Source organism: Malus sylvestris, chromosome 16 (genome assembly GCF_916048215.2).
Source record: "Malus sylvestris chromosome 16, drMalSylv7.2, whole genome shotgun sequence".
NCBI classification, from domain to species: domain Eukaryota; kingdom Viridiplantae; phylum Streptophyta; class Magnoliopsida; order Rosales; family Rosaceae; genus Malus; species Malus sylvestris.
The window spans coordinates 8,669,831-8,784,976 of record NC_062275.1 but is presented as its reverse complement, the minus strand read 5'-3'; the positions used below and the strand labels follow the sequence as shown (position 1 = coordinate 8,784,976).

General features: G+C 38.6%; 7 protein-coding genes and 3 long non-coding RNA genes across 11 annotated transcripts; 5 read left to right on the top strand and 5 right to left on the bottom strand.

Moving 5' to 3' along the window:
• Nucleotides 1-4,073: 4,073 nt before the first annotated feature.
• On the bottom strand, nucleotides 4,074-5,949 carry LOC126606506 (protein CURLY FLAG LEAF 1-like). Its single transcript, XM_050273894.1, has 2 exons — nucleotides 5,497-5,949; nucleotides 4,074-4,829 (listed from the first exon to the last, which is right to left on the bottom strand). Exons 1-2 carry the CDS (start codon nucleotides 5,782-5,784, stop codon nucleotides 4,482-4,484), a joined length of 636 nt encoding a protein of 211 aa, XP_050129851.1. The 5' UTR covers nucleotides 5,785-5,949; the 3' UTR covers nucleotides 4,074-4,481.
• Nucleotides 5,950-15,082: 9,133 nt separating this feature from the next.
• LOC126609028 (GSH-induced LITAF domain protein-like) lies at nucleotides 15,083-16,365 on the top strand. Its single transcript, XM_050277047.1, has 3 exons — nucleotides 15,083-15,448; nucleotides 15,578-15,704; nucleotides 16,064-16,365. The coding sequence occupies exons 1-3, from the start codon at nucleotides 15,255-15,257 to the stop codon at nucleotides 16,145-16,147; spliced, it is 405 nt and encodes a 134-aa protein (XP_050133004.1). The 5' UTR covers nucleotides 15,083-15,254; the 3' UTR covers nucleotides 16,148-16,365.
• A 17,216-nt stretch (nucleotides 16,366-33,581) lies between these two features.
• Nucleotides 33,582-34,630, top strand: LOC126607065 (uncharacterized). The gene is made up of 3 exons (XR_007617484.1): nucleotides 33,582-33,937; nucleotides 34,021-34,118; nucleotides 34,294-34,630. It is a non-coding gene; the product is annotated as an uncharacterized LOC126607065 (long non-coding RNA).
• An 8,804-nt stretch (nucleotides 34,631-43,434) lies between these two features.
• On the bottom strand, nucleotides 43,435-43,751 carry LOC126607063 (cytochrome b-c1 complex subunit 9-like). Its single transcript, XM_050274495.1, has one exon. It carries the CDS (start codon nucleotides 43,682-43,684, stop codon nucleotides 43,466-43,468), a length of 219 nt encoding a protein of 72 aa, XP_050130452.1. The 5' UTR covers nucleotides 43,685-43,751; the 3' UTR covers nucleotides 43,435-43,465.
• Nucleotides 43,752-50,411: 6,660 nt separating this feature from the next.
• On the top strand, nucleotides 50,412-53,425 carry LOC126607061 (zinc finger protein CONSTANS-LIKE 14-like). The gene is made up of 4 exons (XM_050274492.1): nucleotides 50,412-51,581; nucleotides 52,162-52,362; nucleotides 52,853-53,109; nucleotides 53,191-53,425. Exons 1-4 carry the CDS (start codon nucleotides 50,682-50,684, stop codon nucleotides 53,294-53,296), a joined length of 1,464 nt encoding a protein of 487 aa, XP_050130449.1. The 5' UTR covers nucleotides 50,412-50,681; the 3' UTR covers nucleotides 53,297-53,425.
• Nucleotides 53,426-60,301: 6,876 nt separating this feature from the next.
• Nucleotides 60,302-62,993, top strand: LOC126607062 (leucine-rich repeat protein 1-like). Its single transcript, XM_050274493.1, has 7 exons — nucleotides 60,302-60,553; nucleotides 60,695-60,827; nucleotides 61,216-61,287; nucleotides 61,876-62,019; nucleotides 62,191-62,262; nucleotides 62,568-62,639; nucleotides 62,759-62,993. The coding sequence occupies exons 1-7, from the start codon at nucleotides 60,475-60,477 to the stop codon at nucleotides 62,838-62,840; spliced, it is 654 nt and encodes a 217-aa protein (XP_050130450.1). The 5' UTR covers nucleotides 60,302-60,474; the 3' UTR covers nucleotides 62,841-62,993.
• Nucleotides 62,994-63,236: 243 nt separating this feature from the next.
• LOC126607060 (uncharacterized protein At2g33490-like) lies at nucleotides 63,237-68,111 on the bottom strand. 2 transcript variants are annotated; one of them, XM_050274491.1, is made up of 11 exons: nucleotides 67,665-68,108; nucleotides 67,376-67,448; nucleotides 67,033-67,107; nucleotides 66,801-66,862; nucleotides 66,642-66,710; nucleotides 66,424-66,452; nucleotides 66,145-66,355; nucleotides 65,813-66,058; nucleotides 65,359-65,412; nucleotides 63,685-64,672; nucleotides 63,237-63,468 (listed from the first exon to the last, which is right to left on the bottom strand). In XM_050274491.1, the coding sequence occupies exons 1-11, from the start codon at nucleotides 67,776-67,778 to the stop codon at nucleotides 63,458-63,460; spliced, it is 1,932 nt and encodes a 643-aa protein (XP_050130448.1). In that variant the 5' UTR covers nucleotides 67,779-68,108; the 3' UTR covers nucleotides 63,237-63,457. The 2 variants fall into 2 exon arrangements, with proteins under 2 accessions (XP_050130448.1, XP_050130447.1); XM_050274490.1 differs by lacking the exon at nucleotides 63,237-63,468 and having other exon boundaries at nucleotides 63,506-64,672; nucleotides 67,665-68,111.
• Nucleotides 68,112-68,985: 874 nt separating this feature from the next.
• On the top strand, nucleotides 68,986-73,465 carry LOC126607064 (uncharacterized). Its single transcript, XR_007617483.1, has 2 exons — nucleotides 68,986-72,933; nucleotides 73,111-73,465. It is a non-coding gene; the product is annotated as an uncharacterized LOC126607064 (long non-coding RNA).
• A 2,692-nt stretch (nucleotides 73,466-76,157) lies between these two features.
• LOC126607066 (uncharacterized) lies at nucleotides 76,158-100,412 on the bottom strand. The gene is made up of 3 exons (XR_007617485.1): nucleotides 100,379-100,412; nucleotides 99,795-99,876; nucleotides 76,158-76,404 (listed from the first exon to the last, which is right to left on the bottom strand). It is a non-coding gene; the product is annotated as an uncharacterized LOC126607066 (long non-coding RNA).
• An 8,235-nt stretch (nucleotides 100,413-108,647) lies between these two features.
• LOC126608328 (pyruvate dehydrogenase E1 component subunit beta-1, mitochondrial-like) lies at nucleotides 108,648-113,384 on the bottom strand. Its single transcript, XM_050276192.1, has 16 exons — nucleotides 113,219-113,384; nucleotides 112,962-113,038; nucleotides 112,796-112,861; nucleotides 112,484-112,564; nucleotides 112,348-112,374; nucleotides 112,171-112,233; nucleotides 111,886-111,972; nucleotides 111,547-111,672; nucleotides 111,229-111,362; nucleotides 111,070-111,142; nucleotides 110,885-110,950; nucleotides 109,802-109,840; nucleotides 109,602-109,726; nucleotides 109,405-109,519; nucleotides 109,115-109,220; nucleotides 108,648-108,944 (listed from the first exon to the last, which is right to left on the bottom strand). Exons 2-15 carry the CDS (start codon nucleotides 113,010-113,012, stop codon nucleotides 109,152-109,154), a joined length of 1,122 nt encoding a protein of 373 aa, XP_050132149.1. The 5' UTR covers nucleotides 113,013-113,038; nucleotides 113,219-113,384; the 3' UTR covers nucleotides 108,648-108,944; nucleotides 109,115-109,151.
• Between the last annotated feature and the right edge of the window lie 1,762 nt (nucleotides 113,385-115,146).

Here is a 115,146-nt window from a genome sequence, read left to right as displayed (position 1 = left end):
TATGAGAAAATTGAAACCTCATATCCCATTTTAAAATCATCCCAAACATGAAAGATGTAAAATGTAGTTAGCTATAAAATTAATTAAGAATGTCTAGGTATGCAGAGATAAAAACAGATGTGCGAAAGTCTCTCTAACATTTTTGTTGGATGATATGTCCAATCTTGTGGATGAAAATATAGTTGTTGTCTCGTAGGAATACATCAAGACGCAATGACAAGAACAAACCACCTTCCCTCAAATCATCGACCAACACTTACAACATACGGCAGAAAAAATGAATGACTCAAATGGCTTGGAGGTCAAAGGGCCCAAAATTTGTCTACTAAAGAATTCTTGAGTTGATTACAGGGTCAATTAAAAGTTAAAACATCATTGACAAATTGACACATCATGGAGAAGTTGGGGGAGTGGGATCCCCAAAGTAGTCATATTTTGACAGTGAAAAATAAAGGAAAAAGGCAAAGATATTGTGGGACTGAGAATTTTATGTCGACAGGGTTTGTCTTCCGTGTTCATAATCTCTTCCACACTACGGTTAGATGGTTTTCTTTCTCCTGTGTTAAGCGGTTGACCAAACTAAACAAGCACAGCTCGTTCGGCAGCATAGGCATTTAGGCATGGAGGCTGGCTAGGCTAACAATTTATTTATTTGGACAGCCTAAATTTTGACTTTTATTTTAATTTGTTAGATTTTTGGTCACCAGAACTCCGAAAGCTTTTGGTTTGTGCTACATGCCAATGCCATCGCTTTATCCACCAACCTTGTCCACTAAGTCGATCTCCACTCCGCCCCATCCGGTATTTTCACGCGTGCAAATTCAATCCACAACTTCGGAATTGTTGGGCTATATATAGGGTAATCCCAAACTAACAAGGTTTTTCATTTTATAAAGGTCAAGAGAGAACGTATATCGTATGCAGCTTTACCTTTATTTTAGAAATGAACTATTTCTCTATATATAGAGAGAAATACTTTTTATTCATGTTTGTTTGTGTTGGAGCAATATTAGAAAATATGAAAATAACACAAGCATTCTAATAATAATAATCACATAGAAATTCACGACATCAATTATGTATGAGACTAATATAAACAATTAGAGATAAAGTTAGAAAAACTGACAAACTTGGAGATTGAGGCTTGCATAAATGCAATGTCCTAAAGATAGAATTTCGCCCCTACTCTTGTGCTTGTAGTTCGATAGGCGTCCATCTCCCAGGATTCAACAATCTATAATCCGAAGTCAAAGCACTTCAATCTTCGGACTCTAGCGAGCTTCATATATTCTGTACTCTCAAGACACGACTCGGATTTCTACTAAGACATTGGAAAAAACTCTTCTCTTCATTTTTCTTAGACAGGTGGGATGCTTGAGTTTATATATAACTCAAGCCACCCTTTTTGAAACAATATGACTGTTGTCTAAAGTTTCAACGAACAGATACAACTTATGAATTTGAATTCAACTATGACACATGACTCTTATTTTCCATTCATACAAAAATTAAATATTATAATATTAATTATAATATATAATTTATAATTTCCAACAATCCCCCACATGAATGAAAAATTAGGAAGAAATTGAGAGTACAGGCGGACAAGAGATGCATCGGGAGAGGTGTCTTTTGGACTTGAACTTACCCTAGTGAATACTTATCGGATTTACTTGGTGACGCAGTGAATATAGAATCTTGAACTGTTCACCGCAGTAGTAAACCGAGACAATAAGCAACACACATCACTAATCCTAATATATTCCGGTTCATACGGTTGTGTTCATTTTGGTCCTGAACAAATCCCAGATTCATGAGAGCTTTAGAGAATTTAGCCATCTCATACTCATAGAAGCGACCCACTTCTACTCTCACATAGGTGACCACTGATTAAGAATACTCTGCAATATTCCTCTTATTTATAAGATATCATTGTCATTAAGTATAAATATACATCCTAAAACGTCTGCAGACAACACACTTCTTCCATCATAGGAATGAGGTATATAGTGTGTTAACTTCTTTGAATCATGCCCAACCAGTTTGCCTATTGAACTTAGACCATGGGATCTCCAATCAACTAAGTTAGGTTTCCGCCCGGCTGATTCGTTAATTATGTTGGCTTTAGCCTCATTCCCCTCGATGATCAACTTGCTCTCTAGTCTAACCTTTGATAATTGGATCCACTACTAGGTTGACTATTTTTAATGGTGTGCACAATCCATCTTATGAAATTTTATTTCATACGAGAGTAGTTGTTTGACATTGTTTGAAAATGTCAAGTCCTCAAAATTATATTAGGACTTAATTACTAAGTAATTTGCTAACACTAAGTACTTGGGTAAACTCCCCCACATTTAAGGTATTTGTAAGGTCTCTAACCTTGCCATACCTTAAACAAGTTATCCATAATAAGAGATATTGCTTATTATTTCTTTTAAATGCAAATTATTCTTCGTAATTTAGACATTGTTCTTTGCCTTATTTGGCAAGCCATCATAATACATGCAGGACCATTGATATGCTTACTTAATAAGCATCATCAGGCATAATACATATTTTCAAATATCCCACATTTTAGTGTCTAATTTTTTTTTTCTTTTCTCAAAGACCCCCCACACTTCCAATGTATAATTCCTCTCACATTGAGTGTCTATTCTTTGCAAGATGATAATAACTCATCTAAAATGAGTTCAAAGATTTAATTTGAATACAGTATCTTCTTTTGTTATCACAAAAGTTTTCTTACCATGAGTAACCATTGATAAAACACACTCATTGGTTGCCATTGCTTACTAAATAAGCAACATAACGTCTTTCTGCAAATTTACAAAAAATCCCCACACTTATGCAAGCCTCAATCTCCAAGTTTGTCAGTTTTTCTAACTTTATCTCTAATTGTTTATATTAGTCTCATACATAATTGATGTCGTGAATTTCTATGTGATTATTATTATTAGAATGCTTGTGTTATTTTCATATTTTCTAATATTGCTCCAACAATCTAAAGATAGAATTTCGCCCCTACTCTTGTGCTTGTAGTTCGATAGGCGTCCATCTCCCAGGATTCAACAATCTATAATCCGAAGTCAAAGCACTTCAATCTTCGGACTCTAGCGAGCTTCATATATTCTGTACTCTCAAGACACGACTCGGATTTCTACTAAGACATTGGAAAAAACTCTTCTCTTCATTTTTCTTAGACAGGTGGGATGCTTGAGTTTATATATAACTCAAGCCACCCTTTTTGAAACAATATGACTGTTGTCTAAAGTTTCAACGAACAGATACAACTTATGAATTTGAATTCAACTATGACACATGACTCTTATTTTCCATTCATACAAAAATTAAATATTATAATATTAATTATAATATATAATTTATAATTTCCAACAGTTTGTTACTTCAACTGGCAAAAAAACATTAACCAATAATTCGAATTAAAGAGTTGTAAGGGAAAATGGACAGAGGGAGAGATTTTAACTTTGAATTTGGATGTGTGGTGTGGACAAATATTGCTTTGTATGGCCACCTTTATTTTGGCTGTTACGGGTATAAAATGGTATTAGAGAGGTGATACAAATGTGATATGAAAAATATAGTAAGTTTAACATTTTTGTTAATTTAGCATGTTATCAAACACTCCGCATTCAAACATGCACCGAATTTTGCCATAATTTTACAATGCATCAGTGCATGATATGCACCAATATATGAAACAATTAGATTTACATGATTAAAATTTAACAATCACAATTTAGCTGCTCAAATACCCCCTTGTTGTGGAAAACCCATGTATTGACACCATAACCGGATGTTCATGGCTCTGTCCTGATCTAGTATGATAAATTGACATCAAATCAATCGATAAGAAAGAAAAATTACCAAACACAAAAGCGTAGGATTGATTAGTACCTGTCCTCTTCCAAAAGGAAAATTCAAATATATTCGGAGTTTCGCATGATAATTAACAAGTACTGTGATTAATAATAACGAATTAATTTACCAAAAATAAATTATTTAACGAATAAATCGGATAAAAAAATATAGAAAAATGAGAAGATAAACACAAAATAAAAGAGAGATCATCATGGATTCATCATTTTCATGGAACAAAAGAGAAGGAAACCTACACGTCGCAATCAATACCAACTATTGTACCATTGACCTTGTTGGTGGTGCTATGCTGGCACTGTAGGGCTCCTCTCTTCCTCCACTTCCCATGGCCTCCCTCAATATTCCAAAATAATTAACAAGAAAAATAAAATAAAAATAAATAAAGGAGCTAAGCAATCAACAAATTAAACTACCAAATTACTAAATACTAAAAACTAAAATCCCATTTGTGATTTGTCTGTAGTTTCATATTCTCAGAGCACAAAAGGGTTTGTTCTAAGTGAAAAAAGCCAAAACATGATTAAAAACAAATTAAAATTAACTAAGAAACTAAGAAGAAAATGAATGTGAGCGAGTGGTGATCATGGGGAGCCATTTTCGGATCGATCGAAGTGGAGAAGTTGACCGGAGCATTTGGGGCAGTCCTCGAGCTGTTTCGGGACCATGAAATACATGAGACAGGCTTTGCAGCCAGCCACTACCAACACATTATTATTATTGTTGTTGCTGTTGAGATTCTCTACCGGCTGCTGGTGCTGCTCGTATCTGCACGAAGATGGCGACGACTCGGTCGAAGACTCTTCGCTGTCATACGAGCTGTTTTCATCTTCTTCCGAGTAGTAGAAATCTCCACTGTACTCTCCTCCTGTCTTTGGATCTTCTTTCGCCTTCATCCCGTTCCTCCAGTTTATGTAGTATATCTCCCCACTCTGCAAATAATTAATCAACTTTTATATTAAAAACAAACGCCCGAGAACTATAAGTTTTATATAAAAACGCTTCAAGAAGACAATTATTTTCTTTGAAGGAATTAATTCACAATATGTAAATTTTATTTCGAAAACGACTACATGTGATTGAACCCATATTCCTTTTTTCTTGTTTGCGACAATGCAATTATTCAAACAGAAAAAGGTTTTGCCTTTACTCTTCGAAGCAAAGGTACCAACTAAAACTAACCAGGATAGGAAAATCTGACAAAGGATTAAACACAGAAAAGTAAAAAGTTTATATCTTTTTATTGCTGCAGCAATAGATGGTCAAACCCAGTAAAGCTTTTCTCTTTTTCCTGTCGCCTAAAGTAAAAGTTTGATACCATTTATTCTATTTTTGGTATGAAAAGTTCATGATTCTGAGATTTTATAACAAAGGGCATGGAGCATTAAATGCAAAAATTAACGAAATTACAGAGAGCATAAAGCATTAAATACAACAAGGAATTTCATTTAAGGAGTTGCAAGATCTGCTGTGTTTACTGCATTTATTGAAGCTTCAAATTAAATGGAAAAAAAAATACTAACTAATTAATGGATTGTGTTTTTTCCAACAATCAACGGGGAAAAAGAGAGAAATTAAAATTTAAACGAAAAAACCAACCTTCAAATCGAGGCATTGTTCCCAATGGTATGGAAGGGAGACATGGGAGTTGAGCTCTAAAGCGGCGTCTGAGGTTGATGAGGTTGAAGACGATGACCTGCCCTGCATCCCCGTGGCGGCCAATACCCCGTCGGTGACGCTCGAGCCTTGTCCTTCGCCGTCGGCTGTGACGCTGCCGCCGCCGCTGTTGCTGTGGTTGTGGTGGTGGTGGTTGTGGTTGTTTAGGGAGCAATTTTGGAGAGACCTCTCCAGAGAAGCGGCGATCGTCTCCATGTTTGGAGCTGTCATTTGACTCGGCAACAAAATCCCAGGATATGATTGCAAAAATGAGCTTCAACAATCAAAACAAAATCACCGGTCACAAACAAGAGAGAGAGAGAGAGAGAGAGAGATTAGGTGTGATTTTGGAAAGGGAAATATAACAGGGTGAAGGTGGGCAGTCACAAACAGATGGATGAGTTGGGTATAATGATGGAGCTCACGCCCTGTAAATGCGCGTGGGAATTTGTTAGGGAGTTCCAGGTGGGACCCGGCTAGAGAACTTCGTTTTACAGTGTTTGAGATATTTCAACGAAACAAGAAGACTTATATGACACGCGTGGACGGTAATTTTCCGTGCCATATAAAAGCTTATGAAATTTTTTGTTAAATTCTTTGTTTTATTGGCATGACGCTGTGTGCCCATGTAATTGTAATTGTTAACGTGTAAAATTTTAGTTAGACGGCACTGATTACAATATATTAAACTAATGAGTGATTTCTATATACAATAAATGACCGATTAGATTGGAGTAAGAAATGATAGAAAACTGACCTTCATAAAACTCTCACCACCATGGCAATTGTGTTATGGCAATCAAGCTCACAGTAACTGATTTGTATATATAGAAATCAAAACTCACATAAACGACTATGGAAAAATCTTATGAAAAGAAGTGCTTGTTCAATAAACAATCTCAAACTTGCATGTGGTCTAATATTTTAGTGGATAAAATGTTGAGTTTCTATGTGTCTCGTGTTCGAAACTTCCCTTCCATACTTAATGAATTAGCTTCAAACCCTCCCCATGCTCCTTAAGAATAGTAAACCTTTTTTTTTTCTAAAGAAAAAACAATCTCAAACGAGGCTTTAATTTTGAGAAATCGGCCAAAATACTCACGTTTTATTAACCTCCTCAATCAAACAAACTCAAAACCCCAAAATTTAACCCTATATACGGTACCAAATTGATTATTTTTTATTGAAATTAACAAATAGCGAGTATTTTAGTCAATTCATCTTTAATTTTCTCACTGATCGCTTTCTTGGTTGAAAATCTCACATCCACAAGCAAGCGAGCCGTGTGATTATTTAGTCTTGCGTAATTAATATAATTGAAAAAGCTAATGAGTAAAGCTGACGGAATTATCTCGGGAGGCTTAATTAAATTAAGAAAAGCAAAGACGACCAAGTAAAAACGCAATTACCGAAACTGGATGCCGGAACTTTGTTTTAACAATTAAACAGTATATGTTTTTCTCCGCTGCAAGCGGAAAGAAGAAAAAAAAAGGAAGAAGAAGAAGGTGGGGTTTTGAAACGGTGGGGCGTGGCTCTGGCAGCCCGTCCGACCACGCGCGGACCGCCCATATATTTTAACAAAATCATTCACCTACCATCGAGCTACGCAATTGTTAAAAGACCAGTCGCAATTAAATATCAATATATATTTTACTCGCATTTATATAAATTAGAGACTAAGTAACGTATATAAGTAGAGAAAATGATATATTTTTTTGTGTTTTTTTAATTTAGCTTATGACATATAAGTATCCGCTTAAAAACGGAACACTTTAAGAAATTTCTCATATCGAACAACGTTATTATAATAATTCGGTCGCAATAAGTATTAAACTCACACAAATATATATATTTTTCTCACTTTTTATATGATTTAAAGACTAACAGGTAATTGACCCAAAAAAAAACAAGTTGACTATTAAGAAATATATTATTCATGTGAATGTTAGGACGAGGCCATGAATTAGACTTAATAAATCATTTTATGTATAATGTATTCATGAGTCATGACATATGCCAGCGATTGAAGTCTAATATATCCTAGTTGCCTTAGAGCAATTCCGTGGGTGTCTCGTCTCACAGGAGGTTTATTCAATCGAGATTTTAAAACATTTTAATTCTTTTAATGAATTTACGTGTATTCAACAGGAGTTTAAGTAATTCTCTAAAATTCAATTAGGATTTTAAGATAGTTTATTAAAATTCTTAGATATCTGGGTGTATTCAATTAGGATCTTAAAAAAGTTTATAACATTCCAGGTGTATTCAATTAGAATTTGATTTTAAAGAATTTGAAAAAGTTGAGGAATTAGAGATAATTTGAGAGAGTTCGAGGAAATTGAATCAGAATTTTGCATGAAATCCCAACAACTCAATTAAATTCCATAGAAATTCATGGATTTATAAATTGAATACACACCCTGAAGTTTGTAAAGTTTATGAATTTAAGTTGAATACACACCCTGAAGTTTGTAAAGTTTATGAATTTAAAGTCAAAACATAGTATTTAGATTTATTATTCATGACTATTACAGCCAAACCATGAAATCCTTCATGAATAAAAAAGCAAAAGCACTATCCTGTTTCAGAAACAAGTTTAGGGGGAGAGGATGTTACCCTATTTCAAAGTTAGGAAATACCACAAGTTTTTTTCGGACTAATAAAGAGGGTCCCAATCCTTTTTTTATTTTTTATTTTTTATATTTACAGTTCGCCCACCAAATAAAGGTTACTGACACCAGAACTCAAACCTAGACGTTACAGTCGAACCTAGGCATATGGTGTTCAATTAATCAAGGATTATAAACAGTAAATATCATAAGTTCAGGAGTGTAGGACCACATATATTACTTGAGAATTGATAGTCAAATTACTCTAAATTTCCAACTCTTAAAGTTAGTATTTATTTTAAGTGTAACGTGAGGGAGACCACATATTTATAATACAATAGTGTACCTTGCAAATGATTGATCTATTATTAGTTAATCAGATAAATTCATTAATTGACGTGTCAAGTATACATTACTTACCACATAAAATGAGACACCAATGTGGTACAAAAATATAATTTCTCCACCGTTTTTCTATTTTTAATGGAATATAAAGTTAAGATTCAAATATCAACTCTTCTTTTAATATAATACAAAAATGTAGTTTCTTTAACATTTTTAAAAAGAGAATGTTAACAGTTTATTATTTTATTTCAAGACAAATTATTTAATAAACTCTTAGAAAATTTGATGAGAAGGTGACATAGTGGACACAAACAAAAGGACGAGTTCGCATATAAGTAAGAGATCAGAGGACAGAGCGAATGTATTGGGGGAGCTGCAAGCCTGTTCCTCTATATAAGTTATAACTAAGCTAATATTAATAAATGAACACTGCTTAATATTATAATTTAGCAATATTCTTTTGTACTTGTTCACGTGTAAGTGAGAGGTTTAGGTTTGATTTTTGTTAAAGACGAGTTTGAACCACATTATTGCTAGCCTATTGTGAGGCTAAACCCACCCCGTAAATAATATTGTTTGTTAAAAAAAAAATATTAATAAATAAATAAATATAGTTAAAACTGATTAAATATGTATACATGGATTATGTTTAGAAGTAATTTCTGCACATCATTGTTTTATATTTATACTCTGTTTATTTGTTTTTATAATTTAAAACTGATTAAATATGTATCGTTTGGTATGCAGACGGGACGAGACGGAATGGAATGGGATGGGACAGAACGAGACAGAACAGAGAGGGAGCAAAGATGCCCTCGAATGGAAACAAGGAGGAATAAGAAGGAGACGAACATGTTATAATTTTGTGTTCCATGAATGTGGAACGAGTCATTTCAGGGGATGAGGCGGAACAAAAATTCACCCAAAATTAATCATGTGGAACAGCGCGTTCCACCCGTTTTAGGCGAACCAAACGTGGGACGGAACGTTTCATCCCATTTCGTTCCGTCCCGTCCTACGTACTAAACGGTACCTCAGAGAAAATTAATGTGTAAACATTATTATTTTCATCATGTATGGTTTTGGAAGAAAGGTAGCAATATTACTGGTGCAAGATAGCGATTAGGGTTTTCTGTTGATGTATATGCTAGTTCACGAGATGGCTCATGAGGCTCATGGGTTTTTGGGGGGCCGTTGGGAATATTGCAAGGTAGGTCTGGTCACTCACTGGTGGGAACTTCGACACCCAATGTCACTCGGACTTTTCCTCTTTGAGGAATCTATTCCCTCAACTTTTACCAGTCCTCCCTCCTCCTCCTGTCTCTGACACCATCTCAGCAGCAGCAGTTCACCCCCATCTCTCTCTCTCTCTCTCCATTAATATTCCCTCTGCTGCTGCGACAAGCGAAGGAGTCCTTGGGATGTTCCACTGCTTTTGTTTTTGTATGCAGATTCAGAAATCCATCACGGATATCATCGCAATCCATTTTTCAAATTCATCCTTTAAAAAAAATCTACATAATTCATTTCAAATTTCTCTGAACAAGAAGATGAACATATCTTCACAGTTTTCGTGATAAAACGCGTCAAATTGAAGAAAAATTCATAACCCTAAAAAAATAAAAAAAATAAAAAAAACAGCTCCATCTGAATTGGACAAAACAAACAATATACATACACATATACACAATAACTATTATTTCAAACTCATTGAAACAACTGAGTGTCAATTGTCATACTGCATCTGCATGTGGTACGTACGTATATGGTCAAACATGGTTTGGTTGTGTTGACCATGTGAAAACTTTAGCAAGACAACGGCTAAATATGTACAACACATGCAGTCCCTCTCTGCTGCAACATCACATGATTTTAATATGGTAAGCGCAACTAGTTAATTGAGTGAAAAAAAAGTTATCAATTAAGGTTAATTGCGATGAAAGCTAAAGGAAGATTATAGAATAATGATGGTATGTTTTATTGAGATTTCCAATTCATTCTCTGCACATATAGCGATGAGTTTTATTTTTTATTTATTTTTATCATGGTTATTTGAGGGTGAAGGGAACATGCCCTAGTGCTAGTGGCCTTGGCCCATGGGCGTGCCCCCTCGCTGCTGCTGCTGCTTCTTCTGGTGTTGGTGGGTGCGCACGCACCATACTGTTTTTTTTTTTTTTTTTAATACATATTGTGGAACAAACCTTGTTTTATTGGAAGGGAAGCTCCATAAAGCTTCTTGCACGGCACCTAAACTGCTCTTCTCTATAAATATGCTTTCTTAATCAATTTACATCTGACTACATTTGTATTATTATGGATTATTTTTAGTCCTTTGGCGGGTTTAGGGATTGTGGTTGAATCCAACGTTGAGAAACTATATTTACAATAGAAAACATCAACAAATAATAAAAGGATAAGCTAGAGAGACGATATTTATGTGTATCACATCACATTTTATCACATTTTTTTTTTATAAAACTAGGACTCACCAAATCCCATGCATCACTTTCTTGTAGTTATGCTCTCCTAAGATCCTCAAAATTAGGACATGTGAGGATCAAATGCATATTAGCCATAAGATTATAATAGTTTAGATCCAAAGACTTAAAATATTTGACAACTTAATAAAACAAAGAGTAAATTGTAGCAATGGTCCCTCAATTTTAATTAAATTGGAGCAATGGTCCTTCAACTAAAAATCTATTACCATTAGTCCCATCAACTTATCAAAATGTGTAGCAATGTCATTTTCATCAATTTCGTCAAAATTTTGTCAAAATAAGTTATGTTGGAATAACCATTTATATAATTAGGGTCCCTCAACTCATCAAAGTGTAATTATGGTCCTTTTTGTCAACTACGTCAAAAATTTTATCAAAACGAGTTATGTTGGAAGGACCATTGCTACAATTGGGTTAAAGTTAAGGGACAATTTCTCCAGTTGAATTAAAGTTGAGGGACTAATGGTAATAGATTTTTAGTTGAGGGATCATAGCTGCACGTTTTGATGAGTTGAGAGACTAATGGTAATGAATTTTTAGTTGAGGGATCATTGCTCCAATTGTGTTAAAGTTAAAGGACCATAGCTACAATTTACTCTAAAACAAAACCAATTTAAAATCCATGAACCATTAGAAAACTCTTTTTTTTTTTTGTGTTGCTTTATTAACTGTCAAATATTTAAGCCTTTGGATCTAAAGTAATATAATCTTATGGCTAATAAGCATTTAGTTCTTACTGATCCATTGACAGATGATCTCTTTACTGCACGTTTTGTGGATTCTCATTTCGATGAGACTAGTCTTCTCGTCGTTAGAGGGAGATAAGAATGCTATCGTTCCTAAAGAATACCCCAAATTGTCGTGGATTACCCCTTACTATGTCTCATTTAGATCTTGGAACTACCTAGTTTGAAATTTAAGTACGTCGTATTCTAGATCTATAAAGCATTGCTCAAAGCATACCAGATACTTTTACCGATTTAACAAAGGTGACGAGATCATAATACCTGCTGCAAATGCACCTACAAGGATAAACATACCAACGTACACCGTAATATTGCGCATGAAGGATGAGCTGTTCAGGAATGGAGGTTGACCCAGCTGTTACATGGCCAGGGACATTGGTGGCTAGTCAATCATATGCTCATACCCTGAAGTGTGGCAGACCAGTTGCTTCAAATGATTCATAACCCTAAAAGAGGAAATGGGCACAAAGTAATGAGCCAAATGTGGATCCGACCATCATTTACTCAACTATTTTACGCATGACGTTATACTAAATTACGAAGGTTTTGGAGCCCAAAGTTCTATACCTGAGTACAATTGGTGCTTTATTGTACTTACCTTAGTGCACTAGACTGGATATCTCATTCGCTGTTAATCTTTTGCCAATATATAACAACACGCAGACACTGTACTGGTGTTAAAGACATCTTCCACTACCTTAAAGGTACGACATATTGGGCTTGTTCTACCTATACAAATCCTCAAGATGAACTGCCGCCCCCACGGTCATCTGGTTGATTCTCGCCTTGTTGGTTATGTTATTGTTGACCCTAGAAACTACAAAGCCTACGTGGCGCGCAGGCCGAGTAATTAATAAGCTAACTACGTCCTTCGGTGAATGCGGGGCGTGCCAACTCGTCGGCCGAGCTCAGCCAAGGAGTAAATTTGTTGATGTTGCGTTGGGTGCACGGCTGACTTCTGCGTCTTGCGATTGCGGCCGAGAAAGGAACACGTCTCGGCCTCTTGGGCTCTCGAACCTGAAGACAAGGTTACTATTCTTACGAAGTTCAATATCAAATTCGGCTTTCAATGTGCCGAATGTAATAACTGTAACACCCCACTTTGCCGAGAAGACTGATGAGATGACCTCGACCAATAAGGGTTTAGAAACCCTTCTCGACCGAGACTTGGATAGGTAATCAACCGTTCTCGCCGCAGTGCTGTTGATGCCAACGGAAGATACTGCAAGACCGATCGATTCTACGGTGACAGAGCTATCTATGCCGACTTAAGATATCACCGGTTGCTTCCATAGTGCTGTTGATGCCAACGGAAGATGTGTCAGCGAAAAAGGAAAAAGAAAAATCACAAGTTGTGAGAGTTTGCGCAGGGCAATTTTGTATTGATTTGCAGGGCGCTCTTTCCGTTGCTGAATGTCTTGTATTTATAGTAGCAGAACGCTAGGATTGTCGTCGTGAGTTACGAAAAATAATGGGAATATTCTGCATGATCCCGTAACCTTAGAAACCAACCGAGAATAAACTTCTCGAATTATCCCAAATGGATCATGTGGCCTTGATGATTCCCTTATTTCCATGTTTATCTAAAGTAACCTTTCGTCCAAATGGTTGGCCCTCCAAGATCAAAGCCTCATTTTGACTTTTCAAACTCTGTCAAAAGTCTAGCCTATCTAGACTTCTTGCCTTATCATAACTCTCCCAACATCAGTAGCATTTATCCCACGCATGCATGCCTTATCATCTGGTACCTTAAAGACCATCTTCCATGGCATCCAAGACTTGCACGGCACCAATCAATCACCCATTTAATTTGCACGCAGACCGTTGCTTAACCAGATATTGCACCCCATTTATCTTATAAAAACAATTCTTTACTAAAAGATAATTATTATAATAAAACCATAATAATATCTTTTAATAACAAAATTATCTTCATCTTTCCATCCAACGGTGTAAAGTTATGTTCACTCAACGGCCTTGATTGCACGGACCGACGATGTAAATTCGGGTCCAAACAGTTATGTAGGTTACTTATCTAACTCTCATAAGCCACACCCTTAAACGGGTTATGTCTTTGCCATTAGAGAGACTGTAATATCTTGGAGGTCCATCAAGCAGGCCTTAGTTGCAACTTCTTCAAACCATGCTGAGATTCTTGCCCTGTATGAAGCTACTCATGAACGCTTCTGTATGAGGGCAGTATTGGAACATATTTGAAACACCTGAGGTCTTTCTTTAGTCGTTGACATTCCTACAACGATTTATGAGACAACGTAACATGTATTGACCAGATTAAGAATTGATACATTAAATGAGACAACACCAGGCGCATTGCATCGAAATTCTTCTTCTCACATCAGCAACAAAAGCATTAAAACATTGAAATCAAGCAAATCCGTTCATAGGACAACCTTGCTACTCTCTTGACGAAGTCATAACCAAAGTCTACTTTTTAAAAGCTCGTCCAAGGAAATTGTGTACTTAAATTATCTGATATGAATTGATGTAGTTCTCATTTTTGGAAGTTTTGTCAAAAATATCCAGAAGTATATTTACTCAATCTTAATGTACTTTTTTTTCCTACAATTAGAATGATTTTTCCAACTAGGTTTGCTACCTAATTAGGTTTTAACAAAGCACCCATCTTGGGGTGGTTAGACCCTTGTGACGTGTCCTACTTTCATCCTTTAGACATTTAGTTTTGACATTATGCATGCTTCTCACATTTCTCCTTAGTTTATAGGTTCTACTCCCATATCGGGTTTTACCATAGCAAGATTTTGTGAGTTTCACTACCAATGCATCCTTTTGTTAATTTGAGACTCACATTCGCCCGTTGTGCCTACGACTTCATCAACTGAACTTACTTATCACTGAAGACCTAATGCGACAATTTATTTGAGTGTTTACACATTAAGGGAGAGTGTTGCTGTCCTAATTAGGTTAGGAATGTAATTGTGTAATCCTAATGTGATTCTATGATATCGTTCAGATAGTGTCATGATTTTGTTGTAATACCTAAAAGGTAAGCGATTTACAGGCACAATGGAGGTAAGATAATACATATCTCAGAATTCACCAAATTCTCTTTCTCTCCTTGCCAGCACCTGTTTCTCCCTCTCTATAAGTTCTCAGTTAAATAGGCTTACAACAACTAATAAGTAAATCAAAGAATGTGGTTCAAGATGATTAAGGGATGTGATAGAGAGGCAATTAATGCAAGAAAACTTGGAAAGTTCATTGTTGGGGGGTTTGGGCCGTGGTTTTGATTAGTCATTACTCTCTCTACAAGATATACGAGTCAATGGATCCCATTGATAGATAGAGCCCAAGGACATTCTAGTCACCACAAGAAAACGAAATTTCCATCTACTCATCACAGCTTTCCCTCGAATCGCTTCTCTTGTAAGATCACCCAATTTCGATTCCAATCACCAGGCCAGACCACTCACAAGATCGCGGGATTTCATCGCACTCATAAGTCACGAACAAAGGCAGAGATGTCGAAGGTGGACGAACCGGTGATGGGAGTTCCAGTCTACACGGTGCAGAATCCGTACCAGGCCGGAATGATCCCGCCAAACGCCGTCTACGGCGACCCCAAGGGCGTCCCTCTCCACCAGACCTTTTACAGAGACACTCCCGCTCCCTTCAACTGCGCTTACTGTGGCGATACCGGACTCACCCAAATCAGGTAAATAACAAAATTTGATCCTTTTGGGCAATTGGGATTTTGGGTTTGATTTTGTTGTTCTTGATTATTCAAAGTTTGAAACTTGAGATATGTTTGATTGATATTTATTGGTGTTGAATGAATCGACAGATCAAAGCCGAGTATGGCATCTGTGGTGGCTTGTATGATGCCTATGATGCTTGGATGTTGCTTTCTTATGCCTTCCTGTGACTGCCTCTGGCATAAGTATCATTACTGTCCAAGTTGCCATGAGAAGGTAAGACGACTCTCTGTATTCAGGACACATTTGGGGATAATTCGGTAGCAATCACGTTTGCTAGACGTGCTTTTATTAGAAACATGTTAGATTTTTTACTCAGAAGGACTTCTGCTTTTATTAGAAACACGTCGAAATTTTTATTGAATGTTCAAGTGCTTTCTGGAAAGGTTCAAGTGCTTTCTGGAAGAGTGCGGTGCTTCTTCTGAAAACACTTCTATGACCCATAAGCACTTTCAATTTTTCTACCAAACACGGTTGAAAACCCTCCTATGAGTGCTTTGTGCTGTGCACTCTCAAATTTTTTAAGTTGCTTCTTCTCATTTTTGCTTAGAAATTCGACATGGGTTGTATTGTAGGTTGCTGATTTTGAGAAGTCGGATATTTGCATTGTTGCGGATCCTCCACACTGGACAGAGCACAGCTTTGCACTGCCTGCATGATGATCTGTGTTTCACACTTTGTATGCGACTTCTTTGAACCCCGTATACCTTTAAAGATGTGTTAGTAGATAAATATAGTTTTAAGATGCTGCATTGAACTACCATTTGGCTATGGCATCTATATGGAGTTTGGAAAAATGGTGGCTTGGCTGCATAATAATGCAGTTTGACTGTAATTTTTAAATATGTGCAAGCTTTTAATAAAATGCTTTTGCTAATTTTGTACGTGCATGCTATTGTGTTGCAAATGTTTTTATGGGAGTTGTGAGTTGTTTGAGGGACATGCTAGGTTCATCAATAAGGTTCCGAACCAGTCCTCTGAGGTCTAGTGTTTGGGATCTAGTTCTCGGCAGGGTTATGTTGCATTTCTTATTCAACCACGGCGGTGCTAATTTTTGAAATGGTTAGGAACAATAGGAATGTTTGAAAGTAGCATTCCTTGAAATTGGGATGCTGGATTTAGATTGCAATCATGATGAGCACTGGTTAGTTCACATTAGATGCAATTGGGATGCTGGATTATGTGAATCTTCCTGCCTCTTTCTGATGATTACAACTGCAGTATAAGCTATATTATCAAATTGTGCAGTACCTTGTGCCAAAATTTTCTCAATTATCAAAACAGATGTCTTGTTATGGCGTGAGATTGGAATGTGCATCAGTTGTGATTCAAGTTGCTATCATTGGAACATGCTTTTCATATGTTCATCGGAAAACCGCATGAGAAAAGGGATTGCACTTGCAGACTTGCAGTGTAGGTGCTTAAACCAAAGGAAATGTTTGTATTAGCTTAGGGTTTGGGCCTTGCTCCGGTATCTCAAATCTCAAATCGACAATGTCACGTGTGAAAGTAACCCTAAAACGAAGAATGATGTGAAAGTTGAGAAGTTGGGTAGGACTAGAGAGTTTTGAGTCCCAGTTACTGAAAACCGTGGGAATTCTCTATCTTACTAATTTTCTTAACTTTTACACAAATGATATTGGAAGGGCGCAAATCAAACTCAGGACTTGGAGTGCAAGAATGAATGATCTTACCTAATTGAGTTACAAGCATCTTGCATAAGTTCTTAATACTCAAAGCTTATTTGTTTATATTTATGGGAACTTTAACGAAAAGCTCATAATACTGTTCATTTTAACGAAAAACCACATTTTTACACTAAAAAGTCAATCCTTGTACTATTTACTTTACATTTTATATTGTTCTTATTGTTAAAACTCAAAGTTTTCAAACTATTTTCATTAATTTTCCTTATATTTATCTCAAACCGAAATTTTTGAAATCGAAGAGTTCTCTGAGACCAGACGAACGCTAGCCCATGGGCGTTGTTGAAGGCCCTTGACATCTTATGATGGAGTTCTAATGGACTTTCATAAACTTCATGTGAATTTTTAGTCAATTTCTTCAAAATTGCAAGGGGAGAGACTGAATTTGTTACAGCCTACAATACATCATGAAATCCTCTATATTCACCAAAACACGATTTTTTAAAATCTTTTAAAATCAAACTTTGATTGATACACATGATGAACTTGAATCCTTTAGTATTATGATTGTTTACACCTTGAACTTGCATAAACTAGTTTGAGAGTTGAGCAAATTAAGTAGGTTTTCTGGTAGGGATTGGTTTTCTACAAGATAGGGATCCAAATTAAAATTCAATTCAATATATTAAAATTCAATTCTAACTCTTCTTCTAAACCATTTAGGATAATCTTGAGAATCAAATGCTCAAATCATTATGGAATTTAAACCAAATAAAATTTTAAGAATCTTAATCTAATTAAGTTTTTCATGTGCAAGTCATAATTGGAATGGTTTTACCGATTCGGTAATTAAAATTTTAATTGAAATGAGACCCTAAAATTTAGCCAAAAATTACAGCAGCCCTAGGAGGGCTGTGTCACACCTCAAACTTCAAATAACCATTTTAGGGCACATGGTGTTTCCTGGTTCCAGCACATGTTATTCCGTTGCTCTCATACATTTCAAGAAGAGAATACGGTTGTGGACAAATTAGTCAATTTAGGGCTTGTCTCATCTTCACTTGTTTTGCATGTTGCTCCTCCCATAGAGATTCTTCCATTTCTACATTCAAATTTCTTGGGCATGCTAGCCTACATGTTTATCTACCCTTCTTTATGTATGATTTTCTTTTTTACCTAATCCTTTTGGAGTTTCCTTTTGTTTTGCAGTTTGTCTTGCAGGTTCTTACATTTTAGGTTTTATTTTAGAGGGGTTTGGTCTTATGTCCCCCTCTTTTTCTTGTATTTTCTTTTTCGAAAGGGGTAAGATTTATGCTCCCTCATTTTCTTGTATTTTCTTTTTCTAGAGGGGCAAGGTGTATGTCCTTCCTCTCTTATTTTGCTTTCTACCATATGAGGGGTAAGGTTTATGTCTAGCCTGACTAGGTCAATTTTTTTTTCTTTTTCATATCAATAAATTGCCATCGTATCGCCAAGGTTCTAAAAAAAAGATAAAATTTTGTGTATCATTACAATTCGTTTATAAAGGATCTCTAGAAGATAAGGAAGGAAATAAATGGATTTCAAGTGCTCCCGATTTTACAAGACCCACCCGTAAAGCAATGACGAAAGTTTCTGTAGGATAACAAGCTGATCTCTCCAAAAACTCACAATAACGAGAAAGGTTGGACGCCACCATGTCGACTCTTCGCTACCTAGGGTTGTGCCGTTGTAGTATGTTCCACAAGTTGGATTGTTTGGCCATCATATTTTTTGAAATAGGCTGGTGCTATCCACACTCATCTTTTCACATTTCTTATACGTTTTTTTCTTTTTTCTTTTTTTTTTGTTATAAATTTTTGGTTGTTGAATCAAATAAATTTAAGAAAATCAAATAAAAATTAACCAGAAGTACATAGGAAGCAAAAAATGGTGTGTAGATATCACCACCCTTTCAAAACATTGAACACAATGTTTTCAAGTTTTTTTCTTTCCTTTGTATAGATAATTTAGACCTTTGATCATATTCAAATCCGTTCTTTCAAACTCCTCCAACCGAAGGAAACACGAAACACAACCGAAGTAGAACAAAATTCTGACGATTTCTCAAAAATTTAGTTTTATATACCACATCTAATCTATAATCTATGCAACATTGCAACATAAAGCATATATCGGATACCACATTGCTGCTGTTGACCAAAAGGTCTCGAACATTAGGATCCATAAGTCACCACAAGCAAAACAAGAATTTAATTAAGCAAATTCCGTATGAAAAATACAAGGAAAGGTCGAGTTGCAGACTACAGCAACCCATGCTCTCATTCACGCGTGGCCTTAGGATTGCAACAAATCTATACGATTTGACTGACTATTACACTCAAAAAGTTAACCAATTAAAAGCATAAGGGTTCTCCTGCATTAGTCGAGAAATTTTTTATTGTGATAGGAACACGAGTGGTACACCATGTGTTTTTATGTAAGTGGTGGAAAATTTTATTTTTTAAGTTATTAACTTTTTAACATCCAAATCCCACAATTTGTATAATGACACATGATGTACCACCTAGTGTGCCGGTCACACTGAAAAATCTGTCGCATTAGTCTTCGATAAATCAACAAAAATACTCATTAATTGTCACAACAAATATTAGGAAAACAATCAAATATGTACCTTCTTCTTCCTTGAGAGTTCTTTAAGAAGCTCTTATCCTGGTAGAAAATGGCGTGAGACCCATGGAAGAAGAGGCCCAGCATGAGAGAAAAGAACCTGTCTCGATAGCCAAGGAGACTGCCTGTATACCAGACAAGGATTCTTAAACCCTAGCAAACTAGCTAGCTAGCTTAGCTAACACTAGCTAAGCTAACCAAGCATATCTCTCACAGTACATATAAATTTTTCGGAGGCCTTTGGGAGGTTGCAGGCAAGTCATCCTTGGCTACAAAACACGGCTCTTTATCCTCATGTAGGACCTTTCTTCCCTCATCAGTTATGATATAATATAAGCATATATATCTATTCGTCTTGGTCCAATGCAAATGCTCCTGAGTGCTGAGCCCTCTATTTATAGCCAATCAGCGTCCTGCAGCAGATTCATATATCACTACATCTGTACGTAAAAGAAATAGTATTCTGCATGATTCAATCATCAAAGTTATATTGTCGTGGAATATATTCTCGTAGGGGAGGGGATTTACATGGCCCAACGTAGGCCGTCCATGTTCAATGATGGGTCTCGATATCTATCTATCCGTTGATAATTATGCACTTCCTACCCCCTAAAAATGCTCTCCCCATCAAGTTCCATTCATTATCTCCAAAATAAAAAAGCACGGATCACATGTCACTCTGCCATTGCTCAGACTCCCCACTCTGCCTGCCTCTTGCCCCTTTCCAAAGGCTATCCGAGCACGGAAAATTGATTTCATGTCATTTTGTGTTTGGAACACATTTAATACAAACGATATTTTATACTAAATGTTTTTAAACTATAATGAAGATGATTCAAATTTAAATATATTTTGGCAAAAAAAAAAAAGATTCAAATTTAAATATAAAAAAAAGAGTAATATGCTCTAACCAACTTGGCTATATTAATTTTAAGGAAAACTAATGAAAAGCGCTTGAAAACTTTGAGTTTTAATGATAATGACAAAATAAAGGGTAAAGTGAATAGTACCAGGATTGACTTTTTAGTGTAAAAATGTGGTTTTTCGTTAAAGTGAACAGTACCAGGTGCTTTTCGTTAAAGTTCCCTAGTATCATGCATGCATACTAAACACTATTTCTTTTCCTTTTTAAATCTTTATTTTTTATAGTTGGAGCTTTTGAGTGAGAATGGATTTGACCTGTACTTTGAAGGGTTGGACTTAGGAGATGGACATTGAGAATTTTTTTTTGGGTCAACGATGGACATTGAGATTGTGAGGAACAAAATTTCCAAAAATATACGTGGTCCTTTTGGGTTTGTTAAGTTGATTAAAGTCGTAACATAAAATGCTGTTGGATTGAGTTATTTCTTCTTCCATTCTTTTTCTCATCCACTGGTCACGTTATTCCAAAATTCCGAAATTTAGCGTCAACCGAAAGCCACAGTACCAGATGTCCACCCCACGAGAAATCAACGAGTCCATGTCCTTGCACCAAAGCAAAGCATGAAAGGCACATCTCAGTAGCCCCTTAATCTTTTTAATTTGGGGGTTGCGTCCAAGGGGTATGTGTAATATTGTGATTGGCTGTGGTATGATAACTTCTTTTGACTTGTATAAGTGTCACACTCACACATATATCACATATATATATGATACGAATTCTTCGAAGTTCTTCGGGATTTCAACGCTTAAAAGCTGAAACACTAGCTAAATATATATATATATATATATACACACACACCAAGCTTCCTCCATAAAAGAAGAACCCTAAAATTCCATTTTATTTTTCTGAAAACAAGTTCGTCTTTTCATCTTTCTGGATGTCCTTTTTGCCATGGAATAAGAAGAAAAATACAGTGCCTGGAGCCTTGACGTGTCAAGCATATATCTTATTGACATTTACAGGCCAACTTAGGTATAAGCATCTTCTTGCCTTGTAAACTTGCTTGTATGGTCAATCAGGTCTTTTTATTCCCACCTTGGTTGCTTGCGGCCTATCAAGATTTGCTTTGTCGCCTACAGTCATGTCTTCAACAATTAAAGATCACCAAATTCACCCCCAACTAGATTTTCTTCACTCACAATTGAGTCTTCTCTACTTTCAGAACCTCGTGAGTACTAGGACATGATCACTGGACAAATCTTGTTCAATTTTGAAATTTGGACCGATATATATATATATATATATATGTTCTTCAATAACAATTATATTCCCCATAAGAATGATAAATTTTGGGCAAATCCCTTTGAATGCACCCAATTATAGTATAAGGTGGTCTGTGTCTCACAAGTAATCATACTGGTTTGAGATTTCTATGTGTTGTTTTTTTGGCCCTCCAGCGTTTCAAGACAGGCCCTTACCTATATATGACCATCGTCATTAGGATTTGTGTACCTCTCGTCGTTGCTTATTATTGAGTAAGGAGGAAAATCCTTGCTCTGGATGACAAATTATGATCAACTCTAAAAGGAAGACTTTTGATGCGATCCTTCGTCATTAACACTCATTGATTAAAACCTTAATGGTTTTCAATTTTTGATCAAAGTTCTTTAACTTTGTACACATCGGCATATTAATATTAATATATTTTCATGTCAAGAATAAAACTTGAGATTTTATGGTATTTAAAATCTCACTTCTAATGAGCTATAAAAAAAAACGGCCAACAAAAAATATGGATTTTTTTTCAAAATTTTGATTGAATAAAAAATCAATATAACAATATAATTCTTTTTGAAAATGTATATTAATAGATGTTAAGTACATGTACGCATATATATGTATCAATCAATTGGAAACAATGTTAAAAAAGTGCCAAAAGAATGTATCCAACATTGTTATGAATTTGACCCAAAGAAAACATTGTTATGAATGATAAAATAGTTGTCACATGTCAAAAGAATGTACCCGTACATTCACCATATATAATTATCTATGGGGTACGATTTCAACATTGTTCCAATAGTAAAATGTTTTAATATGTAACCGATAATTGTTTTTAAAAAGAATGTACCCATATAATTAAATGAGCACAATGGTGCACGTAATTATAAATTAAAAAAATGTGGGTTCATTTTATACAAAAAATGGGAAAGTTTTATATTAAAATTTTTTTATATAAACAACAATGGATACATTTTAGATTAAAAAATTAAATAGATTTACATTAAAAAATGGGTAAATTTTACATATAACAAGTGGTACATTTTTAAAGATACATGGGTACATTATAAATAAATTATGGGCACAAATGAAATAGGAAAAAATTATGAGTACAAATAAAAATTTAAAAAATATGGGAACAAAAAAATTAATATATGGGTACAAATTAAAACTGTAAAGAAAAATTGTACAAATTAAAAAAAGGGTTGCAAATTAAAATTGGGTACAAACTAAAAATAGAAATATAAGATACAAAGTTTAGTCATAAATATAAATATACCAAATGTAACGTTTCTAACACTAAATGAATATATTACTACATGAATATATTTAGTAATAAAATTTAATTATCTTGACATGTAAAGACATTCATTAAAACCTAAAGACCTTGACCAAATGTTAAAAAGAAATAAGATTTTAATTAATGGAGTTGGAAAAAAAAAATTGATAGGAACCTAATTTCTCCACTCTAAAATATATAGACTGAAATACACCAGAAATATTGAGAAAGTCTCCATAATTGTATTAATAATGATATGAAAATTTTCAACCTAATTAAACACAATTCCAAACTTCTTGATACCAAAAAAGCAATCCTAACTCAGAAAGGTAACAATTAAAAAAGATAATCTAAAACACGCCAATTATTTACCAAATTCTAACTAAGAGTATACTATGGTATGAAAACTGATGCTCATTAACTCGATGATTTAGAAAAATCCAAAACAACCACTTTCGAAATATATCAGCACCAAATGACATATTAATCCATAAATCAAACTACTTTGATATTTATGGGTGTGTATAAATTGGTTTTGGATAGTGGCAGCGAGAATGAGAGAATAGAGCTTTTTGTTATCAAGGTTATTCACGATGCGTACAAAGTACTTCTCGTGAGGCGCAACCGAACCTTGGGCATAAGTGCACTCTTTCTAATGAAGATGGAGACTTTGATGGAGCATTTGTGCACTCTTTCTTTCTCCTTTTATAGTGAAAAAGATGTATAGCGAGTCTTCAATGAACACAACAAACAATGTTTACATGCAAATGACCATTCCTGCAAACAATACTAAGTGCTTACATATATACATGTTTGTCATAATTGCACTCAAATGTTCGATCTGATAACATAAGCACGTGTCGATATTTTACTTTCCATATAAACATTATATACATAAAAATGCCAGGGACTTTCATATAAAACTTTAAGAGCAATTTCACTCATGGAGCCCTTCCCCCTGACAATCCACTATTCAATTCACCCTATTAAACAGTAACTGCCTTAAATGAATAGTAACTACCATTAATGAACAGTAATTGCTATTTACATCTCCACCCTTGCAACCCTCCCCCTGGCAATAAGCAATTAAAATAATAGTTTTTTTTGTTTGTTTAAATAATTAAAAAAAAACCCCTCTCTCTCTCTCTCTCTCTCTCTGACACAAAAAAAAAAAAAACAATTACAAAGCCCTCGGGCCACAGGCCCGTCGACTTCCCACCCCCCCTTCGCTCGGCCTCCCACCCTCACTCGGGCCCTTCCCCGCTGGAGCTGCTCCCACCGGCCCTCAGGCCCTTTCTCCTCCCCTGTCGCCCGAGCAACCAGCATCCGCTGGAGTTGCTCTAAATGAACGAGTAAAATTGAACATCATCACAAAAAAAAAAAAATGTAATCAGTATTTTCTTCTTAAATTAAAAACGAAAAGATAATACTTAGCAAACAAAATGAACTTTTCCCTGGACGGTTGGACGGTGTGGCACTGCAACGTGGCTGCTTAAAGATAATGGGGCGGGAAATTCTAGGACGGTGGTGGACTGGAGGACGACCGCCAAAGACTGACTTAAGAGAAGGCTGCTGGAAATTCTAGGACGGCGGTGGATGCCTACCACCGCAGACTTACATAAGAGAAGGCCGCAAAGCCTCACTTCATCGTCATTCATGATTTGACCAGTACAATTGTAAAATCATTTACACTAACTGACAAAAAAACTTACATGTAACTAGTACGCTAAGGTGTTATCACTGCAAACATTTTATCCTTCGCGCCAACTGTTGAGTGTTCCGCATAGGTGAGGGGAAGTAGAGAGAGAGTTTAAATATAATGTATTTATTCTAATTAATATCGAGATGTTTTATAATAAAATTTTACATTTGACGAATTAATCAAATGATAATTATCAAGTTCGGAATAGTATTGGTGGAGTGAAGTCCTTAGCCCGTCAACTTGTTAGAAAAACTCAACATAGTATTAGAGTCAAGTTTTTGGGCCGTGCAAGCCAAAATACTTGTCACCAAAAAATGTGGCCTTTGACTTGTCATCAAGAAGTGTGAGTTTGAAAACAAGCCTAGACGTATCGGTGTTATTAAAGTGGACTCTTGGTCCGTTGATCTACAAAATAAGAAAGGGATCCTCTCCTGATCCCTTCCACCAAGTCCACCAAGTTCACTCATCCAGGCCATTTAAATTTGATCTAACACGATATTGTTAGATTTGGGCTCTGACCACGCCCTCACGGTTTTGTTTATGGGAACTCACACGAGAACTTCCTAGTGGGTCACCCATCATGGGATTGCTCTCGCACGAACTCGCTTAACTTCGAAGTTAAGATGGAACCCGAAGCCAATGAGCTCCTAAGAGGCCTCGTGCTATGTAAAGATGAGAATATACATATAAGGCTTACAAGATCCACTCATCTAGACGATGTGGAATGTTACATATGTTTTGCACACTTTGATAATTAGGGTTGACTAAATTTAAGGGTAATGCTATTCCCACACTCCATTTTACTTCTCACACTCTTATTAATTTTTGTTCATTGATCTTCTTCCTTTCACATGATTAGACGTAAAAAAATTAAGATGAGTGTGTGAGAGGTAAAAAGAAGTGTGTGGATAGCACCACCCAAAGTTAATACTTAGTTAGCATCCCAAATCCGCATAGAATTTTATCTCATTGAATTTCATATAATTTCAAACACAGATGTTATTTATGCAGACGGTGAGGAATCAGGAAGGCCTTAGGTTTTGCTAGTTTATTTTTTAAATTTTTTTTAATTTTAGTTTTAAATTTTATGTAGACTTAACAACGTTGAATTAGAGCTAACTATTAATTTTGATGCGTCATGTTTTAATTCATTGCATTATGAAAATGATTGAAATGTAGCTAAATGTACAAAATTAAATATAGAGACTCATGATTCCTAAAATACTTAGGGCCATTCTATTTGAATCCAACTTTTTTAACTCAAAAACAATTTTGAAGTTTTAGGTCTTAAAAAGTTGTTTGGTAGGACCATTTTAAAAAACTGAACTCAAGACTAACTAAAAAATATAGTCTATTATCTAAAAACATAAAAAGTGGGTTTTTAGAGTTTTTAAACTTGAACTCAAGACTAACTAAAAAATGCCACTTGATTCAACCAAAATTGACATTTGCTAAATTTAGCATACAACTAATGTTCCCTTAATTTCTTCAATACCAAAGTAAGATGCCGAACATGCTTTGATTTAGACTTAGAGTATACCAGAATGTCATCACTAAAAACAATGACAAACCTGTCTATATATGGCTGGAATACTTGATTCATCAAATCCATGAAAGCTGCTGGTGCATTCATTAATTCGAATGGCATCATAAGAAACTCATAATGACCATAACGATTCCTGAAAGCAGTCTTAGGGACATCCTCATTGCTGATTTTCAACTGGTAATAACCATACCTCAAATCAATCTTAGAAAACACACAGGCACCTCGAAGCTGATCAAATAAATCATCTATACACGGCAATGGATAACGGTTTTTAATTGTTACCCGATTCAATTGCCTATAATCAATACATAGCCTCAAAGTTCCGTCTTTCTTCCTCACAAACAAAACTGGAGCTCCCCAGGGTGAAGTACTAGGTTGAATAAAACCTTTATCGACTAATTCCTGTAATTGGACTTTCAATTCCCTCAATTCAGCAGGAGCCATTCTATATGGAGTCAAAGATATAGGATTCGTACCTGGAAGCAAATCAATAGTGAACTCCACATCTCGATATGGCGGCAATCCCGGTAAATCATTAGGGAATACATCAGGAAAATGCCTGACTACTCGAACATCCTCCACACTACTAGAAGCAACATCATTCATCACTACATGAGCTAAATATCCCTGCCAACCTTTTGATAACAACTTTTTTGCTCTTACAGCATAAATAACACCACGCCTCACCCCACTACGATCACCCACAAAAGTAATTTCAGGTAATCTAGGACGATGGAAAGTAACTGTTTTCTCGTAACAATCAATATTGACACGATTATAATGCAACCAATATGTGCCTAAAATTACTTCAAAATTGACAATATCTAACGGAATAAGATTAGCTGGCATAACTACCTCCTCCACCATCACTGGACATCCTGGATATACACAATCAACATAACACATTTCCCCTTTAGGCATAGCAAACTCTAAATCATACCTTAGAGGTGTGGGATGAGGTTGCATCACTTGAGCAAATGTATGAGAAATAACAAAATGCGTAGCACCACAATCAATTAAAACTCTAGCAAAGTGACCAAGAATGTTTAACATACCCATGATCAATTTCAGATGATTCTGAGCATCCTGCAGAGATATATTTTTAATACGTCTCTAGGCTTGTTGTCGTCGCCCACGACTTCTATTAACTTGATTACCTCGCCCCTACACACCTTGCTTCTGACTCGGCTGACTATATTGCCTTGAAGATCCTGCATTACTGGAAGCAATCTCTACTTGCTGGGGTTGTCCTCCCTAATACCACTGAAATCCACCAGCTGGAATGGAAGGATATGAAGTATACCTTCCAAGATACTTAGAATACCCACTCTGGTAATACGGATCATGTGAATACTGATATGGTCATGGAGCATAAGGATCGGCATCACCCTGATAATGGTAAGCACTACTTCGACCCATCTGACCATAACTACCAAACCTTGGAACTTGCTGGATTGGCACTGGTGGTGGCATAAAAGGCTGCTGGGGCCTCTGCGGATTCTGGGGATAATTTATAGCTCTATGTCCCATCTGCCCACAAGTAAAACATCCACTACTACCTGAACTACACTCCCCAAAATGCCTATTATTACATCTGCGGCACAAATGATCACTTCCTCTTCCAGAATCTCCCTACCTAGCGTTTTCTTTGCTTCGATCTTCCGCCGGTACAATCTCACTGGAATTATTGATGGATCCATGGCTACTTCATTGAAGTTTCTTTGTGATTATGCCGGAAATTACACAACGACACTGAATCTAGAGTATGTCGCTTGGTTTGAGAATGATCAAAACATTCTCATTTTGATCAATTATACTCTCAATGAATCGCTGATTCCGTATACGGTTGGAGTCACATCTGCTCGTGATCTTTGGTCCAAGCTTGAATTGCATCTTGTAGTTTCTTCTCAATCGCGTATTCATGAACTTCGTTCTCGACTTTGCTATATTACAAAAGGTGATTCTCCTACTGCAATTTATCTTCAACAAATCAAAGAAATTACTGATGCTCTTGCAAATGCCGGTGCTCTGGTTGAGGATTTTGAGTTGATTTCTGTTGATGCACAAAACCGGAGGTCTTGGAACAACGTAAATCCGACCATGAATCTGCAGAAATGTAAATAACACAAGATGTATCGTGGTTCACCCCAAGGTTTGGGCTACGTCCACACTGATTGTATATTTCTTTGAGAGGTGAGGGAGGGAACCTCTGTAATGAGAGGAGATGTGAGAGGGGTGAGAAGGCTCCAGAAATGGCATCTCCTAATTGTGAGGGTGAGAGGTCCTTTTATAGAATAAGGACTCCTCACTTATTACATATTTGCCTTTTCCTTTACCACATAATTACATTTAAGTCCCTCGAGTATTTACACGAGGTCTAAATACGAGGCCCTAAATATGGTATAAACAGTAGTCCCCCAAGTCTTCAGTCAAGAGAGTCTTTTGGCTGGAGACTTGAAATTCAGTCCATGTGTGGGCCGAAGTAACTAGATGTTGTCTTGAACTGATGCTCGATATGAGGCAGTGCTCAATCTGAAATGACGCTCAACTAGAAGTAGCACACGCTGCGAGGCTGCTCGGCTCGTGGCTTATGTTGCCTTAGTTGGCTCGGCTTGTGGTGTTTGAAGGTGAGGGAGTCCCTTTTATAGTATAAGAGATCGCTCCTCAATACATAAATATGGGCTAGAGTTGATACTCGCGGCGAGACGGTTGCTCAGTAGGCGGCGATGCTTTCTAATGATGGTGAGGGAGTCTATTTTATAGAATAAGGACTCGTTCCTCAATACATAAGTGATGGGTTATGAGTGATGCTCGCGGCGAAACGGTTGCTCAGCTGGCGACGTTGCTCTCTAATGAAGGTGAGTGAGTCCCTTTTATAAAATAAGGGCTCGCTCCTCAATACATAAGTGATGGGCTAGAGTACCTCAAGTATTTTTTATGAGGCCCAGTTGAGGCCCAATATATGGTACATAATGTAGTCCCCCAAGTCTTCGGTCAATAGAGTCTGTTGGCTGGAGACTTTCTGAGGCGGTATTTGTATACCCTGTACTGAAGCTTTGTAGATGAAGCTTTGCAAGTGAAGCTTTGAAGCTGGAGCTCTATAAATGAAGCTTTTGAAGCTAGAGCTTTTGTAAATAAAGCTTTTGAAGCTAGAGCTCTGTAAATGAAGCTTTTGAAGCTGATTGACATGAGTGATGCTCATGAATGTTTATGTTGATTGACATGAGTTGTTGATGCACAAAATCAGCGAAGACTTTGGTACAACAGAAAGTGTCAGGTTTTGTGACCTTCGCTTGGTTGCTTGGTTGCTTCAGTCACTAGTGAGGATAAGTACGTAAATGAATAGAGACATAGAAGCAAACACAGGATGTATGTGGTTCACCCAGATTGGCTACGTCCACGGAGTAGAGGAGTTCTTATTAGTAGTGAAGGGCTTACACAAGTACAAAAGATCAAGCTCTCAATTTAGTGAGTTCTTGTGAATGATTTAACACAAAATGGCATTAGGCAATATTGTGGGGGAATGACCCCTATTTATAGAAAAACTTGTAGCTTTGTCACATTGACATGTGTCATGTTATGATTGGTTCTTGATGTCGACACGTGCTGCGCTCTGATTGGCTTCTAATCTTGACACGTGTCGAGTAGTGATTGGCCTCCTGGTCGGAGGGGAACTCTTCTGGGTCCTTGACAGTATAGCGTTGGCCGGTGCTCGGTAGTTTCGGGATTGGTCAAGTATGGTACAAACAGTGCTCCCCTAAGTTCCCGAGTGAGGGAAACTCCTCGGTTGGGGACTTGCAAGATCCAATCCCTTGAGTAATCACGAAACTTCTAAGTACCGAAGTGTGGTCTGATCTTCATCTGCCCTTCTCTGGAAGTACCTTTCCTCCATCCGGGAATGGTGTACTTAGCTGATGTTGACGCACAAGGTAATGTATCAATTTCACTTAAAGCTTAGTTGTAGTTTCGGGCTTAGTCAAGTGTGATACAAACCCTATAGTAGGAGTCCCCCAAGTCGCCGAGCTAGGAGATCTGCCGAAAGAGGTGACAGACAAGGTAAGCAGTCAAACTTCCAAGTAAGCAACCCAGGATCAGAGGTTTGACTTCGGCTTCCGGTTGATTGTTCTCCTTCTCCTTGTCTCTCATTCAACTGCCAGGATAAGGAGAAGCAAATGGATAAGAGATGATATGAGATACTTTTGCTTTTGAAGAAGTAACTTTCCACAGGCTTATTCTTGAACTGTGCTGGAGGGTTTTCTGGTGCCCTTCAGAGTATAAGGCCAACTCAAAAATTTGAGGGTCAAAACAAGTCCATCAAATCTAGAGTACGTTCGACCTTGATGATATGGGATACTTTTGCTGTTGACGGAATAATGAATGTGGTATGGAAAGCTGTCGTGCTGTAGTGATCTGTTTCAGCTCACCGTTGAACCTTCTGCTTCAATCTTTTGCATGGCAGAAGTGGTGTGCAACCTTTGCATTTAAATGGTCCTTCAGAACATTCCTTCATAGTGACTCATCCACGTTTGGCAGCTTCAGTGTAAAGAGCCAATATCTGATCAACTGTCATGAGGTATTTGCCGGTGGAATTCGTGACCTTGACAGCAGTTGAGGATGAGTACTCGAGAGCAATGCTAAGTAAGCAACCAGGCAAAGGCTCCAGGCAGTCAGTTCCAAATTGGAGGTTTGATTTCAGGTTCCGACTGACTGCTCTCTTTCTCCTTGTCCTGCAGGTGTGGACAAGGACAAAGACAAAGATAGGGAGAAAGCATGATATGGGATACTCTTGCTTTCGACCCTGATGATATGAGATACTCTTGTTCTTGGTGTGGCTTATTTGCTGAGGTATTATCGGGGGGAAATAAAGCTGAGTATTTCGAGAGGTTATGTTGAGGGTGCCTTTTCGAATGCGAGAAAAGGTTGAGCATTTTTGCAGGTTTGCCTGTCCGTTGAGGAGGGAGATCAATGTATATAGGGATTTCCCAATAACAAGTAGTAATGATATTCCTTTACCCTTCTTGGTCACAGCAATGTAGTGGGAGCTGCCAGCTTCACGTGTTTTAATTTTGTCAGAGCACTTTGAAAAAGTGGTATGTGGTATCTGGAAAGCTGATGTTACGTGTGAAGATTACAGACAAGCTCTATCTAAGGAAATCTGGCTCTCGAAGTTCTAAGAGTTGTGCCTCTTCGGTTTTCGAACAAGCAATCCCGTCGAGGATCTGACTCTCGAGATTCGGAAAGCGGTGCTACTCCGGTTTTTGAGAAAGTAATTATGTTGGGAGTCTTTTCTCGAATGTGAGTAAAGGTTGGACGTTCTTGCCAACCTGTCTTGCCGCAAAACACGGAGGTCGACACACATAGGGACTTTCCAGTTGTCAAGCAGTGGTGCTGTTCCTTTACCCTTATGGGTAATAGTAGGGTAGCTGGAACTTCGAAATTCTCGTGCCTAAACTTTGTCAGAGATCTTTGACAAAGTTATATGTGGTACCCGAGGAGTTGATGGTGCATATAGAGAGCGGTGATTGAACAGTAAGATTCACGTGCTTTCTACTTCACCAGAAATCTTCGACAGAGTGCCCGTAATTTCCGCAAAGCTGATTGTGCATGTGACAGGTGCTGACGAGGCTGAAAAAGCAGGTGCTTCTTCGATTTCTGAGATCGGCCCTCGTGGTCTCTGAGCAGCCCAGCTTTTGAGAAAGCAAACGCCTCTTCGATTTCTGAGATCGGCCCTCGTGGTCTCTGAGCAGCCCAGCTTTTGAGAAAGCAAACGCCTCTTCGATTTCTGAAGCTCTGTCGAGTGCAGATTTTTATAGAGGCTGGCATTAAGTTCCACAGCACACTTGAATCTCTATCAGTAGAAGCTCATTTCTTGCACTTCTAAGATCTTGATTTGTCTGACCTCTTCCTTCTTCAACATATTTGAAAATGTCTGGACCCTCCGACCGTCGTTTTGACTTGAACCTTGGAGAAGAGACAGCCACGCCTTCTCTAGACAACATATGGCGCCCATCCTTCATATCCCCTACTGGTCCTCTTACCGTTGGGGATTCTGTGATGAAGAATGATATGACCGCTGCAGTGGTGGCCAGGAACCTTCTCACTCCCAAATATAATAGACTACTTTCCAAACGGTCTGATGAGTTGGCTGTTAAGGACTCTCTGGCTCTTAGTGTTCAGTGTGCAGGTTCTGTGTCTAATATGGCCCAACGCCTATTTGCTAGAACCCGCCAAGTTGAATCATTGGCTGCTGAAGTGATGAGTCTCAAACAGGAGATTAGAGGGCTCAAGCATGAGAATAAGCAGTTGCACCGGCTCGCCCATGACTATGCTACAAACATGAAGAGGAAGCTTGACCAGATGAAGGAATCTGATGGTAAGGTTTTACTTGATCATCAGCGGTTTGTGGGTTTGTTCCAAAGGCATTTATTGCCTTCGTCCTCTAGGGTTGTACCTGGTAATGAAGCTTCAAATGATGAACCTCCAATGCCTCCTCCTTCTGGGGTTTTGTCAAGTACTGAGGCTCCGGATAACCACCCTCCGGTGCTTTCTCTTTCTGGGGCTCTACCGACTGCTGAGACTTCCCCTAAGCAACCTTTGTGAAGGCTCCCTTTTGTTTGTTTATTTTGACTCATGTATATGTACATATTTGTGGCTTATCGAAAATATTAATAAATAAGCTTTGCTTCATTTCAACATATTGTGTTAAATACACCAAAGCCTTCTTCATAAAGTTCTTTGAATTTTTGCTTTTGTTGAAACCTGTATTGTTGAAGCTTTGTGAGTGAAGCATGTAGTTTGAGGTAGTGTTCCCTTAATTTCCCGAGTGAGGAAAACTTCTCGGTTGGAGACTTGAAAAATCCAAGTCACTGAGTGGTTGTGAGACTGCCGAGTATCAAGGTGCAGTAGCATATGGTGGGAGTCCCCTAAGTCTTCAGGCGAAGAGAGTTGCCGAATGAGGTGTCTCGCGTGTTACTAATTTGTCAAAGTAACGAATCCTTGTTTCGATGTCACACATTCGTATATGCTTTATCTAAAAATATTTCCAACTTTTGTGTGTTTGATGCTGCATGCTATTGACTAGACAAGATCAAGTGCAATTAGTAGCTTTTCTCTCTTTTTCATCTTTTTTTTGGTGGAATTGCTTTTCGTTTCCACTAATCAGCCTGAGTGGATGCAAGATAACACCTTTCTCTATAGCTCAGATTGCAAAGTCGTCTTCATGAAAGTTTTTCCTTATCTTGTGAACTACAACATATCCAAATTTGAGATCCATCGGAGTAGTACAACTTCAGAAATTCAAGTATGATGAGTAACTGTTCATCAATGTTCTGTTAATCCGTCAGACTTGTTGTGAGCTTCGAAACTCCATTTTATCTTGTTCAGATCAACATACTTTCTTCATCGAAGTTGTTCCTCAGCTTGTGAACTACAACATATCCAAATTTGAGATCCCTCGGAGCAGTATAACTCCAGAAATCCAGGTATGATGAATGACTGGTTATTATTTTTCTGTCAACCCGTCAGATTTGTTGTGAGCTTCGAAACTCCATTTTCTCTTGTTCAGATCGGTATGCTTTCTTCATTGAAGTTGTTCCTCAGCTCGTGAACTACAACATATCCAAATTTGAGATCCCTCGGAGCAGTATAACTCCAGAAATCCAGGTATGATGAATGACTGGTTATTATTTTTCTGTCAACCCGTCAGATTTGTTGTGAGCTTCGAAACTCCATTTTCTATTGTTCAGATCGGCATGCTTTCTTCATTGAAGTTGTTCCTCATCGACTCTTTCATAACATATCAAAAATTCAGGATGAACTAACGGTTAAATATTTCCAGATCTTCGAAACATCACAACAGCTTCGAAATCTGCAAGAAGCCGACTATCATGTTTGGAGCTTCAACACTTTAATTTCCGTCGCTCAAACAGAAATGGTGCCTTCTTGAAAGTTGTTCATATGCTCAAGAACTATAGGGTGTCCAAAATTCAGCTCCATTGGAGAAGAGCAGAGGTTGCAGAAATTTGATAGATGAAAGGAGGCGGAAGAGGGAGAGAGAGAAAAAGTCTCTTGGGTTGGATTTCTATTTTGGGGCAGATTCCAATTTTTGTAGCACCTTCATTATTGATGAATTGCTTGTACTTTTGTCCATTATGAAACTTGGGACTTTGGCTTGTTGTTGGATCTATTATAATATGTTTGGGAACATATATAAGTGAATAAATAAGAAGGAAAATATTGGGCCCTTGTGGGTGTAAAACAAAAAATGTTTATGTTTACCCAAGTGTTTTTGTACAAGTTCAAGGGCATCTTGGGTTTTGTGAACAAAATTTGTTTATTTGGAGCAAGGTTTTGTGTTGAAGCTTTGTAGGTGAAGCTTTGGTGTTGAAGCTTTGTAGATGAAGCTTTCGAGGTGAAGCTTTGATGGTGAAGCTTTGTAGATGAAGCTTTCTGGGTGAAGCTTTAATGGTGAAGCTTTGTAGATGAAAGTATGTAGAGGGAGCTTTCTAGGTGAAGATTTTTTAGGTGAAGCTTTGTAGGTGAAGCTTTGGTGTTGAAGCTTTGTAGATGAAGCTTTCGAGGTGAAGCTTTGATGGTGAAGCTTTGTAGATGAAGCTTTCTGGGTGAAGCTTTGATGGTGAAGCTTTTTGGGTGAAGCTTTTTAGGTGAAGCTTTGTGGGTGAAGCGTTGGAGGTGAAGCTTTTTGGGTGAAGTTTTTTGGATGAAGCTGTTTTTTTTTTTTTTTTTTTTTGGCGCTTGACACGGTCTTCATTTGCTTGTTTTGTAGTGACTGTGGAAGACGAATTGCTTTCTGATTGAGAAGGGTTCCGGCATCGCTTGCTATGAATGTAAAAGAGTGAGGGCTGAGTTGGCTAAATTACCTCTTTATTGAATTCATTGCCAAATGGCCTTCATTACATAGGATGCCGAACGGCTATAGCTCAACACTTGTACATCGTGAGTCTATTTGTAGTAGTACTTCAAGTGATCAGCGTTCCATGGATGGCCAAGGGTCTTGCCATCGGAGCTTCTAAGTGTGTAAGAGCCAGGGCGACTGATGCCAATGACTTCATACGGTCCATCCCAGTTTGGACTAAGTGTGCCTTCACTCGGGACTCTGTCGCAGAGTAATCTTTTCTTTAAGACCCAGTCTCCTATTTTGAAAGAACGAGGCTTGACCCTAGAGTCATAATAGTTGGAGATGCGCTGCTTGTAGGCGACATTCCTCAAGTGAGCTTGGTTTCTGTGTTCCTCGACTAAATCCAAGTTGAGGGTGAGTTGTTTGTCATTTTCACTTTGAATGTAGTTCTGGACTCGGAATGTTGCTTGCTCGAGCTCAACAGGGACAACCGCCTCTGTGCCAAAGGCAAGTGAGAATGGAGTTTCTCCTGTTGAAGTCCGATATGAAGTGCGATATGACCAAAGAACTTGGGGTACAAATTCTGGCCAACAGCCTTTAGCTTTGTCCAAGCTGGTTTTCAAAGTGCGCTTGATTATTTTGTTGATGGCCTCAACTTGTCCATTAGACTGGGGATGAGCTGGAGAGGCAAAGCATAAGTTGATGTTGAACTTAGAGCAGAACAACCTGAACTTCTTGTTGTCAAACTGTCGCCCATTGTCAGTGACTATCGCATTGGGAATGCCGAATCTACAAAGGATGTTCTTCCACACGAAGTCTTCTATCTTTGCCTCAGTAATGGTTGCCAAGGGTTCTACTTCGGCCCACTTTGTGAAGTAGTCCACTGCAACGACTGCGTAACAGACTTTGCCCTTCCCTGCCGGCATTGGGCCGATCAAATCAAGTCCCCACTGGGCGAAGGGCCAAGGGCTGATCATAGGAGTAAGAGGCTCTGGAGGGGAATGAGGAATAGCCGCATATCGTTGACATTTGTCACATGAGCGGGATACTTTGATGGCATCCTGGTGAAGTGTTGGCCAGTAATATCCTTGGCGAAAAGTCTTGTGTGCTAGGGACCGAGATCCAGCATGATCTCCACAGACTCCCTCATGTATTTCCCGAAGGACGATTTCCGCCTCGGCAGGCGTAAGACACCTTAAGTATGGCAGGCTAAAACCTCGCTTATAGAGTTGATCATTGATGATCAGGTAGCGGGTAGACTTGTATCGAATTTGCTTAGCCTGGACTTTATCATTTGGGAGGATGCTATGAGCAAGGAAATTATAGATCGGGGTGATCCAACTATCCCCCTGTTGTAAGTTGCATACTTCTGCGGCCATGGTGCTTGGTGTTGCCAACAGTTCGACATGAATTTTTCTTCCAATCTTGTCTTCCACAGCCGAGGCGAGGCGAGCCAGGGCGTCTGCATGACTGTTTGCCGCTCGAGGAACTTGGGTGATCTGGTAGTGGAAGTGCTTGAGCAAAAGTTGTGTTTGCGCAAGATATGCTGCCATGGAGCTGTCCTTAGCATCAAAGTTGTTGGTAACCTGGTTGACCACCAATTGGGAGTCACTGAAAATATCAATTTGTTTAACCCCGAGGTGTTTGGCCAAACGTAATCCTGCTAGAAGGGCTTCATACTCGGCCTCATTATTTGATGCCTTGAATTTGAAACGAAGAGCATACTCCATTGCTACTTTGTCGGGTGTAGTCAAGACTAGTCCCGCTCCACAGCCCTGTTGGTTGGATGAGCCATCAACATACAGACTCCATGCTGGGGTTGTTGGTTCTATCTTCTGAGCTTCCGGGGGTAATGAAGCCACTGCTTCAGGTGTAGAAGCAATGTCAACCGGATATGTGAAGTCGGCAATGAAGTCTGCCACTGCTTGGCCCTTCTCAGCTGGCTTTGGTTGGTAGGAGATGTCAAACTCACCCAACGCTATTGCCCATTTGATCATTCGCCCTGAAGTGTCAGGACTTTGGAGTATCTGTCGAAGAGGATAATTGGTAAGCACGATGATGGAGTGCGCTTGGAAGTAAGGGCGGAGTTTTCGAGCAGACATGACCAATGCCAGAGCCAATTTCTCAATGTTAGAGTACCGTGTCTCCGCATCTTGTAAGGCTTTGCTAGCGTAGTAGACAGGTCGCTCAATATTCCCATCCTTTCGAATGAGAACGGAACTTACGGCTGAAGCTGATACCGATAGGTAGATAATGAGAATGTCTCCTACCTCGGGCTTGGAGAGTAGAAGGGCTTTACTCATGTACTCCTTGAAGTTTTTGAATGCCTCGGCACATTCATCAGTCCATGTAATGTACTTCCTACTTCCCTTAAGTGCTTTAAAAAAGGGAGCACATTTGTCTGTGGCCTTAGAAATGAACCTGGTTAAGGCTGCCACCTTACCAGTAAGGCTCTGGATGTCCTTTGAAGTTACCGGTTCCTTCATGTCGAGGATTGCTTTGATCTTCTCGGGATTAGCTTCAATGCCTCGTTGGCTAATCATGAAACCTAAGAATTTGCCAGAGCCTACGCCGAAGGCACATTTGTTGGGGTTTAACCTCATTCGATACCTCTTCAAAATAGTGAAAGTTTCAGATAGGTTGGTGATGTGTTGGTCAGCATGTTTGCTCTTGACTAACATATCATCAACGTAAACTTCCATGCTCTTCCCAATCTGCTCGGTGAACATTGAGTTGACTAGTCTCTGATAAGTCGCTCCTGCATTCTTTAGGCCGAAAGGCATGACTTTATAGCAGTATAGTCCTCTGTCGGTAGTGAAGGCTGTGTGTTCTTGATCCGAAGGGTTCATGAGGATTTGGTTGTATCCTGAGTAAGCATCCATGAAGCTCGGGAGTTCACACCCGGCCGTAGAGTCTATAAGTCTGTCAATAAGAGGAAGAGGGAAGCTATCTTTCGGACACCCTTTGTTTAGGTCGGTGTAGTCAACACACATTCTCCACAAGACCTTTTGAAGCAAAAGACTTTCTTTGGTCGGATTTTTCTTAACAAGGACCACATTTGCTACCCATGTCGGGTAATTGACTTCGCGGACAAAGCCTATGCCTTTGAGTTTTTCAACTTCTGCTTTCATTGCCTCGTATCGTTCAGCGTCATAAGATCTTCGCTTCTGTCTCACCGGCTTGATCTTGGGGTCAATACTCAAACGATGACAGATGACATCGGGAGAGATGCCTGGCATGTCCTCGTATGACCAGGCGAAGACTTCAGTGTTCTCTTTCAAAAAAGATATCAATGCTAACCGAAGGGGTGGTGACAATGTGGTGCCAATATTCACCATGCGGTCTGGATGATCTCTTGAGATAGGTACCTTCTCCAACTCTTCAGCAGGTTGGGCTTGCTGGGTGAAAGAGTCATCTCGAGGATCATCGGGTTGATTGTTGCTATCAGGAAGATCCAAGGTCGCTTCATCTAGGCTGGTCTTTGTGACTTGGTCATGTACAGACAGGGTTTCCTTGGGTCCGGGCAAGTGTTGTTGCTTAACTGAAGTGTTGTAACATGATCGTGCACTAAGCTGATCTCCTCTGATGTAGCCGTTGCCATGGGGGGTTGGAAATTTCATCAACAGCATATGCGTGGATACCATAGCCTTGAGATCATTGATGCCTGTGCGCCCAAAGATGACATTGTATGCCGTTGGGCAGTCAACCACTAGGAAGTTAGTGGTAATGGTAGCCGTGTAAGGGCCTGTACCAATAGTAAAGGGTAAATGTATGCTCCCTAAGGGTTGCACGATATCACCGGAGAAGCTTATCAGAGGAGAAATCGAGCGATCGAGCAAGTGTTCAGCTACACTGAGTGCCCTGAAAGCTTCGGCAAACATGATATTGACCGAAGCCCCTGTGTCTACGAGGATTCGTCGAACATCAAAGTTGGCTATGTGAGCCTCCACGATCAATGGGTCGTTATGAGGGTAGATGATGCCTCTTTCTTCCTCAGGGTAGAAACATATCGGATCCCAGTTAGGTTTTTGATACTTCCCTCCCCTGATGTCTTCCACATGAAACACTTGGTGACCAGGCCTCAGACTTCGTTCACTGTTTTTCATGGCCCTATTGGAAGATTCAGATATGGGTGTGCCGCCGCTTATGGAATATATGACATTCACCTGGCGTTGGTTACGGTTATCCCTTTGAGGGTGAAGAAGGAATTGATCAATTTTTCCTTCTCGTGCCAAAGCTTCAATACGATCACGGAGGATGATACATTTCTCGCTATCATGGCCGTTATGCTCATGGTAGCAACAAAACATGCCCGCGTTATTCGGGGGCGTGTAATCTGGGTGCCTCGGCTTTGGCTTTGGTATCAGGTGAGCTATGCTGGGGTAAATGGCCGCGCATGTGGCATTCAAGGGCGTGTATGTCTCATACCTTGGGGTAGGGGGTATCTTGACGCGGGTTTGACCCACTGCATTGACTGCCTGGGGGCGAGCGTTATTGTGGCGATACCCTTGGTTATCGGGATAGTGTCCTTTACTCTTTTTACTGAAATGAGAGTGGTGAGGATGGAAATCCTTCCTCTTGCCTTGAAATTGATATGTCTGTTGATTCGGCGAAGCATTATGCAAGGCATGGGGAGGTGCCACTGCTGTTTGGAAAGTCGAGGTCTTCTCATTTAGGTGAGTCTGGCTTCCACCTCCCACTTGTTGATAAAGGATGGTTGTAGGGGGTTTCTCCTGATATGTCTTTGCCTCGGCGGAGGCATGGTTATAAGCCTGCGCCATCACCTCAGAGTAAGTCTTCCAAGTATTGGCATTTATCATGTATTTAAAGAAACAATCACGTAGGCCTGCCGTGAAGGCTTTGAGGGCAGTCTTGTCGTCTGCCTCGGCACACCGGGAGTATTCATGGCTGAAGCGGCCAGCATACATACGTAATGACTCGTCTGGCTTCTGGCGGATAGTGTACAGGTCATCTGCAGAGTGCAAGCGATCGGTTTGGAAAATGTGTTGGGAAACAAATAGTTTCCTCAATTCCTTAAATGAGTCTACCGTCTCAGGTGTAAGACGACAATACCAATTTAGAGCTCCGCCAGAGAGGGTGGAGGGGAAGAGAAGACATCGCTCTTCGTCGGTGTGCATCCGGTATGCCATGGTGGACTCAAAGAGGTTAAGGTGCTCAATCGGGTCCTCTTTTCCAGTATAAAGTTGCAAGCCAAGCTTTTGCTTTGTCTTTGCTTGAACGGGGGTGTTGAGGATCCTCCTTGTAAGAGGGCCAGGCCTGGGTTGGTTCCAGTAAGGTATTTCAGCCTGACGTTCAGCCTTCAACTTGTTTACTTCCTCAAAAAGTTGTAGGACAAGGGGGTCCTGAGCGGAGTTATGTGTCACTGGAGCTTTCTTTCGTAAATCTCCATCTCCTATTGGAATTAGGAAGGTTTGATCAAGGGCATGTGATTTTTCCCTGGACTCGCTGTACTGGCTTCCAGGGTATGTCTGTCGGAACACCTCTGAGTCCCCTGTACCCTCATGTCTCTCTAGGACTTGTTGCCCCTTCCCCAAATTGGTGGCCGGCTTGGGCCGTGGCAGGGGACCGAGTCTCTCAGAAATCCTTGGGTCATTAATCTTTGAGCTTATATGGATGGAATTCTCTCGACGTTGCTTCAGGAAATCCTGACAATCGCGAAAGACGGCTTTCGATCCTTCTGCCCCTTCAGCAAAGAGGTGTCTCCTTCCACTTCTCATGGTTCGGGTCGAAGCAACTGGGTTAAGAGAAACCTCATGTTGATTATCAAGTCGAGGGGTAATCTGTTCCCTATCAGGGATATCTATGTCGAATGCATGTGACCCTCCATGTTGGAGGGCACCCAGTTGATGGTTGACTTCCACGGGGGCAACAAGCTCGCGTGTCTGAGCTTGCCTAGCTTCGTGGAGTGTCTCGAAGAGCTTCTCATATTGCTCCTGGAGGACCTCATTCCTCATTGCTATCTTGTTGTTCTGAGCTTCCAACTCATCGACTTTAGCTTGAAGAAGAACTCGTTTTCCTTCCTTCTTTCGTTGTTTCACACTATATGCAAGGGGGGTGTCATTCTGTGTGCTGTGGCTTCCTTCGCTTCCCATGTTGGAGAGGGATGCCTGATCAAAAGAAAGTGTATGAATGATAGAAACCAGCTTGACACAGCTGAAGAGAGTAGGAATAAGTGTCGTTTCCCACAGACGGCGCCAAATGTTGATGCACAAAATCAGCGAAGACTTTGGTACAACAGAAAGTGTCAGGTTTTGTGACCTTCGCTTGGTTGCTTGGTTGCTTCAGTCACTAGTGAGGATAAGTACGTAAATGAATAGAGACAGAGAAGCAAACACAGGATGTACGTGGTTCACCCAGATTGGCTACGTCCACGGAGTAGAGGAGTTCTTATTAGTAGTGAAGCTTACACAAGTACAAAGGATCAAGCTCTCAATTTAGTGAGTTCTTGTGAATGATTTAACACAAAATGGCATTAGGCAATATTGTGGGGGAATGACCCCTATTTATAGAAAAACTTGTAGCTTTGTCACAGTGACATGTGTCATGTTATGATTGGTTCTTGATGTCGACACGTGCTGCGCTCTGATTGGCTTCTAATCTTGACACGTGTCGAGTAGTGATTGGCCTCCTGGTCGGAGGGGAACTCTTCTGGGTCCTTGACAGTATAGCGTTGGCCGGTGCTCGGTAGTTTCGGGATTGGTCAAGTATGGTACAAACATGAGTGATGCTCATGGATGTTGTCATGAGTGATGCTCATGAATTTTAACATGAGTGATGCTCATGAATGTTGACATGAATGATAGTCATGAATGTTTATGTATGATTGTCATGAGTGATGCTCATGAATGTTTATGTATGAATGATATGAGTAATGCTCATGTATAATTTGGAGTACTTGGCGTACTTTTGATCACCTGGTTGGTGGCATGAAGAGGAGTATGGGTTGTACATTTCATCACTTGGTTAGTGATATGAATGGCTAGTTGCTAAATGTTTTTAGAGTACGGGTTGTACATTTCATCACCTGGTTGGTGGTAATAGCGGCAGGTTGCCGAATAATTTTGGAGTACTGGGCATACTTTTGATCACCTGGTTGGTGGTAATAGCAGCATGTTGTCGAATAATTGTGGAGTACTGGGCGTACTTTTGGTTGCCTGGTTGGTGATAATAGAGGGCCTGGCTTTTTGGGCATATGGGCCTTCGCCCTTCACATGACATTGCAGCCTATTATTTTGGGCTTGCCGTTTTTTTTTTAATTACCCTCTAATAGGGTTTATACATATTACCCTCTGATGGGGTTTATACAGATGTCTCCGAACGATAATAAATTACATCATTCTAGTGGGGTGTTTATTCCTTGATTTTGCTTTCTCTTTTCTTTTCTGCTTTGCTTTTGCTTTTGTTTCCTCTTTTCTTTTCTGCTTTGCTTTTGCTTTTGTTTCCTCTTTTGCTTTTTCTTTTCCATTGTCCGCCATGTGCTCCCCTATAATTCTCCTTCCCGTTCAAATGATTCTCTTCGCTAGCCTTCACATGCACACTCATCTCCCTCACTTGCAGCTCCCCACCTTCGGTCATTTGCCCGAGGTACATCTTTTCTCGTGAGAAATGCCGTCGCCGTTGCTGTGCTGCTATGGCAAAGGCCGGATGACAAAGATCAGTTCAGGACTCAGCTCTTCCACCGAGCCTTTCGTCCCGACATCTCATACATCCGATGTGAACGCAATTAACCCCCATCTCTCAGATTCCCAATCATCAAATTACAATTCTAACATTCACATAGCCATCGATTCGGTTTAGAGCACATTCAGCCTTCATAAGACTCGAATCTGCTGCTGAAACGCCATCGAATCAAGCTCGAAAACATCAAGGATTCAAACCCCCATAGATTGTGCAAGAGCTCTGTAGTTATATCTGTGAAATTCGAATCGAAGAACACAGGCGAAAGCGGGTTAAACCGGCTGAAGTGCAAAAGCATATCAAATAATCATCACAATCTCAAACGACCATCAACGCGAACATCTCGATGCGATCTGCGCGAATCCGTAAGAATTAGACAGAGAGAATGACACATGCAGAGCAGACCTTCGATTATGAAAACTTTTAGGACGGTTAAAGAGAAGCATCTGTAATCTCATTTTTCCGATTGCTTTGTCCCCAGAACTGGAATATCTTCATATCGTTCCTCAACATTATTGTACTCCCACAGCTTATGAACTCCATAATCTACAGCCCGCTCGTCGAGGAAGGCTCCAGTGATGACGAATGTGACGTAAACAGAGTCACGGCGCATGATGACCCTGTATAGACCTTCGAAGAGGCCTCCGCCGCTCATTCGAGCCGCTGAATCCATGGCGATCTGCGCGAATCTGTTTTCATTTGCTTCTGTTCTGATCTAATCTGATCTGCGAGGTTGAAGATTTTGTTTACAACTCTCGCGCCGTTCTCGAAATTTGGGGCCAAAACTGAGGTGTGTTTCTTCATTTAATGCTGTTTGGAGGTCGAATCCGTCAAAATTTGAAGAGAAAAGACACTGCCATTGGTTTGGTGAGGTAGGTTTAAAGGCTTGAGCTTATGGGGAGTGTTGGGAGGTAAGGAGAGGCTCAGAATATGCTGTAGGAGAGAGTATATAGGAAACGGTGGAGCTCGTGACTGATGAGGCGGTGGCAGCGTCGTTGAGTTGAATTTCACATGAGAGTTTGGCTGTGTTGGTCTGTTTGCTGGTTGGAGATATACAGGTCGAGATGGAAATAGTGTACCTTCCATTGTTCCAGATAAATGGGATATCCGAGTTTTTGTTACCGTGGAGGAAATGAAGCTACATGGGTGTGGAGTTGAGGATGGGCTAGAGGAGATTGGATTTGGACAGGATGAGATATGAGAGCATTTCTACAGAGAGAAAAAGAGAGAGAGATCTGGATCTTTTCTGTTTCTGGGTTTTTTGTGATTTTGCAGATTCACGGTGGATGTGAAAAATTGAGAAAGAACCGACATAACTTTTCGTGTCCATTCCCACAGACGGCGCCAAATGTTGATGCACAAAACCGGAGGTCTTGGAACAACGTAAATCCGACCATGAATCTGCAGAAATGTAAATAACACAAGATATATCGTGGTTCACCCCAAGGTTTGGGCTACGTCCACACTAATTGTATATTTCTTTGAGAGGTGAGGGAGAGAACCTCTATAATGAAAGGAGATGTGAGAAGGGTGAGAAGGCTCCAAAAATGGCCTCTTGTAATTGTGAAGGTGATGGGTCCTTTTATATAATAAGGACTTCTCACTTATTACATATTTTTCTTTTCCATTACCACATAATTACATTTAAGTCCCTTGAGTATTTATACGAGGTCTAAATATGAGGCCCTAAATATGGTATAAACAATTTCAGTGACTTTTCATGGTCTTCCTCCTGAATTCGATTTATTCATCGATGCAATTTCGGCTTGGATCTACAACAATTGATGAGCTTCATGGATTGTTACCGAGCAAAGAAATTCAATTGGCAAATCGAAAGAAATCAGTATCTCCATCTTCTTTTCAGGCATTTCATTCGGCCTCTGGATCATCTTCTGTTGGCATTCTTCTTACGCCATTGCCAAACCATAATCCTCAGGCATTTGTTGCTTAGAATTTCAACAATGTCAACTCACACCAAGGGCGTGGTATGGATCGCAACTCTTCAAACCCTAGGTAGTTTCAATCTCGTGGAATGGATTGCAATTTCTCCACTTATCGATCCAACAATCAGCACCAGAATTACAATCGTCCACATAATCAACACCAAACCTATAATTGTAGAGGCCACTCTGGAAGAAGGATTTATTGTCAACTTTGTCGTGAATATGATCACGAAGCAATTTAATGTCCTAATCGCATGAATCTTAATTTTGGCATCAAATCTTCTCAATCTGTTACGTGTGTCAGCGCCAAGTCTTCTCAATCTGGTCCTCCTAATTGGCTCCTTGATTCCGGTGCCAGTTCTCACATGACAAATTCATATGCCATATACTAGTCCAGAACAAGTTTATATTAACGACGACAAAGGTTTGCCCATACTAAATTCTGGCTCTTCTACAATTCATACACATGCTTATATGTTTAATCTCAATAATGTATTGCATGTTCCTGATTTGAAACAAGATTTACTCTCTGCCAATTAGTTTACTATTAATAATTGGTGCTCTATTCACCTTTATCCCTCTCATTTTACTGTGAAGAATCTTTCTTCAGAGATGATGCTTTTTAAAAGCTCTATGAGGGATGGCTTTTATCCTCTCACTGCATCTCTCCCTCTTACTGGAAATCAATATATGTTTATTGCATCCATCACTACATCTCAAGATGTTTGGCACAAACGCTTGGGACATCCATCTGTCAAAGTGTTAAATAAGTTGACTTCAACATCTAACATTCTTGTATCTACTAGTATAACCAAGTCTTTCTGCTCTAATTGTGCTTTAGGCAAGAGTTCTAAACTCTTTTTTGGGTCTGTAACTAGTACTTCTTGTAAACCCTTGGAGCTTTTGCATACAAATGTGTGGGGACCTTCACCAGTTCCTTCTGTCACATGATATAGGTACTATATCATCTTTGTGGATGATTTCACTAAGTACACTTGGTTATTTCCTCTCAAGTGTAAATATGATTTGTTTACTACATTTGTGGAAAGAAAGGCTTTAGAAAAGATAAAACTTAGCTTGTATGGGGATATAATACCTATATCATGTGTGGGGACCTCCAAAGCATGAATTTATAAACCTAATGCCCTTCTTTCCACTAAACATCCTTTACCATCATATGTCTCCCCATATTACTTACCTTGTACTTATCTTCAAGCTGTCAAGATACCACAGTGGATACAAGCTATGCAAGAAGAATTCAATGCACTTCTCCAAACTGGAACTTGGAAATTGGTTCATTCTCACATATCTCAAAAAGTTATAGGCTGCAAATGGGTATTTCAGATCAAAAGAAAGGTCGATGGCTCTATAGATCATTATAAAGCTAGGTTGGTGGCCAAGAGGTTTCGCTAACAAAAGGGTTTGGATTACACAGATTTCAGCCCAATTGCAAAGCCTGTTACCATTAGGCTTCTTTTGACCATGGCAGTTCAGCTTGATTGGTTTTTAAACCAACTTGATGGTAGTAATGCTTTTCTCCATGATAATCTTTTTGAAGATGTATTCATGAAGCAACCCTCTGGCTTTGAAGATCCAACTAAACCAACTCATGCGTGTCACTTACAAAAGTCTCTATATGGGTTGAAACAAGCTCCAAGAGCTTGGTATGACAAACTGCATAGTGCTCTACATTCTCTGGGTTTCATTGGTTCTAAAAATGATCACTATCTGTTTATTAAAAAGGATTATACATTAGTGATTGTGTTGGTGTATTTTGATGACATATTAGTGATAGGGCCCTTTTCTCAAGCTTGTCAAGCTACCATTTCTCATCTTAGTTCCTTGTTTCCTATCAAGGATCTTGGCCCTTTGCACTACTTTCTTGGACTTGAGGTCAAGAGGTATTCCAAAGGGATTCTTCTGTCTCAAACAAAGTACATTCTTGATTTGCTGCAAAAAGCCAAGATGGATGGTGCTAAGCCCTCTACCACACCTTTAAGCACCTTAAAATTGGATCACTCATCTCCATTAATCTCTGTTCCTACTGAGTATAGAACTTTAGTTTGTGGTTTGCAATATTTGACCGGGATTAGGCATGATCTTTCATTTGCAGTAAACTTTGTGTGTCAATTTATGCACAATCCAAGACAATCACACCTCCAAGCAGTCAAAAGAATTATGCGATATCTTAAAGGCTCTCTTGACTTAGGTCTTTGGTTTCCTAAATGTGCCAAATTTCTCAGTATTCATGCTTATTCTGATGCTGACTGGGCATGGTGTTCTATTGATCGAACAAGTACCAGTGGTTTCTGTATATACTTGGGTAATTCTCTCTTTAGTTGGAATACTAAAAAGCAACCAACAATGGCTAGATCATCTACATAAACTGAGTACAGATCATTAGCAAATATAACTGTAGAAATCACCTGGATTTGTAAGTTATTATTTGATATTGGTTTGACTCTTCCAGCACCTCCAAAACTGTGGTGTGATAACATCTCTACAATTTCCTTAGCTAAAAATCCAGTCTTAAATGCAAGAACGAAGCATGTTGAAATTGACTATCACTATATCTGAGAGCAAGTTCTTTCCAAAGCCATATCAGTGCAGTTTATATGTTCTCAAGATCAAATTGCTGATGTCTGTACAAAATCTTTGCCAAAGCCCAGATTTCTCCTTCTTAGAAGCAAACTTTCTCTTCGGATACCTCAGTTTAGTTTGAGGGGGCATATTAAGGATCAAAATGTAAAACATAAAACTTAGCTTGTATTGTAATCTATTAGATTTGTTACAACTGTCAATAGTCAGTTAGATGGTTAGGATATGTTGTTAGCACAAGTGTGTGCAGCAAGCTGAGTATATATATACACTCTGTAAACTTATTATTTTTCAATTAATGGAAAATACTTTTACCATTAAACAATTTACTGCTAAACATTTTTGTGGTTAGGCATAATTTGATTTTCGTGTTTAAGATTTGATAAAAACTGTGTAATTCTCACAACTTTATTTATTTATTTTTTCTCAATCACTCTAACTATCAAATCTACGGTTACTCTTTTACAGAAGAGTGGAAGACTAATGGACGTATTATTTGCTTATTAGTTTGTGTGTGTTAGCTATTTTGCCCTCTATAATTACAACTCTAAAAAACAAGAGCTAAGATTTTGTGAGGCAAATACACATAGAGTTACATAAGTAAAGCTTGATGTGAAAATGTACAATATTATTAAGTACTCAATATGATGTGTAAATAAATAACATGCCACTAATAAAAAAATAAGTACGTTAATCAACACTTAATTTATAATTCAATTATCAACAACCACATCGTTTGATTTACACAATTTAATTTTAAAATTGAACTCCTAAATATTACCCTTACATGTTTGGCGTCAGAATATCGTGCAAAAATATAGGAGAACATTGTTTTTTTTTGTTTTTTGTTTTGTTTTCAATAGGAGAACATAGTTAGCTCGTGAAAGTGTTGATGTTACTTAAGGGTACTTAGGTAACATAAGACAATCACAATGTGATGACAAAAAAAATGCAGTGGGGGCACGTGATGACAACAAATGCAGTGGGGGCACGTGCCTCCACAGGTCCTTACGTAGCTCACCCTTGATATTCTACGTACTGTGAAGGTTGGAGAAGTAAGCTAGGCACATAATGTTACATAGTAAATTGTAGCAATTGTCTATGAACTAAAAATTCATTATTATTGGTTCTTCAACTCATCAAAACATGTAGATATAGTTATTTTCATCAACTCCATCAAAATTCTGTCAAAATAAGTTATATTGGAAGGACTATTGCTACAATTGGGTTAAAGTTGATGGATTATTCCTCCAATTGGGTTAAAGTTGAAGGATAATTTCTCCAGTTGAATTAAAGTTGAGGGACCATTGATATAATTTTTCGTATATGATGTTTCTTCTTTGCCCCTTGATTTAGCCTTACGTGCATGGCACGTGACTCATTTTGACGGAAGTTCTAACAGAATTGGCGAAAATGAGCATAGTTGCACATTTTTGTTGAGTTGAAGGACCAATGGTAATAGATTTTTAGTTGAGAGACCATTGCTTCAATTGAGTTAAAGTTAAAGAACCATTGCTACAGTTTACACTAATGTTGAATTCACAATAATTGGATATCAAACTTACTATACAATAGTTGAACTTAAAACCTTATATTTGCAAGTGAGGAGACATTGTTAGTGATTATGGGTTGATAAGTTTAAGATTTTATTTTCTCTCGAAGTTTAAGAGTTCTTTTCGCTAAATTTCAAAACACAAGGATCAAAATGTTCAAATTTTATTAAGAGAAAAACTTACATAAAACAAGAATGTTAAAATAATAGTATATCAAACAAATCATTGAACATCATGTGAAATACTTATTTTATCGTATTGTTAAATGGCCCAAATTCCCGTCAAGGAACGTTGGAGCAACCCACCTTCTACAGGTGGTGTGGATGGAGCTCTATCTCTGGGCAATTTGCTCATTGTTCAAGGTATTACACCTTTGATTTGGGACTTTTGCGCCATGATTTGGGGCCTCTCGCTTAAACTCTCCCATAATTTCGAATCAACCCTCCAACCACTTACATGCATCACTGACATCCCCTTCAGATTTGGCGAATCTCATTTTAACACTAGTTCGCCGCTTTATTTGTGGTTCTCTCTGATTAAGACAACTATATGTTGTCACCCTTACAAATGTCTGGGGTCTCTTTGACTTGGTGTTTCACCACTTGAATTTTTTCGTTTTAGCTTGGATTTGAGCATTTAGATGCCAATTGTGTGTTTGCTTTCAGTTGAGGACCGGAATTGTGACAATTGGAATGGGCATAGTTTCTTCTGATTTGCAGATTTGGCTCATTATCACTAGTTTTGAGACGAATAAGCTTGAGTTTTGCTTTTCTATAGAGGTTTTTTTTTTTTTTCGCTAGTCGTCGCCACCAATTATGCGGCGAGGAGGTGGCATGTAAATTTTCATTTAGAATTTTTTGGTTTTTTGTGTGGTCTTAACTTTTACACTAAAACACATTCTAGTATAGATGAGAATATTTACTTATACGTTGAATGCATAAATAAAGTCTCATTTGTACATGTCCCATTTATAATTATAAAGCAGTTGTTATTTGCTCACCTTCGTGACTCATCGGAGTCTTTATACTATGTTCTTTTCAACTTTGTTTTTAAAAATCCCATTGACCAAGAAAAAAAAATCAAGACGGTGCAAAATTTTATTACCAAAAGAGAAATTTAACAATAATTAACATGCCAATGTAGACGACAGCGCAGCAAAAAGGTCGACGATAGCGATGTTATCACTAGTTTATTCGAATGGGCTCCATTTTTACGATATTTTTTTTCCCCGAGACCTTTTAATAATAACAGAGCATGTCAGCAACTTGCCCAAAGATAGTAAAAAAGATTTGCTATTACTCATACTCTTACACTCCACTTCCTATTTCCATCCCTTTCCGTTTAAACAACAAATAAAATAGTAAAAAAATATCAGCATCGCGATCCGAAGCCTAAACGGACAAACAGACACTCCATTTAGTCATTTTTTGCTCTCACAATTCCTTCTGCTCCCTGAATTTTTTCTTCAAATTCTCATAAGGGTTTTGAAAATCTCTCTCAAAGTTTGAAATTTTGAATCTTTCTGCAAATTTTGGAATAGTTTGATACTGGTCGGTAGGAAATTAGGGATATAGAAATGGTGAGCCCCAAATCTGGAGGTGTAGAAGGGGTGTCCTGCGATTTCTGCAGCGACCAGCCGGCGGTTCTCTACTGCCGGGCAGACTCCGCCAAGCTCTGCTTGTTCTGCGACCAACTCGTCCACTCCGCTAACTTGCTCTCCCGGAAGCACGAGCGCTCTCTGATCTGTGATAATTGCGCCTCGGAGGCCGTCTCAGTCCGCTGCTCCACCGACAACCTCGTTCTCTGCCAGGAGTGCGATTGGGACGCCCACGGTAGCTGCTCTGTCTCCGCGGCGCACGATCGCACCCCTCTCGAGGGATTCTCAGGCTGCCCCTCGGCGCTCGAGCTCGCCTCTCTTTTGGGTCTGGATCTCCAGGACAAGACTCTGCCGGCTCGACCCGACCTGCAGTCCCAGAACTGGGATATGGGTTTGCCGTCCATGGATTCGTCTTGGAATGGGTTTGGACTGCAGGACTTGATGGTGCCCAATCGCAACCAGAACTGCGTCGTTCACCGGACTGGTGAAATGAAGAGACAGAATAGTGGGGGCATAGGCGGGAAACAAAAGCACGGGATACAGAAGCAGCTGCTGGAGTTGTTTAAGAGAGACTTGGATGGTGGAGGTGGAGGTGGAGGTGGCGGTGGCGGTGGAGGCGGTGGTGGTGAGAATTTGGTGCCAGGTACGCCGGCAAGGAATGGTTGGCAGGAGGAGAATGGGAGTGAGAATATGGAAGGGCATGCTTCAATTGATGTGAGGAATGAGAATGGAGGTGTTGACGGGGTTGTAGCTCCAGCTGCGGCTTCGCAGCCAGTGTTGCAGCAGCAAACACCCTTTACGACTCTGCTCATGATGCCGGAAGAGAACCGTGACGGTGACATGTTGTGGGATAGCAATCCCCATGGACACAACACTCAGGTATCATCCTGAATTTGCTTTTAGTTTGCTTGATGTCAATTGAACTTAATTCCTGAATTGAGCTTTAGTTAAAACACATCGATAACGAATCTACATAATTAATCGAGATTTCAATCTTATAAGACAATGGAAATAAGGTTTAACCGAGATTTCACCTCTGCATATTTAATCTGTGTTTGCGTTTCTCTTCTAGCTTATTGCACTCCTTCCTTTTATATTGAACAACTCTCACTCTAACTAGTTCCACTATCTGTCTACACCTAACTCTAGAACTTCATATAGTGGAATATGAGAGCAAAGAGCAAAGAAATTAGTTCCTTTCGTCGATGAGATTTCAGTTGTGAACTTGTTCCACTAGTGGTTCCCAATTTGTTTTTGTTTACTTCCTCTGCAAGTTTTCTTTTGGCTTTGATAGGACTGAATTCTTTTCCAGCATTAAGGGTTTTATATGCTATAGTATCTTGTTTTTAATTGTGAAGGCTTTGCATAACTAATGGATTGGCATTAATAGTAAGTTCCCCATTACAATAAGATATGTGTGCGACTATGATAGTCACGCTAACTTGCTACTGGCTTGCAGATATGGGATTTTAATTTAGGACGGTTGAGGGATCATGAAGAGTCAGGTCCATTGGAAGTCACATATGGTTCAAACGATTCAGGATTTATGATTAAGAATTTTAGCGAACTTGTGAAAGAAACATCATTGACTGATACAAAAATGTTCAGAGATATGTACCAGGTGAACTGCCCTATTGGACATGAGGACATAAAATTCAATGTAAGTCCTTTCTGTATTCATTTGTTTGTTCACTGAGGCATTGTAAATACATCAATACCATACTGTCCTCATACGGAACCTTTTGTCATGTTCAAGTATTTCGTACTCCAATCAATCTTGACAGCTTTCTATATGTAGTGGTTGTGGTTGGAAAACGTTAGGAAATCAATACACTCTAGAACCCCTTGTATGTGATTTAAACCTCACTTTTGTTTTAGAGATGTATAAGTTCCATATGTGGTAATCCCTCTTGCTTTTTATGCAATCTAACAAGAAATCCAAAATCTTTATGTAGCAAGTAATGAACCAATGTTCTATTACTGAATGGCACAAAATGGTCAACATTGTAAACAAAAGTCTTTATGAGTGTTCCAACTTTGCAAGTTGTTTTTTGATGATTGGAACTCGCATATTTTAGACATTGATATTGAAGCATTTATGCGTAACTTCTTGTATGTAAACTTTGGTTCTTTAATTGTGAGGGCTGCAGTTGAATTTTGACGGCCATCATCAGGGACCAGCAACATCTGCAAGCAGCAACGTCCCTATTGGACGGCCATCATCAGGGTCGGTATTTGGCGAAGACAAATGTTGTGGTTCCTCTACCGACATCAATTTTATGGAACAATCATTTGTTATGAAGGGTGACAGTCTGAGAACAGTAGGAACAAAGGCGGACATGGAGTTGCTTGCACAAAACAGAGGCAACGCCATGCTTCGTTACAAAGAGAAGAAGAAAACCCGAAGGTACGTTTCCTTTTTATCTTCTTCTACTTTACCCGTTCCACCATCACTGTATAACAGGACTTGTGCCATTTTTGTGAACAGATATGAGAAGCACATAAGGTACGAGTCAAGGAAGGCAAGAGCTGATACCAGGATGCGAGTCAAGGGTCGATTTGTGAAGGCTACTACCGAGGCTCCCGATGGTTAGATCCATGTCGACTTAGGCTTCTCCTAGCTCTTTGTTTGTAAATATTTGTTACTTTCGTCACAAGGCAAATGTATAATTATGCAGTGGGTTACTCCATGAGATCAAAATACTATTTGTTTGTTCTGTCTATTTGTCTGCGACGTGCATGCCTGCATATAAACAGCTCCGCTGCTATCCCAGAACAAGAACAATAGGTGGAAAAGAATCAAAGCTATCCAATAAAACAATACTTTCTACAAAATCAACACTTTGATTCTTGCCAAGGAATCGAAAGAGAAGACAATCCAAGTTGTCATTCTAAAGACAAAGAAACTTCCATTGAACTAGTAAACACCCTCGGAATCTTTACCATATCTTACAGATTTTGGTCACAATTTCTCTATTTTCTTTTATTGGTTTACAGTTTATATCTACGGGGTGCCGGCTTCGACTCACAAGTCGAAAACTCACAATGTATTATTTCAGTATTATTTGATATTTCTTCGTTTTCTAAGACTTAAATGAAACGGGGACCTGAGGTTGTGGTGTCCAAAACATAATGTGAGTAAAGGACATCGTCACCTCGCAGTCTCGTTTCATGTACATCTGTAACGTCTCTATCCTCGTTTTCTATGCAAATGAGCATTTTCCATCAGTAATCGGCTGCTCTCTTTTCTTTTCTTTTTTTCTATTTTTTTTCGGTGTTTGCTATATACGATTTGCAGTTACCACAAAATGAAAAAGAAAAAAGAAAAAAAGGAAAAGAGAAAAGAATACAGAATGCATAAATAATATATCTATGCATTTTAGTCACAGTTTCTCTGATTCTTTTACTGGTTTATGGTCTTATATATCATTATACATTAACTCATTAATAGGGATCTTCGATGCTAGTTGAAAAAGTTGAAAGAAATAACGACAAGTGATGTGTGACGTGTTCCCTAGACTTTTGAGAGATGACTGTGGACTTTTCCTCCCGTCAACCTTAATTCCTGATGCATTCCAGTGGTCGCCAATTTAATAATCCCAACAACACCGGTGTCCTTAAGGGATCCCCATCTATATATACCAAATTATCAATGTCAATGCTGGTTTATCTAATGTATAAAATCCCAGTTCCTCTATAAAAGGAACAATTCAAGCTCTACTTTGATTATCGCTTAGATTCTATCATTTTGTATAACTGATGTGTTTTCCAGGTTGGCTTGGTTTTCTACTTGCGGTTGCAGTAGCTGTTGCATCAGTGGGTTGCAACTCGGAAGCTATGCTCTAATGTCTGGAAAATGAAGTTAGCCGACCCAAAAAATGTCCTCCAGGACTGGAATCCAACGTCGCCAAATCCATGCAGCTGGTACCGTGTTACAAGGGTGTAAGTGGTTTTATTGACATTGAACTCAACACCTTGCTATTGCTGCAAATTCCTTCCACTAATAAGCCTCCCTTGGAAGTTTTGGTAACAAGTAATCAAACAAATTACTACGTATATTATTACTACGAAGTTATTTTTTATTGATCTTAGTTTAAATTCTATAGCTAAGTCAGTTTGATCCGCTGCTTACTCTTTTCTTCTTTATTGGCATGTATTAAAGGGACTACAATTACAAGAATAATACAATATCATGAAGCTCTGAAATAAAAGAAGATGGCGAGTTAGAATACCAACATAAAACTTGGGATTCCGAAAGCCCAATAAACTTAAGCCTATGTTATTTAGAAAGGTCTTATTGGACTAGGTTTGAGTTCAAATTAGTTTAGAAAAGTCATATTGGAAGAAGTTTGGATGTTCTAGTTTAGATACGATTAAAATTGAAATTGAATCCTAAATTACTCATTGATATTAAAACTAGGAGACAAATGTTGGTTTCCTACAAGGATTCTAATAGAAGAATCATAGGAATTATTTGTCTATATAAAGGTGGCATCTACTTATTATCCCACTCATTCTTGAACTAAAACTTATTGTTAGTTGATTGAAAAACTGATAGAGGAGTGAACGTCAGCTTTGGAAGATCATGGCTTCATAGCTTCTTCATCGGCTTCTAGGTCAAAATTTTAATCTTATATGTATTGTATGTGTAACCTTGATTATACATATCAGCAACTATATTGACAATAATATAATGGTCATTTTTCTGTTGCAGCTCCAAAATACATACATGTTTGACTATGTGAGTTTGAGTTGTGAATGCGGATCAATATAATTGTGATGGTTGGGACTGGTTGTGTTGTATGGTGTATTCTTAGTTTCTTTTAGTATAAAAATAAAAAGAAAAAAAATTCATTTTTCACTAAATGTGACGTAAGATGTGAACTTGATGAATAATAAAAATCGACCTTAATCTGTTTTGCTTTGTTTTATTTTCATTCTGAAATGTGAACTAAAGAGACCCCATTGACAACTAGCAAAGGTGACTTTGGATGATCAAGCAAGCATTATAATCTAAAGCAAATAAAGTACATAACTACAAATCAAATTTTGAGTAAGGAAGGTCAAAAGCAGCGGGAAACTGTTTGCCTTTTTCATTAGCATGTCACTCAGTCAAATATGAGGCATCATTCAAAACTATTATAAAGATACTTTTTGTTGTTCTTCTTCCTTCTCTTCAATTTAACTAATCAACTGGATCATGCATCATGATCATGACCCTCCACCTCAATCTCAAAAATTAAATCCCTACTGCCAAACCCGTATCTTTACTTCCAGGAGGATCCTCGATCCTCTTTGTAAGGATATTGAGATCCTCCAATCACATCCGTTCATCGTACATCATACGGTCAGAAATCATTGTAAATTTTTTTTAATTTAAAATTGAATATAAACAGTACTTAACAAACACTTACCGCACGATGTACGATGAACGAATGCGAGCGGAGGATCTTCGGGATCCTCACAAAAAGAAACCGGTGAGGATCCCCTCTCTCTTCACTTTTGAATTGTGTTGATAAATTACAGACTTATTTGAATGACTACTACTATTTGAATCTTATTTACTGCTGATGACATTTTTAATAAGTGAATTTCACATATATTAAATTTATTATTTGAATTATATTTATAAATGTGAGTCGCAAGATCAGTAAAACTAAATCCTATCTTTAATTCATGAGTCTCGCTTTTAGGTCACCGGGACAATGGGGGGAAACTTTGTGACAATTCAAAACTCGTGAGGTAGTGATTATACACTCAATTGTCCATATATATAGAAAGCTTTTTCCGTTTGAAGAAGATTAAGTGGATGGCTTTTTTATAGTTTGTTACTTTGTTCCACCTTTCTCCAATTCTATGATGAAGTGAAAAAATAAAGTGGGGGAAGATTTGCGATTTAAGTGCTTTTGGGTTGGTCAAATCACTTCTTTTAAGGAGAAGGAAGTGACCATGCATGAATCATGTCTAATGTCTATAATACAAGAAGGTCTTTGCCTTGTCCCACTCTCACCCACCCATCTCTATATTACTCTATATGCATGTAATGAATGGAACCCTACAAAGCACACATGCACATGTTGTCGTGGATCAACCAAATGAAAAGTCATGGACTCATCATGAAGATAGAATAAGACCGAAAGTTATAATATGCTCCGAAGTATAGTATCCACTGGAATTTTAAGCTGTTGGTGTTTTCGATTAGTGAATCTTTGATAAAAAAAATATATATAAAAAATCCAATGTTTATGAGAATTTTGATATGTACTACACTCCAAATCATACTAAAAAGTTCTAAGATAAGACTTCTTAATTTAAACTGGCAGATGGACCCCTATTAATACTATCACTAGCCATTCCATTAAAAGACGAGTTTCACATGCATGCCTACAACAATCACCAGACCTTTGTAATAATTCTTAGACGCAGAGTGGACCAGATACTCCATATATTATTACTAACTCCAAAACAAATTACTGCCGACTGTGTATTTGTGATCACATAAATGAACCGAAAACTTGGATTGTAAGTATATATGGGTTCTTTCTCCAACAGTGGATATTGGCTCAAAGCTCAATCATCAATATTGTCAATATTGTTAGAATAATTAGCAATTAGGGTTTCTCTATGGTCGACCTGTGTGTATAACCATTGTTGCAATTAGGGTTTCTCATTTTGTTTGGGTCACCAATTAGGGTTTCTATAGGGCCTTCCGTCTATGTATAAAGCAATGTTTTATGTGTTATGTCGACTTTTGCAAGATGATGTATTTTCACTATGTTGATGTCTTGCATGTGGCGATCATATCAATGCTTAGGATATCGCTTTTAATAATAAAAAAAAATTATACTGATCTCTTGTCAACATGCATTATGCAGTTTTCTTCTTTCATTTCAGTTAATAGAATATATAAGAATCACAATTTACAATCAGTTTTCTTAGTTTTTTGAAAGATAAAAAACTTACACATAGGATCCTCTACAGATTCTATTTCCAAACTTATCAAAAAGTAACTTAAAAATTATTAATATGAGAAAAATTAAAAAACCAAATACAAGACTGACTATAGTTATGTGTCAAGGGCAAAAGCATCAACGGCCATGTTGACTTCTCTAATTATGTGATTAATTGTGTAGTGGGGAATTTGCTCCAATATATAAATGTCAAATATCCTTGATAATGAATGAAATCTGCCATGGTATGTATCTCTTTCTTGATTGCAATGAATCAAAATTTTGCAAATCAGTTTTCATTGTACCTCTTTCTTTAAGTTGTTTACAGTCACATTATTCTTAACACCTTTTGCATACTTGAGAATCGAAACAGCTTCTCTAGAGTTGAAAATGAACCCAGGTCAAGAACTTTGCTTGGTGCAATTTGGTTGACTTTGGTAATGCTAATGGAACTATGTTCCTTTAAAAGCAGGCCTCTCAATGCCGAATCTGGGTATAAAATATGTATTGATATTCATCCAAATCTGCACTATATATGCCTACTGTGTACAATAATAAATTAAGCATATAGTCTCTGTATAGAGGTATTCCCGACCACCACAGATTTCCAAGTTGCATTATTCCCCAATGCTTATATATATGCTCTTTATAATTGTCCCTATCTATGCTTTAACCTTGGGGAATAAAACAAAAACCAAAGTATCAGTTTGTAACAAGTCTCCTTCTGTTGCGGCATCAGTAATCTTACATGATAATGATACATCATCATCCTTCAATACTTACGCACTGCACTACTGTAAACAGTTTTTGTAACTTTATGGGGACGTCCCTGCAGTTGTGTTGTGTGAGTCCGTCCCTCAAGTGTTAAGTCTTGTGTTTGGTTCCGACAGAGGTTCAAAGATATGTCTGGATTCTCCCACCCATCTCTCTTTTCAAAGCTGCCATGCACGCAAACCTCTACCCTGTCCATTTTTATCGTCAGGTTTCACACATAAAAAAAAAATAGAAAATTAAATTGAACACATTGGGAGGGAATGGTCCGAATGGAACAAAATCACTTCGGGACACTCCCTTTTCTTATGCCACTTTCGTTTATTAGTGTTTTTTATACTACTTTGGTTTATTCAATTCAAATGTTAAAAATAAGTAGAACATGCAGGAAAAAATAGTTTGTAAAAATTAAATTAGATTTAACATACGTTTTTTGTTGTGCCATCACAATAAAGTCACCCATAAAATGAGGTACGTATCAAACTCATCATACCTTATGTCTGGATAAGTAGAACCCAAAAATTTCTTTGAGTAACTAAAAGCAACTGCCACTAGATCATCTATAGTATAAGCAATATTTTCAAAATTACATATATCCCTTTTTTGTTCGAAGAAACACTTGAATTAGAAAATTATACGACTTACAACACGTGATTATAGAAAATTAGAAATTAGGGATCAATTTCGATTGCAAATTGTGGCAAATGGAATGAGACAAAAGGTTAGCTCCAAAATAAAACATAAAAGGAAAAGTGAGATGGGTAGATTTGTCTTATTGAGAAAAAGATAGGGGTATCTAATGAACAATACGAGCAAGAATATAAATACTAACCTTCATGCACGCGCGTGATTTTTGAATGACTGCGTGCTATGCACGATTTACACGTTTTAAATGTATTTATATGGGTAAATTGACAAAAGAAAAGTCAAATATTTGAAGTAAATGAATAATCTTAGATCATGCTAGAAGAAACCTCTCATAAACCAATTAAAGCAGCTGAATCCACATAATATAATCAATCTCTATTGAATTTATATTAAGAATAGAGAAAATAATATTTAATAAATAACTGATTGAATCACATTATTACTAACCCATTGGGAGGCTAAGCCCACCCCCTCTCCCTTAGTGTAGATAATATCGTTTGCTCAAAAAAAAAAAAATCATTTGACAACTAATTTAATTATATTATTATTCGTGTTCGAAATACCTTTATTATAACCGACATTACAAGCCTCTTAAGATATTTTGAACGTGTTTAAAAATAGAGAAAATAATATTTAATGAACAACTGATTAAATCACATTATTATTAGCCTATTGTGAGATACTAATTATTAAAAAAAAATTGTACAAAAAAATTTAGTTATTAAAAAAACACTGTTAAAATGACGAAAATACTCATGCCACATTTGATGCATTATTTTGGGTTGCTTTTGAAGTTTTTTGTTTGAGAGGCATTTTTGTCCAATTCTTTTTAATGAAGCTTGTGACACCAAAAAAAAACACTGTTCATTAAGCCCTTGGCTTTATACATAAGGATATAGAATAAAAAAGAGAAAACCATACAAAGTCCCACGCCACTAAAGCTTTGGTAATTACATTTTCTTGCACAAAAGAGAGATTTTTCAATCTGACTCGAGTACGGTGATAAACATCATATTTTATTATATAATTAGAGGAACATTTGAAATTTTTTTCTTCAATTGTACAATGACATGTGCCGAAACATGAAATGGTATACTACGTATCATTATACAATTAAAAAAAGTTTTTTTAAGTGTTTAATCTAATTATATAATAACATATAGCGTAACACCGGTATTTTAAACACATGAAAAATCTCACCTTCTTAATGAAAACTTTCTCCTTTTTATGGGCTCTATAAATTCCCCCACCAAATTTTGATTCCTTGCTTTGTGCTTTGGAGGAAGAAGTAAAAACTCACTCTCTCATAAATCAGAACCCTCTCTCTGAATCTTTTTAGGTCCAGTAAGCTCAGCTTTTAAGTTTCAACCCCAACTCTCAAATAATAAGCTTCTCTGTCGCAAATGGCGATCTGGGTTTTGCTGCTTCATCTTGTTGCTGCTGCCCTTGTTCTACTGTCACCCGCAACTGCAAACCTAGAAGGTAAACATGCAAAACAAGTTTAAATGTTTAAGTTTATTAGTTAATCACTTTCTTAAACACATGTTTTTAGACTATATATTATGTTAACTCCAATTAATTAATGTGTTAAAACCCTTGTAATGTTTGTAATGGAATGATCAGGAGATGCTTTGTATGCTTTGAGACAAGCTGTGAAGGATCCGAACAGTGTTCTGCAGAGCTGGGATCCGACCTTGGTTGATCCCTGCACTTGGTTTCATGTCACCTGCGACGGCGACAATCGGGTTACTCGACTGTAATTCATCTACTCCCTTTCTTTCTTATTTTTTCCTTCCAATTATTTGTAAAATTTGATTCAAGTTTTTCTTTATTTTTACTTTTTGGTAATTATAGTTTTGGCTTAGATATGTTGTGTACTTTTCTTGTATCTGCTTGTTAGATTCTCTAAAGATTTCTACTTGTTTTACATTAATGAGCTAGGTTGTTGCTTTTTCATCTTCTTTTTTTTTTCTTTTTTTTTTAAATTATGTTGGTTTGAACGCAAATTAGCATGAACCTATTAAGCTTAATTTCTTGGTTATTTAAATTTTTTGCTTGGGTTGCAATTCTTGTTAGTATTTTAAGCTTAATCATGTATTTACTATACAGATGAAGTAATTAGTGCTTAAAATAATGTGTTGCAGAGACCTTGGAAATGCAAACCTGTCGGGCAATCTTGTACCCGAGTTGGGGAGGCTCGAGCGCCTTCAGTACCTGTGAGTCTCACAATTTTATTCGAAAATCGTTATTAGCACTAAAAAAAATCGCCATGCATTCTTCTAAGTGTCGAGAGTAGCTCCCTTTCGTTTTTCTTACTTTTCTTGTTTCTTTGGAAGTGAGCCGCTGTAATGTGGACCTGGTGAAGCTTTTATTGATTAATAAAAAAACTTCAATCGATATGAGGTGGAATTTAAGAGATTCTCTCTGGATCTCTTCCCAAGATTTTCGGATCAAGTAATTCAGATCTTTAAAATTTGATCTAACGATTAAAAACATAAATCATTTTAAAAATTATAATAATTTTAACTATTTGATCAAATTTTAAGGATCCGAATCACTTAATCCGGAGCATTGGTAGAAGAGATCAGGAAAGGATCTGTTTCCGAATAAATTATCAATGTCACCAACCCCACCAGCCAGACAGTCCATCACCGTCGGATTATGGACCATCATCATGCACCATTAATTTTGGAATTTAATGATATATTTCTAGATTTTCCTGTATTTTGTGATCAGTGAGAGCATTTAGTTTTAGTGACTGACAGAAAGTATTGGTTGGTGTGTGTCTGTTGTATGCATTATAGGGAATTGTACATGAACAACTTGATGGGATCTATACCAGAACAACTTGGAGGATTGAAGAGCCTTGTGAGCTTGGATCTCTACCACAATAACTTCTCTGGGTCCATCCCACCCTCCCTATCCAACCTCTCCAATCTTAAATTCTTGTAAGCAATAATTTATCTGAGACAATGGGTCAGTCGCCCATGCTCAAGTGTGCGTTTAGGTTATTTCAGCCATTGATCAACGGCTGGAATCTACCCACTCGTACATGGACGACTTTCTGTATCAAAAGATACCCTTTGCTTAGTAGCTCATGTAAGTAAGTTTGCATGCAGGAGACTGAATGATAACAGATTGACTGGAAGCATACCTAGAGAGCTTACCAAACTTCAAAGCCTCAAGATACTGTGAGTCATTTCTCTATGCAATATTCCCAACATTACCCTTTCATTACTTTCCTTTGTGAGGATCTGGAAATCCTTAAATCACATTCGTTCTTCGTACATCGTGCGGTAAAAAATCATTGTAAATTTTTTAATTTAAAATTGAATATAAACAGTACCTATTGAAAACTGACCGTACGATGCACGATGAACAAATGTGATTAAAAAATCTTCGGGGTTCTTACAAAGAAGATCCGGCGAGGATCCTTTCTCCTTTCCTTCTCCTTCTAACCTCATTAGGGTTACATTAAATTAAATGACTTGTGCAGTGATGTATCCAACAACGATTTGTGTGGTACTTTCCCAACCACAGGCTCCTTCTCCAATTTCTCAGAAGAAAGGTGACTAACACAAAAACATAATTAATAAAAGTTAAAACCTTTATTTTTCTTTCTTTGTTTGGACTTTGGAGGCTGGATTCTTAGTGGGTTTTGTGTCTTTACTGTTTGTTTGGGTGCAGTTTCAAGAATAACCCAAGATTGGAAGGGCCAGAACTGATGGGATTTGTGAGATATGATAGTACCAGAGGAAGCTGCAAATGATGTGTGCCACCATCACTACTACTGCTACCCAAAAGGCAACAAAGGGTTGCCATTTACCAATTGGGAATCTCCACTTGTATTTAGATAATCCGTTAATCTATGGGAAGGGGTTTTTGTGTTTCACTAATCAATGTGATTACAACTTAATTACTACATCAAGAGTCTTCACACTAATTCAGCACAGATATTCTCCATTTGAGCCTGGTTACTTTTGTCGATGGGTATCTTTTACTCGTCGAAAAATGAAAGTGAGTGTTAAATCATGTTAGTCGTGTCCGGAATTCTCACCCCTATTGTTAATCGTGTTAGTCTCGTCCGAAATTATCACCCCTATTGTTGCCAAAATACATAATCATTCTGAACCTACGATTATATAAAAGAATTCTCAATCTACGATTACATAAAAAAATGAGTAAACACTTGATTGCTAGGGATGAATTACAAAATTCCTCAGATATATTTACATCTGTGTAAAACTGACAAATCAACAAATATCATCAATAAAGATACATTTACATCTGTGCACCTCTAGATGTGGAAGAGACCGCAATCTTTTGAACCTCCCCACAACAGTTTGTTGCCTAGTTAGAAACAAATGTCGCCGCCGGTGAATTTAATCAATCTCCGCCTGCATTCAACGAATATGTTTTGACTTAGAAACAAGTAATTCGGTGCCACAAGAACAGTAATTGAAGAACAAGGTGCATGATAAATTGATAAATATTTAGTCCCAGAAGTTGCTTTTCACTCATGAAGTGCATAATAGCGTTAGTCTAATAGAACACCACCTCAACTTCATATTTGGCGGCATAAAAAAGAAAGGGTATAAGAATGTTCAACTTACCTCTGAATTGAACAGCCCGCGTGACAATCTCAGAGCTGGGTGACAGTGGCTTAGCTGTGTTAGGTAAGGTTATTGGAGTCAAAGGAGGTGAATTGTCTGGCATTTCAGGAATGGGGGTAGGGGAAGCTTCCTGTGGTTCAGTTACATGGAACTCCCCCACTGTACGATCCCTTGTAGGTATAGAGTAACTACGAGCAAGGACCCGAGGAGGTTTTGGCAGAGGAGCTGCTTTTGGTGACACCACTGGTTTATTTGTTGCTGATTGCATTTGTCGTCTGGGCACCAAGGGAGCTGAATGACCAACCAAACCCACACTTCTTGAAGCCTTGGAGGCTACCGGTGGCCTAGGAAGCTCATGAAGTTCACTTATTTTAGGAGAGGACATAAAAGTAGGCGAAGTATTTGGAGACACTTTAGGTGAAGTTGACAGAGGTTGAGACCCTGGATTGGGCAAAATAGGTCCAGAAAACAATTGGTGCTGGACCGAGGGGGTAGGTTTGGAAGCCCATGGCTCACTTGTCAATGGACCTGAGAATGCTTGCCTTTTCATTTTTTTTAAGTCAGAGGCAACCAGTGGATCCTGCCCCAAATACAGAACCTGACCTGGGAGAGGAGGGGGTAATCGATAAGGTGCAATATTATTGTTGCTCTCTTTGAGTACTGACGGCACATTTATAAAATTGGTTCCAGCAACTTTCTTCTCTCCCATCTTTTCATTCCCTGGTTTCAAGGGTGATGAATGCCACAAATTCTGTGTTCGCTCACTTAAAGTTGTCTGTACAGTGTGGGGCACTGGCATACCTGATCCAGTAGAAATTGGACTCTTATCAATTGGTGTTGGTAGTACATATGAGTGGAACTTCTGTGAGAATGATGGCTGCCTCTGTCTCATTTTTTCAGCTCGATCTAAATTAGCTTCAGCAAAGAGCGGAGCTGATTGGCTGACTCCCCTACGCTTAAATGAAAATGAATTCCTGTGGAGTCTATCCTGGAAGTAGGTAAAACGATACAAGACATGTAAGCTACAACAAATTAGAAATGTGAAGCATTTTCAAGACAAATAAATAAACAAAAAGTCATCCACATCGGAATTTAGCATAGTAAAAAGTTTAACAGTTTCTACAACTGCATAATGGAAGTTTGACTGTTGTACATTTAGCATGTGATGGGCAGAGCTGAAAACATGCAAGAACCAAACCAGTCAACAACCGTAGGGGATTACAGTATAGCCTTAAGTTATATAACCAAGACACTGTTAAAAGGTCGTACCCAGTGCACAAGGCTCCCGCTTTACACAGGGTCTGGGAGAGGTGAATGTCGGCTAGCCTTACCCCCATTTATGGAGAGGCTGCTCCCAAGTCTCGAACCCGAGACCTACCGCTCATGGGCGAAGACACTTGCCATCGCACCAAGTGCGACCTCTATAACCAAGACACTGTTGATTAGATAAAAATACATGAACTTCTAAAACTAGTTATCCGCACAGAGATACCACTACAGGCATTTACCTTCATGCAATCAATCAAAAGGTTATGATAGATTAATTCCAATAATAGTCTTATTTTTTATGGGACCAACCCAATCCAACCATGCATTTTAAGTGCATTACAAAGTGCATGACACAAACCTGAAATATTTGAGAACAGATGAATTGATAACAGAGCAGATGTTTACCTTTAGAGCTTCCACATGTGCTACTTTGGGAAAGGTAATGTCCGCCTGATCCAACTGCATTACAGATAAGTTTAATGTCAAAATAACGTAATAATCATGACAAAATGTTTCAGCAACTTGAAAGTAAACATGGCAACAAGGTCACCACGTCCACAACAATAACTACCAAAGTGGTTCGGGAATAAGATTTTTCTAGCTTACACCAATAGAAGCATTTGCCATGACAAAAGACCAAAACGAAAAATCAAACTCTGGTTATTCTTTATACTCTTTCCTTCCATATTCATCTGGATAATACACCATTATTTGCACAACAGATATATATGTCCATGTCTTGCTTATGAGTTGTATGCATGTGCCACTGGTTTTACCAGCTCTATGTTTTACTCCATTTTAAATGCCTTTCAAGGGAACAAATGCAGCTTAGCATAAGTAAATTCCACTGGAGTAATACCTCCATTGAGTTTCTTGAAGTAGAAACATCTTGATCCTGGTCATGTTTTTCAAAGTCAAAGCTCAATTCTCCATCATCATTCACACCCAAGCTATCATTGTCATCACTCTCATCATCATCGTTGTCACCATCCCCTTCATCATCTAGCCCATGGAACTCGTAATCAATATGCTTCTTCTCAGTTACCAATTTCACATGTGGCTCTACTGACTCAACAGACCTAAGTGCTTTCTTGAAGAAGGACAACTGTTTCAAGAGGAAAACAAAAGGAGTAAGAGCACTTTAACTAAGATGAACAACAATAAAAATGGGAGGAAACAAAAAATAAAAACCTGAGCAGCATGATGGCGAGCTGCCTGCGTGAGAAGACTACGAGATTGTCCTTGCTTCAGAGATTTCAACCGGAAAACAAATAATGTTGCCTCCTCATCATATTCATCACGAGCCAATTGTATTTGCTGCATAGAAAAGCTCTCTCCTTTCCCACCACCTCTTGACCTCCCTTTTTCTTTGTATCTCTTTATCATAAAATCATATACATCTCTGTATATCATAAGCCATATGAGAAGACATTCAACTAAAAACAGATATGCAAATATTGTTTGGAATACCTTTTTTCATCACATTGTAGTTTCATCTCCTGCGTCAACATCAAAGAACAAACATCACTTTAACGTTATGCAAATAATATGTGCACCCAGAAGCAATAACCCATGTAAAATTGTTAATTACATCATAGATTGGATACACTTGTGCAGAATTTGTGCATGAGAAATGCATATACAACACTTCCTATGAGCTTATTAAATGATCGATTCCAAGCACACACCTCAACTGTTTGAAGTTCATTCAGAAGAGATTCTGATGGAACTGCAATTGTCTGGAATATATGAGAGCGCTGCAGTATGCACAACAATAAAAAGTTTAGTAAAGCAAACTCAATGAAAGGTTTCATAAACTTTTTTTACAAGAAACGATAAAGCCTCACATAGCTATCAACGAGTTTATGGAGTTCATATTGCAGTTTCCCTAGCTTCAGTAGAACTGAACCTGCAAGAGAATTGACAAGTAAAAAACGGGTCTGTTACTTTTTCTCAAATTTGATAGACCAGACAAACATTGTGGGTGACCAGGATGCGAGGGGAGAAACAAAGTCTAACGGTTTGCTTACAACTTGAAGATAACTCAGAAATATCCGAATAGGGAACTTTTGATCTTACCACTTTCTTCATCATCATTTAGTGCAGTTTTCTGAAGAAGACAAGAACCCATTTCTCGCAGCGACTCCGAAAACTCTATAAACAAATTGGAAATGTATAAGAATACTATTCTTCAAATCAGCATTCTAATGATCAAATTTAGAAACCCAATTAGAGGAATGCAGAAACAAATATTATCAGCTAAAATTAATAAATGTTGTTTCATATAGAATACAGTCGATGAGCATTATAAAAGTGTACAAGTCATACAAATAAGTGTACAAGTCATACAAATAAGTTAAGAAAAATGATAATTTTATACCAACAAAAAACAAACCAAAGAAAAAAACAGAAATGGAAATACCATAAGCGCTATTAGCTGTGGCGGCAGCTGCAGAAAGTAAGCTATCATAGCAGTCCCTCATATCGTGCATATCCTGCAATCAAAAACCCAATTTTCAGATTAGGTCAACCCTCAGATCCACCACCGATTCTCAAACCTAACTAACCAACTCCGCCCTGCTTCCAAACCCTAGAATTCCAAATTTGATGAAATTTGGGGGGTTTACGCATCGAGCGTCGTAAAGTCAGAAGCTTTGGTTTTGGGTCGTCGTAATATCCGAGCAAGGAACGAGGAGGGGACGGCGGCGTACCTTGGAAGCCTGGGCGAGCTCGTCCAATTGCGGCAGCGGCCGGAGATCCCCCCAGTCCTTGGCATCGTGCTTGTGAAGTGCGAAACCTCGCAGCTTTCTGAGAGAGGTTTTCATTTGACCTTCCTCTTGAATTCACGGAATTAAAATTACCCCACAAGTCTCCCCAAAGCTCTGAGCTTTTCCTGCAAATGCGCGAATTCAATTCAACAGCCGATGGGAAGAAGAAGAAGAAGTTTAATACGAATGAAGGCTAAAATGTTAAGCCGGCAAATTAATAATAAAGTGGAAAATGTTTAATAAGTGCTTTATTACATCATCATCACGATTGTAATTGGGTTATGATTAATTAATTAATGTGAAAATTAGAATAATTTGTTGGTCAATTAAGGAAATTAGGACCAACGGAAAGATGAAGAAGAAGAAGAGAAGTTGGTCTATTTCTCTTGGGGTGGCGGTAAATTAACTGCTAATCCGAAAATTAAGCGAGGTTGACCATCTTTCCATTGACTCGTCTTCTTCTACAGAAGAATAATTAAACTGGTATGAAATTATGGTGAGCGGATTGAATCCTACCGCGTCAGTGCGTCAGCATTCGCGTTCGCTTTCGCTTTCGTTTTCTTCTTTTTTAGTTGAGACATGATTTGCACTTTTGGCACTACTCTACAATTTTACGATCATCATCAAATACCTATCCGTATTTCAATTGTTACGCCAACGTTCAATTATTAATCCATGATGTTATATGAACTTAACTTATGAATTGGACTGGTTGTGAAACTGTCATTTAGTCTCAATTTATCCTTAAATTTTTTTATTTTGTGTTATTTTATTTGTTATAACTATCATTTTTAACTAACTTGGTCTTACTTCACCTCATTCCGTTTAAGAAACCTCAAATTCAAGGGTGTTTTGGATATTTCGCTTTTTACACACCTATTTATCTCCAGTGTGACAACCTGACCCTAATTTTCTATTTAATTTCTCCTCAAGTGTGTAAATTGACATTTATGCCCTTGTCGGCAAAGTGACGTGGATGTGATTATGCAACTTTAAATTATTTTCCTCACTATCGTAATTAAATTTTACTCGTAGTTACGATCGCATGAACACAAATTAGACTCGAATCAGATTTGTAACAAAAAAGTTACTTTACATTAAAGTACGTTAGCAATGGGTAGAGTTGTACACGCGTGCGTTAATTATTTAGTACTGGAAAATACTGTTTCAGATAGGGTACGTTAGATTTCGTTTGATTACGATTGTACAAACCCTATCTGTTTTCTTCTTTAAATTGGACCTGTGCCCTCAAATCCCTCCCCACAAATCAAACTCTCCCCTCATTTTCCACACGCAACCAAACACTATCACTTCAAACCTCTTCTCAACCAATCAGAGAAACTATCATTCTCTATCTCATCTTCTTCCTCTTTCTCTCACATGTACCTCCCTCTTCTCTGCAACTACAAGGACCTTCATCAAACACTCACAAATCGAACTTAAAAATACCACCATAATGATCCTCCCATCCTCACAAACCCCACCATACAAATCGATCTTTAAGTGGTTGAGTTTTGGCTCACCAACTCGGAAGCTCCGACTCAGAAGAGTTTGCTCCAACATGATCCCAGCCAAGTTACAATATTTTAAAGGTTGTGGAAGCATCCACACAACTCCCTGGAGTCCCTAGGCTAAGTTTGGAGTGAAGACAACGTCGAGAAGCACGGTTTCAAAGAGTCGAGTTTTAAGCCAAGACTTGCCAGGCTTTTTCAGGCCATTTTGGTCCATTTTTAGGCTTTTGAAAGGTATAGACTTGTTCTACTCCTCAAGATCTTTATTTCCATATAAACTTTGTTGAAAATGGTTAAGAAATAAGCGAGTTATGAAGGTTTGAAAATCTTCCAATTTCCAACGAAACCAGACGGCGGCACTAGCAATGGTGAGACTCATCGGAGAAAACGAGGAATATTTCCGTCAAAGTTGATGGAATATTCTAACAGCGTCAAGTAACGCCATTACTATTTAATGAAATATTCAATTAATTATGACAGAATATTCCTATTGTCCGTCAGACTTCTTTCAGTCCCTGGCCTGTGCGTGGGCGCGCGTGAGGGCGCGTCCGGCCACCGGCCGGCAAGTGCTTGACATATTCGGGTCCGTGACGTCGAGTATAGTGTTTTCATATATTTAAACCTTTCATTTGAGCAAAATATGAGGAGCTTTCCTAGCTTTTAGTGAAGGTGTTAATTAACTAATTATTATTAGTTGTTTCACATATAGGGGAGACTTACCTTGAGAATGTACGAGGACAAGCGAGGCTAGGGGGCTACGATCCATCTACGTATCAGTGAATGGGCCTTTTGTTTTCAAATATATATATATATATATATGCTTTTAAATTGATTTATGCATATTATGCCATGATTTATTAAATTTTTAAAATGATGTTATGTGGTTGAGATTTATATATTGTCATGGCATATTCATATACATTTTACCTGCTCATCAATGTTGTTGTAAAATGCTAAAATAATCCTACAAGATGCGCAGGTAAGTTCAAGTAAGTTCATATATTGATTAGAATTATTGCATCATTATGGCATGCTTATATTCATGTAGTCTACTCATCATTGCTGCACCCTGGTGTTAGTGCTCACCCCGGGCCAGGGCCAGTCCTTCACGTGTATGTTCACCTCTGCACCGCACGCTAGCCTTGGATCCAAGTAGGTGCTAGTCATGTCGTACAGGTCGTATTAGGCGACTCTAACTCGTAGGTGACCGCGATTATCGCCAGTCTTCATGTGATCGTAGCATTATAGTGTATATTAATACACCCAGTCATGTCATACAAGTCACACTAGGCGACTCCGACTTGTGTGCTAGCATAGATTGATAAGCATGCCAATCGTACAGATCACATTAGGCGACTATGACTTATGTGCTAGTATATATCAATTGAACACCTGATTTTATTTATATTACTGTTGAGATATTGTGGTGTGGCATACTACTTGATTTACTGTTGATTTATATTTGATTTCATACCTATACGTAGTATGATTTTCTGTAAACTATACATGTTTTACAGCGAGGGGTTAGTATGTTCGGAAAATAACTATGTTTTATAAACCTTTATTTTTATGCCCACTCACCCTTCTGTTTTTCGCCCCTCTAGGTCCTAGATAGCTAACCTCCCTTGTGGTGTGCGAGGATCAGTAGCGATTATGACATATTCCTGTTTAAATGTAGGGGACTTTTCCCGGTTGTGTACTAAGTACTTATTTAGTTTCATCTACACTGCTTATTTTATCTATGCTCTGAACAATTGTAGTTTATGGGTTCTACCCGCTACTGCACACTCACTTTATTAGTTTAAATATGTTCTAACTTCGGTTTTAATTTATTCACACTTTTACATCATTCACACTTTGGTTACGTCACCTTCAGGGCGACAGCCACCATGCCTTGACTCCGGTTGGGGTGTGTCATCTAGCATGCCTACTAAAACAATCTTAATTTCAATTTTAATAAGTCTAATTCAACCCATGAGTTTTGGGCTTTTTTTTGATAAATTATTCAATTAATAGACAAAATTTGGAAAAAAAATCATTTTAAAACTATTAAGACATTTAAAATTATAGTGAAGAAAATAAATTATTACGGTGCTTCTAAGAAACACTAAAATGACAACCATTTAACCAAACATTGATATTGTTTTTTTACTTGGATGATTTTTCGTAAAAAATGATTATTTAGGAAAGACTTAAAAATAAAAGGTTCATATCATTGAAATTCAAGTGGACCTGACAAAGTCTCTATTTTTTAGAAAATAGGAATCACTCACCTCAAGCAACCTGGTCTAAGTAATAATATTATTATGTTATTAGTATTATAGTATAGTAGTATGAGATCTGATTTTCACATAACCATTTTAGCCCCAATTCCAACAAAATTAACTTTTAAATTTTATTTCACTTGATTGTAATTGATTCTTATTCAATCCACATTAAAAAAATTAGGGACGAAGCAAAATAAGGTGTATAGCCCAAGGGTGTCCTAAAGTGGCGAAAATATTCAATCAACATTGTATAGCTCAAAAATAAAACTATTCTTTATTTATGATCATCAGATTGAATGAATCAAATGGAAACAACAAACATATTAAAAGAGTGTGTAGAATAGAAAAATGATGTATGTTTATCATTTTCTTAGCTAGTAGTATCTATCTCCATTTGTAGGTGAGAGATTTCAGATTTGACCCACATTGATGGCGAGTTCGATAACTAATTATTATTAGGGAGTTTTAACGAAAAGTCCGCGGTACTATTCACTTTAACGAAAAATCACATTTTTACACTAAAAAGTCAAACATAGTACTGTTCACTTTATCCTTTATTTTGTCATTATCGTTAAAACTTGAAGTTTTCAAGTTTTTTTCATTAGTTTTATTTTATTATTAATGACCAATTATGTGACTTAAACTTAAAAGCATCAACCCTTAACATAGATTATCATTGTACTAAAAATATTATTATTTAATACATAAATACAAATGTTAGACAACACGAGCATAAAACCTTCTCGGTTTGAAACCAAGGATATATATATTTTGGGAGTTGCCAAGAAAAACATCAAATTTATTTGTACTACCTTTGCTTGGAACACCTATTGAGGGTAAAACTGCGTGTGCGTTTGAAAAAATAGCGGCGGCGTCAAAGGTGGTGAGGGCGAGCCCGTGAGCGAGTTGAGTACCAAAAGCCAAAGGGAAAGGAATCGGTGGTGGAATTTGGGAAATACAGCAAAGACCTTGCTTGGGTCAAATATATATGCGCGTTTCTTAAGGGGCAGGTCTCAAGTCTCTCTATTATCTCATCATTCCATGCATGCTTTTGACAACGTGTTGTGGTATTGTGGATGCCATGCACCTTCATATGAAACATCAAAATCAATCATTTTGTGTTTTGCTTTTGGTTACGTAGTGTTAAGGAGATAAATCATCCACATATAACCATCGGCGGATCCAAGATTTGAACATCAGGGGCCTCAGCATTAAAGATCTAAGTTTTTTAAAAGAAACAGAGTGCGAAGTGCATAAAAAAATTTCAGTTTATTCACTGAAACATTTCGTCGAACACTTGTTGGGCTTGTTGCCGTCAACCAAACTATGTTGCACACATGTCAACAGATATCAACATATACCGAAGCACTTTGAGGAGTGTTATCGAGTGTTCTCGATGCAACCTGCTGAGTGATGTCGAGATATGTCTAGATGGTGAGCACAAAAATGATCTATACTAAACATTGTAAGGGTTCTCAAAAGACCTTCACATGTATATTTTTCAAATCCTAGGTGGTCCTGTGACCACCTTTGTCCCATTGTACATCCCCCACTGCATATAACTACATACGTGCGAAAATCATATTTTTTTTCTTCATTTATAAATGACAGGTCTCAAGTCCGATTGTCATGAATAACAAGTTCATACCTACTTTTAGTGACAGCTCAAATCCTCACATCCAGTGGCGAAGCCACGTGAAGGCGAGGAGTGGCGACTCGCCGGAAAACACAGCCCCAGCGCAGGTTCAGCCCCTCCCCTCCCCAGGGCCGGCCTAGGCCCAATGCAGGCAGGGCGACCGTCCATGGCCCAAAATAATTGGGGGCACCAAAATTATTAGGGTGGTACATTTATATATGTTTTCATAAGAGTATAAAGTTATAAAATTTTGTTTAATGACAAAGAAATTTAACTAGAAATGATGGTTTTATTGTTTGAAATTAATAAGGAGGTCTTGGGTTCAAATCACCATGTGTGCTTATTTACTTTTCAATTTTTACGAATTTTTGTTTAGTTGTTAATTTATTTTTAATTAGTAGCTAGTAGCTATGTGAGTTGTTATTTTTAAAACATTTGTTCCAATTCAAGTCTAATCTTCAACAAACAATAATGCATTGACCAAATTTTTAGACCAAATTTGCAAATCATATGATGTGTCATCAAAAAGTTTAATTTAGTACCCATATATTACTTATACATATCAATTAAAGACTAAAAAACATCATTATTTTTTTAGTCCCATATTGACAAGGTTAGTAAATAAGAAAAAACATCTCACGATTCATACAAAAACACTTTAAAAGTTCAGATGGAAAACAAAACTTATATCTATCTACTTGTAAACCTAGAGTTTTTTTGTTTCCTTTTCACGATACAAAATAAATTAGTTTTTCGGTGTTTCTAAATGATTTAGTTTGAAGTGTTTTTCTAAGTATAATTTTATCGATGTCTTACATGTGAAAACAAATAATTTTCTTATATTAAATGATGGCACATTTTGTGATGTCGCCCCGAGCCTCAAAAATCTTTAGACCGGCCCTGCCCCTCCCAGAAAACCCAGCCCCTCTATCCAGGGGCGAAGTTACATAGGCGCAAGGAAAGGCGGTCCTCTCGCCGGAAATGATGCCCAGTAGCAACTTGCTGCCCCCTTTAGATCGTCGGAAAACCTGCAAACCATCCCCTTTCCTTCATGCTGCTGCGCTGCGGATGTCTATTCTTTTGGACCTGGGTTTATGAAAAAGAAACCTTAAGCAGAACGACATCGTTTCGGCGTACTAAAAAAAATAGTGAGAAGCTAAAAATGGCGCTGTGTGATCATTGAAAGTTGAAAAGATAAGGAGACCACCTTCCATTCGTCTGTGTCCCCTTCCATTCCAGCTTCAAGCCTTCAAGCCTTAGCCAGCAGCTTCCACCTTCCATTCCAAGGAGCCTCAAAGCCTAGAAGCCAACATCTTCCAAGCCAACTTCCATAGCCACTTTTAATGTAAATATCTATTTTTTTTTTTATAAATTTAATTATCCCTAATTGATAGTTTAATATAAAATTTTGTTTAATTGATATAGAATAATTGATATGAATTGTATGGTTATTGACGAATGAATTGTATGGTTATTGACGAATGAATTGTTGATTATTGATGAAATTAACTGTTGATTATTGATTAATTGAATTGTTGATTCTTGAATAAATTAATTGTTAATTATTAATAAAATTATATAATTATTAATATTAATTAGCTGAATTGTTGGTCGAATTAGTTATTACTTGTAGTAGACTCTATCTAGGATTAAGTGACTTTTTCCTTTCATTATACATTTAGGTAATGGAATGATACTATAAGTTATGGGGAAGGACAATCGATGTTTTATCACCCGTTAGTTTGATAATTTTGAGTGATTGAAGTACAATATAGCAAAAGATGTAGCATTTTGCCGTTATTGCTACTTTTCAAATGTGATTTTGATAAAGCGAGAAATGATGGAAGTGATGGTTTCACTGAGAAACGGTTTACTAATTGGAGGTAAGGATTCGAAAATTTTCGCCTCTCCACCCAACAATTTCTAGCTTTGCCACTGCTCACATCGTTGTCATTCTATCAAAATTCACTAGTTGGTGTGTGCTTACTAGGCTACATCTCCCCTTCGACGAAAATCATCTACATACCACTATGATTGATCGTTTTCCACACTGTTTTGATTGTAATTTTGGGTCCAATTTACAAATTATCATCACACGCTTTATCGACAAACGATAACTACCCCTAACGAAATTCATGCAGTCTTGCAAATCAGCTGGAAATGATGCTATTAGGTTCAGAAAGTCGTCGTCGAAAATTCACATTCGAATATATTTAATCAAATTCGTATTAATTTAACGACGTATAAAAGTACATTATTTGTATAAACAACGTATATAAGTAAATAAACATAAATTATATGATAATATTTTATTAATAAAGAGTTGATTGGAACTTATTGCGGCATGTAACTATCATGTTCCGTGCATGCGGGTTTATATATGTGTCTGTGGAGGAGAAGTTTGTCAACCAGCCAGTCCACCGCCGCCGCCGTCAGCTGTTCCATCCCAAGACCTCAAAAACATAGTTAGAATTTGGGAATACACGCGCTTTTTCGAGTCTCACACACACCTATAAGGTTAGGATTTGGATACACAGCTTGACACATGTTTTTTGTGGGGTCATTTTGTTATGTATTTCAACAATCTAACCAATCTTTATATGTTGCCTCAAAGAGTATGTCTAACAAAAATCAATCAATCCGAAGCAAAATATGACCATTTGATTAAATTTAGTGTTTCTTTGTAGAATCATATTCGTTTATTTTCTTCACTACTAATGAATGTCTTAATGGTTTTGGATTTGGTAAATTTTTTCCAAGAATGATCTACAAATAATGTACTAAAATATAAACATTTCAGATCGTTGAAATACATTATAAAATTAGTGCCAAAATGTCTATTAAAAGCGTGTCAATATATAAACTATAGATAGGAGTAGGTTACATCACCACCCTTTTTAATTAAAAACATACATTCCTATTTAATTCAGTGGGATATTGTACGGTACCAGTACCAAACCTGACACACCCTGACCGAGATCAAGGCATGCTGGCCGTCACGTGAGAGTGACGTAGCCATGTACACAGTGCGGAAGCGATAAAGATAAGAAATATACGAATAATTAAAAACCAAATTACTAGAGTGTACTACTAAACAGAAAGTGATAGGAGTTAGTTACAACAGTGAACACTCCTATTAGAGCATAAAGTCTAAGTGCAGTCCAGTAGGACAAGTACTAGTTATACAGTACCAGAAATGTCCTACTATTATTTAGATAAGTCAGAACTGCTGACGTCCTCAAGCCACCAACAGCAAGCTTACTTAAAACCTGGAGAGGCGCAAAACAGAAAACATGAGTGGGCAAAAACAAATATTTTACAAAATCATTTCATTTATCAATATACTAACCCCTCGCTGTAAAACATGTATAATTTTTCCCAGAATCAAAATATAAGCATATATATATGTTTATACCATACTTGACTAATCCCGAAACTACTGAGCACCGGTCAACGTTATACCGTCAAGGACCTAGAAGAGTTTCCCTACAATTAGGAGGCCAATCACAGCGCGACACATGTCGACATTAGAAGCCAATCATAGCGCGACACGTGTCAACATCATAAGCTAATCACAACACGACACGTGTCAATGTCAGAATGAAACTAGAAACTCTCTTCTATAAATAAAGATCATTCTCTCACAATATTTCCTAATGTAATTTATACTAAAGCATTCACTAGTACTCATTAAAGGAGAGCTTGAACCTATGTACTTGTGGAAACCCTTCACAATTAATGAGAACTCCTCTACTCCGTGGACGTAGCCAATCTGGGTGAACCACGTACATCTTGTGTTTGCTTCCCTATCCCTATCCCTTTACATACTTATCCACACTAATGACCGGAGCAATCTAGCGAAGGTTACAAACTTAACACTTTCTGTTGTACCAAGGTCCTCACTGATTTTGTGCATCAACATTTGGCGCCGTTTGTGGGAACGACACTTATTCCCACTCTCTTCAGCTTTGTCAAGCTGGTTTCCACCATTCGTACACTCTCTTTTAACCAGGCATCCCTCTCTAACATGGGGAGCGAAGGAAGCCACAACACACAGAATGACACCCCTCTTACACCTAGTGCGAAGCAACGAAAGAAGAAAGGAAAGAGGGTTGCTCGTCAAGCTAAAGTTGATGAGCTAGAAGCTCAAAACAACAAGATAGCAATGAAGAATGAGGTCCTCCAGGAGCAGTATGAGAAGCACTTTAAAACACTCCACGAAACTATGCGTACTCAAATACGCGAGCTTGTTGCCTCTATGGACATCAACCATTATCTGGGTGCCCCCCAACACGGAGGGTCACCTTCCTTCGACATGGGTATCCCTGATGAGGAGCGAGCTAATCATCAAAACATTGATCAACATGAGACTTCTCTCAACCCAGCTGCTTCGACCCGAAGCAGGAGAAGTGGAGGAAGACACCTCCTTGCAGAAGGGTTAGAAGGATCGAAAACCATTTATCGTGACTGCCGAGACTTCCTAAAGCAAAGTCAAGAGAATCCCCTTCACATATGCTCGAAGATCAATAACCCAAGGGTTTCTGAAAGACTAGGTCCCCTCTCACGACCCAGGCCAGCTGCCAATCTAGGGAAGGAACGACATGTCCTAGAGGAACATGAAGGTACAGGGGACTATGAGGTATTCCGACAGACTCGCCCTAGAAGTTAGTACGGGGAATCCAGGAAAAAATCACATGCTCTTGATCAAACCTTCATACTTCCAAGAGGAGATGGAGATTTACGAAAGAAAGCTCCAATGGTACATGACTCCACTCAGGACCCTCTTGTCCTACAACTTCTTAAGGAAGTAAACAAGTTGAAGGCTGAACGACAAAATGAGATACCTGATTGGAACCAACCTAGGCAAAATGAGATACCTAATTGGAACCAACCTAGGCCTGACCCTCTTACAAGAAGGATCCTCGACACCCCCTCCAAGAAAAGACAAAGCAGAAGCTTTGCTTGTAACTCTATACTGGAAAGGAGGACCTAATTGAACACCTTAACCTTTTTGAGTCTACCATGGCATACCGGATGCACACCGACGAAGAGCAATGTCTTCTCTTCCCCTCTACCCTCTCTGGTGGAGCTCTAAACTGGTATTGCCGTCTTCCTCAGAAAACGGTATACTTATTTGAGGAATTGAGGAAACTGTTTGTTTCTCAACACATTTTCCAGACCGATCGCTTACACTCTGCGGATGACTTGTACACTATTCGCCAGAAGCTAGACGAGTCATTACGTATGTATGCTGGCCGCTTCAGCCATGAGTATTCCCGTTGTACTGAGGCAGACGACAAGATTGCCCTCAAAGCCTTCATGGCAGGCTTACGTGACTGTTTCTTCAAGTACATGGCCAATTCCAACACTTGGAAGACTTACTTTAAGGTAATGGCACAGGCTTACAACCATGCCTCCACCGAGGCAATGACATATCAAGGGAAACCACCCCTTATCAGCAAGTAGGGAGTGAAAGCCAGATCCAACCAAATGAGAAGACCTCGACCTTCCAAACAGCAGTGGTGCCTCCCCCTGCCTTACTTAATACTTTGCCAAGTCAACAGACATATCAATCTCAGGGCAAAAGGAAAGATTTCCATCATCACCAGTCTCATTTTAGTAAAAGGAGTAAGGGATACTACCGCGATAACTAAGGGTATCGCCATGATAATCCCCGACCCCAAGGCAGTCAACATAGTGGGTCAAGCACGTGTCAGGACAACCTCTACCCCGAAGTATGAGGCATACACACCTTTGAACGCCACATGCCTGGCCATTTACGCCAGCATAGCACACTTGATACTGAAGCCAAAGCCGAGGCACCCGGATTACAAGCCCACGAAGAACACGGGGACGTTTTGCTGCTACCACGAGCATAATGACCATGACGGTGAGAAATGTATCACTCTTTGTGATCATATTGAAGCTTTGGCACGTGAAGGAAAAATTGATCAATTCCTCATTCACCCTCCAAGGGGTAACCGTAACCAACGCCAGGTAAATGTGATATATTCCATAAGTGGTAGCACACCCATATCTAAATATTCCAATAGGGCCATGAAAAATAGTGAACGAGCTTTAAGGTCTAGACACCAAGTGTTTCACGTGGAATACATCAGGGGAGGTAAGCATCAAAAGCCTAACTGGGATCTAATATGTTTCTACCCTGAGGAAGAAAGAGGTATCATCTACCCTCACAACAACCCACTGATCATGGAAGCTCACATAGCCAACTTTGAAGTACGACAAATCCAACGGGGGTTTCGGTCAATATCATGTTTGCTGAAGCTTTCAGGGCACTTAATGTAGCTGAACACTTTCTCGACCGCTCGATTTCCCCTCTGATAAGCTTCTCCGATGATATCATGCAACCTTTGGGGAGCATACACTTACCTTTCACCATTGGTACATGCCCTTACACAGCTACCATTACCACTAACTTCCTGATGGTTCATTGCCCAACGGCATACAATGTCATCTTCGGACGCACATGCATTAATGATCTCAAGGCCATGGTATCCACACATATGTTGTTGATGAAATTTCCAACCCCCTATGGCAATGGTTACATTAGAGGAGATCAACTTAGTGCACGATCATGTTACAACACTTCGGTCAAGCAATGACACCTGTCTATGCCCAAGGAAACCCTTTCTATACATGACCAAGTTATAAAGACCAACCCAGACGAAGCCAACTTGGATCTTCACGGTAGCAACAGTCAACTTGACGATCCTAGAGATGACTTTTTCAACCAGCAAGCACAACCCGCTGAAGAGTTGGAGAATGTCTCTATCTCAAAAAATCATCTAGATCGGATGGTGAAGATTGGTACCACCTTGTCACCACCCATTCGGTTAGCATTGATCTTTTTTTTGCAAGAGAACATTGAGGTCTTCGCCTGGTCATACAAGGACATGCCAGGCATCTCTCCCGATATAATCTGTCATCGCTTAAGTATTGACCCCAAGACCAAGCCAGTGAGACAGAAGCGAAGATCTTATGACGCTGAACGGTACGAGGCAATGAAGGCAGAAGTTGAAAAACTCAAAGGTATAGGCTTCGTCCGCGAAGTCAATTATCCAACGTGGGTAGCAAATGTTGTCCTTGTTAAAAAGAATCCGACCAAGGAAAGTCTCCTGCTCCAAAAGGTCTTATGGAGAATATGTGTCGATTACACCGACCTAAACAAATGATGCCCAAATGATAGCTTTCCTCTTCCTCTCATAGACAGACTCATAGACTCTACGGTAGGGTGTGAACTCCTGAGCTTCATGGATGCTTACTCAGGATACAACCAAATCCTCATGAACCCTCTGGACCAAGAACACACAGCCTTCACTACTGACAGGGGACTATATTGCTATAAAGTCATGCCCTTCGGCCTAAAGAATGCAGGAACGACTTATCAGAGACTGGTCAATTCAATGTTCGCCGAACAGATTAGGAAGAGCATGGAAGTTTACGTTGATGATATGCTAATCAAGAGCAAACATGCTGACCAACACATCACTTACGTTGATGATATGCTAATCAAGAGCAAACATGCTGACCAACACATCACCAACCTATATGAAACTTTCACCATTCTGAAGAGGTATCAAATGAGGTTGAACCTCAACAAATGTGCCTTCGGCGTAGGCTCTGGCAAATTCTTAGGCTTCATGATAAGCCAACAAGGCATTGAGGCTAATCCTGAGAAGATCAAAGCAATCCTCCACATGAAGGAACCGGTAACTTTAAAAGACATCCAGAACCTTACTGGCAAGGTGGCCGCCTTAACTAGGTTCATTTCTAAGGCCACAAACAGATGTACTCATTTCTTCAAAACACCTAAGGGAAGTAAGAAGTACATTACATGGACTGATGAATGTGCTGAGGCATTCAAGAACCTCAAAGACTACATGAGTAAAGCCTCTTTGCTCTCCAAACCTGAGGTTGGTGACACTCTCATTATCTATCTATCTGTATCGGCTTTAGCAGTAAGTTCCGTTTTCATTTGAAATGATGGTAATGTCGAACGACTTGTCTACTAAGCTAGTAAAGCCTTACAAGATGCGGAGACACGATACTCCAACATTGAGAAATTGGCTCTAGCATTGGTCATGTCTGCTCGAAATTTCGCCCTTACTTCCGAACACACTTCATCATCGTGCTTACCAATCATCCTCTTCGACAGATACTCCAAAGTCTTGACACTTCCGGGTGAATGATCAAATGAGCGATAACATTGGGTGAGTTTGACATCTCCTACCAACCAAAGCCAGCTGAGAAAGGCCAAGCAGTGGCAGACTTCATCGCTGACTTCATATATCTTGTTGACATTGTTTCTACGCCTAAAGAAGTAGTTTCATTACCCTCGGAAGCTTAGAAAATAGAACCAACAGCCTCAGCATGGAGTCTATATGTTGATGGCTCGTCCAACCAACAGGGTTATGGAGCAGGACTAGTCCTTACGACCCCTAACAAAGTGGCGATGGAGTATGCTCTTCCTTTCAAATTCAAGGCGTCGAACAATGAGGCCGAATATGAAGCCCTCCTAGCAGGCTTACGTTTGGGCAAACACCATGGGGTTAAACGAATTGATATCTTCTATGACTCCCAATTGGTGGTTAACCAGGTCACCAACAACTTTGACGCTAAGGATAGCTCTATGGCAGCATATCTGGCACAAACGCAATTGTTGCTCAAGCACTTCCACTACCAGATCATCCAAATTCCTCGAGCGGCAAACAGTCATGCAGATGCTTTGGCTCACCTCGCCTCAACGGTGGAAGGCAAGATTGGCAGAAAAATTTAGGTCAAATTGTTGGCAGTACCAAGCACCATGGCTGCGGAAGTGTGCAACTTACAACAAGGAGATAGTTGGATTACCCCGATTTATAGATTCCTTGCTCATGACACCCTTCCAAATGACAAAGTCCAAGCTAAGCAGATTCAATACAAGGCTACCCGTTACTTGATCATTAATGGCCAACTCTACAAGCGGGGTTTTAACCTACCATACCTAAGATGCCTTACACCCAAAGAGGCGGAAACTGTCCTTAGAGAAATACATGAAGGAGTCTGCAGAGATCATGTTGGATCTCGATCCCTAGCACATAAGGTTTTTCACCAAGGATATTACTGGCCAACACTCCACCAAGATGCCATCAGAATATCCTGCTCATGTGATAAGTGTCAACGCTACGCAATTATTCCTCACTTCCCTCCCAAGCCGCTCACTCCTATGATCAGCCCTTGGCCTTTCACCCAATGAGGACTTGATTTGATCGGCCCAATGCCTGTAGGGAAGGGCAAGGTTCGCTATGCAATCGTTGCAGTTGACTACTTCACAAAGTGGGCCGAAGTAGAATCCTTGGTAACCATTGCTGAACCAAAAATAGAAGACTTCATATGGAAGAACATCCTTTGCAAATTCGGCATTCCCAATACGATAGTCACTGACAACGGACGACAGTTCGACAACAATAAGTTTAGGATGTTCTGCTCTAAGTTCAACATCAACTTATGTTTTACCTCCCCAGCTCATCCCCAGTCTAATAGACAAGTTAAAGCCATCAACAAAATAATCAAGCGAACTTTGAAAACCAGCTTGGACAAGGCTAAAGGTTGTTGGCCAGAATTTGTACCCCAAGTTATTTGGTCATACCGCACTTCGTATCGGACATCAATAGGAGAAACCCCATTCTCATTTGTCTTTGGTACAGTGGCAGTTGTCCCAATTGAGCTTGAGCAAGCAATGTTCCGAGTCCAAAACTACGTGCAAAGGGAAAATGACAAACAACTTACCCTCAACTTAGATCTAGTCGAGGAACACAGAAACCAGGCTCACTTGAGGAATGTCGCCTACAAGTAGCGCATCTTCAACTACTATGACTCAAGGGTTAAACATCGTTCTTTCAAAGTGGGGGACTGGGTATTGAAGAAAAGATTACTCTGTGATAGAGTCCTGAGTAAAGGAACACTTAGTCCAAACTGGGACGGACCGTTTGAAGTTGTTGGCATCAGTCGCCCTGGCTCCTACAAGCTTAGAAGCTCTGATGGCAAGACCATTGGCCATCCATGGAACGCTGATCACTTGAAGTACTATTACAAGTAAACTCACATTGTACAAGTGTTAAGCTTCAGCCGTTCGGCATCCTATGTAACGAAAACTATTTGGCATGAATTCAACAAAGAGGTGATTTAGACAACTCGGTCATAATCCTCTTACATTCCTAGCAATGAAACACTCGGGTTCAAAGCTTCAACATGAATGCTTCCAACATGAAACAAAGTCTAAGTATATGTCAACAAGACTATACAAATAAACGAACAGCTTCACAGTATATTCGTTCAATCATACATTCCAACACATTCATACATAAGCCAACTGTGCTTTGAAAGAGTTCAACATACTTTGTGTCATTCGACACTTGCTACAATGTGCCTAGACACCTTGCCCTTATTCTCACCAACCAGGTGATGAAATGTGAAGAAGAAACTCATCTTCATGCCACCAACCAGGTGATGAAATGTACAACCCGTACTCTAATATCATTTGGCAACTTGCCACTCATGCCACCAACCAGGTGAAAAAGGAACTCATCTTCATGCCACTAACCAGGTGATGAAATGTACAACCCGTACTCTCCTTCATGCCACCACCTAGGCTATGAAATGTACAACCTGTACTTTACTATCATTTGGTAACTTGCCACTCATGCCACCAACCAGGTGAAGAAGGAACTCATCTTCATGCCACCAACCAGGTGATGAAATATACAACCCGTACTCTCCTTCATGCCACCAACCAGGTGATGAAATTACAACCCGTACTCTCCTTCATGCCACCAACCCAGTGATGAAATGTATAACTCGTACTCTAATATCATTTGGCAACTTGCCACTCATACCACCAACCAGGTGAAGAAGGAACTCATCTTCATGCCACCAACCAGGTGATGAAATGTACAACCCGTACTTTCCTTCATGCCACCAACTAGGTGATGAAATGTACAACCCGTACTCTAATATCATTTGGCAACTTGCCACTCATGCCACCAACCAGGTGAAGAAGGAACTCATCTTCATGCCACCAACCAGGTGATGAAATGTACAACCCGTACTCTCCTTCGTGCCACCAACCAGGTGATGAAATGTACAACCCGTACTCTAATATCATTTGGCAACTTGTCATTGATAAGCTCATATTTATATATATTTTACATCAAATTCACTTGTCTTTTCTTAGTTAGTTCCTTATATTTTTTAGCTATTTACTTTGTTTTTGTGTTTTGTGTGATTTGTCAAGCAAATAAAAGAAAAGTAGCACAAGTGGGATATTAAGTAATAAATTCGTCAAAACTGCCTGTGCATATTAGCTGACTTTGGAAGCATGTTACGAACAGCTCTGAATGAATGAGAGAATGAGCCAACAAGCATCTCATGGAGTTTCATGTGGTATGCTCGGGAATGAAACCAGCAAATGTGGATGAGGAGCAAGTTAAGTTGAGGGCATTCCCATTTACATTAGAAGCTAAGGCAAAAGAGTGGCTTTACAATTTACCTCCGGGATCAATGAACACATGGAACCAGGTGAAGCAAGCATTCTTGGAGTAATATTTTTCGGCCACAAAAGCTGCAAGCATAAGGAAAGACATATGTGCAATCTGACAACAACATGGAGAGCCCTTTGGAGATTACTATGAGCGGTTCACGCATTTGGTTGCATCTTGTCCTAACCATTAGATTTCAGAGCATTTACTAATATAGTACTTTTATGAGGGATTGTGTGGTACTGATCGTGTAATGCTTGATGCAGCAAGTGGAGGAGCATTCATGGATAAGACGCCTATTAATGCTAAGGCATTGCTAAAGAACATTGTTGGCAACACACGACAATTTGGAGGGAGAGATAAGCTACCTCTTAAGAAAGTTAACGAGGTAAGTGCTAATTCTAGTATTGAATTACAATTAGCTAACTTGACTAATCTTGTGCAACATGTTATGGTAGCTCCAAAACAGGTGTGCGGTGTATGTTTAATAAAGGGACATGCCAAAGACATGTGCCCTTCATTGATGTATCAAGGTGGTCTTGAGCAAGCTAATGCGTTAGGAGGGTTTCAGGGGCAACAAAGGCAAAAGTATGATCCATACTCCAACAACTATAACGCGGGGTGGCGTGATCATCCACACTTAAAGTGGAACAATCAAGACAACGGACAACAATGTGCTAATAACTATAACCGTCCATCTGGCTTCTTTCAAACAATACCGCAAGCACCATTTCAGCCTCAACAACAGCAAGCTCCAAGTAAGTCTCTTGAGGATTTAATTGCTTTTTTAGCTAACTCTACTCAAACTCATCAATAGAAAACAGATAAAGCAATTGAAAACCTTGAGCGCCAAATGAGTCAGTTAGCATGTTTGATAGGGCAACAACACTAACCAGGAAGGTTGCCTAGCCAAACCGTGGTGAATCCAAATGCGGAGCAGATGAATGTTGTGACTTTAAGAAGTGGAAAAGAAGTTTTTGAGCAGTCGATGATGCAAAAGAGGACTACAAAAGATACAAATGAGCAAGGGTAGCTACAAACCAAAAATCTTGAGCAAAATGAAGCTTCAACAGAAACTGAAAAGTCTCATAAAGCTACATAATTGAACAAAAAAGATTCTGATAAGGTAAGTAAAGAAGTTCAAAGTTCATTTAACTCATGTGTCCCTGTTCCTTTCCCTCGTAGGCTTATGAAGTCTAAGAAAGAGCAAACTGATAAGGAAATCATGGATACTTTCCGAAAAGTCCAAGTGAACTTACCTCTTTTAGATGCCATAAAACAAGTGCCCAATTATGCAAAGTTCCTTAAAGAGCTTTGTACGAACAAAAGGAGATTCAGTGATCAAGAAACTGTGGCATTAAGCAAGGAAATATCACTTGTTTTACAGAGAAAGCTGCCACCGAAGTTGAAGGATGCTGGTAGCTTTACCATTCCATGTGTAATTGGAGGGAAAGAGTTTGGGAGAGCATTGTGTGATTTGGGAGCATCCATCAATCTGATGCCATATTCAGTGTATGAATCATTGAACCTTGGAGAGTTGAAGGAAACAAAAGTAGTAATCCAGTTGGCAGATCGTTCAAATAGATATCCCAAAGGCCTATTGGAGGATGTACTTGTGCAAGTGAATGAGCTCATTTTTCCCGCTGATTTTTTTGTTCTTGAGATGGAACATGACCCTATGCCTACCGCGTTTCCTCTTATTTTGGGAAGACCATTCCTTAGAACGGCGCGTACGAAGATTGGTGTCTACGATGGTACATTAACCATGGAAATCGATGGAGAAAACGTCAAGTTCAGAATCTTCAATGCTATGAGGTACCCTAGTGATTTTGAATCTTGTCTTTATATTGATGCGTTTGACTATTTTGTGCAGGATTGTTTTAATGATGGTGTGGGACAAGATAATTTAGAAAAGGTGTTAGTGCAAAGCCTTACACATGGAAAACTTAATTATTTTGAGCACATTGAAGAAGAATTAATCCAAACAGTGGCAGACCTTAAGTCTCTTTCACCAATTCATGGTAAGTCTTATTCCTATTTAATTTCTCTTCCTAGTTCTAACGAGAAAACTCTTCCTTCTGTAATTCAGGCACCCAGTCTAGAATTTAAACCATTCCCGGATCGTTTCAAGTATCACCTCCCATTCAAGGATCAATTCCATGATATGGGCCCTATCCAAGTTTAAAAGGAAGTTTCGTACGGCTGGAAGATGTTAAAGCATGCGCTTCTTGGGAGGCAACCCATATATTCAAATAAGGAAGATTTTTGAATTGCTCCACGATTGGTTTTGCGTTCCTAAAAACCTTCCCTTTTCTGTAGTTTTATTTTGCCATGATTGTCATTTTTATTTGTTGCTTGTTTAATTGTTTTTGGTGTGGGTTTATTTTTGAAACATTTACAGATATGCAAGGTATTTTTACATTCAATTTCATTAAAAAAAAAGGAACATTAAGCAGAAAAATACAAGAGGGAGCCTTCATAAAGGCTGCTTAGGAGAAGCCTCAGTAGTCGGCGGAGCCCCAGAATGAGGAGGCATTGGAGGTTGATCATTTGAAGCTTCATCACGCGGTACGGCCCCAGAAGACGAAGGCAACTGTTTTTGGAACAAACCCGCAAACGTCTGATGATCAAGTAAAATCTGACCATCAGATTCCTGCATCTGGTCAATCTTCCTCTTCATGTTTATAGCATAGTTATGTACGAGCTTGTGCAACTGTTTATTCTCATGCTTAAGCCCTATAATCTCATGTTTGAGACTCATCACTTCAGCCGCCAATGATTCAACTTGACGGGTTCGAGCAAATAGGCGTTAAACCATATTAGACACAGAACCTGCACATTGCACACTGAGAGCCAGAGAATCCTTAACAGCCAACTCATCAGACCGTTTGGAAAGTAGTCTGTTATCTTTGGGAATGACAAGGTTCATGGCCACCACCGCAGCTGTCATATCATTCTTCATCATCGAATCCCCAACGGTAAGGGGACCAGTAAGGGATATGAAGGATGGGCGCCATATGTTGTCTGAAGAAGGCGGGACTGCCTCTTCACCAAGGTTCAAGTCAAAACGACGGTCGGATGGGCCAGACATTTTCAAAAGTGTTGAAGAAAGAAGAGGTCGGACAAATCAAGATCTTAGAAGTGCAAGAAAGAAGTTTCTACAGGCGAAAATTCCAGTGTGCTTTGAAACGTACTGTGTGCCTCTATAAAAATCAGCACTCGACGGGATTTCAGAAATCGAAGAGACGAGCTCAAAAATCGAAGAGGCCAATTCAAAGATCGAAGAGGCAAGCTCAGAAATCGAAGAGGCCAATTCAAAAATTAAAGAGGCGCTAGCTTTCTCAAAAGCTGGGCTTCATAAAAAACCATGGGCCAATCTTCTTTTCCATACTTGTCCGCACTTATCACATGCAACCTCTGCAGTCGACGGAGCTCAGAAATTGAAGAGGCAAGCTCAGAAATCGGAGAGGCATTTGCTTTTCTAGACGTGGCAACACTTGTCACATGCACACTCATCTTTGTGAAAATCACAGGCAGTTTGTCGAATTGCCAATTCCAGATATCGAATAGGCACTTGCTTTTCCAAACGTGTCAGCGCCTGTCACATGAACACTCAGCCTTGCGAAAATTACGAGCTATTTGTCGAAGATTTCTTGTGAAGTAGAAAGCACGTGAAGTTTACTGTTAAATCATCCAATGGTTGCCGACAAGAGTGAAAGAATAATACTGGTTATTAATTCCTATAAATGTCAACCTTCACCCTCCATTGCAAGGCAGACATACATAACCTTTCTTCACTACGAGAATGTCTTCCCAACGAAGCCTCTCGAGTCACTCAGTGTTCCTTATTCCTTGGGGTACCTCTGCAAACAACTCGTCCAAAACAAAAGTATTTCATATCATGAAGGTTGAAAGCAAGAGTATCTCATATCATGCTTTCTCCATGTCCTTCTCCTTGTCGTTGTTTTCATCTGCGGGACAAGGAGAAAGAGAGCAATCAGCCAGCACTTAGTATCAATCTTCCGATCTGAAACCAACTGCCTGGAACCCCTTCCTGATTGCTTACCTAGCAAATGCTCTTGAGTACTCATCTTTCAACATCTTATGCTTCCTGAAAAGCTACCACATTTGCCTGAGGAACAGATAAGGGAAGTGAAAATGATACATCGAAGCATGTGGAGACAATGTGCTAATTCATCCTCAGCTAGGGACAAGGAGAAAGAAAGCAAATGGTGGGCACTTGGAAAGATTGAAAAAAGAAACAGATCATCACCTCTACTTCGTGCCTGCCTGCCTGCCGTGCAGAAGAAACAAGCAGAGAAGAATGCAGACTGCACAATCAAATCAACCCAGCAGAAGGAGTCTGATTTGAAACCATGGAACTCTCATATTCCTCGCTCAGAATTCCAAACCAGTTCGAGATCAAAGCTGTGGAAAGTCAACAAGATTATCTATCTCCATAACCAGATTTGCGTTCCTAAAACTCTACTCTATCTGGTTTTTACTTTGCCATACTTGTCATGTTTATTCGTTGTTTGTTTGTTTGATTGTTTTTTTGTGAGTTTATGCTTGAAACATTGAGGACAATGTTTGATTTAAGTGTGGGGGGTAACCAAGTTGTTTTGCATGAAATTCGTGGGAGTTTATCACTCATTACTTCTAGTGTTGTTCCTTGTTGTTTTTAAGTGTTTTTAAGCTGTTTTGGAGTGTTTTAGTGTGTTTGGACATAAAAATCCGAAAATCTCATAAAAGTTTGAAAAAAATTGTTGTGAAAAACCCAAAAAGAATTATTTTTGTGTGTTTGTTTGTGTGTTAGGGTACCTTCCAACACAATGATGAAGATTTGGTTTTTAATTACATGACTGTTAAAGAGAGTTATAAACATGGATGAAAATTTAATTTACTCTTTGATGTGCTTGGTTGTGGTTATAATTTATGAATTCACATGCAATCATAAAAGAAAAATCAGTTTTTGTAACATGCTTGAAAGAAGGAACTCAAATGAACGCTACAACCTTGTGAGACTTGAGCCTAAACGTTTATTTGGAGAGTTAATAATTTGTGCACCACTGTTTTCTAAAGTCGTTGCATGATCTCATTATTATTTGATTGGTTGCTACTTAGAAGGCGTTTCATCATTTAGTTCTAAATGCTAGAACTCATGCCTATTTCATTCAAAGCATGCTATTGATTTGCATAACACATATTCAAGATGAAGTTGTGTAGTGACCACCAAAGCGAAATTGCCGTGCCCCTATTTCATTATGTATTTAAATTTAACCCCGTTGAGCCTTGTTAAGTCTATGTTCTTTGTTAACCCACACTATCCTTACCTAGCCTAGTTTTAGGACCATCCATACCCTTGTTCTTGAAGCATAGTAAAGCATGACTTAAAATGAACTCCTTTTTATCAATGTATCACAGAAAGCAAGTGTGAGGGAAGTGATTCTTGTGTGTGTGTGTGTGCCAAAGTCCTTAATAAGGCACGGGTAGAAAAGAAAAAAAAAGAAAAAAAAGAATTGAAAAAAGTATGAAAAAGAGCTCTAAAGTGTTGTTTGTTAAAGAAAGGGTCCAAAACATTGAATTCGGCCCTAAGTGTTGCATGAATCTTCCCTTTGTATTTAAAAGTTGATTCTGCATTCTAAAGTGAATTCCAAGTGTCTATTTCATTGCTTTGCTTGCTATCACTTTAAGAATGTTTGTTATCCCTATCCTTTCTTTGTTAGCCATTACCCCCAAGCCCTATTACAACCCTTGACTTCAATCTCGAGTGTTGTGTGTTTCAATTTGTGGAGTTCAAAATTGGTATGAGCATATGGTGTCACTGGTTCTCGCATCTAAGTAGTAGCATCCCATTCATGAGATCATATCTAAACATGCTTATTAACTCCAGAAATTGCTTTCTTTGTTATAACATATGTGAGTACTAGTCTTTCATGTTTACATCAATCTTCTCACATATAACTAGTGTAGGGTGTGTAGTCAAAAAATGTGTGTGAAAATAGAGAGTATCTAGTAAGGAATTGAAGGAATTCTCTAAGGCATGTTACTACATTCAAAATGTTGTTTTAATTGATTAAATGTGAGCTAGTGAATGGTGACTATGATTAAGTATGCTCGAGGGTAAGGATTGCTTAAATCTATGTAAGTGGTGATCTTTGGCATGTCATGTTTCATTGAAAATCCCTGAGGCAAATGTTGGAAGGTCTAGGTTATGTTTTGTTTGTTTCGTTTGTTTTGTTTTGCTCGAGGACTAGCAAAAACTAAGTGTGGGGGTATTTGATAAGATCATATTTATATATATTTTACATCAAATTCACTTGTCTTTTCTTAGTTAGTTCCTTATATTTTTGAGCTATTTACTTTGTTTTTGTGTTTTTTGTGATTTGTCAAGCAAAGAAAAGAAAAGTAGCACAAGTGGGATATTAAGTAATAAATTCGTCAAAACTGCCTGTGCAGATTAGCTGACTTTGGAAGCATGTTGCGAACAGCTCAGAATGAATGGGAGAATGAGCCTTATATGCTTGGAAAGCTACGGATGTCTATTTTCTGGAGAAATTCACAGATTATTAATATCATTTTTCTAGAAGAAGTTATGGGCATTGTAACACTGAAAGGTTTAGAAAATGGCTAAGCAGATTTGGCTTATAAAATGAGAAAGTAAAAGCACATGTTTTGTGTTTTGCTTTGTCATCAACACTCAGCAGCAAATGGGGTTATGATTGCACTCATTTGCCTTTGGAGCAAGTGGAAATGCACAGCTAGAAAAGAGGATTAAGTGGAAATAGTTGGCAGCCAACGATGCAATAAAAAACAAAGGAAAAAGTGGAACTTTTCCTTTGTCAGCAAATTCCAACAGCAATCATGGACACAAATGGATGGAGAATATGGAATTAGCTGGTCTTCCACATGGTTTTTGTGGCTTTGGCAAAGAAAAAGAATCAAATAAAACAGCAACATAAAACATATGGCAGAGAGGAGGAAAGAAGAAGAAACACACAGCAAAAGAAAGAAAAAACATACAGAAGAGAGCAAGAGGCACGGCAGAGAGCAAGGAAGGAAAGAAGAAGAGGCTTCACTCTATTTTTCTTGGTTTTATATTCTCAAACCCATGTTTTACTTTTGGTTTAATTTGAGAATTATGTGTAACTAAATTTTAAGCAGTTAGGGGCTGTTTTGAAGCTCCGAATATGATTGCAAAACTGTTATGACATTTCGTTGAATTGCTTTTATGAATGGATGAAAATTGGTTTACTACTTATGTCAGTGATGAATTCTTTATATGTTTTCTATGGATACATACTTAGTAAACATATCTAGGATTCAAATGCTATGAATATATGTATGTCTGCCCTTGTTGAATGAGGACCTACATATGTTCTAGAGTAGTACTTGTTAATTGCAATTAACGTATGAACTAATTTCTAGGATAAGTAAGACAGCGCCAATACTTACCATGTCTTGTGATGACTCAAACTCTTTTCGTTCTTAATGATTTCTACTTGTTAAATCTATGAACATGCCATTCTAGATTGCATGCTAAGGACTACGTTAAGTTGAAAACGTCATTCTCTTAACATACTACGTAAGAAAGAGTAATAGGTTGTGTTATAACATTGAGCCAACTTGAGCATCTTCATCTGGAAGTAAAAGGAATTTGAATGAAACATAACATGTTTGCATGATTATTTAGTGGTGGATAACAATTCCCCTAACTCGTTTTTCTTAAACTTGTGATCTGCTCAAAATCTGTTTCTATACTATTTTTGTACGATTTAATTTAAATAGCAAATCAACTCCAAAAATCCCACAAATTTGTGAGAGTGTCGTACTATGTGTCTAGTGTTTGCATATAAAATTTCATAGACTTTAGATCAGTGTAAGTCAGTCTAATAATTATTTTTTGGTGGCTGGTCAGTAGGGACAGCAACCAGTTTTTGTGACATTTTAAGTAGTTAGATAAAACAATCTTCTGCGGGAAATACCCTTATTTTCATATGCTACAATTGACAAATTTTAGTGTTAATAAGGAAAATTAATAGGATATTTGTGTGCTACTTTGTGGTGTGCTTTTATGCCTACCAGTCACTCATGCCACCAACCAGGTGATGAAATGTACAACCCGTACTCTAATATCATTTGACAACTTGTCATTCATGCCACAAACCAGGAGAAGAAGGAACTCATCCTCGTGCCACCAACCATGTGATGAAATGTGATGAAAGGTGATGAAGGAACTCATCTTCGTACCACCAACCAAGTGATGAAAGCAACTCACCATTCATTCCACCTACCAGAAGATGAGTGGTACAACTTGTACATATGAACTCCTAGCATTCACAAATAATAAAAAACCATCAAGCTTGACAACTCAACTAGGGGAGCACTTATGCCCAACAAGAGTTATAGTCACCAACAAAGTCTTATTGAACCAACAACAACTTTAGTGCATGGCATACGAAGATCAAGCTATTCAGGCCTCTTGCATCTGCTTCAAACATTTCCCCTCTGTAACAATGCAAACATTACAACTCGTAGAAAGCTTCACACACTCTTGATCAAGACAGTGTGAAGCAAAACCAATTTATAATGCCAACAAAAGCTTCATCAAAGGAGTTCAACCACAATTCTCAAAAGCTTCACACACTCTTGATCAAGACAGTGTGAAGCAAAACCAATTTATGGTGCCAACAAGAGCTTCATCAATAGAGGGCAACCACAATTCTCAAAAGCTTCACACACTCTTGATCAAGACAGTGTGAAACAAAACCAATTTATGGTGCCAACAAGAGCTTCATCAAAGGAGTTCAATCACAATTCTCAAAAGCTTCACACACTCTTAATCAAGACAGTGTGAAACAAAACCAATTTATGGTGCCAACAAGAGATTCATCAATGGAGGGCAACCACAATTTTCAAAAGCTTCACACACTCTTGATCAAGACAGTGTGAAGAAAAACCAATTTATGGTGCCAACAAGAGCTTCATCAAATGAGTTCAACCACAATTCTCAAAAGCTTCACACACTCTTGATCAAGACAGTGTGAAGCAAAATCAATTTATGGTGCCAACAAGAGCTTCATCAATGGAGGGCAACCACAGTTCTCAAAAGCTTCACACACTCTTGATCAAGACAGTGTGAAGCAAAACCAATTTATGTTGCCAACAAAAGCTTCATCAAAGGAGTTCAACCACAATTCTCAAAAGCTTCACACACTCTTGATCAAGACAGTGTGAAGCAAAACCAATTTATATTGCCAACAAAAGCTTCATCAATAGAGGACAACTACAATTCTCAAACCTTCAAAGCAAATTCAATTTATATGGTTCATCCAAACCTTTGCTACTACAAAGTGTGGCTTGCATCACAATCTCTTGCTCAACAATATGGAAGCAAAATTTGTACATGTTGTCCCTCCCACATTTTCAAATTTTTAGTATCCCAAAAAAAAAAGGGAAAATTCAACAAAGCTTCATCAATGGAGGACAACTACAAAATCTCAAAAGCTTCACACTATCTTGATCAAGATAGTGTGAAGCAAAATCAATTCATGGTACCCAACAAAAGCTTCACCTATAAAAGCTTCACCAACAAATGCTTCAACTCCAAAGCTTCACCTACAAAAGCTTCAACACAAAAGCTTCACCAACAAAAGCTTCATCAATGGAGGACAACTACAAATTTTCAAAAGCTTCACACTATCTTGATCAAGATAGTGTAAAGCAAAATCAATTCATGGTACCCAACAAAAGCTTCAACTCCAAAGCTTCAACTCCAAAGTTTCACCTACAAAAGCTTCACCCACAAAAGCTTCACCCACAAAAGCTTCACCAACAAAAGCTTCATCAATGGAGGACAACTACAAATTCTCAAAAGCTTCACACTATCTTGATCAAGATAGTGTGAAGCAAAATCAATTCATGGTACCCAACAAAAGCTTCAACTCCAAAGCTTCACCTACAAAAGCTTCAACACAAAAGCTTCACCCACAAAACCTTCAACACAAAAACTTCACCCACAAAACTTTCACCTACAAAAGCTTCACCCACAAAAGCTTCACCTACAAAAGCTTCACCCACAAAAGCTTGACCCACAAAAGCTTCACCCACAAAAGCTTCACCCACAAAAGCTTCACCCACAAAAGTTTCATCTACAAAAGCTTCACACTATCTTGATCAAGATAGTGTGAAGCAAAATCAATTCATGGTGCCCAACAAAGCTTCACCTACAAAGCTTCAACACCTAAGCTTCACCTACAAAGCTTTAAAATATATATATATATATATATATATATATATATATATATATATATATATATATTTCAGAAATTCAAAATTTCGAAAATTCAAAATTTCGAAATTTCAAAAAAATAAATAAATTTCGAAAAAAAAAATTGCCTAGGCCTCCTCTTTTTGGGCCTAACAAATTTCATAACAAATATATATGAAGAAAGAGTTTTGGGCTACCACTTAGAAAGGAAATGCCTAATTCGTCAACTTTCTCGACCAGAGACTTGGGAGACTCCTACCATATGCTACTGTACCTTGATACTCGGAAATCTCACGACCACTCAGTGACTTGGATTTTTCAAGTCTCCAAACAAGAAGTTTTCCTTACTTGGGAAATTAAGGGAGCACTACCTCAACCTACATGCTTCACTCACAAAGCTTCAACATACAAGCTTCAACAAAAGGAAAAATTCAAAAAACTTAGTGAAGAAAGCCTTGGTGTATTTAACACAATACGTTGAAATGAAGCAAAACTTGTTTATTGATATCTCCGATAAGTTACAAATATGTACATATACATGAATCAAAATAAACAAACAAAATGGAACCTTCACAAAGGTTGCTCAGGGGAAGTCTCAGCAGTCAGCAAAGCCCCAGAAAGAGGAGGCACCAGAGGGTGATTATTCGGAGCCTCAGTACTAGGCAGAACCCCAGAATGAGGAGGCACCGAAGGTTGATCATTTATAGCTTCATTACGCGATATAGCCCCAAAAGACGAAGGCAATAAATGCATTTGGAACAAACCCACAAACCTCTGATGATCAAGTAAAATCTGACCATCAGATTCCTACAGCTGGTCGAGCTTCCTCTTCATTTTTGTAGCATAGTCATGTGCGAGCCTGTGCAACTGTTTATTCTCATGCTTGAGCCCTTTGATATCCTGTTTGAGACTTATCACTTCAGTCTCCTGTTTGAGACTTATCACTTCAACCGCTAATGATTCAACTTGGCGGGTTCGAACAAATAGGCGTTGGGCCATATTAGACACAGAACTTGCACACTGAACACTGAGAGCCAGAGAATCCTTAACAGCAAACTCATCAGACCGTTTGGAAAGTATTCTATTATCTTTGGGAGTGAGAAGGTTCCTGGCCATCACCGCAGCGGTCATATCATTCTTCATCATAGAGTCCCCAACAGTAAGAGGACCAGTAAGGGATAAGAAGGATGTGCGCCATATGTTGTCTTGAAAAGGCATGGATGCCTCTTCACCAAAGTTCAAGTCAAAACGACGGTCGGATAGGCCAAACATTCTCAGAAATGATGAAGGGGAAATGAGGTGCAATAAATATCTGAAGTAAGGGGAAAATTCCTACAAGCAATAACTCTCTGAATGTACTCCTTGCACACAATTGGTGCCCTTATAAAAGAAAGGGCAACAAGGTCGTTAGTTCAAAAATCGAAGAGGCACCACTCTCCGGATTTCAAAAATGTACCACTTTCCTCACGCAACATCAGCTACTCGGGTACCACAGATAACTTTGCCAAAGATCTCTGACAAAGTTTAGACACATAAATTTTGAAGGACCAGCTACCCTACTATTACCCACAAGGGTAAAGGAACAGCATCACTGCTTGATAACTAGAAAGTCCCAATGTGTGTCAACCTCCGTGCTCCGTGGTGAAGCAGACTGGCAAAAATGCCCAACCTTTACTCACATTCGAGAAAACACTCCCAACAAGATTGCTTGCTCAAAAATCAAAGAGGAACCACTCTCCAAATCTCGAGAGCCAGACTCCCAACATGATTACTTTCTCAAAAATCGAGGAGACACTGTTATCCGAATCTCAAGAGTCAGACTCCCAACAGGATTGCTTTCTCAAAAATCGAAGAGGCACCGTTCTCTGAATCTCAAGAGCCAGATCCCCGACATGATTTGTTCAAAAACCGAAAAGGCACCGCTCTCCGAACTTCGAAAACCAGATTTCCTTGGATAAAGCTTGTCTGCAATCTTCACATGCAACATTAACTTTCCAGATACCACATACCACTTTTTCAAAGCACTCTAACAAAGTTAAAACATGTGAAGCTTGCAGCTCCCACTACATTGTTATGACCAATAAGGGTAAAGGAATAGCATTATTACTTGCTCAAAAATCGAAGAGGCATCGCCCTCCGAATCTCGAGAGCCAGACTCCCAACAGGATTACTTTCTCAAAAATCGAAGAGGCACCGTTCTCCAAATCTCGAGAGCCAGATCTCCGACAGGATTGCTTGTTCGAAAACCAAAGAGGCATCGCTCTCCGAACTTCAAGAGCCAGATTTCCTTGGATAAAGCTTGTCTGTAATCTTCACACGCAACATCAGCTTTCCAGATACCACATACGACTTTTTCAAATTGCTCTGACAAAGTTAAAACACATGAAGCTTCCAGCTCCTACTACATTGCTACGACCAAGAAGGGTAAATGAATAGCATTACTACTTGTTGTTAGGAAGACTCCTATATATGTCGACTTCCATCCTCCACGGACAGGCAGACCTACAAAAATGCTCAACCCTTCCTCATATCTGAGAGGGCACTCCTAACGAAGCCTATCGAAATACTCAGCTTTCTTCCCCCCCCCCCAATAATACCTATACAAACCAGCCACACCAGAGCAAGAATATCTCATATCATCAGGGTCAAAAGTAAGAGTATCCCATATCATGCTTTTTCCCTATCTTTTCCTTTGCCCTTATTCTTACCTGCAAGACAAGGAGAAAGAGAGCAATCAGACAGCACTTGGAATCAAGCTTCCAGTAAGGAACTGATTGCCTAGAACCCCTTGCCTGATTACTTACCTGGGATTGCTCTCGAGTACTCATCTTCAACATCTTATGCTTCTAGAAAAATACCACATCTGCCTGAGGAACAAATAGGGCAAGTGAGAAGGATACAAGGAAGCATGTGGAGACAAGCGCAACTGAACATATGCCGATTCATCTATTACTTCGTCAATAGCAAAAGCATCCCATATCATCAAGGCCGAACGCACTCTCGATTTGATGGACTTGTTTTGACCCTCAAATTCTTGAGTCGGCCTTATACTCTGGAGGAAACCAGAAAACCCTCCAGCCTAGTTCAAGAATAAGCCTGTGGAAAGTTACTTCTTCAAAAGCAAAAGTATCTTATATCATCTCTTCTCCATTTGCTTCTCCTTATCCTTGTTGCTGTTTACGACACAAGGAGAAGAAGAACAATCAACCGGAAGCCGAAGTCAAACCTCCGATCCAGGTTGCTTGCTTGGAAGTTTGATTGCTTACCTTGTTTGTTACCTCTTTCGATAAATCTCCTAGCTCGGTGACTTGGGGGACTCCTACTATAGGGTTTTTATTGAACTAGACCAAGCCCGAAACTACAAGTAAACTTCAAGTGAAATTGATACATTACCTTGTGCATCTTCATCGGTTAAAGATACCACCATTGGATGGAGGAAAAGTACTTCTAAAGAAGATGCCACATCTACGTATGAGACAGATAAGGCAAGTGAAAATGACACCACACTTCGGTACTTATAAGTTTCGTGATTACTCAATGGCTTGGATCTTGCAAGTCCCCAACTGAGGAGCTTCCCCCACTCGGGAACTTAATGGAGCACTGTTTGTACCATACTTGACCAATCCCGAAACTACTGAGCACCGATCAATGTTATACCGTCAAGGACCTAGAAGAGTTTCCCTACAACCAGGAGGCCAATCACAGCGCGACACGTGTCGACATCAGAAGCCAATCATAGTGCGACACGTGTCAACATCAGAAACCAATCACAACACGACACGTGTCAATATCTGAATGAAACTATAAACTCTCTTCTATAAATAGAAATCATTCTCTCACAATATTTCCTAATGTCATTTGTACTAAATCATTCACTAGTACTCATTAAAGGAAAGCTTGAACCTATGTACTTGTGTAAACCCTTCACAATTAATGAGAACTCCTCTACTCCGTGGACGTAGCCAATCTGGGTGAACCACGTACATCTTGTGTTTGCTTCCCTGTCCCTATCCTTTTACATACTTATCCACACTAGTGACCGGAGCAATCTAGCGAAGGTCACAAACTTAACACTTTCTGCTGTACCAAAGTCCTCACTGATTTTGTGTATCAACAACATATATATGAAATCATATCAATTCAATTCATGCTTCACATAATCATATTCAAACATATATGCCATGCCAATATATAACAAAGTAAGCAATTCGGGTAAAAAATAAATAAATTCATAGAAATATGATATGTTAGACGAAACCCCTATGATAGTCTATACAGCTGAATTCATAGCTCAAAATCAATCTAGCCGGAGTCACTACAATGACCTATACGGCAATATACTGCACATAAGTCGGAACCCCTATAAGGTCTGTACGACAAGATTGGGTGTAATATAATTATGCTCAATTTTACTCTCTCATAATAGCCGGGCGATAATTCGCTAGTCACCTACGAGTCGGAACCATAAATAAGGTTTGTACGACAAGACTGTGCACTGAAGTTGGATCCAATATAGTGCGGGAGGTGACGTAAATAAACAGGCCTATACTCCATATCTCTGGCTAAATCATAATCACCCTAGATGTAGTTTTATGAGCTCAACATCATTCAATCACATATCACATCATCGATGATTCACATAGCTAAACATAACTTACCTGAACTTACATGTGCCTCCACAACACCATATGATCAAGTATATAAATATATACTGAATATAAAAGCATGAAATGCATATTCAGAATATAAAACATTTGGCATATTATTTCAAAGCATATTTTCCTTAAAATGCATTTATGGGAAATATATCAAGTATGTAAATATATACTGAAAACAAAAGCCCACTCACTGGTATGTCGACGGGTCGTAACCCCCGAGTCGCCCGTGGATACGCTCGTCCTCGGGATAAGTCTCACCTATATGCAAATTAACTATAAAAATGTTATTTTAAAGCACATAGACAAAACTAGCTAATAACTCCTCATACAATGCTCAATTTTGGTATTTGAATATACCATAGTGACCTACACAACCTCAGGATCATCCCCAAATTTTCAGATAAATTTTTGGACCTCTCACGTGCTGCCATGCGCCGGCAAGGGCACGGCCCTACGCGCCCTCACGTACGGCCACGTGACACGCATACTGACGGCGTTAAGAATATTCTAGAGAATATTTCGTTAAACCTAACGGAATCTATCCAATCTAACTGACGACGTTGGAATATTTCATCAAAGTTCACAGAATATTCCATCATCCCTACCATTGAATTTCCGGCGACCGTCGTCGGCGCTGGATACTGGGTAAATCTTTGAAACACTTATTCTCTTTCGTTTCTTCACCATTTTTCATGAAATTTGAACCATTGGGAAGCTAACAACATGAAGAATCACGTTATACTAGTTTTAATCATTGAAATACACTAGATTTTACCTGAGGAAGCTTGATAATCCGGTCAACTTTAAAAAACTTCGATATCGGCCCTCCGACGTCCAAACTCTTCCAACGATCTACCCCGAGCTTCCTTAGGACCTCCTAAAGCTTCCTACAAACTTGAAATCCCTTAAAAATTGAAGAATAAAAGTTGCATGAACAGTGCATGGAATCGGGCTTTGTCGTTATCAAAGGTAACCTTACCTATATTTGGTACCTTTGAACTCGCGAGGACCATAAAAACACAATGGTACCATTTTCTTCCTCGATCTGTGAGGTTTGAGAGGTTCTTGGTCTTTGTCAGTACAAGAAGAAGGAGAGAGAGAGAGAGAGAGATATATATATATATATATGAGAGGGTACGGGAGAGAGAAGAGAGAGAGTGAGTGTGTGTGGCCTAGGATTGGTCAACCACTAAAAACACTATAACTTAATCCTAATTGGTTCCAAACAATTAGGATTTACAAATATTGACCCAAAACCACACTTAAACCACATTACACAACTAACGTCCAAGGGTGTTTTCGTCAATCCACGCCATCGATAATTATATATTTGGGACGGACTGTGACAATCTCCCCACCTTATAAAATTTCATCCTCGAAATTATACATAATACATACATCCATTAATAATCATAAAACAATCGTGGATACATCTCTCTCATCTGATCCTCTGTCTCCCAAGTAGCTTCTTCCACTGAATGATTTCTCCATAACACTTTTACCAGACGAACTGTCTTGTTCCTCAGTTCTTTATCCTTCCAATCTAATAGAGTCACTGGTTCCCCATCATAAGTCAAGTCCGAATTGATTTCCAAAGGTTAAGGAGGAATCACATGTGAAGGATCTGAAACATAATGTTGAAGCATCGAAACATGAAATACATCATGCACCTTGGACAACTCTAGAGGCAACTCAAGCCTGTAAGCAACCTCACCGACTCGCTCGGTGATCATATATGGTCCAATGAACCTAGGGCTTAACTTTCCTTTCTTTCCAAATTGTACAACACCTTTCCAAGGTGATAGCTTCAGAAATACCCAATCACCTACATCATACTTCCAATCAGTGGCATGTTTGTCTACTAAGCTCTTTTTTTCGATATTGGGCAGCTTTCAGGTTAGACTTAATTACCTGGACATTTTGAGTGGTCACATCCACAATCTCAGGGCCCACTAAAACTCTTTCGCAAACCTCTGACCAACATAGAGGCGTAAGACAAGATTTCCCATAAAGTGCCTCAAATGGTGCCATACCAATACTCGAATGATAACTGTTGTTGTAGGCGAACTCCATCAAATCCAAACAATCATGCCAACTATCTCCAAACTGCAGCACAGAAGATCTCAACATATCTTCTAATGTCTGAATGGTCCTCTCAGATTGTCCATTTGTCTGAGGATGATATGTCATACTATAAAGCAATCTCGTACCAAGAGCTTCCTGGAATGTTATCCAGAACTTGGAAGTAAATCTGAGATCCCAATCCGAGATGATATTAACTGGCACACCATGATACTTCACAATCTGCGATATAAATAACTTAGCTAATCGGCTTAACGAATACTTCTCCCTTACTGGAATAAAATGCGCTGACTTCGTAAGCCGATCAACTACTACCCAAATATCGTCATAACCATTTTGTGTGCAAGGAAGCTTGTACACAAAATCTATAGTAATATTTTCCCATTTCCACTGTGGAATGGGAAGTGGTTGCATCAACCCAAACGCCTTCTTCCTTTCAGCTTTAACCTGTTGGCAAATGGCATACCTACTCACATATTCGGCAAATTCTCTTTTCATACCTGGCCAATAATAAAATGGTCTAATGGTATAATACATTTTAGTGCCTCATGGATGCATCGCATATGCCGAAATATGTGCTTCATCCAAAATTTCTTTCTTTAATTCTGCATTATTCGGCACATACATTCTGCTTTCCTGCATAAGCATACCATCAGATTCCCGAATCCCGAAATCTTTCTTTTTGCCTTGATTTCTTGCTTGAATTATTTCCTGGGTCTCTTCATCGATCACCTGAACCTCAAGCACACGATCAATTAAAACTGGCCTAACCTAAAAATTAGCAAGCAATGCTTTTTCTCGATCTTCTACTCCTAGCTCCACTCCAATGGACCTCAAATCTGCTAGGAGAGGAACATGACAATCATAAATGGAATTAAGTCTGGCTGGAGTCTTTCTACTAAGTGCATCCGCCATTGCATTTGCACGACCAGGATGATACTCAATCGTGCAATCATAGTCACTAAGTAATTCAATCCACCTCCGCTGACGAAGATTAAGATCTCTCTGAGTAAACAGATACTGGAGACTCTTATGATCTGTAAAGATCTTACATTTCTTACCATAAAGATAATGTCTCCAAATCTTCAAAGCAAAGATGATAGCCGCTAATTCCAAATCATGTGTAGGGTAATTCTTCTCATGGGGTTTCAACTGTCTCGAAGCATAAGCAATTACCCTACCATGTTGCATCAATACATAACTCAAACCATTCAAAGAAGCATCACTATAAACCTCATAATTACCGCTATCATTCGGAAGCGCTAGAACATGAGCATGAGTGAGATAGGACTTCAACTGCTGGAAACTTTGCTCACATTTATTATCCCACTCAAACTTAACATCCTTTCGAGTCAACCTCGTCAATGGCAGAGCAATCATTGAAAAATCATTAACAAACCATCTATAGTAGCCTGCTAGGCCAAGAAAACTCCGTACCTCGGTGACGGTTTGAGGTTGCTCTTAATTCTCCACAGCTGCCACTTTCTGGGAATCCACTTGAATGCCTTGAGCAGAAATGACATGTCCCAAAAATGCCACTTGATTCAACCAAAATTCACATTTGCTAAACTTAGCATATAGTTAGTGTTCCCTCAAACTACTCAACACCAACTTCAGATGTCTTGCATGCTTAGCCTTAGACTTAGAGTATACCAGAATATCGTCAATGAAGACAATAACAAACATATCCAAATATGGTTGGAATACTCGATTCAACAAGTCCATAAAAGCTACTGGTGCATTAGTTAACCCGAATGACATCACAAGAAACTCATAATGACCATATCGAGTCCTGAATGCGGTTTTAGGGACATCTTCATTTTTAATCTTCAACTAATAGTATCCCGACCTCAAGTCAATCTTAGAAAATACGCAGGCACTTCTGAGGTGATCAAATAAATCATCTATACGAGGCAATGGATAACGGTTCTTAATGGTTACCCGATTCAGTTGCCCATAATCAATGCACAGCCTCAAAGTTCTGTTTTTCTTCCTCACAAATAAGACTGGGGCTCCCCAAGGTGAAGTACTAGGCTAAATGAAACCTTTATCCACTAACTCTTGCAACTTGACTTTCAATTCCCTTAATTCAGCAAGAGCCATTCTATAAAGAGTTAAGGATATAGGATTCGTACCTGGAAGTAGATCAATAACAAACTTCACATCTCTATCTGGCGGCAATCCAGACAAATCTTCAGGGAATGCATCAAAAAAATATCTGACCACACGAACATCCTCCACACTACTAGGAGTATCATCGTTCAACACCACATGAGTCAAATATCCCTGACAACCTTTCGACAACAATCTCTTTGCTTTCATGGCTGAAATAATATCATGCCTCACCCCACTAGGCTCTCCTACAAATGTAACTTCAGGTAATCCAGGGCAATGAAATGTGACTGTCTTCCCATAACAATCAATCTTCGCACGATTATAGTGTAACCAATCAGTGCCCAAAATCACATCAAAATCCATAATATATAACGGCATAAGATTAGCCAGCATAATAATATCCTCTACTATCACTAGACATCCTGGATATACCCGATCCACAAAACAGTTATCCCCTCTAGGCATAGAAATTTCTAAATTATATCCTAGAGGTGTATGATAAGGTTATGTCAATTGAGCAAATGTATGAGAAATAACAGAATGTGTAGCACCACAATCAATCAACACTCTAGCAAAATGACCAAGAATATTTAACGTACCCATGATTAAATATGGATTATTCTAGGCATCTTGCAGTGACATGTTGTGGATACGTGCATGGTTCTGCTGTCGTCTACTGTGACCTCTATTGGCATGAACACCACGTCCCTGCCTCTGCTGACTCGACTACCTCGAAGATCCTGCACTACTAGCAGCAATCTCTCCTTGCTGGGGTTGTCCCCCTTGGTACCACTGAGATCCTCTGGTTGAATGTGGCTGATAAGACATAGATCCTCCCTGATACTGAGGGTACCCACTCTGATACTGAGGATCCTGAGAATACTGTTGTTGTCTTGAGGTGTAGGGAGTGACGTCGCCCTGATAGTGGTAGACACCTCCTCGTCCAATCTAAGTATAACCACCAGATCCTGAAGCGCGCTGGGTAGGTGCAGGTGGTGGGAATGAAGGCTGCTGGGGTCTCTGCTGACTCTGAGGGCATTGAGCAGCCTTATGACCCATCTGTCCATAAGTAAAACATCCATTGATGCCTCTCCTACACTCCTCAAAATGCCAATTATTACACATGCAGCATAAGGGAGCACCAGATCCACATGAACCACCAAAATCCCTCTGCCTCTAGAACCTCGGACCTCCAGTGAATCTACCACCTCTCCTCTGCATATTAGTACTAAATCCTCCGCTAGAAGAGCTGGAACTGCCACCACTTCTCTTAAAGTTCTGGGTCTTGCGGGGTCCCTGAAATGCTTGCCATTTTCCTTTGTCATCTCGTTTCTGACCCCCATTCTTTGCTTCCTCATCTTCACTTTCACTAGGCATGTTCTTTGAGGCCTCAATCCTCTGTAAAATCTCATAGAACTCCTGGTAAGAGGCACAGTGAGTCGACGTTGCTATGGAACGCCATTTCTTTCTAGTACCCAAACTGAAACGGCGAAGCATCTCTACTGGATTAGCAGCAACCTCCGAATTATATCTTGACAGATCCGTAAACATCCTGTAATACTCATTAGCGGACATTTTTCCTTACCTCAGATGAGTAAACTCCTGTTTCTTAAGATCAATATATGCAGGATGAATGAACCTTTTCTGAAACTGTTCCTTAAACACTTCCCAGTCTACAATCTCTTCTGGGGTCATCTGGTAAGACTCATGTCTCCACCAGGATGCAGGCTGTTCTCCTAAAAACCAGGTAGTCGTCTCGACCCACCTATCAGAAGAAAGATTCCCATGACTCTGCATCACCTGAAAGGTCTTCTCCACATGATTCAACCATTTTTTCTGCCCCTTCATGACCTTCATTACCCATGAAGTGAGTCAACTTCAAATTATGAACTATCTCAAGAGGTGTCATCTGGGGAGTACAGAATGTTGTCTGAATGACAGAAACTATAGCTTCCCCTAATTGAGCAATATTAGAGAAACTAGATTCAACTGGTTGACTTGACTCTCTACGAGGTGGCATAGTTCTAACATAAGACATCACAAGGATTAGAACATTCAAGAATTATACAGGACTGCTAAACCCAGGCTCTGGTACCAAACTAACACACCCCGACCGAGATCAAGGCATGCTGGCCATCACGTGAGAGTGACGTAACCATGTGCACAGTACGGAAGCGATAAAGATAAGAAATATACGAATAATTAAAAACCAAATTACTAAAGTGCACTACTAAACAGAAAGTGATAGGAGTTAGTTACAACAGTGAACACTCATATTCAGAGCATAAAGTCTAGGTGCAGTCCAGTAAGACAAGTACTAGTTATATAGTACCAGAAATGTCCTACTATTATTTAGATAAGTCAGAACTGCCGACGTCCTCAAGCCACCAACAGCAAGCTTACTTAAAACTTGGAGGGGCGCAAAACAGAAAACGTGAGTGGGCAAAAATAAATATTTTACAAAATCATTTCATTTATCAATATACTAACCGACATGTATAATTTTTTCCATAATCAGAATATAAGCATATACATATAGATGAAATCATATCAATTCAATTCATGCTTTACATAATCATATTCAAACATATATACCATGCCAATATATAACAAAGTAAGCAATTCAGGTAAAAAATAAATAAATTCATAGAAATATGATATGTTAGCCGGAACCCCTATGGGAGTCTGTACGGCTGAATTCATAGCTCAAAATCAATCTAGCCGGAGTCACTAAAATGACCTATACGACAATATACTGCACATAAGTTGGAACCCCTATAAGGTCTGTACGACAAGATTGGGTGTAATATAATTATACTCAATTTTACTCTCTCATAATAGCCGGGCGATAATTCGCTAGTCACCTACGAGTCGGAACCATAAATAAGGTCTGTACGACAAAACTATGCACTTAAGTTGGATCCAATATATTACAGGAGGTGACGTAAATAAACAGGCCTGTACTCCATATCTCTGACTAAATCACAATCACCCTAGATGCAGTTTTATGAGCTCAACATCATTCAATCACATATCACATCATCAATGATTCACATAGCTAAACATAACTTACCTGAACTTACATGTGCCTCCACAGCACCATATGATCAAGTATATAAATATATACTGAATATAAAAGCATGAAATGCATATTCAGAATATAAAAGCATTTGGCATATTATTTCAAAGCATATTTTCCTTAAAATGCATTTATGGGAAATATATCAAGTATATAAATATATACTGAAAACAAAAGCCTATTCACTGGTATGTCGACGGGTCGTAACCCCCGAGTCGCCCGTGGATACGCTCGTCTTCAGGATAAGTCTCACCTATATGCGAATTAACTATAAAAACGTTATTTTAAAGCACATAGACAAAACTAGCTAATAACTCCTCATACAATGCTCAATTTTGGTATTTGAATATACCATAGTGACCTACACAACCTTAGGATCATCCCCAAATTTTCAAATAAATTTTTGGACCTCTCACGCGCCGCCACGCTCCGGCAAGAGCACAGCCCTACGCGCCCTCATGTGCGGCCACGTGATATGCATACTGACGGCGTCAGGAATATTCTAGAGAATATTCCATTAAACCTAACTGAATCTATCCAAACTAACTGATGGCGTTGGAATATTCTATCAAAGTTAAAGGAATATTCCGTCATCCCTACCATTGAATCTCCGACGACCGTCGTCGGCGCCGGAAACTGGGTAAATCTTTGAAACACTTATTCTCCTTCGTTTCTTCACCATTTTTCATGAAATTTGAACCATTGGGAAGCTAACAACATGAAGAATCACGTTATACTAGTTTTAAGCCTTGAAATCCACTAGATTTTACCTGAGGAAGCTCGATAATCCGGTCAACTTTGAAAAACTTCGATCTCAGCCCTCCGACGTCCAAACTCTTCCAACGATCTACACTGAGCTTCCTTAGGACCTCCTAAAGCTTCCTACAAGCTTGAAATCCCCTGAAAATCGAAGAATAAAAGTTGCATGAACAGTGCATGGAATCGGGCTTTGTGGTTCTACATGAAATCGAAGGTAACCTTACCTATATTTGGTACCTTTGAACTCGTGAGGACCTTAAGAACACAATGGTACCATTTTCTTCCTCGATCTGTGAGGTTTGAGAGGTTCTTGGTCTTTGTCCGTACAAGAAGGAGAGAGAGAGAGAGAGAGAGAGAGAGAGAGAGAGAGAGAGAGAGAGAGAGAGAGTGAAACCGAGAGAGATGAGAGGGTACGGGAGAGAGAAGAGAGAGAGTGAGTGTGTGTGGCCTAGGATTGGTCAACCACTAAAAACACCATATCTTAATCCTAATTGGTTCCAAACAATTAGGATTTACAAATATTGACCCAAAACCACACTTAAACCACATTACACAACTAACGTCCAAGGGTGTTTTCGTCAATTCACGTCGTCGATAATTATATATTTGGGACGGGTTGTGACGATACCACCCACCAACATCAACATATATAAATAAATTTAAATGAAATTGTTTTGAATTTGAGAATTGAGAGAGAATCTTTTGGGTAGCTGGAGGATTCACAAATTGGTCAAATTATGAAACCGATCTAACAATCAAATTCGGTACAAAAAAAAGGACAATTACGTGATTTGCAACAATACCGACATCTTTGTTTTTGAATGTGATTCGATGCCGGGTAAAAACTCAATCGGACTAACTGCACCATTGATTTCAAAATTCAAATATTTCCTTCTCCTTCCTAACATTTTTTATCCACGATTCGTTTCGGTTCTAAAATCATAAACCTCTGCAGTGTACATCGATCAGGCATAATTAACTGAAACGCACCAACCGGGACAAAAACAACTGGAAGGGAAACACTGAAGCAGCGGACATTGATGTTTGCCGGAACAAAATGGTGTGGTTCAGAAATTCAAGTACATGAAACCCACAAAATGGCTTCCAAAACACAATCGGTTTTAATGTGGATAGCCACACATATAAACAAAACAGTCAAAAAAATACTCTCGCCCTTGTCAATGTTCTCCCAAGTTATTTGACAAGTGCTTCTTCCCCGCACAGGATGCTCTTCTACCAGTTATTTGACAAGCAGTTCCTCCCCAGAGAGGATGAGGAGAGAAATAATGTACAGTCTCTATACTTCCTGAAACAAAGCATAAACAACAAAATCACACAGATAAGAAACTGGCATAAACTCAAAAAGCCAAAAAAATTCTATGAATCCCTGCATAACCATAAACTTAAGTGAAGAACGTCGGTACAGACATGTAGCACCAAATCATTCTATGAACCATAAAATAACTTGTAACTAACCTCAATCCGGAGAAATTTCTGCGTTGAGGTGGTAAAATTAAGCACTTGCAGCCAATGAGGAAGCTCTGTAGCATGCTCTCTTTGCTGCACGAACAATATCTTCGACCTGTAGAAACAGATAACCAAGAAGTAAGTGGCACAGCCTATAACCAAGTCAATGGGAAGAAACCAGCAACTGAATGACTGTTGCACCTACTGACCAACAACAACGCAGTACCTATGTCATTGGAGAACTACAGGAACACACTTATAATGGATACAAACCATAACAATCTGGAAGGGAAACTAACCTGAGGAACAGCCAGTCGCTCCAAATTGGCTGCATAAGGCATGGGAACATCAGCCCCAGCAATTCTCTCAACCGGTGCATCAAGATAACCAAAGCTATCCTCAACAACAGATGCGCTGTTAAGAAGTAAACAGTGTTAGCATACACGGTGTCTAAAAATCATTCAGCAGGGTAACATTTAATAGTAAATAGACGGACCAGATTTCAGCACCAACACCATGCTGAGGAAACCCTTCTTCAACTGTCACCAGTCTGTTGGTTTTCCTGACTGAATCATTGATAGTTTTCCTGTCAAGAGGACGAATTGACCGCAAATTTATGACCTACAATAACACAAATGGTCAATACCGTCTCTATTACTAAAGTACTATCAAGATTGTGCTGTTGCACAAATTTACCTCAGCACAGATTCCTTCCTTAGCGAGTATCTCAGCAGCCTGAATACCAAACAACAGAATTAATCCACTATTGGAAGGGAGGGATAGAGACTCTGACTGAAATCCAATGACTATAAACAAAAATTTTGTAAAAGTGGCTAGAAACAATACACTTATAACATCCCTCTAAGGCCTTTTTTTTTTTTGGTCTGTAAAATAAAAGGAAAGTGGGGGATTCCAGACGCTCTTCATGAATGTAATGGCCTTTTTTTTAAAGAGATGAGTAATAGGCAAAAGACTAATGCAACGATGAAAAAATCTAAGCAACAAACCCAGCAACTTGAACAATACAAAAACAAAGATTTCACCCACGATTAACTCAAATAATCCAGTGAGTATCATCTACAGAGGCCCAAGCCTAGGATCATTCAGCCAACTCCAAAGCTAAAGCCTTTTGGGTCAAGGTTGAAGGTATGGGTAGTTGCTGAGAGTCAAAATCAAGGTTTATTAGTTTGGTCAAGTATTATCAAGTGTCTAGTTAATTGGGTCTTAGGAAAATGCAGTGCCTTTTAAATTTTCTAGGAGTCTTCCTATTATTAAAGAGTTGTCTAGGATTTTGAAGTCTTTTCATATTTCTAGAAGTTCTTAAGTGTTATGATTGAAGCCTATAAATAAGCATATCTGCAGTAACCTAAATCAGTTTGGATTGAATGAAAATTTGAGTGTATCTTGGTACCTTGTTATCTCCTCTATCTTCTTCTAAATTCTTCTCCTCTTCCTTGTTTCTCTAAAGATTACAGCAAACCTAACCTGCTTTGTTCTCTAAATATCCTATTTCCTCAAATTTCTATCATTATCAGCCCACTATACGAAAACCCTGATCACCCACCCCTACTCTGTCCCGCATCACATATTCTCAACAGCAGAAAGGTCTTTATTGTCAAAGCTATGATCAATTTTCCAGGCAACTTCCATTTCAAATTTCCGGTCATTTTATCAAGTACCAATGAGCATATGCATGTGTCAATCCAGCTCTAACTTAATATCAAATTACGTCCTATTGCATACAACATCCTGGCAAAGAGGGAGGTATAGTAAACAAACCTGTAGAGAATAGCCAACCATTTTTGAGAAAGCTGTAATAGTGACATCCTTTCCTTCTCTCTCAATCTGTGTTTAATTATATAATAATGAGAAGGCAATCATCTATGGTAGAGAACATAAAAAGTTGGAAATCTGAGTGGAATCAACAATCATTTTCTGATAGCATTCCATTAGCTGATGATCACCTTAGCTTTTCCAATTGGGAGGCAAAAACTGGAATCAAGAACTTCAGCTGAAATGGGAAATGACTCACCATATCTGAAACAGAAAATTGAATCAAGATCTTAATGTTTCACTTGATAACAAACACTAGCATCACAATATCCTTGCGGTGGATTACTTACAATATCTCATTTTCAAGGAAAACAACAGGATCAGGGTCCCTGATGGCAGCTTTTAAGAGTCCACGAGCATCTTCAGACGAATAAGGAGTCAAAACTTTCAACCCAGGGCAGGTTGCATACCATGCTGCATAACACTAGACCGACAAGCATATCATAGAATTGTCAAAATTCATTCGCTATTCACTTAGAAATGAAGGCTAAATACGCTGTGGATGTGGGTAAATGATAGATCTGGAACAAACAAAGGGTAACATATGAAAGATGGCAATGTAACAAAGTATTATATAGACTTTAAAGAAAGGGCATGAGGAACAATACTTGAGAATGCTGGGCACCAACACCAGCAGCAGCACCGTTTGGTCCTCTGAAAACAATGGGCACATTTATTTGGCCAGCAGACATATAGTTTGATTTTGCAGCAGAATTGATGATGTGGTCAATTGCCTGCCATGAACACCATAACAGAATCCTTTTAAAGAAAAATAAATTCGACCAACTGGTCTAGACAGATGACAAGAATCTTCGGTTAGCATTTAGATGGAACTTTCAGAGAATCCCAAAGAATCTTCAGTGCCAAGACATCAACCACTGACTATAACATTAAAAACTACGGTATAAAAATTTTCCAAAGATTATAACCAAAAAAAATTCTCAAACCTGCATTGAGAAGTTAAAGGTCATAAACTCTATAACAGGTTTCAAACCATAGTAAGCAGCACCAACTCCAATCCCTGTAAACCCAGCCTGCAAAAGGTAGAAAAAGAAATGAGATTAGCAACTACTATCAACTACTAACACTAATGTATACAAACGAACCGGCCCAACAAAGCCTCAAGGCCCTCAACCTTAGAAGACACGTAGATAAAAGGGAAGAACATTCATGATTTTACTCGAGCACAGATAAAAGAGAACTAGCCCAGCGCTATAAGTAATATGACTAACCTCGGTGATTGGGGTATCACGAACCCTGTCAGGGCCATACTTGTCCAGAAGTCCTTTGGTTATCTACATGCAATGGAGGACAAAAGGAAACTGTTAGACACATGTATGCTCACATGAGTTCTTATGAAGATAACACAACAAATAAATAAATGCATTTCTTCAGTAAATAATTCTAACCTTGTAAGCACCTTGATATTCCCCAACCTGCATAACAGAAAGAGCAACCATCAAGGTTATGAAAAATAAATTCTGTTGGTTTCTCAAATCACAACAAATACAACCTAAACCATAAACCCTATACATGCATCCTCACCTCTTCACCCATCAAAAACACTTTTGGGTCCGCGGACATTTCCTCATCGAGCGCAGAGTTTAGAGCATCCCTCACTGTCATCTGTGTGCATATTTTTCATTTAAAAAAATATATATTAAATGCCTACGAAAATATAAGCTTCTTTACAGCGACATATAAATGTGGAAAAAAATAGTGAAACTTGAAACTTTAGCATGATTGCAACAAACATGGACAGAAAACCAATCCCCCGAAATCTGGGAGTTTAATAATACAGGTTTTTCTCAATTATATGAACAATAAGAAAAAGTGAAAATCCAGAACTAACATTACCTCTTTCGCCGAAGATGCTAAACCCCTCATTGCCGACGTGGCGGGGCGGATCCTCTGCCCCAAAATCTGAACCATCACAAAGATTAGGTAGTAAATCACATAATAATAAATTAATCAAGTGTTTTATATAATCAAAGTTCATAAATCGCAGAAGTACAGGGTGTACCATAGCTGATGAGCTTCCAGCTCCCACTTTTTGCCTTAAAATTCCCAACATCTTTGATTCTTTCACACAAAATTACACTGAACGCGAAAATAATCGAAAAAAAAAACCCGATTTAAGAACTGAAAATTTCAGTGAAAGCATTGAGAGGGATGAGGAGGAATAACAAATGATTTACTGGAATTATAGAAATAAAAAATCAGATCAAAATTCGGACAGAAATGAATAATGGGGATTAGGGATTTGGGAGAAAGGCGAACCTGTTTGGCGGATTGGAGCGGGGATCGGATCGACGATGCGATGTGTAAAAAATGAGCGTCGAGGGAGCGGAGCAGCAGCAGCCAACACTTTCCTTCAATTGCTTATTACTATTCAATATTTTCGACTTTTTATTTACTTTGTGGCTGGTTGTCCCTCATAATTTTTTTATTTTTTTTTACCAAATCAGCCACACAAATGGAAAAATATTGAATAGTATTAAGCAGTTTTGTTGTCCATGATTTTTCCATTTCACTGATTTGTGGCTGGTTTGATGAAAAAAAAAAATTATTATGAGGGACAACCAGCCACAAATGGAAAAATTAAATAACACAATTTATCTTGATTTTCCTTGCTGGCATCAAAATTAATTACCAAAGGTAAAGGCGTAATTGTGTAGGAATATAGGGTTATAAATGAACGACAATCTCGGTTGGCTGTTTGAAACCGGACACGTGGAGACGCAGACAGCCGTGAAAAGCACAGGGAGTGCTTTCAAATTGATCGTTAATGTCAGCTAGCAGCAGTACACATGCCAACATGATCCTCTGGGTTTTGGGAATTCGTAAATCATGTTCGTTTATTATATATCATGCAGTCAATTTTTATCAGATATTATTTATGTTTAATTTTAAATAAAAATATTTAAAATAACTTTTAACTTATGATGTACGATGAACGAACACAACTTACAAATTTCCAGAATCTCACAAAAAGGATCCAGATTCGTACACATGCATGTTGTACATCTGTACACATCCGTGCAAAGTGCACAATTCAAAATTTTCAAAAATTAATAAAAAGAGAAAATGTAAAATTGTTGTTAAAATTGTTGGTGACGACCTTCAGTTTTCGTTGCTGATTCATATCTTTAGCCATTATTTTCAGAATAAATTATAGTAATGATTATTCAATTTTAATCAAATTTGAGTAATAGTCTCTTAATTAAAAATTTATTATCAATGGTCCCTCAATTAATCAAAATGTGTAGTTATAGTCATTTTCATCAACTTCGTCGAAATTTTATGTTGGAATGACCATTGCTACAATTGGGGTCCCTCAACTCATCAAAACATGTAGCTACGATCATTTTCCTCAACTTCGTCCAAATTTTGTCAAAATGAGTTATGTTGGAAGGACCATTGCTACAATCAGGGTCCCTCAACTCATAAGGGGTGTGTTATCCACACGCCTCATTTTACTTCTCACACACCCCTTGATAATTTATGTCTGTTGATCTTTTTCAATTCATCCGATTCGACGGTCAAAAATTAAAAAGATGTGTGAAAAGTAAAATGAGATGTGTGGATATCACACCCCACACATAAAACATGTAAATATGATCATTTTCGTCAATTTCGTCAGAATTTTGTCAAAATGAGTTATGTTTAAAAGACCATTGCTACAATTGGATTAAAACTTGAGGGCTCATTACTCCAATTAAGTTAAAATTTGAGGGATCATTTCTCTAGTTGAATTAAAGTTGAGGGATAATTGCTCCAATTGGGTTAAAACTTAAAGGACAATTTCTCTAGTTGAATTAAAGTTGAAGGACCAATGGTAATTGATTTTTAGTTGAGGGACCATAGCTACACGTTTTAATGAGTTGAGGGACCAATGGTAATGGATTTTTAATCAATAAATCATTGCTCCAATTAAGTTAAAGTTAAGGAACCATTACTACAATTTACTCTTATTTCTAAGTAACTATTGCTGGAGAATGATTTGTGACAACTTAAATATATGAGACTTACTTGTATTAAAGAGATCATTAACAATATGATCAATAAAAGTGATTCAAGTAGCAACATTCAAATAAATATAACGTACATATCCATTTAGTCTGATTTTTTTTTAACTAATGATATTATCTAAACTAAGTGGATGAGATGGGCTTAGCCTCACAATGAGTTAGCAATAATGTGATTTA

What these genes read in the sequence shown, in the direction of transcription:
- LOC126607063 (XM_050274495.1), bottom strand. Translation starts at nt 43,684, where the DNA reads ATGGATTCAGCGGCTCGAATGAGCGGCGGAGGCCTCTTCGAAGGTCTA.
- LOC126607060 (XM_050274490.1), bottom strand. Translation starts at nt 67,778, where the DNA reads ATGAAAACCTCTCTCAGAAAGCTGCGAGGTTTCGCACTTCACAAGCAC. An exon ending in AAATGATGATGAAGAAAGTG is followed by an intron (nt 66,863 to 67,032) that starts GTAAGATCAAAA and finishes ATTCTCTTGCAG; the next exon opens with GTTCAGTTCTACTGAAGCTA. An exon ending in ATAAACTCGTTGATAGCTAT is followed by an intron (nt 66,711 to 66,800) that starts GTGAGGCTTTAT and finishes TGCATACTGCAG; the next exon opens with CGCTCTCATATATTCCAGAC.
- LOC126608328 (XM_050276192.1), bottom strand. Translation starts at nt 113,012, where the DNA reads ATGTTGGGAATTTTAAGGCAAAAAGTGGGAGCTGGAAGCTCATCAGCT. An exon ending in CTGGAAGCTCATCAGCTATG is followed by an intron (nt 112,862 to 112,961) that starts GTACACCCTGTA and finishes GTGATGGTTCAG; the next exon opens with ATTTTGGGGCAGAGGATCCG. An exon ending in TGGTTGGCTATTCTCTACAG is followed by an intron (nt 109,841 to 110,884) that starts GTTTGTTTACTA and finishes TTTGGTATTCAG; the next exon opens with GCTGCTGAGATACTCGCTAA.
- LOC126607061 (XM_050274492.1), top strand. Translation starts at nt 50,682, where the DNA reads ATGGTGAGCCCCAAATCTGGAGGTGTAGAAGGGGTGTCCTGCGATTTC. An exon ending in CCCATGGACACAACACTCAG is followed by an intron (nt 51,582 to 52,161) that starts GTATCATCCTGA and finishes ACTGGCTTGCAG; the next exon opens with ATATGGGATTTTAATTTAGG. An exon ending in ATGAGGACATAAAATTCAAT is followed by an intron (nt 52,363 to 52,852) that starts GTAAGTCCTTTC and finishes TGAGGGCTGCAG; the next exon opens with TTGAATTTTGACGGCCATCA.
- LOC126609028 (XM_050277047.1), top strand. Translation starts at nt 15,255, where the DNA reads ATGTCGAAGGTGGACGAACCGGTGATGGGAGTTCCAGTCTACACGGTG. An exon ending in ACCGGACTCACCCAAATCAG is followed by an intron (nt 15,449 to 15,577) that starts GTAAATAACAAA and finishes ATGAATCGACAG; the next exon opens with ATCAAAGCCGAGTATGGCAT. An exon ending in GTCCAAGTTGCCATGAGAAG is followed by an intron (nt 15,705 to 16,063) that starts GTAAGACGACTC and finishes GTTGTATTGTAG; the next exon opens with GTTGCTGATTTTGAGAAGTC.
- LOC126607062 (XM_050274493.1), top strand. Translation starts at nt 60,475, where the DNA reads ATGGCGATCTGGGTTTTGCTGCTTCATCTTGTTGCTGCTGCCCTTGTT. An exon ending in CGCAACTGCAAACCTAGAAG is followed by an intron (nt 60,554 to 60,694) that starts GTAAACATGCAA and finishes TGGAATGATCAG; the next exon opens with GAGATGCTTTGTATGCTTTG. An exon ending in CTCGAGCGCCTTCAGTACCT is followed by an intron (nt 61,288 to 61,875) that starts GTGAGTCTCACA and finishes TATGCATTATAG; the next exon opens with GGAATTGTACATGAACAACT.
- LOC126606506 (XM_050273894.1), bottom strand. Translation starts at nt 5,784, where the DNA reads ATGACAGCTCCAAACATGGAGACGATCGCCGCTTCTCTGGAGAGGTCT. An exon ending in AACAATGCCTCGATTTGAAG is followed by an intron (nt 4,830 to 5,496) that starts GTTGGTTTTTTC and finishes AATTATTTGCAG; the next exon opens with AGTGGGGAGATATACTACAT.